Below are 115026 nucleotides of genomic sequence, written 5' to 3'. Positions count from 1 at the left end.
CCAAATAACTTCCGATCACTGCCCTCCCTTTGCGTAAATACTGTTTTCAGAAAACAGAAGACACAGCGGCCATCCCCTCTCCCCATTGCTTTTCTCTCCTCTGACCCCATTTCCCCCTGGAGCTTGGCGGCAGGGCCGGGGAGGCTGGGCTCACTGGGACACTGGGCAGCCAGACCCCTGCCACAGGCTGCAGCCTGTCTCCTTGGACCTAGGACATGACCTCCAGGGGCCCGCTATCAGTCATGGAGATGGGGCTGGCTGGGGTTGGCAGGGAGCTTGCTCTCCTGAGGGCCGGAGCAGTGTGGGGCCGAAGACCGGGGCAAGGTTGTGCAGGGACGTCTTGTCTACCGTCTCCTTTTCTGTCACCCTGAGGAGGGCCGAAGCAGAGGGTGCTGTTGGGACACCATCTTCAGGCCACAGGGGAGGCAGAGGAACACATTGGAGTCCTCAGGGAAAGTGGTGAGGGGTGTCACCCCTTTCTGCCTTGGGCTGGCTCCATGACACAGCAAACCCAGAGAGGGGTCCGCCAGTGCCACCCCAGCAAGGCAGCAGTCATTACATAAATCGCAGCTATGTTTAAAAATAAGCAGCTGTAACATCTGCTTTTCTCTCGATGGGTCTGGATTTCCCATGCTGGCCATGCCAGAAGTTCAAGAGCTCTGTCTGCGGTCACTCAAGCTCTTGAGCCCCTGGGGAGGCCCCAGGTGTGGAGCAGCCACCATCCTGATGCTTCTTCTCCCAGTGTCGGCTCAGCCTGCGGCTCCTCGGGACCTGAGCCTGTTTCTCTGGCTAGAATTCCATTCGGACCTGCACACTCCCAGGTGGGGGCTCAAGTTTCCATAAAGTGCCTGAAAGCCCTAAGGAGAATTTGCGGTCAGGCCTGTCCAGTTCTGCCCCCAGGAGGGGAACGGAAAGGTAGCTGCCGTGCACACAGAGCCCGCACTGCTCCGGCTGAAGTGGTCAGAGAAGCCCTGAGGGCCGTCTCAGGACACACGGCCGTGTGATGTCTGGTCAGCCACCTGGCTCAGGGCCCAGCTCATCTCTTCTGGGAGCTCTCGGACCAGCAGCCTCGGGCCCCTGACCCGGCACGTCCGGCAGATGCAACAGGGCCCTGGGGTCCGGAACATTTACGTGGATGTGTGTTTGCCACCGTGACCCTGGTTGGCCTTCCTGTGCTGGGACAACTCAGGTGACCCATTGCTCTCGCCCATCCCAGTTACACTAAGTGCTCCCCCACTCTGGTCTGACAGACCCCCTCCCCCACCCAGGGGCGACCCTCCGCCCCACTCCTGCCCGCTGACCCACGGCAGCAGCTCCGGGAGGCCATTTGGGCTTCTTCAAGAGTTGGGTGTGTCTGTCACCCCCTCACTTTTTCTGTTTATCTTCCCAGAGCTGTTTTCTGACAGCCCGTCATTAGTCTGTGGGAACGCTTCCTTTTAAGGCAACTGGGGCACTGGGTGGGGGGGAGTGAGTATAAAAGCTCTTCTGAGATTTTTATACAAAACACTGCCCTCCTTTCAGTTGCCCAGGGCGTGTTCCAGACGGAGAGCCCTCTCGGCCCACGTGCCCACAGGAGCACAGGCCGCCCAGGCCAGCGCGGTGGTACGGCTGGGTGTAGTCCAGCAGGAAAGGTGGGGGGAGCTTTGAGAGAGTGGGGACCGTCAGGACACCAAGATTCCGGGCTTCTGCTCACCAGGCAGCTCCAGGAGCCCAGGCGGGAAGCCGGGGGACCTTCATGTGCCTGTTTATCTGTCTATGAAATAAAGGCTTTGGACTAAGAGGCCTGTGGTGGCTCTTTCGGGTGTGAGGGTCTCAGATTGCAGACAGCAGCAAATGGCCCTGCCCCCTGGGCTGTGGCACTGGCCTGGGCTCGGCCGGACTCAGCCCTGCTCTCAGAACATGGGGACAGCCAGTTCTCGCTCGAAAAATCAACCCATAATAAAAGAGATGCAATAGGACTTTAAAAAAAAAAAAAGGGTTTTCAGACAGGACTGGGAAGGGACCAAATACTCAGTGCAAGGTAGGTGGTGGCTACGAGTGACCCAGCCCTGTGGGCAATGAACAGAAGGGCTGGACTGGGCCGCAGCACCAAGTCTCGGTCTCAGCAGGCACCACGGAGAATGAGGGGGCCCCGCAGGGCCCGGCTGCAAGTGGCTGGCGCTCTCCCACCCCCTTTGCCCAGTCTCTAACCAGATGCCCAGAGCCCTTGCTCCTCGGAGTGACTGCTGCCGCCCCGTGTCACCACGCTGTCTGGCGGCACCCCAGGGCCGGGCTCCTCCCCAACAGTGTGCACACTGCCCTCCTGGAGGCCTGCGAGGCTCCCGGGCCCTTCACTGCACCTGGTGCTTTGCCCGGCCCCCCTGCTCACCCCCAGCCCCGTCCCAGAGGCACTGATCCTGGGTTTCCGCGTTCACGCAACAATCACCACGAACGCCAAGGAGTCTCAGTAACTTTAATGGAAGGGTCAGCAGTCCTTTCCCCACAGTGGTAGATAGATGGCTGAGCTCAAAAGCAGAAATGCAGCTGCTGAGGGAGCAGCCACCCCCCAGGGGAAGGCCGGCTGCCCTTGCACAGGGAGCCGAGCTCACGGCTCCAGACCCAGGGCCTCGGGCTGGGAGGCATCACTTCTCGCTTCTCGCTGTAGCATCTGGCAGCCAAACCTCGTGGAGGGCTGCCTCTGGGCCCCAGGCCTCCCTGGCTCCACATGGCCTCAGCCGACCCACAGGCCTGCATTTAATGGGACGGAGGGGCAGCCGAGGATCCCAATTAACCACTGCCACTGCAGCCAAGCAAAGGAAGGCTTTTACAGCTAGAGGAGAGTGGTCATTCCATCCTTAAACGGCACATGTTCTATATAAATAAAATAAAAAGGGGGAGGAGGTGGGAGAGGGGATGGAAATTGGCACAGACACTGATATATTGCTTTCCAGTTTCGATGCGACAGATGCGAACCATGACACACCAGGGGCAGGAGAAACAAGGGCTGGGTTCAGCTTTTCTAAGCGTGTGTGTTCCCCTCGTAGGGCGGGAGCTTTGCCGAGACGGGTGCAAATGGGAGGCCGGGCGGAGGAACCCCAGGGAACCCACTGAGTCCAGAAGCGTGTGGAGGCCAGAGGCCCCGCTCCCTGCCCTTATCCCCCAGCTTTAAAATGGTGGGTCTGCTCTCTTTAAAAAAAAAAAAGTATACCTAAATAAATACAGTATGCAGGAGTAAGACCTTCAGGTGACCTTGCTTTCTGCCCCTGACCGGACAGGTCCCCAGGCAGAAGAGAGCGCTACCCATCGACACACTGGATAAGCCCTCCGCCTTCCCCCACAGGGACACGGGAAGGATTCTGGGACAGAGCCACCGGTCACTGGTGCTGACCAAACACCTTTTCCTGAGTCATACCATGGCTTCCCTCCTCCGGCTCGTGACAGCCTCTCTTCCTGCAAGACCAGCGTGGAAACTCAGTCTGTCACAGTTTCTTTTCTGTTCTCGCCCCAACCCCTCTTTAAAAAAAAAGTTCATAGACTTGTCTCTTCAAAATCCTTAGTGGCTTCCCCAGGTCTCTTTCCTCTGAGTCAGGTGGTCAGGAGGGTCAGTGGGAATGTCAGTCAGGTGCGCGGGGAGCGAGGAGGGTGGGCAGGCCTGCCCTTCCACCTGCCCTGGGCGGGGAGCCGCCACCCTCAGCCAGGCCCGTGGAGTGGCCCCCACTCCACCCCCCACTCCCCGTGCTCGGGGGACTTTGGAAACGGCTCCTGGTGAAAACGGAGCCGGCACTTGGAGGAAGACAAAATGCCGCTGGGACAGGCACGTCCGCAGAGTACATTCTATTATCTCATTAGGTATCTGAATCTGTTAGGAAAAAAATTAGAAACTATGTATAAAACTTAAAAATATTCAAGTATCAAAAGGCTATTCGGATCAGAGTTTAAAACAAGCTGTCAGCAAGATGCCGCCAAGAGGAAACTTTTACAAAAATTTACTGTTTGTTCGGGAGAGAGCGAGGAACTGAAGCAATCTATAAAGGGGAACAGGAGGGGAAGGGGGAGTGGGAACGGAGGGGCGACAGGCAGGAGCAAGCTGGAGACCAAGGCCGTTTCAAGCTGACGAGGAGAGCATGTGCCCAGCCAGGGGGCTGGGACGGTGGGCGGGGTCACTCTCCCCGGAGGACAAGCCATAAAGTGCGCAGCCTGGGCCTCCCGCCCCCTGGCGCCTGGTCCTGGACTTCACACGGGGAGCTCCCTTCCTAGGGGCCCCCGATCAGCAAAAACAATGCCACAGGACAGAACGGGAAGGAGACCCATTTCTGCACAGAGGTCCTTCTGGAAGGAAAGAGAAGACAGGAGGTGAAAGGGGTCAAACGCTACAGTGTTGACCTAGCTTTTCAAACCCTGTTGCACACAGGAGTTGAATCTGTAAGTCGGAAAAGTCTGAGTGCCCCCACCCGCACAGGGACAGGGCTGTGGCCCCCAGGGTATGAAGCAGCAGCAGTGTTTATTCAAGACACGATGGGGAGGGGATCTGGTTCCGCTCCCTGCTCCCTGGAGAGGGTGCATCTTGACAAGTGATCCAGTAGAAATCTTTTAAATTCTGGTAAGTTCATAAAAACCACTCCCTTCGCCTGGTCCTTGGCCAGGCCTGCACTCCAGGTCGTGCGGGCTTGGGGCGCCCTCTGGTGGCGGTATGGAAATCAGAGTCTGAGGCCAGCTGGGAGCTCTCACCGGCCCACAGCCGGGGGCCCAGAACTGCCCAAGCCACCTGGCCTTTTGCCTTGGGTAGCTAGCTGTCTCTTGGCAGGCGGACTGGTTCTTGGGGGCAACCCAACTGCTCCTCAAGAAGATTCGGTTCCTGCTCTGTGGACGGCCTGTTTCGACAGTTTTCCAGGCTGTTCTGCTGGCCTCTTGGAGATAGAGCTGGGCCTCTATACTTCAGTGGAGAACAGGATGCTCTGTCTCTTGCTGTCTGGGGCGGGGATGGCCTCCAGCTGCAGAAAGTACAGCAGCACCTGGACCTGCCGGAGCAGAGCAAGGGGACAAAAGCGGCTCAGAAGGGTGCCCACAGCAGCAGGTGGGAGGTCCTCCTGGCTAAAGCCCAGGGCCTGCTAACTAAGGCTATAGGGCCAGCTCAGGGCACTGAGGGCTCCTTCTGGTGACAGGAGCCCCTCACAGCAAGAGATCCGGGTGCCCCTGAAGGACCACCCTGAGAAGCCCAGGAAGGTACAAAGGCAAGTCCCCTCTTTCTGAACTGTGGTCACCTCCCCTGTACAATTTGAGTGGCGACTGGCAGCACCCAGGGTGGGGCAGGCAGAAGCCGCCTCTGTGAGGCTGAGCGCCATCCTCGTACCTGGGACATGACCTCCAGGGACCAGCTGTCGGTCATGGAGATGGGCTGGCCGGGGTTGGCAGGGAGCTTGCTCTCCTTCTCCGAGGGCCGGAGCAGCGTGGGGCCGAAGACTGTGGCAAGGTTGTGTAGGGACATCTTATTCACTGTCTCCTTTTCCGCCACCCTGGAGGGCCGAAGCAGAGGGTGCTATCAGGAGGAGGGGCCGGGCCACCCGGGAGTCTTCAGGGAAAGTGGTGAGGGGTACCACCCCTTTCTGCCTTGGGCTGGCTCCATGACACAGCTAACCAGCCCCTGGGTGTGCTCACAGGAGACCCACCCTAGTTCTGGGTCTGAGGGGCCTAGAACGAACAGTACTTGAACCCAACAGGTGGCCAGGCCAGCTCTAGGCAGTGACCTGGGGGGCGGGGCGGGGGGGAGTCCAAATGCAATGCTGGCTGTGGCCATAGGACTTCACTTTTAAGGCCGTGGTGCAGAGGGGGAGCGTGGTGGGGCAGGGGGAAGAAGGCAGCAACGCTCTACTACCCAGAGGGGGTGAGTAACCCCGGGTAGGGGTGGGAAGAGAAGGCGCCAGGTGCCGAGGGGTTTGACGGGAGCCAGTGGGGCCTCCCTTTGCTGCCCGGGGGTCCTGGAACCCCGTCCCCTGAGGAAGAGCTGGGGTTACCTTTTCAGGTGGTCCAGAAGGAAGAGGAAGGTCAGCAGGTTGGCTTCTGGGAGTGACAGCAGCAAGTTGAGCATGCAGCTCTCTTTTGCAACAGGGTCTGAAAGAGCTGCAGGTGGGGGCGGCCTGTTATTTTGTGGGGTCACTGGGCCTGGGACAGTCCCCGGATGTCATTATCCGGGCTCACACAGGACTAGCCCCAGGCAGGACCCTGCAACAGGTGCCTACATGAGGACAGGCCCCTCTGAACACCTTTTCTCTACCTGAAAGAGGTCAAAGGCACCACAGGAAGCACTGACAGGAGGCACTGGGCATAGTCACTGGCCGACTCGGCCATTCCTGCCTCCTGTTTGGGAGAGCGCCAGGCCAGGGAAGCCGGGCACGGAATGAGGCCCACAGGCCGAGGGGGCTGCCAGGCCGTGGGGACTCCCTTACCACCCTGTGCATGATGGGAGGGTCAGGTCCCCCACGGAACAGCCCCAGAGGCAGAGTGCGGAGGCCGCCGCTGCCTGTACACTGGCACTCCCATCTGGAAACTTCCCTCCAGGTTGACCTGGGGCCAGCCCAGGTTCAAAGGGGGTGCACTGACATGCCAGGACCGGGTGTCAGGGGAGCAGGACAGGTGTTCTAGTGAAGAGGACGCTGACCTCGACCCCACACCCAGCCATGTACCCGCTTGAGCTATTGGGGGGACAGGGAGGGGGGGTGGCTGGGGGACAGAGGCCTCCAGGATGCGCCTGGTTCTGGGCCCCCGGCACACGCCGAGTCCGGGCTGAAACACAGACCACGGCAGAAAGGGCGCAGAGGACGAGAGGGCAGGAGATGCCCGCCGCACTCACCGATGCCCTCGGCAAAGTTGGGGTAGAACTCATCAGTGAACAGGGGCTCGGGCAGCTCTCGGAAGTAGAGCTTCAGGGTCCCGGCGATGGCGTTGACGTCCATCTCGCTCATCATCACGGACACGTCCTTGTTATCTGCATGGAGCACAGAAGGGTGACGCGGCTACTCCCAGGCCCGGAATCGGGCTCTGTTCCCCTGGCCCAGCTGACCCAGAACTCAAGCAGCTCGTCTGATCCCTCCCAGACTCCCTCCAAGGTCCCGCCCACACCCCCCTGCTGTGCATGGGGCAGCCGGCGAAGGGGGACAGACACAGCACCCGGGCTGTGATTGGGTGGCTCTGCCCTGTAGCCAGTGTCTCTGATGACAGGAAGACACTGGATTATTTGTTCCGCTTCAGTGTTTAAGCCAGTGTCTTCCTGTTGGACTCAGGTGGCCACTGGCCCTTGGTGCCACAGGCCACACCCACCCTGGTCACAGGGGCTGGGGTGACACTCGGCCTTTGAGGGCTCCAGGCTAGGGAGGGCAGAGTGCATAGGTACCAGGTCCCGGCTCTGCCAACCTTCCAGAAAGAGGGCTTTCTGGAGTCTTGGTGTCTTTGGCAATTGGGGCTGTTCCGCCAACTTTTTGGCACTCAAAGGTGAGGGAGACAGACATACCCCAGCTTTGGCTGGACCTGCTCGCCTCAGAGCCCTCTGCACTGGCCAGCCCGCACTAGCCTGTGGGCTTCGGCTGGCGCCTCTTTGCCACCCCAGGGCGAGCAGGCTGGGCCCCAGCAAAAAGGTCCATGGGGACGCCCCTGCTCCAACTCAGCAAGAGCCACGTGTGGTTAAAGGGGCAAGAACTGGCTTCTGCAGAACCGTCTCCAAGACTGTGTTTTCTTCTTGTTTTCAGTGAAGAGACAGTGCAGGGCATGATGCAATCAGCACGGGCCACGGAGGGCACCCTGACACTCAGCAGGGCTCCCGCGCCCACCTCTCCCTCCCACACTGCCCGGGGCCGACACTCACTGACGTCAAAGGCCGCCTTCAGTGCCTGGATGTCCGTGGCCACGCCGGACACTCGATAGATGCCCACTTCCTCCATGCCCCGGCGCTCAATCTCCTCCACACACTGACGCACGATGTAGGGCACCTTGGACCTCTCCCTCCTGTGGGGAAGGGAAACACCTTTAGTGCCCAGCAGCCTGGTTCTCGCCCCAGTGGAGCACGGCCGTTACCCATCTGGACACCTGGAGCCAGGTGAGGATGGCGCCGGGTTGGAGCTGCATGCAGAGCCCTGGCTACTCTATTGAGCTCGTGACTGTCACTGCTTACACTCTATCCGGGCCTTTGCGTGCACTCCAGGGAGCCAGACGACCTGGGAGTGCACACAATCTTGGGGGAAGGTCGGGAGGCCTTTCTAAGGGAACCAGACCACAGGAAGTCCAGTTAAAAGATCCCAGGCTGCGGGCTAATGGGCAGCTGCAAGCGACCTGGAAAGCAGTCTGGTCTCTGAGCCAGAAAGGTGGGACCTGCTTGCTGTGTGAGAGGCAAATCCATCCCTCTCCAGACCTCGGCGACAGGCGAGCCCTGCACACAGCAGGCACCCAGCTGACGCCTGCCTCGTGAGGGACTCCACAGGGCCACCTAACATCGGTGCTCAGAAACCTGTCATTTTAACCGTTGTTCTCTTCCCAGGCCTAAACGGACAGTTCCAGGACCTCCACGAAGGACCATGGAGGGAGAATGCTTCCGGAGTAGGAGATGGTGCTATCTGGAGGGCTGGCTTTAGTCCCGTGTAGCAGCTGGACTCGGGAGCCCGGGAGAGCTCTTTCCGGAGCCACCCTTGTTAGCAGGGCTTCCTTGGGACAGATGCTGATTGAGGCCTCTCTGCTCATGCCCAGAGCCTTCCAGAGGTGCTGTGGGGATGGCTGGGGTGTGGCCTGGGGCAGGGAGCAGCGTTTTCACACAATCAGGTGTCTGGGAAACACCTGACATGGGCCCCGGCCAGGACAGCCAGCAAGGTCAGGGCGCAGCCCAGTCCCCTCCCGGGCAGTGAGCGAGCTCTGGGAGGAAGCAGCCTGGGTCCCTGAGAACCCAGCACCAACAGGCTCCGCTCTGGTCGGCAGGAACGACGGGGCAGGGGTCACCACCATTCACCAGGAACCCAGCTCATGACTAACGCCAAGTGTGGGAAGAAAACCCCGCCCTCACTCAGTTCCAGGAGTCACGCAGGGGCTGGCCCACCGGCACAGGAAGGGGACACGGAGGCTCCTGTGCTTATGGGGCAAAGTTCTGCAGTAAATGTGGGGGTCAGCTGAGCATGCAGTATCCCTGCAGGCCTGGGGGGTTCCCTTGTGCAGCGACCACACTGTGCACAGAGGGGAGACACGTGTCTGCTCTCCTCTAGAAACATCTCACGGGGAGGACGACAAGAGACCCGAGAGCCCAAGCCCCTGAGGCTTACTTGGTGACCACAGCAATCTTGACCCCGAAGACCCCTGTCTGCTTCCGGGAAGGCATTCTCTTCAAGCTGAACTCCCTGCTGGTGAACTTGACTGAAAGTTTCACTTCAATCTGTGGGAGGAGACGGGGAACGGCCCTGTCACCCTTCTGGTCGTCACAGCCCCAGTTCCCGGGGCAAACCTCTCCACCCCCGGGGCACTGCCAGGAGGGTGAGGGTGCTTCACGGACCTGCTTCTGCAGAACCTCCCCCTACAGTCCCCACTGCATTGCTTTTCTAAAATATTGAGATACAATTGCCATATAACCTCGGTTCCAGGTGTACAACGCAGCAACTAGGTATCCGTACAATTGTGAAGTGGCCGCTGTAGTAAGTCTGATTAACACCCTCGACCTCACACAGCTACGTTTTTTTCTGGGGATGCGAACTTTCAAGATCTACTCCCTCAGCAACCTCCACGTGCACCACCCGGCACCCGTGGCTGCAGCCACCTCGCTGCCCGAGACCTCCCAGGACTTATCTGGTAGCTGGACGCTCGCACCTTGTGACCCCCTTCGCCCCTTCCACAGCCCCCACTCCTTGCCACAAGTAATCACCAAGCTGTTCTCTGTACCTTTCATCATCATAAAAAAATAACCAGAGAGAAAGTCCAGGGAATAATGTAACGAGAAGCCATGACTCATCTGTTTTTCACAGGGCACCGAGGACTCCTCAGGCGCCCCAGCTTCCACGTGTGGGCCCTAGGGCTGAGGCCCCGGTGGTCCTGGCGGTGCCACTGGGTCAGTGTCGGGGAGGGACGCTCAGTACCCGGCTGGGGACCACACCCCGAGTGTCGCCCAGATTCCCTCCGGAGCCTCAGTCCTGCGCCCTAGGGCCTCCCCACCCCCGTCCAGCCACGCTCCCTTCCCAGCGCCCACCTTCGGGGGCAGGCGGTGCCAACAGAGCCCCGTGGTACCTACCCCATTCATGGCGATGACAGTCCGCTGCCAGTCTCTCTCCTGCAGGGCCTGGGGGTCCAGCTGAAAGAAAGGAGCTATGGTTCACAGAGGCCCTGCCGGGCAGCAGCCCAAGCTTGTGACTCCTCTGCGCCTAAGTCGGAACCAGAGCTGGACCTTGGCCAGCACTCCTATCCAGAGGCCAAGTGGAGCCCACAGAGGGGAGAGGACCTGCTGGGAACCTTAGAGCCCTGCAGCTCCCAGACCTCGGCGTCCAGGGCCTGGGCTCACCCTGTGCCTGAGGCGGTGGTGACAGCTGCCCCTCTGTCCTGCCCAGGTGGGAGCTGAGGTCTGTGCTGGCAGTCCGGGAACTAGGGCCACCCTGCTCCCCTCACCAGCCGTCATGGGTGCCACCTACAGCTGCGCTGGAGCTGGGTAGTTGCTTTAAGTGACATTTCAGGAGCAACTTCCTGGGGGCAAAACTGTCCGAAGGTTCCGCCCCTGTTCCTCCCACAGCACTGGCTGCAGTCTGGCTGGCCACAGGACCGCGTGCGGCAGAAGCCTCCAGCCCAGGCCAGCCCTGCAGTTTGGAGAGCCTGGCCCAGAGAAGCCAGAGCCCAGCTCCAAATATCAAAGCCGGTGAGGGGGTTTCCGGCGGCCCCTCTAAGCATGTGCTCCCCAGAGCGGTGTCTGAGCCCTGGCCTGTGCTGGGCTAAGACACCTGGCCAGCACGGTCAGGTCACGTGACCCTGTCCACAAAGGCTCCGTCTCCCTTGTTCCGGGGCTCGAGCACATGCTCCCCACCAGCCGGCAGGGCTGGATGGATAGACACCTGGGGAGATCTTGCTAAAACGATGCCTCCCTGGGTTTCACCCACAAAGTTGAACTAGCAGCTCAGGGTGGGCTCTGGGGTTCGAGTAACGAGAAACTTCCACAGCAGACTGTGGTGTGAAGCCAGGCCAGGGACCCACTGTCTGATACCATGTAACCTGCCACTCCTCACACAGGGCCTCGGGGTGTCATCCTTGCTTTGGGCGACGGGTTACTGCTGCTCTAAGGCAAGCACTTGAGAGCAGAGACCATGCCTCGTGACTTCTGTACACGAGTACACATGAGCACACACACACACACACACACACACCCCAGTACTGAGCCAGTGCCAGATCTGGGGGTGTGCTGCTCAGGACAGGCACCACACATTATCTACCACAAGGGACCCAAGAGGTCACAGCCCTCTGGGCCTTGGGCAGGTGAGATAGCAGGAAAACAAGGCCCAGCTGCCTCTCCCTCCCAGGTGTGTGCAGCTGGGCCTGCCCGATGCACCTGCTCTGCACAAGGCTCATTGCAGGTACTCCTGGGGGCTGAGCCTCCTCACCTCCGCCCTCCATAAGTCCCACTGGTTAACTCTGCTAAGGATCTGAGTGCATAGACAGGATGACCCAGACAAATCAAGGGTGGCAGAGCAACTCCTGGGGCTGTGTGGGCACAGGTTCTCATCTGGCCTCTGCCCCAGCCAGTCCCTGGGGGCCGTGCTCCTGGGCAACAGAGACACCACCCTGAGGGGCAGGGTCTGTGAGCAGGGACCAGGCCGTCACAAACCACTCAGAAAGGGAAACCTCCCCAGGGTCACTTCCACACTCTTGGGCCAGCAGAGCCCTCGGCTCTCAACTGCCCGGGAGGGGCAGGACGGGTGGGTGCACCGACACGCCATCACCCCCACCCATGTCCTGGCCCTGGGGAGGGGGCAGGGGCCACTCCCTCTCCTCCTAAGGAAGGGGAGAGCTCAACATCACCACCAGGAACCTTTAAACAGGGAAACAGGCAGTTCGGCGGGAGAAACCCTTCCCTTTCCCTCCAGAGATGGGTCATCACGGGGCCCCTTTCCCCTCAAGAACCGAGAACCGGCAAACGCAGCAGACTAGCAAAGGGACTCCACCCCCAGGGGAGACCCAAGCCCGCCCCCAGCCCACCTTGCCCCCACACAGGAGGTTTCGGATGTGGGTCCACAGGGTGGTGCCTCGCACACACAGGCGCTTGTCAGCGGGCGCCAAGCGGCTCCGGTGGAAGTACCGCAGAAGGCCCTGCACGGCGGCAGGGGTGGGCAGCGCCTCTCGCATCCTGGGTCCCTCCGGTCTGCACAGCCAGCACAGCTGGGCAGGAGGAGCATGGGGAGCCCCAGCCTCCGCAGCCTTTTGAAGGGGCTCCATGGGAAACCCCACCCCCGTGGCCCGGCTTTCCAAGGCCACACTTCCTATTACCCGCGTTTCCTACTTTGTCGTCTCTGAGTGGAAAAACACAGCCCCGCCAGCAGCCTGTTTATTGGTTACGGGAACTCTGTTGTGTCACAGTTTTCTCCAGAGCCCAGAAAAGCCATGCTTCTTTCTCAAGTGGCTGGTTTCCTGTGGGTGCTTCTGGAGACGCTGAGTGACGTGGCTGCCTGGCCAGTGCACTTTGTGGCAGAAGGTGCTCTGGGGACCACCCCCCAGGGCCTGCAACACCCAGCCAGTAACCCCAATAACAGCATGCATTGTCTCGGACGGACTCAGGGCGGAAGAAACCCATACCCCTCCCCGGTTGGCTGGCCCCGGGATGAGGGGATTCGGTGCACTGTCCACCCCCAGCACTGAGGTCCAGATCCCCCACCCCCAGGCCCAAGGGGCTGCGGCACGAGCTGGCCTCCGGAATGAGGCCTAGGCCATGGCTGCAGGAGGCTCCTCACAGGGCCCCATTCCCTCTCGGTGGCCCTGACGGCGGCTCCAGCAGAAAGGCCAGCCCCAGGCTGGCTGGGTCCCATGGAACAAAGCGTGCGAGGCAGAGCGGAAGCAGCAGGAAGAATAACATGACGAAGACGCGGAGGCTGCCTGGTCCAGCCCTAGGCAGCCCATGGGGATGGCAACCTCTCGAGAGTGGCTATTTAAAGCACCAGAGAAGTAAACGAGAGGGGGTTTGGGAAACACAGATGACCGAGAAGTGAGGATGAGGAAACAGACGTCTTGGGAAAATGTGAGAGTGCCCTGGATGCCCCTCTGGGTCTCAAGGTCACAGTCATGACCAGGGCACGGGGACTGGTGGCGGGCAGTGTCTGCTCACCCCAGGTTCTCAGAAGCACGGTCTGGATCCCGCTTGTGTACCCAGGGTTGGGCAAGGTGGGGGTCTCAGAGGCACAAGTGGGTGGTGGGCCAGCTGGCTCAGTGGGTCGGACACTGTCCCGCAAAGCAAGACACTGCCGGTTCGGTTCTCAGTCAGGATGCCTACCAAAGGCAGCCAATCGATGTTTCTCTCTCACGTCAATATTTTTCAGCCTCTCTTTCTCTCTCCCTCCCCCTCTCTCTGAAAATAAACAAACAATCTTAAAAAAAGTTGGATGCATCCTTTGGTATGCCAGGTAAAGGAGGGAAGACAGAAGGCCCAACTGGACCGAGACAGAGCCAGGGGCGTCCAGGTCACCAGTGCCACCCTCTCCATGGTGGCAAGGGTGTGCTTCTTCAGGACAACCCCAGGGACTCTGAACAGGAGTTTGCTCACGCGGTTTTACATGTTCACAACTTTTACAGCCTAAAATGTTCCTCAAATGTTTGTTAAAAACAATCATTATCCACTCTATGCCCCTGGTGCAAGAGACCCTAGCCTCCTCCACGTCAGTGCTGAAGAGGGGACATCAGTTTCTTTCCCGGGCCACGGGCCACATCTCATACATCTGAGCCCCCTCCAAAGCAGCCAGGAAGGCACCCCTCTTCCCAGGCCCAGAGGGGGCCCCAGCATGATGAATGGCCATGTGGATGGGACATACATGACCCTATCATGTCCTTTGTGACAGCGGGTGGGACTCTCAGTGCCTCTACCAGTTCTCCCCTCGCCCCATCTCCTTCCTGCCTAATGTATCTCCACAGCCCTGGGAACAGGGCTTCTGTCTGCTTTACTCACCGCGGTGTCTCCGTGCCCAGACATATACATGCAGGATATAAAATGCGAACACAGTTAATGTATATACAGTATGATGCATATTTGCATAGAGTAAGTAAGCAGTTCCTATAGGCGGGGGGGAGGCGGGTGCTGAGAACCAGGCACCTGCCCTCTCTGTCTTGTAGGTGAGGCTCCGAGGGGTGGCCGAGGGACAGGAGACAGAGTCACAGGCTTTTCCACCACCTGTACTGAGCAGGGACGACCGAGTGCTCTGGTGGCCGGGGCTGCCAAAGACAGGGCGACTCGCCAAGCCTGGGCTCCGTGTCCACCCCCACTCCTCTTTCTTTTTTAAAGGTTTTATTTATTTATTTTTAGAGAGAGGGGAAGGGAGGGACAGAGAGAGAGAGAGAGAGAGAGAGAGAGAGACATCAATGTGTGGTTGCCTCTCACGTGTCCCTTATTGGGGACCTGGCCTGCAACCCAGGCATGTGCCCTGACTGGGAATCGAACCAGCGACCCTTTGGTTCACAGGCCAGTGCTGAATCCACTGAGACATACCAGCCAAGGGCCATCCCCGCACCTTTAACTTCTTAAAAGAAAAAGATAGTAAAATAGATATAACATTAAACTTACCATTTTAGCCATTTTAAGGGCATAATTCAGTGGCATTCACGCACATCCACAATGCTGTGCAACCATCACCACCACCTCTCCCCAGAACTCTCCCCAACAGTGAGCCCGCTGAGCCATCACTCCCTGTCCCACCCTCCGCCTGCCCCTGGCCCCCTGTCTGTCTCTAGGAGTTTGCCTCCTCTGGGAACCCGGGGTCGGTGGAACCACACACTGCTCATCACTTTGTGTCTGGCTCATCACTTATGAAAACGCTCTTGAGGCTATCCACGTTGTAGCAGGTATCAGAATTGTCTTTCCTTTCGACGGCTGCATAACATTCCACTGTACAGCCATGCTGCATTTTGTTTACCTGCGCACCAGCTGACGGACACCTGGGGTCTTCCCGCTCTGGGGCCGCTGTGGCCCGCACTGCTGTGAACAGCCGTGTGCGTCTCGGTGGCATCTCCACATCCACACAGCGCTTCAGTGGGCTCTCAGGTCACGAGTGCCACGGAGCTGGCAGTCAGATGGGGACGCTGCCCGTGAGCAGGCAGACCTCAGAGCTCGGTGAGGGGAGCTGGCGTGTGGGTGCCAGGGGCCCCAGAAGGGGCTCTCTCCGTGGGAGCTGCCGGCCCACACCCAGCCAGGTTTCTATGCACCAGGCAGGCAGCCCAAGCTGGCAGAGGGGGCTGAAAACTGCCTTCAGCCTGAGTACCAGCTTCGAATAAAGCAGGGGTCAAACCAGAGACCCCAGGCCCCAATCTCACCGGAGATTTCTATAAAGTATTTTTTTAAAAATCAACTAAATGCTGGCTGGGTAGCTTGGTTGGTTAGAGTGTTGTCCCAATACACCAAGGTTTCGGCTTCCGTCCCTGGTCAGGGCACACGCAAGAATCGACCAGCGAGCACATAAATAAGTGGAACAACAAGTCAGTGTTTCTCTCAAATCAACAAATTAAAAGAGTAGTAATTAAAAAAGAATCAACCCTGATGCCCATACTGGAATGTGAGTGGTGAGCCCGGAGAGAAACTCGGAAGAGCCGGGGAAACGGGGAAGACAGAACTCTAGGACTTCGTCAAGTCACCCTCCGAGTAGGAGAAACGGGCCAAGTGCACTTCAGCCGAGTGCACTGCAGCCACACAGAACAGTCAGAGAAGGGGAAGGAGAGGGCCGAGGGAAGGCGTCCCTACGGGCTGCGAGGCTCCAGCCGCCCCGGGTGTCGCCAGCCCTGGCGATCCCTCCGGGTGCCGGCCTGCCCGGGCTCTCCCCAAATAACTGCACCGCCCGTGCCACCCAGCCACCTGGACTGGCCCTGCTCTCGCTCTCCGAGCCTCGGCAGCAGCCTCCCTCCCCACACCTCTCGGCTGGGGCTGCTCGGCATGGGGGCAGGCGCCTTCTTGTCCTTAGGGTCCCCGGCACCCTCCTGATCATGAGGGTGGCACAGTGGCCTCCTGGGGTCTGAGGATGGACTGGGTGGCCTTGCTTGCTCAGAAGGCTCAAGGGGCTCAGCACTGGCCGGGAGAGGACCCTTGTCAACCCCTCTGCACCCGTCCACAGTCAAGGGCGTGGAGTTGGGAGTCTGTGACTCTCTGCTGGAGAGTTGGCACCCCAGGGCTGTGTCCTTCTGCCTTCCTGGTCTGGGGCCTAATGCTCCGAACCAACCAGCCCACCTGTCTGGGGTTTGGGCGGGGGAGCCCTCCACCCTCCTCTGATGGAGCCTGTATCTTTCCGGCTTGGGGGTTGGGGGGCGACTTGGCAACCCACTCAGGACGGCCACCGGAGGAGCACAAGCTGGAACCCGAGACTCAGGCTGGGGGTTCCTGGACTCTCGGCCCATCCGCACCAGGTAGGGTAGCAAAACCACCCTCACCCAGCACCCCAACCCTGGAGTTTGGGACCCAGCTCTCCAAATGACTGCACACCTCCTGCCCAGACGTGTGTGTGAGCAGCTTCGCTAGGGATGTGATTGCATCCCAGGGCCCCTGGAGGGGCCGCTCGGGGCCTGCCCTGCCTCTTCTCGCCCTGCACGGCTTGGACTTCTCCCCGGCCCCCCTTGGGTACTTGAGGGGTGCTGTGCCTTCCCCACCTCAAAGGAGAAGCTTTCCACTCAACTTATAAGTCCAAGTGCATATGGGGGACAGGGAGCACCTGGGGGGACACAGGCCATGCTCCCGCCCCAAGGCACTCTGGGAAGATGCCTGAAATCACTGGGAAAAGCCTGGTCTCAGGATGGTGGGGCCCCAGGAGTCACAGACACCCCCTCAGGCACACCCCACACAAAAGAGCGTCCGTGTCCACAGGGCTGGTGGGGAGGGAGGCCTGCCTGGCGGGGGTGGCAGGCGCCATCGCCGCTCCTCCTCCTCCTTCCTTCCTCCTTCCTCCTGGGGAATCCAGCTTCACTAATGAGTGGCTGGGAGCCCGGGTCTCCGGCAGCCAGGCCAGCCTCCTACGCATGAGTCACAAACATCCCCTTTCCTGGCTAACGATGGCTCCGGGGGCCAGACTTCCCACTCCGCCCTCCCACTGAGGCGAGGCAGTGAGCCCGCCTTCTCTGCTAACAATGACTACAAACAGTAGTGATGGGAGCTCTGACCCCCGAGGTCCCCACCTCAATTCATAGGTGAGGATACAAGTTTGCACAGGCGGAACGATGACTCGCGCGATGTCACAGGAGGTGGGGCACGGGAGTTGACAGAGTCTGTCCTCGGCCCAAGTCTAGCCAGGCTACTCTGAGCTCTGTTTCCCCACCAGCACTCATCCGTGGGCACATCCTCACGGCTCGGCTTTAGCAAGAATCCTGCTCTGTCTGTTGGGCCAGAAGCCCCGCCCCTGATATCTGATCACCCTTCAACTGACCCGACTTCTTACCCCACGGTCCCCAGGTGATGTCCGACCCGCCCCCCCCCCCCCCCCCCGCCTGCCTTTGACAAGAACCCCATTAGGTCCGTTCAGCCAGAATCGCCCTCATCCTGAAGCTTTCTCTGACTGCTGCCCACGGACACCCCCTCACCCCGCTCCTTCGCTGGAAATCCTCCCTCTCCCCCCTCGCATCCAGAGCCGAGCCCCACCCCCTCCCCTGCAGCAAAACCCCACCCCGGCGGGTGCCCCAGCACATGTCTCGCTAGTCCCTGGGTCGGGGCGGGATGGGAAGTGACTGTAGACAGGAATGAGGACGCCACTGTGGGGTGACGAGAATATTCTACAAATGGACTGCTGGTGATAAATAAAGTCTATTTTTAGAAAAAAGCCTGTCTTGTTGTTTCAACAAGTAGTTGTTTCACAATTTTTGTTTTTAACAGAGCCCACGCCCTCTACCCCCTTGCTGTCGCACGTCCGGGTGGTGGGGGTCCTCCTAGAAGGGACGGCGGGACACTGCCCCCCACCGCACACCGACGGGGAAACCTGGGCTGGGGTCAGGCAGCAGGAGGACGCACAGAGCAGCCAGAGACTCGCAGAGATGCCCCTCGCTGACCCTTCCCACCCTCACTGCTTCCTCCTTCCCGGGGACGTGCCTGGGGCCCCCCGACTGTCGGAGAGCCTGGACTGTGCATAAGGGAATGTTCTGTTTACGCCCGGCAGTGTCACGGCACAGGCTTCCCAAAGAGGGCTTGACTTCAGCACAGGAGGAAGGAGAGTATGAGCTCTTTTCTCTCTCCCACTGGGATCTCCACTAACCAGGGACAGTCCTCAGAGGCCCCGGTTCAAACCCCAACATCCCCAGTGGAAGAGAGAAAAGAGCTTCCCTAGTGGTGAAGATCTCGAATGATTCAAGTCAAAGGTCGTTGGAACCTGAGCTGAAAAAGGGAGCCGGGCACCCAGCCTGTGGGCACCCGTGGCTCACTGTAGCTGGGCGTGGGTGAGGGGCGCCCAGGCTGCAGGCGGATGCAAGGATGGAAAGGAGGGGAGAGGAGAGCAGTAGTCGCTGAGTAGTATGGCAGAGGGTGAAGGCTCAAAGGACCAAGCTGTGACCGTCACTGTCACCTAGTGGGTGTGAAAACGTGTCAGTTCTCTAAAGAGCCCGGCCCCAGGACGCTCACGGAACGGCACAATCCGGAGACTGCCTCAGCGTGCATCAAGAGAACTCTGGGGATTCCACTCACTGCGTGGGATTCCCTGTAGAGCCGAGATCTAGGTAGAAACTCGGGGCTGGACCTCAAGGGTACGGTGGGGAGTCACCGCACACGAGTTGTGAAGTGGGAAGTGTCCGCATCACGCGTGTGAGGCACCCGCCCCCACTGCCCCGTCTGTCCGGGTGGGGCCCACGCCAAGCTCACATGGACAACCCTGGGGGAGGGAGGGGCCTGGCTGGTCACAGATCCCCGATCAGGACCCCAGAAGTGGGGTGACTGATAAACCCTGCCTTGCATTTCTGTTCCCCTAAGACCCTCCGAACGGCCCGAGGAAACTTAGGGCTGATGGAGAGCCATTCCTTCCTCACCCCAGATCTAAGCCACAGGCAGGTTCCAGGACACCTCGCAAGTGGCTGTGGGCCAGGAGCTGGCATTGGTGGGCCATCCCCACCTGAGAGAGGGGCCGAGAGCCCTGCCCGCCCAGTGCGGGGCAGAGCTGCTGCACTGCTCCCCACCGCAGACCCAAACCCTAGCACACCCACTGGAGCAGCACCCCAGCCTGGTCCTCACCCCGGGCCCCGTCCGTGGGGCAGCCAAGGCCAAGAACAGGGTGGTGAGAGGGGCATTTCTGCTTTGGGGCCTGGTCTCAAAGCACAGGGATCCCCAGAGGCCCTGAGCCAGAGGTCCCCCATGAGACTCCAAGGAGGGAAAACAGGCAGACTCAGCTCCCAGGGACCGGGTGAGCCAGGGTGGCGTCTGGAGCCACCGCAAAGCGAGGACATGCTGGCCTGACTGCTGAGTGTGTGCACCCAGCCAGACGACCAATCACTCAGGGACCAGTCACACTCTTGTGCCATCACTCCCGCTGCTCAGCATTTCACCACTGATGGACTTTTACTTCTTGCCCCACGGGTGGGAGGTGGGGCTGCTTGGAGAGCCCGGCCCTCCCGCCATCACCTGGCAGGGCCCACCCACTCCCCCTGGGGGTCGCACCCCAGGGTCTGAGGGTACCAGGGAGTGGGGAGCATCAGTGCCCACCTCTAGGGCAGGACCAGGGGGACCTGCTTAGCTGGGGCTGGTGAGTTACCCTGTAAGGAAGAAGAGACCAAGGCCCTCCCCCACAGGAAGCAGTACTGGGCAGGCGAGGCCACAATAAACACAGCAGTGGCGTACCTCCCGTCTGCCGAGAAGTGGGAGAGCTGGTAGTGGGCCTCCAGGGCCTGGGTAAACTTCTGAAGTTTATAATAATTTTCCCTGAGGACTGGGGACCCCCCGCGGGTTGTCTAAGGACACTGATTCTTCACCAACCAGGGGGCCTCTACGCCAGCTCTGCACCCACACTGCAGCCCCTGGAACCTGGGTCAGAAGCCAAACAGAGGCACCAGCCGGGGTGGACTGGCATTTCTGTGCTCTTCCCAGAAGAGCTGGCCTCCTATCTGCCAACCATGGCCCACGGCATGACCTCGCCGTTTGCTGGGGGAACTGAGGCTCAGCTGGAAAGACAAGTTTAACTGAAATTCCCTTGGGGGCAGGATGGGGCCTGAGAGACACTCAAGAGACAGACGTGGGCAGAGGAGGATGGCGGCCTCACCTGGACCTGGCCCTTTCCCATGATCCTGTCCGTGCTTTCACCATCCTCCTTAGTGATCTTGGTTTTGTTGTAGCATTTCTCATAGCACAGGATCCTCAGGGTCTGGGAGCCTTCCAGCTCGATCTCAAACTCCTGCAGCTCCAAGAAAGCAGGGAAGTCCCCCGTTAGCAGACAGGTCCAGGGGTGAGGCGGTCGGAGCTACAGGCCCAGGGGGCCCTCTGCAGGGCGGCCCCTCAGCAAACAGCTTCCTTGCGGCCCCAAGAGGACCCGGGCCTCAAGACTTCCTCACTTCCGCCCTGGGATGCAGACCCTCAGAAGCTACATCTCCATAAGCCTCAGACTGTGACCCTGTCTAGATGTTTCTACCAGCTCCAAGGGACTCTCAACCCAAACTCCACCAGCATCTCAAAGGGCGGGCGGTCCCCACACGGCCTGCATCACTGCAGGGGGCTGGATGCAAACGCTGACTCTGTGCAGGCGCTTTGGGAGATGACGATGTATCCATATGGGCTCGCTGATTGTAACCAACGTCCCACCGTGGTGCACGGATGGCGGGGGAGACTGTGCATGTGCGTGTGGGGGCAGTGCAGGGAGATAGGAAAATCGGCTCTTTCTGTTCTATTGTTTTGTGAAGGCACACCTCCCTCTCTGCACTTGAAAGAGAAAACAATGGACCCAGGGGGCAATACAGGGAAGAGAGGGACCCTTCCCACTCTTTCCTGTAAGAGGGAGGAACCGTGCCCGCAGCTGCTGGGGTCGTCTGCCGTGAGGCTGCACTGCTAACTCTCCCCCGTCAGCCCCCACAGGGGGCTGTCCTGCAAAGCCCCCTTGGTCAGTTCTGCACAGGGATTGGGGGGGGGGGGACCATGCCGGAAACAGGTATGACCCTGAAAGCAGCCACAGGTTCAGCCAGGGCAGTCGTCAGGCAACCGGCTACTGTGGGACCCTCGTGCCTCAGTCACTTGACCCCCCACTTGCTTGCACCTGAACTCCCTGCGTCATGTCTGGAACCCTGCACCTTGCTGCCTGCCAGGTCTCGACCCTCTGGCTCTCTGCAAAGCTTTCTGTGGTGGATCCACCTGGCTCTATTCCCGCCCATCACGGCAGCCACACAGCCCTTTCTGCAGGGACACCCAGAGTTGTAACGACTGGGTAATTCTATCAGTTTCTTGTACCCCAGCCCCAGTGAGGCAGCACGTCTGATCATCAGAGTCAATGCTGGAAAATGAGACCTGGGTTCTGGCCCTACTACTCCACCAGTCACAGGACCCATCTGGGACCAGGCAGCACAGGGGTCTTAGCTTCTTCCTCCGCAGGGGGAAAGGCGGGGCGGGTGGCAGCTGTCTACAGCTGGCTGCCTCCACCACATGCTAAAGCAGGGGGGACCCAAAGGCCACAGCTGCTCTTGAGGCTGGGAAATGGCACCTCTTAAGGATCTGGGGACCCCGCCAGGACCTGCTGCTCTGCCTCATCCTTCACTCCCAAAGGCTCAAGGCACGCCAGCCGGGTAACCGGGTCACACAGTTCTCTGAGGTGGAGGAAAAGGGCGTAGCAGCCCACACACCCGGTACCTGGGAGAAGCAAAGAGGACCCTTCCCCCCCCAGGTCTCTACCGCAGCCCCCAGGGCAGAGCCCCAGGCTTCCGGAAACCCAGGCTCACAGAGGGCTCACTCCAACTTCACAGGAAAATGTGGTGGAAACTTACCAAGTAAACACTAAGGAATGACAAAGGCAGGACAAGAGGCCCTTTCAAATTCTTTTCCCCAACACTCCTCTAGCAAAACAGGTCATTTCTTTGTGAAGGGGAGGGAGGGTAGGATTCTTAGGAAGCTGCAGATAAAATCTGCCTGACAAGTCACCCTCCCCCAGGAGGTTCCCGTAATGCTGGCGCGCTGCCTTCAGGGGAAGCCGGTGGGGGGCCCTCACCTCGTTCCAGTTGGGCTCCGTGGTGTCCCTGTAGACGCGCGTCTTGGCTTTATTCACGAAGTAACCGAAGGAGTCCACCTCCAGCGTGCAGTACAGATCTGTGGGCGGGCGACACCAGAGGGTGACCGCAAAGTTCCACACCACCCACACTTTCTATACGGGCAGGCGTTATTTTGAAATCAGAGAACAGTGGTCTCGTTTTTCTTTTTAAAATAAAACCCCAAACCAGAGCAGGCCCCTACTCGATGACCCCGCCCCTTGGGGGCAGCTGCGAACCGGTACCTCTCAAGAGCACTGGGTCACTTAGCAAAGCCTGGCTGAAGCCCCTAAGTGGGCAGGGCCCATGCTGGTGGGCCGGGCAGAGGGGCATGTGCCATTACTACCAAGGACCAAGCGGACACAGGGCTGGGGGAAGTGCCTATGACCTCCGGAGACCACACTCCCGGTTTTACCAGGGAAACTGGGGCCCAGGGCACTGCAGGCCAGTGCTGCGCACTGAAAGCAGCGTGTGCTGGGAGAGTCACGGGGTGCAGAGGGGGAGACTGGGTGCAAGGCGTGGTGCTGGGGACCAGGGAGGGGGCCCCTGCCGAGGGCTGGATGAAGGGCGTGGCATCTCACTGATATGACCAGTGAAGAGGATGGTGGTTTCTGGCCGGGTCACATGACATAGGTTTGGCACCTCTCACTGGGGCAGGAATTAGTGACAAGTCATTGGTTCAGTCTGGGGATGCGGAGTTTACAATATGCGACATTGAGGAGATAGAGGGACAGGTGACAGAGGGAGGCTGGGAGAGAGACATGGGGACGGAAAGGCAGTTTCGGGTGTCAGCTGCATGGTTGATGGAAGGGCCCCTGGGAGCAGGAGGAAGGGAATTTGTGTAGTGAGGGAGGCAGGCCCGATGGGACCCCGGGACACACCAGCATGTAGGGGCTGCCCGAGAGATGCCCGGGAAAACAATTTCATGCGCTGCAGCTTTAAGGAGTAGAACTTACAAACCATACAGTGCACTCGTCACATGTACACAGTTTGAGGATGTTCAGTGAATTTAAACACTGGTGCCAACAGCTAAAGTCCCGCCCCCAAAAGCCCCCAGGGTCATGTGCAGTCAATCCTCCCTCCCGCCCTGAGTCCCAGATCACCTCCATCTCCATATTCTGCCTTTTCTACAAACTGCATACACACACACAGAGTGATATAACATATCGTCTTTGCATCTGGCATCTCTCATTCAGCCTAGTTTTTTTTAGGTTCCTGCACACTGTATGCACGTTGTTGCCCGTGTTGACAGCTCACTCCTTTTTATTGCCACGTGAGCGGTGCCCCATGCCCGGACGCACTGCGTTTCACCATTCACATCCCAGTCTCTCCGTGGGCTGGCTTTCATTTTGCAGGGGTGGGGCTGCTGGACCACGGCGACCTTTTCAAGAAACTGTGAAACCGTCTTCCAGGGTGGCAGGAGCATTTTGCATGCCCCCAGCAGGATCTGAGGGTCCCCATTTTTCCACATCTCGACAGCACTGTCCATCTTTCTGATGACCACTGTCCCAGCGGGTACGGAGTGGCAGCACACTGTGGTTCCAGCCCACATTTCCCTGAGGACGACGACATTGCTGCACATGCCTATTAGCTGTTTGTACTTCTGTAGTGAAGTGTCTACGCACACCTTCTGTCCATTTCCTCAGTCGGGTTGTCTCTTCAGTATTGATTTGTAAGAGGTCTCTGCGCATTCTGGATGCACGTTCCTTATCTCATAAATCTGGTATTCACCGTCTCCTATTTTGTGGCTTGTTGCGGGCTATCTCTTTTGTAGTGACAGTGGGAGAGGTCAGCAGGACTGTGTCCACCTCGTCCTCCTACGAGGGCCACTGAGAGCTTGTGCGGAGGCACCGGGCTGGGAGGCGCAGTGTGTGCTGAATTTGGACCGAAAAGCGACCAGCCCTCACTGCTCAGACAGCTCAAGTGGCTGGAGAGCCCTCCCCACCCCACCGCACGCCGGGACAGGAGGTTGGAAAGGGTATCCATTCAGGGGTCAGAGCAGCCAAATCCACTCTGCTGATCAGGACCAAGGTGCCACTGACCACCACACCCCTGGATCGGAGCCTCACTGCATTTTCTGTCTGTAGCAAACTCCAGCCCCTGCAGTGACAAGACTCACCTGCAGGGGTCAGCGCACCAGCTCAGAGGACCAGAAGCAAGCATGGGAAAGGGCAGGAGCCACTCCAGGAAAACAACTCCACACCCAGCACAAGCACGTCCAGCGGTCAGGGGGTCAAAGACGCCTGATGGTAATTTGAGCCACTTCCCCGGTTCCCCACACCCCCTGGCTCAGGGCCCTGCTGCCTTCCTCCCCAAACCAGCTACTTACTTGAACTCTGCTTAAAGCCGGTGGCAGAGTGGACGATAACATTCAGGAACCCATAGAGTCCAGGGGATTCATCATCTGTGCAAAGGATGAGAGAGGTGAGTGTCAGTCCTCCTGAGAGGGAGGCAGGTGACCGGCTCTGCTTCACAGTCAACTCTCGAGGGGACACAATGTGGCTGCCATTTGCCCAGCACGGGGTAAGGTGATGTCACTGATCAGAAACATGCCCTGTGGCCTCTGTCTTGGGGACCTTGAGATCTGGTTGTGTTCACAACACAGGCAGACCAGTGACTAAGATGAAATGTAACAAGGACAGGAGAGGGGTCGGGGCAGTGTGTGACGTGGATGGGGGTGTGTGCACACATGTACACAGGCACACGCCTGTGTGCATGACCGAGCGAACACCAGTGTGTGGGGCAGTGAATGCAAAATGCAGCACAACCAAGGGCGTGGCAGGAAGCTGCTGGCTGGGGGGCGGGGCGGCACAGGGGATTGGGCCCAGCTCTAGGGCACCGAGGCGCCTCTGGCTGAGGGAGGTCACCAGTCTCCTCAGTCACCCAGCAGTGGCCGCCTAGGGAGAGGCCAGTGCGCCCTAGGCAGCACACGCATCCCTTCAGAATGGAAATCCACAGTCCTGGAGGACAGAATGAACAGAAAGGGGCGGTGGCCCTCGGGCGGCCCACCTTCTTTGTTGATGGTCAGCGGGATGCTGTGGACCGTCTGAAGTTTGACACACGAGTTGGTCAGCATCTGAAGCTCCACAGACGTCAGGGAGAAGCTCTTGAAACCTGTGAGGGTGGAAGACGGTTGGCCCAGGTTCTCAGCCCTTTCAGGACACCCAGGGACTTTCAGGATGTCCCGCCCGCACTGAACCTTCAGGCCATGCTGCTGAGGGGACACGACAAGCGGGGTGATCGGCCCCCAGGGAAGGAACTGGTAAGTGACAGAGTGAGGTAAGGTCCCAGGGGGCCCAGGCTGGGTGCAGAGGGCAGGAGAAATCCTAGCACAACCCTTACAAACACAGCAGCCGGCCACCACCTCGGCACAGCCAGGGGCATTTCGGGGATGGGGACCTGCCACAGCTTCCTGTGGGGTGTCCATGGGCAGGCACCCGGCACAGCCCTGTCCTTTACTTTGCTAATGCAGGTCCCCATCTCTTCAACAGGTGAGGGAAAAAGCATTATATCTGGTATAACGTTGAGCAGGGAATAGACGCTGCCACACTGTCAACGATTTAGGTCCCTGGTCGTAACGGGAAACCCTGGGACACGGACACGGGCACCAACGCCAAGAGGGGGGGCGGGGGACAGGAGCTCAGGGCAGAGCCCGTGTGCAGCCTGCGTGCAGCAGGTGAACCATGGCGGCTCGTGGCTGTGCAGGACCAGGCCGCCTGGAACATGGCTCATCGGGGCCACTCAGGGACAGTGGCATGTGGGGAGTACCTGAGGACCCTTTAGCAAGGACAGCTCAGGAATCCCGAATCACACGCCTGGAGGGTTGAGGAGACCTCCCTGCAGCTGCAGCCTCAGGACCTGGGGTGGGGTCTGCCTTCCCACCCTGAAGGCTGCCAGGCAGGCCCGGGGCAGCTCTGAGCTCAGGAGAAGGAAAACCCTACTAACAGAGGGAAGCTCCCAGAGGAGGGGCCACCCCAGAGGGGAGTGCATGTCCTGTCCTGAGAACGGCCAAGCGCTGGCCACTTGGAAAGGGGACTGTGGCCAGCACAGTGTGGCCCCTTCGGCATCAGCTGCCAGGGTGTGGGAAGCCTTGGGGGGAAGGCCAGGGTGGGAGCACTGGGGGAGGCCAAGCAGATGAGGTGGTGCGGAGTGCCCCCGGGGGAAGGCCCGGGGGGCAGAGGAGGCCAGCTGGCTGCGTGTCAGGCCTGAGGGAAGGCAGCTGGGGGGCAGGGGCCCCCGAAGGCAGGCAGGGATTGGGGCAGGGAGGTCCTGGAGGCAGCAGGGGGACTTCAAGGAAACTCTGGCAGATGGGCAGAGGTTCCTGGAAAGGTCAGACGACAGGGGTGGGGTGCCCAGGGGATTTGGGGGAGGCCCAGAAAGGGGGAAAGCACAGAAGGCAGGGGGCCCCGTCAGGACGGTTTCTCTCCAATTTATTTTCTCAGAACTCCACCTAACAGCTCACTTGGATAACAGAGGCGAGACCACAGGGCGAGGTGTCTGTCCAGGCCCCACGTTCCCAACCACAAGCTGTCGCTTATGCACAGGCCACTCACATTTCTTCTGCTGCTCCCGGATGTTCTCTCTCCACTCGGCGCGCTCATAGTCGGATGAGATCAGGAAAGTGTAACTCTGGGGACCAGGCGAACACACCCCAGTCATCTCTGCCCCACTACGCCGGCACCCAGCACGCCTGGGGCGCTGTTCCCTGTCGCTACCTCGGGCGGCACACCCTGCCAAGGCCTGCGGGCCGCTGTGCCTCTGGCTGGTGGGGCCCAGGGGCCAGGCGTGCTCACAGCACAAGGCACCGCTTCCTGCACTCTCCGCCCTTCGTGCCGGCCAGGCTCTGGGCCACGACTGTCCTGTGGCACCTGTCCCTGTCAGACTGCCTGGGTTGGATGGGGATGCATCCTAACCTGGGGCCATGAGGAGGTCACCATGGGGAGACCCCCGGAGGTGAGGGCGGATGCTGCCCCGATGACCCACACCGAGCCCCCACGCTCTGTGCTGAGACCCAGAGACAAGGCTTCCGCAGAGCCCAGCTGCACACTGCCAGGTGATGTGATGTGCCTCTCACCTGTTCGTGGGAGAGGCCTAGGCTACAGATGGCAGCAGGAGCCAGGCTCAGGAGAGAAGGTGCCACCTGGCCCAAGGTCCCAGACAGCATCCTCCTACCATGGGCCGGGTCTGTACAAGTGTGCACGCCCCCCACCCTATTCAGACTCCCTGGAGACCCACCCCCACCTGTAAGCTGTGGGGGAGAGCCAGCGGCTAGTCACCGGGGGGCTGTGGCCTAAAGTAGTGGTCAGAGGGGTCCACGAGCCTGTGTGTGCCAGGTGGGACATGCCTCTCTTGGTGCAGGAAGGCTCTCTGCGGGAAAAGGGACTCTGACAAAAGCCACGTGGGAGCTGGGGCCACAGCTTCTGCAGGACTGGGCGGGTGGGCCTGGGCCATAGCACTTCGGGGTACCCTGAGGCATGGGAGCCAGGGTCCAGGAGGGTCTGCATGGGGAGAGCTCGGGGGCTGGCCTGCAGACAGAGACCTCAGCGGGCACTGACCTTGCCGTTGCGATTGTGAACCCTGAAGGCCATGCTGGGGGACATGAGCAGGAGCAGCGACTCCTGCTCTGACAACTTCTTCCTCAGCCTCTCGATGGCCTTGCTGCCCTTGTTGGCTCTCTGCGGGGAGAGGGAGCAGTCACACTTCCATCCCAGGGCCTGTCCCCACTTCCCCCAACGCTTGGTCCTCGGAGGCCAGGAATACTGCCCGGCGGCGCAGTGCAGCACAGGGCCGAGGTTGGCTGCCGCTGGCTACAGGGCGAAGGCTGGGCACAGGCTGCCGTGTGTGCCCGCCAGCGCTTCTTGAAGGACTTAGGCTCTCCCCCTTAGGAGGGCCGAGGAGAGAACTTTCCAAACCTCCCTTCTTTCGATTTTGTCACATCTGGACAATAGGCAGAGGGCTGCTGTGACCCCAAGGCCCTTCCCCACTCCTGGACTCACCCCCATTTCAGCGTCAGGCCCCCAGGGAGTGTTTGTGCAGGTCCCAGTGGAGGGCCAGATGCATCCCCAGGACCGGCTGGGAAAACCCTGCCTGCCCTGTGCCCCGCTCCTGAAGCTCCTCCATCCTCGGGAACAGACCACGCCGCCCGATACTGGCAGTCACAGTGCGGATGAGTGCAGCAGTGGCAGCACACAGGGCCACACAGTCCCAGGAACACAGCCCTGGCCTCCCCTCTGCTGCACGATACTGCCCTGGATACCGCAGGGCCTCTGGACAAACAGCCTCGTGCTCTCGCTGTCTCCCTGCACTTTCCTCGACCTACTGGGTTTCTGGTGCAGCAGGCTGCAGGTGGGTGGGCACGAGGAGGACCCCTGATCTGCTGTGCCCGCCTCAGCTGGGTGTTCCTGGGCTGAGGCCAGCCTTCTGGGAACCCATCTTATCTTGACCACTGCCGGGCACCTGCTCTGACCTGGGTGGAATCCACATGCGAGGGGCTCATCCTCACTCTTCCTAAGTCTTCTAAACCCCTTCAGAAACAAGCGGGGTGTGCCTGGGGCAGTCCAGGACAGCTGGAGGGGCTGCCCCCCACCACATAGGACAATCTCCCTATTATGGTAGGTGGGTAACTTTCCCACCCCACGTCCTGGATGGTTCCAAGCCTGGTGGGGATGTCCAGCAGGTCCCAGACACCAGAAGCGGGGTCAGATGCCCAGCAGAGCTTGCCCAGGGGCCTGTGTGCTGCTGCCCACACTGGCCGCCTCCCTCCCCACCTTCTCTCTCTGGATGTCACTCTTGATCTGGGAGATCTTGATCTTCATGGCATCCAGCTCCTCGTCCAGCACCAGGGGGATGCTGGGTGCGGCCTCGGACTCGTCCACCATCTGGAAGCTGAGATCCGTGAGTGGGATGTACCATTTGCAGTCATACTGCTGGGTTTTGCTGGGTGAGAGAAGGAGCACATTAACACACTGACTGTCTTCCTTTGCTAACATCACTGTTTTCTTTTTTTTTTTTTAAAGCATTTATTTATTTTTAGAGAAGGGGGAAGGGAGGGAGTAAGAGAGGACAGAAACACCAATGTGTGGTTGCCTCTTGTGCACCCCCTTACTGGGGACCTGGCCCGCAACCCAGGCACGTGCCCTGACAGGGAATCAAACCTGCGACCCTTTGGGTCGCAGGCCGGCACTCAATCCACTGAGCCACACCAGCCAGGGCTAACATCACTGCTTTCCAAAGCTGGAGAACCCCACGTCTGTGGCCGTGTGCAGTGTACCCGACCTGAAAACCCACCTGTGGGCCATGCGACAGGATGGCACAAGGTCACTGGCAGACACCAGTGGGCCAGACTCAGGGACTCCTGGAAATGAGCGTGTGTGACTCAGGCCCCAGAGGGTCTGACAAGCTCTGATTCACCTCATCCTTGCTGATGGTGGCAGCTTAAGGGTCTGTGACATGGGAGCCCATTATGGCCAGCTAAGGACAATCAGGACAGGACCCCAGATGTACCCAGAGCCGCAGAGTTGGAGGGGCTGCAGATCTGCCCGGTGCAAGCCTTGGCACCTAGGAACACCGAGGCTCTTCCGAGCTGAGTGATTAAACCCACTCAGCATGGCTACGGCAGGAGCCCAGCTCCGGCCCTTCCCAACGTGACCTTCCTTCCTCCCTTCTAGCCTCTGCAAGCTGGGCGTCTGGTCCCTGGGGAGGTGGTAGGGGGTTCTGGAGGCCTCAGTTGAAAATAATTGAGAAACTATAACCAGGTTTGGGGAGACAAAGTGCAGCAGTCATCTAGCGATGTCTGCCAAGGGCAGGGGAAGGGCAGCCACTCCCCCACCCCCATCACCTGCCAGCCTGCACCACATCCTGCAGCCCCCCGACCTGTCACTCATGCTTCCCAGGTCCTGACGTGACAGTCTCCTAAGAGTACCTGAAGTCACAGTCAGGCTCCCCTTTCACTGTAGGAGTCCACAGGCTAGTCCTGGCCCTGACCCTGATCCAGAATGTCTCCAGATTATTAATGATGACCCTGGTCCCTGAGCCTGACATCATACCCAGGTGGACACAGAACGTATAGCTTAAAGAGAGTGCCTGCCCACAGAGTGACTGTCCTCTTCAGGCTCACACTGGAAGGACAAACTCCTGGGTTTTCTCCATGTACGAAATCAACCGCATGCCCCCAGAGCCCCTCCCCGCCCAGCGGGGCACACGTGGCGTGCTCACTCACCCTCCGCTCTGCTTCTTGAGCTTGGTGCACAGGAGCAGGTCGGTGAAGAGGAAGACGTGGCGCAGCTTGCGGGCTCCCTCCACCAGCTCCACCATGAAGCTGTCCTTCAGCAGCTGCCTGTGCTGGGGGGCGGGGCAGGGCTCAGGTCAGCGCGGCGGCCTTCACTCCCTCCCTTTCGGACCCTCACCCCCACTTCCCAGAGTGTTCCCTCCTTCTCCTCAGCCTGAGTACAAACATGTCACGTGAGTTCTTTTTTGCTCAGTAGTTTCCAAGCCCCTCCTGGGTGCTTAGCCTGCGACAGAGAGGGTGAGTGGATGGGGGTGACAGCCATTAGCCTGGGGGCTGAGGGGGGTGCGTTACAACCAAGTCACGAGTCTGCCCTGAAATTATGGCAAGAGAACCCCTCTAACCAGAGTAGCCTATGCCTCTCCGCGCAGCAGCTGGAGACCAAGAACGGGCAAGAGGCCAACCCCGTGAAGGAGGGACATTCCCGCAGAGGTCTGTCATGGCCCAGGCCCCACAGTGAGGAGAGCCTGGGAGACGGGCAAAGATGGGGTGGCCTGGTGACACGGGAGGAGGCAGGCGACCAAGGTGGTCAGCCCAAGGGCAAGTCTGGTTTTGAGGGCACCAGGAGGCTGTGGGGGGCCCACACTCCAGTCTTCCTGAAGTTAGTGGCCACTGATGGGCAGGGGCTCACATAGGGGTCACACCTCTGATGCCCATCTGGATACCTAGCTGCCCCTGAAGCCACATGCCCTGGCCCACCAGACTTGAATAAGCAGGGGACCAGAGACACCAGCCCCTACAAGGCCTGCATCTCTGCGCCTGGTAATTCACCTGAAGGACGAGGGGTGACCCCACTGCTCATGCAGCCCTTGGGGTTGCTGCCTGGGCACACCAAGGCAAATTGGTAATTCACCCGAGATGGTGCCCAGCACTGCAGCTGGTCAGCGCTGTTCGGGCGTAGGACACAGAGACAGGCCAACGTGGCCGCCCTCCCCACGCACATGCCAGGTGTGCTGTGCGAGCACATGGCCCTACCATGGGATGTGGCCCCGACATGCCAGTGGGCCGGACCTCACACCCCTTTTGCAGATGAGAAGCCTGAGCCTCAGGAAGCCCCCCCCACCCAGCCCAGGCAGCACAGTGAGCGAGCAAACGGCAACACGCAGGCTCTGCCCTCAGGTTCCCGCAAACCCAGGGTAGGAGGTCAGGCTCCTGGCCCACCAGGCCTCAGGAAAGACCCCTGTCCTGTCCCCATAGAGGGCAACTCCAGCCTCTTGCTGTCATGGCAGGGGAAGGGCTCAGCAGGTCTGCAAGTACACCACAACAGGAAAAGCCCCATAACTTGTCCCCAGCAGGAGGTGCCTGTTCCCAACCCCTGGTGCCCTAGGCAGGTCCATGCCCCCGGCTCTGCTATGCATGTAGCAGAGACCCCCATAAGCAAGAGTAGCCCAGGTGGGCCCCCTCCCAACATTCCTGGGTGCTAAGGCCACACATCACCATTGTCACATAGAGCAAGGCTCTCAATGACCAGCTAGCCCCTGGCTCAGGAGAGCTGATGGCTGACTCAGGAGGCGCTGGTGCCTACAAGGCCAGGAGTGGGACGGCAGGAAGGCTGCTGGTGTGCCAAGTCTGTGACTTATTGCCACTCACACTCACCCCGCCTGCCACAGGCACAAGGCACATCCGGCACCGGCGCCCATGGGAAGCAAGGAAGTGCGTGCACTCGGAGAAACCTCCCTGCGGTGTGGAGACCCCGGGCAGGCCTGGCAGCCGGGTCCTCTTTGGGGGGCAGGTCTGGGAAGGGTTCAGGGACACTGAGGTAGGTCCCCAAGGGATGAATGGACGGATGCCTCCTAGGCAGGTACAAGCAGATGGTCTTCCAAGCTAGGAGGCAGGACCAAGGGAACTTCTGTGAGGGGTGGTGTGGGTGTGTTGGGAGGGGTGTGATAGGACTGCAGACCTTTCTCCACACAAAGGAGCTGAGCTTCTAATCACCACCAGCAGAGGGCACCCTACACCCAGCTCAGAAGTGAACTCAGCAGAGTGCCCTCTGCTGGCAGGTCAGAAAAGCCCAGGCTGTCCCTGCATGGACCACCCCTCAGCTTCCCAGCTGGCCCACTGACTTTCCCTGTCAGGTCCTGCCGTTCACATGTTCATCTGAAGCCCCACCTCAAGCATCCCTTTCATTCTCCGCAGGCCACCAAGTGTCACCCAGCACGCCTGCCCTGCTGAGCTGAGAGGACACGGGGCTATGAGGAGCACCTGGGCCCCTCTGGGCTCTGACAGATGGACTCGGTCACTGGGCCCTGCCCCACGCATCCCTGGCCACACAAACCCTCACCTTTCTAAGAGAAGCCTCAAGTCCATGGGCACCTGACACCTCCAGCTGGCCTCACTGCTCCTGCGGCATCCCGGCCCTAGCCCTGAGTTGTGCTGTCCTCCCGTCTCCAAGGGCAGTGCAAGCAGCCCTGAATCAGTGCACATCACCCGCCAGTCACAGCTTCCCCATCCCGTGTCCAGGTGCCCTTCTCCAAGGGAACTGGGTCTCGCTGCTGAACCCTAGCCCCACCCAGGGGTCCTGCAGCCGGAAGAGAAAATGTCCTGCAAGTGGGCAGGGGTCTCCCAGACCTGGGAAAATAGGGTCACAGCTGTGACAATGGCCAGTGCACAAAGGGAGTCTGGACCCTGGCAGAGGGGCAGCGGCCCCACTGTCCCTATCCTGAGGGACGAGGAGCCCCCAGACCTGGGGCACAGACTCTCAAGGCTCCTGGACGGTGAGGTGAGTGTGCTCCCCTTCCGCCTCCTACAGGATGGCGCCCAGGTGGGGAAATCTTCACCCCTCGCTTTCGTACAGCCCTTCCCAGGTTGTGAAGCCCCTGCCCCCTCACAACCACCCTGCAGAGGGACTGTGGGCCAGGAGTCGCTGCTCTCAGAGGGCGTGGATGCTCGGCAAAAAAAAAAAAAGGGTGTCCCCAAGACAATGCCACTGCTGAGCATTGCCTGGCATCCTTTCTATTGTGATGGGACTGCAAACTGGCATGGCCCGGCTGCAGGGGCTCACCGAGGAGGATGCTCAGGCTGTAATCAGCTTGGTGTGTGAATGCAACTGGTTAGCGACACCTGCCGCTGGCAATGGCTGGGAGGCGGGGGCAGCAGGTGAGCGGGCACCTGTCTGCCGCCCTGGTCTAGCCACCGTCTCCCTCACTGTGTGCCAGATGGATTCTGAGCACCGATACAGGCACGTGCAAGTCAGATTCGTGACCCCTCAGGGTTTATAGGCTCTCCCTACCTTTCAGAGTCCAGGAACCCAAGGGATCCCCATGTTGCACAAATGTCACTGAGGCCAATGAGGCCCGATGTGGCCGGAGGTGGTGGTGGTGGTGGTGGGTACAGACACAAGCCCCCGCCCCCACGAGGCACTTGGCCTCTACACACTTCCTGCTCAGTGTCCCTGAGCCCCTGACCGCGGGCCAGCAAAGAGGGGCCTGTGGTAACTGATGGGAGGACAAGGGCCAGGCTGCCAGTTGCCAGGCCACATCTGATTGTCCCCAACCCCCTAGGGCAGCTGCCTCCAAGGACCCAAAGAGGAAGCAGGCATTTTTCTCTGGGGATCCTACAGGGCAGCTGGAAATGGAGGGGAGGAGGGAGGGGGGCTGGGCAGGCTGAGCACGGTGAGAAAAGCCAGAGGGGGAAAGGGACCGGAACACTGGCTTCCCAGAAAGTCAGCTCTCTGGGAAAAGCCCAGTCAGCAAGGAGAGTAGACATCGCAGGAGGGAAGAGGGAGCCAGGTGCCAATCTGACTCGTATAAGAAGTCCAGGCAGAGGCAAACCCCACTTCCGGCCAGACCTGGGTGAACTGCCGACGGAGGAGGCCAGCGCTTTGCTCTCCTTCGATGTCCCTGAGACTGGGGGTGAGCCAGGGCCCCTCTGCTGCTCCAAGACACAAGACCGCAACCTTACCCCCAGGTTCTAGCCATTGGGTGTGGAAACCCTGGGAGGTGCTGGGGACCCACTCCTGCCTTCCACAGGCTCGGAGGCTGCCAGAGAGCTAACACAGATGGCCAGGACAGCCGCCGGGTGCTGGCCTCCTCAGGGACCCGGGCACCCGCATGGCAGGGTCCCTGCCCTGCCTGCTCTGGAGACAGGGAGCAGGGTAGGGCAGAGGAACACCTGCTCCCGGCCATCCGGTGGGTGGGACTGCGGCGATGCCGGGATCGGGTCCCCACGCTGGCCTGGCCTCAGGGCCTGGGAGTGCAGTGGAGTGGACACCTCCCTCCTCCACGCTCTTCCAGGGCCAGGCCTGCCAGCAGACATGTGACCGAGCCACTCACTCACGGCCAAGCCTGATGAGACTCTGGGCATGTGGGAACCTTCCACTCACACGCAAGGAGCCACTTCCCAAGGAGGTGTGCGGAGGATGCAGAGCGGCCTGCCCACCCACCCAGGGTGGGAGGCGAAGAAAAACCCTGGGTGCTGGGGGGCTGGCCCCTGACACCAAGCACCTGGGACACAAACCACAAGAAAGGAGGAAGTGGTTCTCAGCAGCAGCTTCTGTCAGGGTCACCGCCAGCCCAGGTGCTGCCAGGGCCAGGCAGCTGGGGCCACAGTCGGTTCCCCTCACTCCAGTGCCACTTCCAACAGAACACGTTCCCGATGGGGGCTGGCTCCCTGACTGGCACACCTCCCCTGGCACACTACACGCTGCCCACTGGGGGCGGCACCTTCCTAAGCCCCTCCCAGGAAGGGGCAGAAGCCACGGGGTGGGCCGGGCCGGGCCGGGCCAGCACGTTCTGAGCCCTTCCTCTGGAGCGGCCGCCAGGGAGGGAGGGCGGAGGGGGAAGGAGCATTCCCGGCTGAAGATGCCCTGCCCATGTCCTTGACAACACAAACATAAACCACACACGCACCTCCCTTTCTCTCCTCATTCAGGTCTTTAAATCCAGTGATAACTGCCTTTAAACAGAGGAACACTCAGGGGAAACTGGGTGGTCCCAGGCAGGCTGCCTGCCACCCTCCTTCTCACCGTCTCGTCGGCGGGGGGCCTGAGCTGGCCAGGTGTGGGGACGAGAAGGGCTGCCCTGGACACGACCCACCGTGGCGGAAAGAGAAGGGGGCCTGAGTGAGGCTCGCACCTGTGCAACTCCACTGTGATGCCCTCCTCACAGGGTCAAGAACCCCGAAAGGGTGGCACTGTCCAGGGATAGTCTGCTGAGGACCAGAGAGGACCCCGCACCCTCAGCTCAGGCGGGCTGGGCCCACCTTGACCACCCCTGGCCACACTTACCTCGCCTTTCTTCACGGTCATGGACTGCCGGCGGGGCGTGATCTCCTCGTTGATGCTGGACAGGAAGTTCTGCGAGATGCGCAGGGCGTCCTGCAGCAGAAGGTGGTCGGGGTGGCCGGGGGGCGTGTGTTTCAGCAAGTCCTGCGTGGGAGAGGGGGGAGGACTCGAGTCAGAGGGAGTGAGGCCATGGCACCCACCTTGGCACAAGCCCCAGGCACCGGGCGTGGCCCAGGACCACAGGCTCTCCAGGCGCCGCTGCCACCCCTCCTAATGGGCCGGGCCACGTGGGCAGCCCCGGGTGAGTGTTCTCGAAGCAGGTCCTCAGCAGCACTCCCGGCGCTCGGGCTGCTTGCATGCTGCGAAGAAGAGCTCCCACCATGAGGGTCTAGGGCAGGCGTTTTCCACCTCAGCACTGGTGGCGTTTTGGGGCCGAATGATCCTTTGTGGTGGGGTCTGTCCTGTGTGCCCTGTAGGACTCAGCACCGCCCCTGGACTCTACCCACCAGAGGCCAGTAGCACCTCCTCATCTGTGGTTGTGACAACCAAAAGTGTCTCCGGCACTGCAGCATGCCCCCTAGGGGGCAGAATTGGTCCTGGTTTCGAACCAGCAGTCAGTGCAGGTCCGGCGAAAACCCCAGAGGGGCCTCCCCAGCTCCTGCTCTTTAAGACAAGCGCCTAAGAACTGAGGTGGAGGGTGGACTGCTTCTCCACTAGGAATGCACATGCTTCGACCTCCAGGCCAACAGCTCCCTGGTTCAGAGGGACAAAATCCCCGAGCTCCCAAATCCCAAATCTCTGCACACGGGAGAGATGGGAGAGGCACGGAGGAAGGCTTGTGGGCTGGCGCTCCCAGGCTGGCCTCCCACTACTCGCTCCCTGGCCGTTCTGGCTTCTCCTGGTCTGGACACTCAGTGATGCAGGCCTGGGCCAATCACAGCAAGGGGACACGACACAGGGTCTCTAAGACTCTGAGGAGCCACCCCCAGATCCTTCCACCCTGGAAACCCCACCTCGCCTCCCTCCTTCCGAAACCTCTCCGTTGGAGGGCGGTAGGAAATGATGAAATGTCCACTGAGTGGAAGAGAAGGAGGCAGAGCTGTCTGAGCCGAAGTTGGACAATCCCCACAATATGATTGATACCGAGGGGGGAAGGCAAGGTATGGAATGGTGTGTAGAGCACTCCCTCTGTGTAATTAAAACACATGTTTACGTGTGCTGGCCTGCACACAAAGAATCTTGTGGTGGCGGCTCCTTGCAGGGAGGAAGTGGGAAAGGAAATGGAAACTTCACACACTTCGGCACCCTGGTTGTACATTAGAAAAAAACACTCACGTACAACTTGCTCTAAAGTCACCTGGGCAGTAGGATTAGGGGCCGTTTCTATGTCCTGGTGGTTTCTCAGTGTGAACAAAACCCCTTCAGAAATGGCCCTACCAGGGCGGCACCTCCCCATCATCCCCTTCCCCCTCTGGGAGGCAGCAGTCACCCCCGAGGCCCCAGCACGCACCCACTGTCCGCACCCCCAACCGACCACCTCGGGTCCCAGTCACACACTGAGACTGAAGACCTTCCTCGCACGAGACAGCGCAATCCCTCCCCACACTCGCCCCAGAGAGAACACCCAGGACACCAGGAGCGCCTGCTCTGCTCCCCCTGCCACCCCACCCCGTGAGCCCCAGGACGGCAGGGGCACCTCGTTTCTGCATCTTCAATAAAGGCAGGCAACAGAGGCAGGGGAGCAGGTGGGCAGCTGAGAAACACCAGCAGCAGCCCAAGGACAGCAGGAGCCATGAACCCCAGTGCCCTGGGCCCAGCGACTCACATGCAGAACCAGCGTGCTCCGGGTCACCCGGTCCACAGGCTTGTAGAGCAGGGCTGCGGAGAGAGGGCCACAGGTGGGGAGAGCAGACCCGGACCACACTGCCTACTCTTCCTCACCGCAAGGGTCAGCTGAGGGGAGCAGCCCCAACCCCCACATCCCCCGGAAGGGCCTGCCTCCCACTGGCGAGGGCAGACCCAGAGCACCTTTGCTCGGTGGCAAGGGCAAACCTCAAGTCCCAGACAGGCCAGGGCCCACAGCTTTGAGCTGCTAAGACTGTGCCCTTAGTGTGGAGTCCAGAGCGGCTGTTCAGAACCTGAGCCGACACGGCTGACTCAGTGACAACTGCTAAAAAGGCTCAGTGTCACTGCCCCTCCCCGTGGGGCTGGGAAGCCCACCAGCACCCTGGTAAGGACGGGCCAGCGAGGGCCCCTGGGAGCGCACCAGCACACCGCTCTCTCCTGGACAGTCTGGGGGTCTGACCGTGAGAACGGCAGGAACCGACTCAGGTGCTGGCGCAGTTCTCAGCGTTACAGGGGGACACACCCGGACTCCAGCAGCGCAGGAGCCCCGGACAGTGTTGGCTGTCCCCGACTCTCCGTGGTGAGCACAGCCCCGAGGGCACGGGTGCTCAGACGTGTTCTGACACACATCAGGTGCATTTCCTCACGTGACTCCCAAGACTTGTGTAGGGAGTGCACTGTTATCCCCATTTTCCAGATGGGAGCACTGAGGCTTAGCAGGGTGAAGCTGTGGGCTCCAGAGATAGGTGGGCTGTGCTCTGTGAGTGTGAGTTTCCTGCTCTCCCAACGACTAGAAGTGATAAGTGACCTATTGTTCCTGATACCGGTGTTTTCCACCAGCCTGGGGGCTCTGGCTTTCCCCTCTGTCCAGCCCCTAGGGACCTGCATTCTATGGAGGTTACATTTGTTCTAAATGTTTTATCATCTGAAAGAAGAGAAAATAAAATCCTTCTTACAGGGCTACCGGGGACAACGTGATGACATTTTTAATGCCTGGCAGGCAGTGCCTGGTCTGTGGGTATCTGCTAACGCCTACCATTCTCCCTGGCTGTGGCTGTTGTTGGAAAGTGGGTCCCGACCTTGTCCTTCCCCACCCCATACCGCCCCGCCCCAACCCCCCATGCCCTTCACGTGTCCCCGACGTCACCAGTGGAAGTCTAGAGCAGCAAAGGCACTAGAGGGTGACCCCGCAGGGCACCAGGTTTGCTCTGCCAGCAAATGCTCCACCTGTTGACAGCTGCTACCCCCACAAGGACACAAAGAGACCTCGGCACGGAGAACTCACTTTCCAAATTGTTCTTGGTCGTCTGGTCCTTGGCATCCTTGTTGCTTCTGGCTCTCAGGTTCTGAAATGGGAAAAAGCAGGTTTTTGCAGGGGACCACTCGGGCAGCTCTGATGTGGAAGGAGGTCCCCTGGTCAGGAACCATCGGCAGAAGTCTCACCCTGTCTCACCGCAAAGGATGCCTGGTGCAGCGAGCCACAAGGCTGTGTCCTGGGCCGCAGCAGGAAGAACAGGGCAGGCCGGGCATGTGACGTGTCCTGGATGCCGCGGCCTGGGACAGTTTCTCAACCCCAGCACCGCTGAGATTTGGGGCCAGAAATTCTCTTATTTGGGGGTGGGGTGCTGTCTGCATCCCAAGATATGAACAGCATCCCTAGCCTCTATCTGTGGGTGCAGTAGCACCACCCTCCTCCAGTTGTGAGTATCAAAAATGTCCCCAGCCACTGCTAAGCGTCCTTGGGGATAGATAACATCACTCGTGGTTGGGAACCTCTGACACAGAGAACCCTGCACAGCGCGGCAAATGGCGGTGCCCTCCCTACACGCACGGAACTGCCTTCCTGGGGCGGTTACACAGTGTGCGGGGGCTGGTGGGTTGGAGGAACACACCTCTGGAGACGGCAGGGCCTCCACTGAGACCCATATCCCATCCCACCTCCACCCTCCCCTTTCCTCACTTAGCAAAAGTACTCGCTAACCGATGAGGGGCTGAGATTCCCACGAGGAGAGCAGCACTTTCTAATGGGTGGGTCCTGCTCGACACAACTGCACCAAAGACGTCACTGATTTGGTCCAAGGTGCCCCGAGAAATGAGGATAAAAGACCCCTTTGTGCCTGAAATCATCTCTGAAAGGAGCTGTGGTTAGCTCCAGTTCTAGGCTTTGCAACAACAACAACAAAAACAAAAACAGCACAGAGATGAGAACGGGCTCAGAGATCGCTTTCCAGACTTCTCAGCTGGAAACCTCTCAAGACTAAAACAAAAAAATGATTGGTGTTTTTAAAGCTCGCTAGGGCCAAACTCCACAGTGCACTGTGGTACCTTTCCAGAGAGTCTAAGGCCCCTCACAGTGGTCATTCCACCGCACGTCTTCCTCGGCAGCTGCCAAAGGCTGTGAGGGGGCGCAGGAGCGGAACCGAGACTCTGCAGAAACCAGGTGCTGTGCTCACGCGAGTCTGGGCCGCAGCCCGCGTGCACACGCCCCTGTGCAGTGTGATGCGCATGAGGACTGGGAAGTCCTTCCAGGCTGGCCTCACTGTGCCTTTCCCCAAACTGACTTGACTCCAGAGCCCTCTTTGCAGCCCAGCCAGGGCAGCTCCGGTCTGATCTGATTGGACACCACTGCATGCCTGTCTCTCAGGACCAGTCCTGGGAGGAGATGAAGAACTGGGCACTGCTCTGCCCATCCCTGTCCTTCGAGGCCATCAGCCAGTCCCCAAACTGACCCCCGAGTGCACCCCCAACACCTCCCTGTGGCTGCTGCTTCCGTTTCCTTTGGCTTCATTCTGCTTTCTGGAGGCTCCAGTTTCTCGGATCTTTTCCAAATGTGGATGGAGAGCCACAGCGAATGCCACCCAGTGGTACCAGCTCTACAGAGCACGGGCTGCTGGCCGGCCCCCAGGTGCCACCCCACACTGCCTGCACCCCAGCCTTGGCTTAGATTCCCTTGTATGCAGTCAGTGGGTGATGTCCCACCACTGCTTCCTCCCTCCGCTGTAGAAACCTGTCCAGGTGGACTTCAACTTGACCCCAATTAACCACAGCATGCCCTTAGAGAATTAGGTCTCTCCTTTGTCAAGACACTCAGGATTCTGTGCCAACATTCCAGCTGTTAGGGGTGTGGGGTTTGTAACTGAACGAGCCTGGGAAAGGAATGAACTGAATGCGCCAGGAGAAGCAGGGCAGCCGGGGAGGGAAGCCTGGAGCCGGCGGGAGCCCTGGGCGGGGACTGGGGAGCCCAGGGGCTCTAGAGAAACACATGGCACGTGTTATCGCCCCAGGAGATGATAAGGGCCAGGACTCACGATATCACACCTCCTGTGACAGATTATAAAATGGCACGAAGCCCTTGCAAAACCGCCAGGTCTGGGAGTCGGAGCGTGCTTATCCCCCAGCAAGAGCCCCAGCTCACTCCCTGTTTCTAGCTGCCATTTCCCTTCCTAAGGCCGCCTTTCTCACACGAGGATCTTTCCACCTAGAGTCCTTACTAGTTGGGGGAAGGCAAGTCAGAGCTCTGAGGAGTGGGAGACATCAAAAAGCAAAGGTGAGTGTAGGCACTGAGAAAAGAAAACGTCACCCAGTTGCCACGGAGGCAGAAACAGGGTGGGGGAGGGCGCGGGTCTGGTTGTGGTGTGGCCACCAGCCCGACAGCTCGTCCTCTTCATATCTGAGGGGCTCCTGTGAGGCCTCCGCGCTAACACTTTGGGGTGTGGGGGTTCAGTCCTCCAGGGCCTGGAGCTTCCCCCCAGAGAGTCCACAGAGGGCAGCAACTCCAGTCCCTCCCCGGTGCCTGCAGCTCCGCTTCCTCAGGTCTCAAGGTCACTGGCAGGCCAGAGGAACAACGGAGTGTGATGCCTTCCTGCCTGCTCTGCAGCAGCAAGGTGGCAAGGCGACCTCAGGACTCCGTGTCCAGACCTCTGTGAACAGGGCAGAACTGTGGGCGCCCCTCACCACACACAGATAGTGTAACAGAGCATCTGTGTGGGGGACCTGACTGAGCCCCAGGATCAGGGCCTGGTCCTGGGGGGCAGGAATCCTGGATACTCCTTGTCTGCTCACAGCAGCATCCCTGCACCGGGCTGACAGAGCCAACCCAGAGGCATCTGGGAACAGCTGCGGCTCATGACGGAACCTCAGTTTGATGCACCTTGTTCTCCCGGGTCATAGGGTACCAACGACCAGCCCACGGCCTGCTCACAGGAGGTAGAGGTGCACCTGTCGGAACAGCATCTGTGCATACCTCAGAGATTTCTGCAAACTGAGCATTGGCCTGACAACACTTCTCAGCCGTTTCCATGGCAACTCCATAGTTGTCCACAAAGGCCCGGTACACACCCAGCTGGCTGGCCTGCGGGGAAGAAGAGAGGATGGGACAGGTGTGAGACAGGTGCCATTGCCCCCCATCTTCCTGAGAAATGAGCTTCTGTGTGCAGCTCTGGAGAAGCCGCAGGGGCGGCAGGCAGTGCAGACACGGCTCAGACAGCTCAGCTCCTCGGTGTGCTCCCTCCCCCCCCGGCCTCCCCTCCCCACGCCCAGGCCGGCTTCCCTCTCCCACAGCAACATGAGACGTGACTCACGCCCCACACAGGTAACGGTTCCCTTCCACAGCTGCTTCTTCCTCCCACCTGACTCATTTAAATGGTGCCACTTGGCAGCAGCTAAAGTTCAAGGTTGTCAGTGAATGCAGGCAGGGGTCTCAGCCCCCCAAGCCTGTGGTGCGCGCAGCGCTCCACTCACATCTGACCCCTTCAGGCACAGAAGGCACACGCAGCCCAGCCATCCTCGGAGGGGGTCTCTGCTCAGACGTGAGCCTCCCTGACCTGGTGAGGGCCCAGGTGTCACACTGTGCACCTGGCATGTGCGAGACCTGCCGGCTGCAAGGCAAGAAGTGTTTTGTTTGGCCTTAGTGGAACCAGAGGCATTGACCGGGGTCCGGCTCAGACCCTCAGGTGAGTAACAACGTCCAGGGGAAGGATGTGTGTGCAGCCGCCACCCCCTCTGAGCCCCAGGTCAGCTTTGGAGGCAGCTGTGGGGGGCCAGTCCTCACCCTTGTCAGAAAACCCTGGCTTGGGGTGGGGGAGGGCAGACCCTGGGGACCCCGGTGACCTGAGGGCCGGGCCTCCCACTGCAGCCGAGCAGGAACTGGAAGCCTAAGGCTTCACCATTCCTGGTGTTTGTTCTGTGCAGAACCGAAATTTTATTTCTACTCACATCTGCATTTATATTGAATTTTATGTTTCTTCAGATGACAACCCCAGACACTGGGTAACGCAGGCAGCCTCAGCACTGTCTGACCTCCTGACCCCACTCCCCGTGGGGCTGCATGTAGGGCCTGGGGGTACAGCAGCTGCAGGAGGCCCGGCCTCCCGATGCTGCCACCCAGCACCCATTGCTACACCCCGCACACCAGGTTCTTCACCAGCAGTCCCTTGGTCTGACCCAGAGCCCTTCCTTCTCTCCCGTCTTCCAGCTCCGCAGGGCCCCAAGTGCCTCTGACCCGCACCAGCCCCTGCGTTAGGCACCCCCGCCACAGCCATGAACCACTCAGATGCCATGGTGGCCAGAGAGACACAACAGTTAAATAAGTGAACAGACATGTAACAGGGCCAGGACGGCCTCTCTGAAGAGCTGGCGGTGCAGCCAAGTTCTGAGGAGAGGTCGCTGCTGAGTTTTGTGCCTTCAAATTGACGTCCTAACACCCAGCCTCTCAGCACGTGGCTGCTTCTTGAGACAGGGCCAAGAGGGGTGATTCGGGTTAAAACAGGGTCAGGGTAAGCCCTCATCCAACAGGACTGGTGTCTCCGGGTGACAGGACACAGACGAACAGAGGGCGACCATGTGGATGCGCAGGGAGACCATGGGCATCTATAAGCCCAGGAGAGAGGCCTGGGGAGGAACCGGCCCTGACCCCTTGATCCTGGAATTCCAGCCTCTGGAACTGTGGGAAAACAGCCCGCTGTTGTCTGAGCCACTCGTGCTGTGGCAGCACCGGCCCACTGTGGCAGGGCCTGCGGGAGGGCGCCCCTCTCACTGCCTCTCCTGCCCCGTCCCAAGGAGCTCACTATCTCCACGTGGCTTGGGAGAAGTTCCAGCAATTCGTTCGCACACTTTTAGCCAATCAAACACTTTCAGCTCCAGCAACGGGACAACGGGAGATCACATGCCTGCAGACACAACGCACCGAGAAGGACGCAGTGACACGGCTGTGGAATTTTTTTCTCCATTAACACAGAACCTGAATCTATTCCTGAGGAAACATCAGATAGACCCAAAATGGTTTGCAGCCTTCCAAAAAAAACGTCAAGGCCATGGAAGATAAGCAAAGGCCAAGGAGCCAGCACAGATGGAAGAAAACTAAGGAGGCGTGGCAACCAAATGCATCCTGTGACCCTGGACTGGATCCTGAACCCAGGAACATGACGGTCGGCCCGGGAGAAGCGTGCGCACGGACTGCACACTGAACGACAGCACTGCGCTGGTGCAGAAGTCCCTGCCCGCACTCGACGACAGGGCTGTGGGTCGGGGAAGAGCACGCCCTTGCCCTTAGCAAATACACAGTGAGGGCTGTGGGGGTAAAAAGGCAGGTACCTGCAATTTACTCTCAAACTGGTGTGTGTGTGTGTGTGTGTGCACGCACACATGTGCGACAGAGGAAAAGATAGAGCAAATGGGGCCGATGTTACAACCGGCATGCCTGGCACGTGAGAGTTCTTCGTGCTGTTCTTACAACTGGGCAGGCAGTTGGAAAGGAAGAGAACAATAAAAAACTGAGCTGATCAAGTCCAGCCAGAAATGGGCCCTGAGGGGCCACAGTCAACCACGCACCTCCACAGGAAGGGGCGTCAAGGGGCAGTCCCTTTTGGTTCTCAGGCTCACCCAGCCAGACACTGGACAGAGGGAAGCTGGGTCGGCCCTGCCGAGCTGGTCGGAAGGGACGGGGGCAGGAACCTGCCTGTCTGTCCTTGGGGAGACCCCGGCACCAAGCCTGGCTGGGCACGTGGGAACACTCAGCATGCGTGGACTGGGGCATGACTTCCCCACAGCCCCACCTCGCTCCCCAGTCTTCCTGTGGCAGTGCCTGATGCACAAAGGTAGCTCCAGGACACCAGCAAAACCAGAAAAAACTTTCCGAATTCTGGCATTCATCAGACTATTAAAAATGAAAAAAAAAAAAAAAAGTTTCCAAGTGCTTTCAGAATGTTATTTGGGAAGTGCTGGTTCTGGGTCTCTTCCCAATAACACAGCTCTGTGTCTCAGGCGGCTTCAGGCCGAGTCACTCCCACAGGGCTCAAACCTGCTGACACATCACACACAGGGAAAGGGGGGCGCCTCAAAGATGGGGGCACCTGCATGAAAACGCAGCCCCTTGCCCTCTGGCCGCGGGGCCAGAGCTCCTCGCATCTCTGTCCCAGGGCAGTGACGGGGGACGGCCCACAGGAAAGCCGTGCCTTGCACAGGAATGCCGGAGCCCAAGCCAGGTCAAGGCGAGTCCCAGGTCCAGCCGACTGTGCGTCTGAGGGCCCAGAGGGCCGGGACGCTGCTTTTCACTAATGGCCACGCTCTGTGCCCTTAGAGGGGGCCCGGTGACCTGGGGCCACTCCCACCCTGCTTCAGGGAACTCGCATGAGCACAGGAGGCCCAGGTAACCCTGCAATCCAAACTGGGGGTCCTCAGAGGTGAAATCCCCGTCGCACGGGCCTGGCCTGCACACACCTCCCAGGGACTGTCCAAGGATGGGGGTGGCCTCTGTGCTGGACAAATGCCAGGCTCATATCCAGACCCCCGCCTCCACCCCCTGCACAAGCCTCCACCTAACAAGACTGACTGGGAGTGCGAAGATGGGGGAACTCATTTTCACACACGAATCTCACACGTTAGAGACCAATGTCCGTCTGGCAGCTCCCGTCTGAGGGTTTTCTCCTTCATCCGCAGGTCCCTGAGTTTTTCTTCCTTTTGAGCAAGTTCCTCCTCATCCCACCTAGGCTAAGGGTGCACCCCAGATGCAGTCCCCGTCCCAGTGTGGCCTGGCCACCCCCAAGGGGCCTACCAACCCCCGCATCTGACCGCCGGCTCCTACCCGCTGACTGTTTAAAAGCCGCATCCTTGGCTCCTCTCGGGCCCTGTGGTCAGCGGAGGCCAGAGAGGCGCTTGGCCTGCCTTCCCGGCGGGCCTCTCCCATCCTGTGACTCACCACGGACACCTCCGCCGACGGGCTCTGCGGCCAGTTCTGGCCCACTGGGCCTTTCAGAAGCCGTTACTCTGCCATTCCGTCACCCACCAGCACCTGCCCTTCAGTCCTATGGCTCCTGAAAGGCAGGGGGGAGTCCCGGCAAGAAACCTTCCAGCCTCAGTCTCCTCATGTGCATGATAGGAAGATGGGGCCTGCCTTCCAGGGCTGCCTCAGCGTCCCACCTTGCACCCTGAGCCCCACTACTCAGGAACTGGACTGACACACAGCGTGAGGCTGCCCCTTGCTCTGCAACCCCTGGTTTGCAAACCAGCCCCCCCTGCATCTCTCCAGCCTGTCTGCAAGGACGAGCCCTGCACCGGGCACCACTGCCTAAGTCTCCAGCACTAAATGCGCCTCCCGGTTCCGACAGGCTGGTGTCGGAAGCTCTGTTTTTACCGCTTTTCTCTGCCAGGGTCCTCCTTCAGACCTGAGGGCGCTTTTCCTTCCCACTGCCTTGATTTTTATGGACCAAGTCCCCTACCTGCCCCCACAGCACTTAGTCAAATTCTGCAAGTGATTCAAGAGCCTTTAACTCAGGGAACTGCACGAATGAAACAAAGTCTAATAGCCCCCGCTCTGCTCCCACTTGTGCTCTGCCCCACCCCTGCCCCACACTCCCGAGTCCTGCTCTCCTGGGCTACGGCACCTTTTTGGTCCAAAGCTGCCCTCGGGGGGCAGCTGGACCAGCCCGGAGACCCGGCACCTTGAGGAAAACCGAGCGGAGCCCGAAGGACCCAGGCTGATGAAACCGGGGTCGGCTCTCATGCTAGGGTCCAGCGTGGACCCTGAGGCAGAGCCTCCTGCTTGCAACCTGACCCTTGTCACCTGAAGTGGTGAGACACACCCCAGACTCTTCCTCGACACTGTCACTCTGATGTCACTCTGCCAAGAGCCCTTGGCAGCACACGCCTCCAGGTCTCAGGGGAGGCCAGCCCCCCCCCAGCCGCCCCCACGGCCGGGGCTCTGGGAGCCCCGCTGTGCGCCTGCACTCACCAGCTTCTGGAAGAGGTCGCCCACTTGCTGTTGGTGACCCCACTGCTGCACGCGGGGGGCAAGCCCGTCGTAGAACTCCTTGTGGATCTCGTAGAGCTCGGGCACTTTGAAGAAGATGGTCTCGATCTGCTGGCTTGTCAGCACGGGCTGGGAGGTGGTGGCGGCGGCCTTCAGAGGCTTCATGGGCTGGAAGAGGGCAGAGGCGGCAGGTGAGGTGGCGCAGATGAGGGGGCTCGCCACTTGTCAGGCTCATGGTATGGTCACAGAAAATCATAGTTATGTGACATCTGTGCTTTTATTTTTAAAGTCCATAAAAAATGAAAATTAAAAGCCAGCTGGCTTTGGCACTGGTCTTACAATGCTATTCTTGGGGAGCTCCGGCTTCTACATAGGTGGGACGTTCTGACCCCCGCCCGCAGGTATCTCAGTGACCCCAAGGAGAGGGGGTGCCCCCAGGCTCCACCAGCTGATCCGCAGCCTGGGCTGTGGGGGCAGAGAGCTCCCCATGCCCCTGCCCCACCCCTGCTCGGCCCCCTGTACCCTCCTCACCAGCAGCAGGGCCTCCAGGTGGCTCAGGTAGGTCTCCTCACTAGCCAGGATTCCAGACAGGACCCATTTTCTCATCTCCAAGCCCTTCTCCAAGTCCAGCTCACTCTGCAGGAGAAACAGATAGAAGTCCCACCTGTGAGATGCTGTCCGAGGTGGCCCGTCTCGGAGAGGAAGGCTGGCTTGCCAGCCTGAGGACGAGACTCTGAGACTGTTCCAGGTGAAAGTAAAGGGTGTCACAGGTACCCCAGCAGGTCAGCCACTAGCTTGTGGTCACTGCACACTGAAGGGTCTGCAGCAAAGTTGAGACCAAAGCCGCCCTTGGTCTGAACACTGAAAGTGTGGAGCTAAGTAAGCCGAGCGAGGCCTCCCTCCACCCCTTCTGCCTGTAGCCAGGGACTGGCGGCCCCGGGACAGGCTGAGCTGAGGGGCATCAGAACCTACCGGACAGCCACCCGAGCTCCCTCTGCCGCTCGTGACTCCTTGCCTGGATTCTCTGCCACTGTCACCTGACCCTTGGACCAGAGGGAGAAGCAGCTCTGCCTCCTTCCACACACACCCTGCCTCCTGGCCACCGGGGTGGAGCTGGGCGCTGCTGTCACCCGCCCAAGGGCAGCCCTGTTCCCTGGGCTCGGGACCTCTGTCCCCTTCGAATCTGCTCTTCTGACTCTGTTGGCAGGGACCCTCCTATGGGTGGGCTTCGACAAGGTGGGTCCCTGCCCCCGCCTCTGCCCGCCCAATGCAGCTCCCCTGCCTTTGCCACCAGAAGACAGAGCTGCCACGTCACTGGATGCTGATGGGGGGGCAGAGTCCCCACAGCTGGAGACCACCCACACTCCTGTCCCAACTGTGACCCTATTGTGGGCTGCAGCCTGTCCACCAGTGCCTCAGCGTTTGGAGTTCCGGCCTTTAAGGAAGTCATCAGGCTAAAACGAGGACTTCAGGGTGGGCCCTCACCCAACACGACTGGTGTCCTTACACAACTTGTCCTTACAAGAGCTTAGTGGTCAAAAGCTGCAAACTTCTAGCTACAAAATAAGTCCTCAGAGGTCATGGTCAGCGTGGGGACTGCAGCTAATACGACTATATGGTATATTTGGAAGTTGCTAAGAGAGTAGGTTTTTAAAAAAGATTTTATTTACTTATTTTTAGAGAGGGGGAATGGAAGGAGAAAGAGAGGGAGAGAAACATCGATTGGTTGCCTCCCACATGCGCCCCAACCAAGGACCTGGCCCACAACCCAGGCATGTGCCCTGACTGGGAATCAAACCACTGACCCTTCACTCTGTGGAATGAGGCCCAACCCACTGAGCCAACACTGGTCAGGGCAAGAGCGGATTCTCCAAGTCTGTAACAACAACAAAAATCTGTAGCTATGTGAGGCGATAGATGTTAACTAGTAGTGGTCACTTCACAGCATATACATACATCGAATCATGTTGTGCACCTGAAACTAATATATGTCAGTATCTCAACATAAAAAAAGGGGATTAAGATGTGGGGCGAAGACAGCCATCTCTAAGCCAGGGAGAGAAGCCTCAGGAGAAACCGACCCTGCCAACACCTTGATCTCGGACTTCCAGACTCCAGAGACACAAGAAATAAATCTGTCGTTTAAGCTCCCCTGGCCTGTGGCGCCGTGTTACGGCCACCCCAGGAAACTCACACAGATGCTGCTCCTGCTAAAAACACTGACCACTGCTGTGTGGCTGCCCCGGTGGCAAAGCCTGGTGTCAGAGGCTGGCCAGTCCCCACTCTAGTCCTAGGGGTTCCGGGGGCCCCGAGTTCACAGAAGGTGACATAACAGCCCGCCCCTTCCTCCACCAGGTTTCCCAGCCCCCAGAGGAGTGTGAGACGCCCCCACTGTGGCCGCCCTTGGGTGTGGAACTGGAACACTGTCCCTGCAGCCACTCACTCACTGCCCCAATCCTCTCAGGAGCCTGCTTGAGGGTAGGCTCCTGGCCCTCGGTGCCCCGACCTCTGGGGCTGGAGGTTTCTCTGTGGGGTACCGGGGGCCACTGTGTGCCCTGTAGGCTGCTGAGCAGCATTTCTGGGCTCTGCCCACCACCTGCTAGGAGCAATGCACAGCTGCGAGCGCCTGCAGACGTTGCCACACGTCCCCGGGCCCCAATCAACCGCAGGTGAGAAATGCTCGTGTCAAGGAAAAACTGGAGGCCAGCTAGGGCCTTGTGGTGTCACCACTGAGTCTGGAATCAGGACCAGCCGTGTGGCTCCTCTGCCCCCCCAACCCTGATGTCCCTCTCTCAGCTCTCCCAGCCTGGCGACACAGAGGCACTCTGTGCCCCGCAGGGAGCACCCAGGGCCAGGAGTCAGGGAATAGGGCTGCAGAGCCAGACCTGCTGGGTGAACTCCTTCCTCCCGATTCTTGGCTCCCTGGGTGTAAACTGGGGACAGGGGCCCAGTCCCTATGTCCCATCTACTTCTGCTTTCTGTGTCCTTGGGGCTTGTACCCCATCCTCGATGCCCCTGGGATTATCCAAAGAGCCTCCCTGGACTTCCAGTTTGCTTCAGGAATCTCTAAGAGCACACAAGCGAGGTGCATGCATGCATGTGTGCATGCATGTGTGTTCATACACATGCTCATGCACTTGTGCAGAGACCAGCCACTTGGACCTTGGCTGACAGCCACTCCAGGGAAAGGACATCCAGGCCCCACACCACAGGGCCACCTCCCTGAGCACACTGGGCGGTGGCTCTGCAGGGGAGGGAGCCTTCAGGACTTGCTGAGCCTGACCTTGAAACTGCCTGTGTCAGCGCCGTGTCTGGAACATGGAAGAAGTGCTCCGTGAAGATTCGCTGCATGGATCCCTGAATGGATCTAGGGCTCCATGCTGGGCCCGTGTGGGCCGCAGCCTTGCAAAGCTGTGGCTTCCTTCTGGAGCCCTCATCTGTGAGACAAGCAGGTCCCAAGATCCAAGACTGCCAGTGCAGCCTGCTCCAGGACCCGAAGTGCTACCAGAGCACAGAGGATCCGGTGCACGTGGTGCGCAGACCGGCAGGGCAGGGACCCCGACGCCTCCTCTCATCTCAGCCCACTGAGCCACACCGTGAGTGGGGCAGCGCTTGGGGGAAGCAGCTCTCAGCCGACCCTGCATGTGCCTCCCACCGTGTCTAGGTGCCTTCTGCCCAAGCAAGGGAAGAGGTGAGGGTGAAAGGCAGCGGCAGCCACCCACCCAGCCGCATGCTCTGAGAAACAATCCTGCTACTCTGAGCGCAGGAGGGTGGAAGGAGATGACAGCCCCACCCAGCACGAGATGCTGGTGCGCACGTGGGCTGGTGGCGGCATTGTGCCTTGTTCCCGCCCACATGGTTCGGAAAACCGTGAGGGAAAAGATCACGGGCAGAACTGCGCTGAGGCCAGCTTTCCCTGTTTTGAGGGGCATGGCCAGCTCAGGGACCTCACAGGGCTTGGGAGGAGACTCGGGGGGCACAGGCACCCATGCTCGGGTCAAGAATCTCCTTCTGAATCCTCGAGGAGGGCTGGCAGCACCGGAGAGGCACCGCTGGGACACCAGCTGACTTGCTCTCGCAGATGCAGACGAGAGGGTGGGAGGAGGAGTGCGGAAGAGGAAGGCCCGGAGAGCAGGGCTGGGGCCGGGGTGATTTATAGCCCCGTCCTGCGTGCGTGCCAGTTCTGGAAAGGGCATGTGAACCCAGCCAGGGCCGTGACGGTGGGAACGCTGCGGTGGGAGGAAGCCGGAGGAAAAGGGCAACTGGGAAAGGGAGGCGGTGAGTGGGGGAAGGCCTCCCTCCTGCTGCTGCCCGGAGGGGGCAGGGGACCAGGGCAAGGAAGCGAGTGAGCAACACAAACCGTGAGGCTTAAAGGGCAGATAAAAACAAACTGGGGGTGAAGGCAGGTAGGAAAGCTGGGTAAGGGACCCAGGTGACCAGAACTGCCTCCTCTCAGCCAGCCGCCAGGCCCACAGGAGCTGAGGGAGAGCCGAGGAATGGCAGCAGCAGCAGAAGTGTGCGGGGCACCCCTCATCCCCAACCTCGGGGAGCCGGGGCGGCCAGGGCACAAAAGCCCAGCTGTGAGGGGCAGGCTGGGAGTTCAAAGCCAGCACAGCTGCTAGAAGAACCGTGGGCCGGGGCTGTGGCTGGACACTGTCCTGGGGCCCAGCCAGCAGAGGGCAGAGGCTGGCCTCTGCACAGGGCCCATGTGTGTGTGTGGGGTGGGGGGAAGGGCAGCTTCAATCTCCAAAGTAGAGGTGGAAGCACACAGGGCAGAAGCATGATTCCTGTGCCCACCACCTGAACCAGCTCGCGGGCTCTCAGGAGAGAGGGAACGGCCCCGGCTGGCACCAGACACCTAGTTTCCGGGACTTTGCAGAGAAGACAGGTGAGGCCACCACTAACCCTTGTAAGTCAGGGCCTCGGAGCCGGCTCATGTGGCCGAGCTGAGTCACAGGGACCCAGGTGACGCTGATCCTGCTGCGCCTGGTGCAGAGCCTCACTGGGGGCCCAAACAGTCAGAGCGTCCGTGACAAGCGAATCATAAAAGTGAATGAACTTGTGGTTGCTGAGATAAAAGCACAAGTCAGAGGTACAATTTCCGCTGCACGGTCACAGCTGTCGACCAGATAAACTGAGCGCGGGGCTGGTCAGCTGCAAAAGTATGAGGCAGGCCTGTGTGTCCTCAAACACACCTGAGCCAGCTTTGAGTTCCCTTTGTAAAAATGCAAAATTGACTTCAGAGTAGGGGTGGTCAACTGCATATATACATTTACTGTGGCTTCTTCAAAAAAAAAGAAGAAGAAGAATAAGAAAGAAAAAAGAAAAACAACAAAAAACCCCAAGCATCTGCGGGCCCCGCCAGACACCTGCCGAGGCAGCACATGGGCGCAGCCACATCTGCAGAGCTGCACCCGGGCCCACGTGCCTCCTGGGCCCCCACATGCCCACGAGAAGCCCCCAGCTAGAGGGCCCACCCAGCTCCACCACGCACTGGGGGCCCCTGCACAGGAGAAGGTGTATGTAGGGGTCGCATCTGCCTCTCCTGGCTGAGCCCAGTGTCTCTGGACCTGCCCCTTGGTGGTACCCCAGGGACGGGGCCCAGCAGGTCAGTGTGGGGAGCGGAGTCACACTGTGTCACAAGGCGTGGGGCCTGGTGAGCACCGACTGCTGCACAAGGTCAGCTCCCTGCTCTGTGCCTCGATGTCCCCCCGCCGCCCAACTAATGGACAGGATGCTGCCGGGACACTAGAGAGCCCCCAGAAGGACTGTCCGTGCCGACCAGCAGCTGGGGTGATGCCCGGACCCTTCACCCTGGCCCTGACACTGCTGAAGGGAGTCACCAGCCAGCTGGCAGCTCTGGCCCCAGGCATGCAGGAGGGTCCATAACATTGCCTTGTTTCACTTGGGACAGGGGTGCCGGCTTTGCCCTCCCAGGGGAGAGGGGCAGAGATCATGGAAATGGCCCGTGAAAGCCTACTCTTCCCAGTGTCTCCAAGGTGATGGAGATGAGGGTCTGAGGGCAGGAGTCTGGGGGTGGGGGGCCAAGTTGCACAGGGCCTGGGGCCTAGGGAAGACAGAGCAGCCTTCTCCAGGGGCCTGAAGGAGGAGCAAGGTCCTGTCAGGTGAAGAGCCCTCAAGGACAGTAAATGGACAGGGAGGCCCTGTCCCAAGTTCAGAATCCACCTACTTATCCAGGGCCCTAAGGATCCCTGCCTGTACCAAACCACACTTGCAGAGCAAGAAGAAGGGGAGTGTGCCAAGAAAGGCAAGGAAGTTGCAGGAAAGCGTCCACTGAGGGATCAGGAAGGCTTCTGGTGTGATGGCTGCGTGGCCTCGAGCAAGCGGCTTCACTTCTCTGAACCCTGGGTCCCTCACCTGTGAACGGTGGCACTGGACAATGGACAAGAAGCCCCCCGGGGCGGGTGCGTGCCGCACGCTGGGTTCCCCTCCCGTCTTCACATCTCAGAACAAGAAGCCTGCCCAGAACTGAGGTCTGTAGAAATCACAGGAGCGTAAGTAAGAAGCAGTCTTAATCACTGAGACACCAGCCCAGAGAGGAACGGCAGTGAAAAGACACAATTTTAGCTCTTCTTTGAAGTGACAAAAATGAGGTAGATTCCTCTCATTTTTAAATCTGGGGTGGAAATCACCCAGAAACAAGCTAAGCAGAAGAGGGGAGGTATGTGTCATTAGGGGCAAAAGGACCAGGAAAACGGAGGTGCAATCCGCCCCAGGGGCTGGGATCTTCTCAAGAAGGAAGGAGCTCGAGGTCAAAGGGGTGCCCTTGTCTCAGAGGCAGGGGGCGCACGTCTGGGTCCGCCTGCACGGAGCACGTGCTCTCCTGAGCCACGGCACAGCAGCGGGCGGCGAGGACTCTTCGCCAGGCTGGGCTCACACACAGGCCCTGGGACAACCCAGGGCTATGTGCCCTCGGGGGAGCAGCCAGCGCAAGGGCTTCCCCAGGGGCATCTGCCAAATGTGCCACTATCTACTCGCCCCTCAACCTCGGTGTCTCAGTGCCACATCAGTGGAGTGGCATCGGCAGCAGGGCCGCTAATGGCAATGCAGTCGTAGAGAAAGACCACCATCGACATGTGGGTGGGGTCCTCATCAGCACCCCCCAGTGGTAAAAGAGAGCAAGTGCGTTTTGCGGAGTGCAGGGCTGGGAGCCGGGACTGCACGCCCCTGCTCTGCACCACTGCTGGGGCCACCCCCGCAGCTCCTCAGCTTGCACTGCCTGCCTCCCCCGTGGCATGGCTGACAGAGTTCCGTGATCCCCCTGCTCAACTCGCCCAGCAGGCAGTCCCTGTGCCCCCGATGAAGAAATGAGAAAGGAGTTTTGGTGACTCACCAACCTTGGCTGCTCCGTCACTTACTGGGGATTTGCCCCCAGCAGAGCGGCTGCAGGTCAGGGAGCCTCTGGAACAAGCACCGCTGGCCTGCAGCCGGGCCCAAGCCCACCTCACACGGCGCCCGCTGGCCTGGGACTCACCGCCTTAGAGGACTCCAGGGCTCCAGAGGCCAGGGCATCGCGGCCGCCCCTGCCCTTGCTGCCGAGGTGGGGCGAGGAGGACGGCGAGTCATCGATGTAGGGCAGCCCGTCCTGGTGCTGGCGGCGCTGCTCCTCAGCCCGGTCAGCGGCACAGCCGTATCCGGGGGGCGTTCCGAATGACGTATCTGCGTGAGCCGAGAAGCAGCCCATGTTAGAGACGGGGAGCGGGGCTGAAGGGCCGACCCCTGGGAGCGTCTGCACCCCACCAGCCCCAGCGGGCTCCCAGCTGAGGACGCCACCTGCCCCTGAAGGCCTCGAACAGGGCCCTTAGGTGCATAGGTTTGGACTACAGTGCACAGACCTCACAGCAGACTGGTGAAGACCCTGGGGTGAGGAGGGGATGCAACAGCAGCTCGCTCCCCAGACGATATGAGACTGGGCTCTGAAAGCTGCCTGGGACAGGGGTCCTTGTCCCGGGTCGGGGGCTGGAGCCATTATAGAGAGGCAGACCCCAAATTCTAGTGTTTGGCTGCCAGGGACAGTCCTCACACACCTGTCCGGGGGATGTGACGGCGTGAAGAGCACAGGCCAGCACGAGCAGCACCCCATCCCCGCCCATCCCAGCTCAGACAAGACTGCTGTGGCTCCCTCCCATCCCCTGCCCTGTCCTTGGGCTGACTCCCAAATGGCCTGGCAAAATCCCTGACCACCTTCACCCCAATCACTGCACCTGCCTATGAGGACAGAGCAGCTTATCCTACAACAGGGTCCCTGATACTGGGGACTGTCTAGTCACAGAGAGTAACACTTCCTTCCCATCTGAAGACAGACACCCCCTTCTTCTGGGAAGGGTCAAGTCAAGGGACATGTATAAGGGAGCCCGTGGACAAGGACAACAGCGGGGGAGGGGCAGGAGGGAGGGGCAGGATTAAATGTGGGAGGTAGGAGGTGGGGGTGGGCAGCGCAGGGGAGAGTATTGAGGGAAAAAGGGGGACATCTGTAACTAAACAACAACAAAATTTTTTAAAAAGGACCCCTCTTCTTCCCAGGCTAAATCATAAAGCCACACCCCTCGGTCTTTCCTCAGCCCTGTTCCCAGACCCCTCCCAGGCCAGCAGGCCCCACGGCCCAGCCCTCTTTAGGCCTCATGTGAGGGTCACTTCCGGATTCCTCCCAAAGGGCACTTTCACGGCCCACGGGTTTTCCGACGGGTCAAACCGACTGGATCAATCAGCTTACATCACCTTCACCGTGACTCACCTGCAAACAGCCCCCCAAAGGTTACCACCACAGGTGGGCTCTGCAATATTCATTCACCAGTTTACAACAACCTCTGCCACCAAACATACCCACTCTGGGGACCTGGCCCGAAACCCAGGCACGTGCCCTAGACTGGGAATCTGAACCGGCGACCCTTTGGTTCGCAGGCCGGTGCTCCGTCCCCTGAGCCACACCAGCCAGGGCAGCATAACTGATGCTTTTAAGTCTGGGGTCCGCACGGCTAGGCAACCCTGCTGTGTTCCACCTGAGGGCTGCAGCCCACTGTCCCTGCTAACACAGACTGCCACCTCCCAAGAACCAGAGCGAAGTCAGAAGAAAGGCTTGCTCTCCCCTCCTCTCTTAGGACCAGCCAGGGGAAGAGCTCTGGGCCTGGCGCTGCGGACCTGGTGGAGGAGCAGCTGAGCACTTCCCGCAGAGCTCTACCCAAAGCTGAAACCAACACTGGGACCCTGTGGCCACAGGGGATTCAGGGAGAGGGAGGAGGTCCCTCCAAACATCTCACCAGCTGGGGAGGAGGAGGAGAGCAGGCCGCTTCCAGCCCAGAGCTCTGCAGACAGCAGCTGGCTTAGAGTGGGAAAGGGACCTGTCCAGTGAAATCCGAACCCTCCCCCTCTTCAGGCAACTTGGCTTAGCAGCCCTGGTTCCAGCACTCTGCAAATCTATTCTCTGATGCAAGGGAAAAAAGGCAACAAAACTCTCCCAAGAAACAACAACAACAACAACAACAACAAAAACAAGAGGAGTAAGTCAGGAGCAGAGGGGTGGAGAGTGGGGTGTGGTGCCCCCAGTCAGAGAGAACAATACTGGGTTGTTTTTTTTTTAATCCTTCAAAAATTTAAATACAGAATTACCGTATGATCCAGCAATTCCACTTCTGGGTACACACTCAAAAGAAGTGAAAGTAGAGATCTGAACAGACGTTGCTACGCCCACGTTCACAGCAGCGCCACTCACAATGGCCGGATGACGGAAGCGCGGTGGATGGGACGGGTGAATGAACAACACCATGCGGTTCGGACGCACAACGGAGTGTCCCTCGGCCTCTGAGAGGGAGGGCAGTTCTGTCGCATGGGTGAACCTAGAGGACACCATGCTAAGTGGAACAGGCCAGTCACAAAAAGACAGATTTAGGTAATTCCTTGGGTATGAGCTCAGTGCCTAGAGTGACTGAATTCATAGAGAGTGCCATGGTGGCTGCCAGGGGCTGGGGGAGGGGAACGGAGAGCCGCTGTCTGGTGGGGCCGGAGCTCCAGTCTGGGAAGATGAGGACGTTCCGGAGGAGCGCGGTGGGGACGGCTGCACAACTGTGTGAACACACTCAATGCCACTGACCTGCACCCTCCGGAAATGGCTAAAATCACCCATTTTATGTTGTGTCTATTTAACCACACACACATTTCCCTAAGGTCCCTTCCAGCCGGTGGCAATGTCGGGGTGGCTGTGCTTGGGGAAGGCATGAGGGGGCTTCCCTGATCGCCAGCGGCCCCTGCAACCACATCTGGAATAAGCACAAAACAAGCACAGGATAGAAACTTCTAGGCAGTGTGCTCCCGGGCTGACGGGAGTGGGCACGACAGTGGGCTACTCCTCTACCTACGTGTTTGTTCAGTAATAAAAGACAATAAAGGAAAGCCCTGCACATGCTCTGCCAATGTCCCCTCCAGGGGAGACCCTGGCGTCAACACTCCTGGGCCATGCAGACTGGCACAGCCACACGCCTGGTTCCAGCTTCCCTCAGCTCGGACAGGGTTAACACGTCCCCTTTTCCGGGCCGTTTCCCTGCCCACCAGCACTCTTCCGATCCTGGAGGGGACTCCTGCCAGCCAACCTTTCAGGGTTAGAGGAGAAGCAGCCGGTCAGAGATCACGCACGAGCCCACATAGGCCCCTCTCGGTGATGGCCGCACAGCACGTGCCCGCCGCCTGCAGGCGCCTTCCTCCAGCTCTCAGGGCGACAGCCCACATCTGCCTCGAAAGCACCAGCTGCTTCATACCAGCCCCAGGCCCTCAGCTCCCCAGCAGCTTGCCTGTCTCTTCTCCAAGCCTTGGTTCAAATAGCTCTCGTAACCTCAACATTGCCCTCCCCATTTTTGCTGCTACAAGTGAGAGACCATGCACCTCCCTCTGAGGCCTCTGCCGGGCCCTGCTGGGGCCCCTCCCGCAGGGGCTCCCATGAAATGTGTGCAGAATCCAACTCCGACCACCAGCTGTGCGTCTCCTGGGAGCGGCCAAGCAGAGAGACCTGCCTGGACCCAAAGTGTCCAGAGGGTCCCCAGGTCCTGTTTTCAGGTGTCTTGCTACCACCAGAGGTGTGGGGCTCACGGATCCCAGTTCCTTTCCCACCCTCTGGCCAAGGTGCTCCTAAGTGAGTGCCTGGAGCAAGACCCTGGGAGAGACAAGGGTTATGCTCTCAGCCCTCCTCACCCAGAACAGATGGGAACGGCAGGGGAGGGGTCTCACCACGGGATCCAGGGAAAGGGAGGAAGGACACCGGGGCCTCGGGTGGGGGAGGCAGAGAGACTCAATCACGCAGAGAGACCATGGGAAGGGAAGGGTGGTCTCCCATCCCTGTTTACATTGTCAGCAAGGGGCTGAGCTTTATTTATTTACAGAAGTAAAAGCGCATCAAACGCCATCTTCCTTCCGGTGGCTGGGCCAGCTGCTGCGGGGAGGTCTCTGTGGAAGGGGACATGGAGCCCCCATCCCGTCCAACCTGCAGCAGCCCTCCTTCCCCAGCCCCCCCCCCCACCTCCTTCCTTGGCCCCACCTCCTCCCCTGGGTCACAGGCAAGCAGCACACAGGCAGTGCTGGGGTGATGCTGGTAACCTTTAAAGCCTGCAGCTCCCACCCTTGGAGGGGCCTGCCGGGTAGGTGTGGTCCCTCCAGGAAGGCCTATGAAAAGAGAGACCCAGGTCTCACCAATGGGCCCGGACCCCACAGGTCAGGGCCGGCTCTGGACCCTACACTCCTCCTCAGCCTGACAAAGTCTCCTTCCCACTGTCCCGTTGCTGAGAGCACACCCACCCATGGGTCCTGGCTCCCTGTGCATGGCCTGGCTCCTTTCCTATGAAGCAGAACCCCAGGTACCATCAGGGAAGATCTGTGGTGCTTTATGGAAGTAAATTTTGCAAACTGTGGAAAAACCTCAAATCGTTGATACATATTTGACAAAAAATAGCTACTATTCTTTGCTGGGAACATCCTCTGAGCCAGGCACCGTGCGGGCCTTCCGCACCCGCCTTCTCTTTGAATGCACCCCGCACCCTTGGTGAGCAGGAACACCTAGATGGCCATTTTCCAGACAAGGAAACTGAGTCTCCAAGACAAGAACAAGTCAATCCTGACTGTACCCAGACCCACCCGCGTGGCCTGCCTACGGGGTCACTGTCCACACACATTCCAAAGAAGACATTTCTAAAAGCAGAGCTGACGTGGCCCAGCGATTGCCCTCCTGGGTATGTAACAAAAGAGGAAAACAAGTGCGCAAACCAAAGCTTGTACCAGAAAGTTCAAGCACATTACTCACAACAGCGACAAGATAAAACAACTCACACATCTACCGGCTGATGACTGATAGGCAAACTGCGTGCATCTGTACAATGACGTCTTTCGGCTTTACGAAGGAGGAAGTACTGAGACAGGCTGTAACGTGGACGGGCCTTGAGAACATTATGCTAAGGAGGCAGTCGCAGAAGACCTGACTCCACGCCAATGAGTGTCCAGGACATGCACGCCCATCGAGACAGCAGGCAGATGCTCAGTGAGCGTGGGGTTTCCTTCCGGGGCGATGTAGGTGTTTGGGAGCTAAGTGGAGGTGGTGGTTACACAACAATGTGAATATACTAAATGCCCCTGAATTATTCACTTTAAAACATTCAGTTTTATGTTATCTACTTTCACCTAACCCCCCCCCCCAAACACACATCTGTTTTCCCCTCTCACACGGAGAACCCAGAGCATAACCCAGCTGTTTCCTGACCGCCAAGGGCATCATTCTGGACAGACGTCAGAACGCCTGGCACCGTGACCCCGGGCCGCCCACGGGCAGTTCTTTCTGAGCTATCTGGTTGGTTTCGGTGGTTCTTCTGCCTTCCGCCCCAAGGTCAGGTTGGAGGCCGGTCCTTCTTTCATCTACACCAAGTGGGTCACAATCCTTTACAGATGAGACATCCCCCAGCCAGTTAGTCACCGCACCCCAGCGAGAGGCCCGTCTTTAGAGCCCTTGGTTCTGTGGGAGAAGAAGGGGCACAGAGAGCACCCCAGCCCTCGTGCTGTCACCGCAACAGTGACATCACCAAGCCAGCAGGGAAAGCCCCAGCTGCCAGGGCCGGGGGAGGTCACCGTCCAGGACAGCGAGTGCTACACAGAAAGCCCCAAGGCCACTCTAATCCTCCCAACGGGCCAGATAATACCAGATGGAAAGGGCCTGAGTCTCCCCCACTCACGGCCTGCACCCCGGCTCTGCAGCCGCCGCCGCCGTGCCCCGAACGGGGCTGAGCTCGGAGGACACGGGCTGGCCGAAACGGCAGCCCTCCCTCGGGGCTCTTCATGCGCGGGGTCTGGGTTCCAGCTGCTTGGAGACGAATCACAGGGTCAGGGATCTTAAGAGGAGATCACCCTGGATTATCCAGTGGACACTAAACCCAATGACAAGTGTCCTTAAAAGTGACAGAGGAGAGAAAAGATGGTGGGAAGGAAGGGCTCCCCCATTTGGCGGTCAGGATACTGAGTCACAGGCAGGCGTGTAGTGGGTGAGCCTGGGAGGGCCGGGCAGCTGGTGCACGTACACCCACATTCACAGCAGCGCCCTTCACGAGGGCCAAAAGGGGGAAGCAACCTAAGTGTCCATCGGCGGAGGAAGGGATACACAAACGTGGAGTACAGATACATGGAATATCACTCAGCCTCAAAACAGAAGGAAGCTCTGTGATATGCAACATGAGTGAACCTTGCGGACCTTACGCCAAGTGAAACAAGCCAGTCCCAAAAAGACAAATGCTGTACGGCTCCATCTCTCTAAGTGCGTTACAGTCTGACAGGGCGGCCACAACAACGTGCCCGAGACCAGCGACAGAGATGCAGTGCAGAACTGCTCTCCCAGTTCTGGAAGCCGGAAGTCTGCGATCAGGGCGTCAGCGTGGCTGCGTCACAGTGGGAGCGCTCTCCCTGGCCTGCGGGTGGACGCACGCCCGCGGTGTGCTCCTGCGGCCTTGCCTTGGAGCTTGGTGTCCATGGATGGCTGGAGACGCGAGCTCTCTGGCCTCTTCTTGCACGGGCACCATTCCCACGGTGGGGCCCTGCCTTCTCTCAAGGGCCCACCCACAAACACCTCGTGGGATCAGAGCTTCAACTTATGAATTTGTGGGGTGGGGGGGCCCCTAAACATTCAGTCCATGGCATGCGAGGTACCTCGGACAGGCAAATTCATAGAGACAGAAAGTAGGACGGCTGTTGCCCGGGGCTGAGGGAGGGAAGAACGGCGAGTTGTTCAGCGGGCAGAGTTTCAGTTTGGGAAGGTAAGAAAGTCCTGGAGACGGACGGTGCTGGTGGTGGTACAACAGTGGGAAGGCACTTCGTGCCACAGAACCGTGCGCTTAAAAATGGTTAACATGATAGACTTTATGTTGGGTGTATTTTACCACAGTTAAAAAAAAACCTAATGATCAGACAAGTTTGGAAATTAAATTTAAAAAAGAACGAAAGAAAAGATACGCAGCGTTATGGGCTGAACTGTGTCTCCCTGCCATGCGGAAGCCCTACCCCCAGTACATCAAAGTACGACCTTCCTTGGGAACAAGGTCTTTACCGAGTCAGCATGAGGTCTTTGGGTTGGGCTGTGTCCTTACGAAAAGGGGACGTCTGGTGACAGGCTGGCTCACAGGGACAGTGGCGTGTACATGCAAAGATGCCCCAAGGACCCAGGATGCCAGCCTGAATTTTGGGCTCTGAGACCCCCGTGGACAACACACAGCAGCGGCTACAGACACCGTCCAGGTGGGCTGCCTTCACTACTTACACCTCCACCAGGGGGCCACTGGCATTGCCTTTTACAGGTGAACGTTGCAGCCACATGCCCCGAGCCCCACAGCTGGCAAGCTGAGTTGCAAAGTGGCAACCCTCCTGGGCAGGTCTGCCGGGTCAAGGCCGCCTCCTGGAGCCTCAGGGGGTGTAGCCACACCCTGAGCTGGCTCCCTCTCTTCGGGCAGCAGAATTTTGAGATGTACCAGATGTGAGCAGATGTTTAAAGCCAAGGAACAGACCAGGAGGTGGTAGCGTTTCGAAGTCTAAGCTAAAATGGATTTTCCACTAAAAAAATCTCCTGTGTTCATGAATCAAGAGGCCGGGAACTATCCTGTCCTTGACCTATGGCACTTGGAAAGGAAATGCAATCCCTGGGTTCCCTGGGCCCTCACCCAGCCTTCAGGGCCTTCTTCTGTCCTCCTGGAGAAAGAGAACAGACCGGCCGGGGTTGCTGAGGCCTCGCAGAGGCTTGTTTCATCTCGAGGTTCCCACCAGTGAAATGGGGATAATGACGCTCCACCCACACACCCCAAGGGGCACCAGCAAGCCAGAGGAAGGACCGTCTGGAAGCACGAGTATCATTAACCCTAATTATTGGAAGCCTCGGCTATTCACGTGGTCCAGCCTGAGGTAGTTACAGTTCCTACGTCACTCCTTTCCAGGAAACCACGCTTTTTGACTGACTTCTCCCTGCGTGTCTTTGCTCTCTCCTTCCACGCCACGCCCTACCCAGGGAAATGTCATGAGGCCCACATGCTTGGGAAGATCCTTCTTGGGGCTGGAAGTCACATGTCAGCAGGGCCTGTGGCACCTGTCAGGCCACTGTGGGTCAGAAGGTGACCCTGGCATGGTGATTCCATCTGTCCGGCCCACTCCGCAGCCCCCCGGGACCCACTCTGCCTGGCTCAGAGGCCCAGAGCTGATCCACCAGGAAGGCCCTGAGCCCTCCATTGTCCCAGATGGGTGGTGCTTCCACAGTTCTCTTCCAAGCCCAGAATCAGCAGGAGCAGAGCTCTCCCCGCTTTCTGGGGTCTGGGACTCTGCAGGCCACCGGGTTTCTTCGAGCACAGGGTCTTGGAAACAGCTGAGGAGCCTGCCAGAAAACAAGCCGGTGAGGATCTCGGTCCAGATGCAAGAGGAGAGACAAAGGACTAGCCTCTGCTCTTGACCTGAAACTTGAAACTGTCATGTGGGAATTACCACCTGCGGCGATAATCCCAGCTGTCATCACAGCATGACAGCGTGGACCAGGCCCCATGCTCACTCCCCTGCTGGCCAGCCTCCCATCCTTCTCCCCCCGCCGGGCACAGCTGTCAGACGCCCACTCAGGGCTCCATCTCTGCCACCTGCCCAGTCAGGACAGCAGGTCGTGACAAGGGTCTGGGCTATGCTTGGTTCTGAAAGCACCTCTGGGGAAAAGTGAGTCCTCCAGGGAGAGTCTCAACACGGGGACAGGGCCGTGCAGACCGCCGCACCACAGAACGCCCTGGGCCTGACGAGTGTAGACACGCTAGGCCCCGCCCCTCGAGAATCACATGACCTCGGGGAAGACAAGGCATTGGAAAGGCTCCCAGAGGTGTCCAACACCAGCTCTGAGCCAGGGCTTGTCCCAGAAACACCCCACAGGGCAGAGCATCAGCTTGGCTCGCCGACCGCCCTGCCCGGCACTCACACTGTGAGGCTGGCACCTCCCGTGGGCACTGTTCAAGGCACAGAACTCGAGCTCAGACCTCCCGGACGGGCCTGAAGAGAACGAAGCCAATCCCTGCACCTCACACCCGGGACCCCTGCCCACTGCCAAGGTCACTGTCCTGCTGTCCTTTCACCTCCGGAGTGGGCACCGCCACCCCCCTGCGGAGGGGAGCGCTGCAGACCCCGTCAGACCACACCCCCACAGTGCCTGGCTGTACACAGCCGGCATCTAACAGCTCTTGGCCCGCTCGTGGTCCTCTCGAGGGGAACCCCAGCGCTCTTCACTCTGTGCACGTGGATCCTTCCCATAATAAATGCTGTGTCTCCTTGAAATCACTCTTGGCTCTGCAGGTGTGTGTTTCCCTGTTCTCACCCGACATGCGCTCTGCTCTTGGCCGGGGGGTGGCGGATGTCACTCGGAAAGCTGAGGCAATCTAGCTGGACCCAGCCCACCTCGGAGCCACCAGCCTTCTCCCACCCCTTCTTCCAAAGAGGCTGCGTGAGTCAGCAGTGCAGCAGCTGGGAGACAAACATCCCCTAGCCCCCGTGCTGCTCAGCCACGGTGCGCCCTGGTACTGCAGGGTGGGGGGAGGGGAAGAGACGGTCATGCTTGGAGCCACCTGGAGCCAAAAGGCAGGGCCAAGCACCTGTCTAGAGAGACCTGCTTTTCTGCAGGAAACTGAGAGCCTGGAGGGCGCTTGGGTGGCATGGGAAAGGCCTCCGAGCTGGGTGACAAGCTGGGCTCTAGCCACCAACAACCCCCCAGCCCTGGGAACTCTGCCCCCAGTGGCACAGACCTTGGCCTTGTTGGGAGGCACTCTGAGATGTGCCTCCCTGAACAACTGAGAGACACGAACACCCGCCTATTGCAAGTTTCCAGAAAGACCCATGACTCACCAGTGACCAACACGTCCCCCCCTTCTGCAGCCCCTGTTCCGCCTTAGAACTCAGAGGCCTGGACACTGGCGTCCTCGCTGCTCTGGGAAGTTCGCTTAGGAGAAGCGCTGACCCAGCTTTACAGCCAATGCTCTGTCCCAGAGGGTGGGGTTCAGAGCCCCAAAAACTGTTGAAGAGAAACAGGAACTGAGTCTTCCCAGGTCCACATTGTTTTCACCTTCGCGGAGGCTCAGAAATCAAGAGCATCAGGTGCAAGGTACTTCGGAGCCAGGAAAGGAGGCATTGACCTCCGCCAACTGGCCCCTTGAGCAGCAGCCAACTTGTGTCCACACACCCCTCTCTCCTGCATGCTCCCCCCTCCAACCACCGCGTCACAGCTCCAGGCGGCCCTGGGTGCCTGGCCCTGCACCATGCAGGCTGGGCCCTGAGCCCACGGCTCTGGTCCACACACAGGCCCCGCCAGGGCTCAGGCTCACCACCCGGGCCACCTGGCCCCTTTGTAGGTTTAGCTCTGCCGTCTCCCTCCCATGCCCTGTAGCCCAACCAGACGGGACCCTCCACCGCTCGATGCTGCGTCCTGGGCCTTGCACCACACTCCCACCCTCTCCACCCGGAGAGCCTCTGAATTCTACCGAGTCTTCACAGCCTGCCACTGCAGCCGCCCCTTCCCCAGTGTGACTGAGCCTGACGCCCGCTCTGCCTCACCAGGGGATACTCTCCCAGGTTCTCTCTCTCATCACCGTGTGTAAGAACCTCTTCCACTTTCCACTGACTTCACAACCTGCGTCCTGACGCCAGAACCCTTCCTGACTGCTCACAAGCGTCTCGGGATGGCCCCAAGTCCTGTCGTCACCACGCCACTGACCACCTAGGAACCAAGTCCAAATCAACCCATACACACAGCCACTGCCACGCAGGAGTGTTGGGAACATGAGATTAAAGGCAACCCCTCTTTTCTAGAAGCTGATGACACATAGTGAAATTTCCGTTCATGACCCCGGAGAGCCCAGCTGTGCACGGGCTCTGTGAAAACACTCACGCAGACACCCCACAGCTGACAGCCACCCGGAGGACTCGGCCCGGGGTTTCCGACCATCTGAGGGGTGTGTGGGTTGAGCTCACTTCTGAGTCACAAAGACCAAAAGTGATTTTTGGGGTCAGTGACGACTGGGAGAGCCTCCAACATCTGCCCACTGACCTCACGTGCCCACGGCCAAAAGGCCGATTTTCTGTGGGCCCCTGACTGGCACGCCTCCTGCAGCTGGGAAGGCCGCCATGCTCTGCTGAGAACCGGGAGGGGGCATGCTGACAGAGGGCAGCGGGGCGCTAAGGGCCCTGGTACCTACTACGTGCGCACACAGGGCCAGCACTTTGCATACATCACTGAACCGGAGCCGTGTGCTTGGGGAGAGGGAGATGGGGGGAAGCAGTCGTGGTGTCTCTTCTGTTTCCAAACAACCACAGCCTGTCACTACCAGGTGGAGAACTGCCACAGGCTGCCTCTGCCCAGAGAAGGGCCAATGGGAGCAAGCAGCGAGAGTAAGCTGCTGGAGCCTGAGGTGGGCACAGGCTGCTCGGAGGCATGTCTCAAGACCCGAGCATCTGAGTAGGGAGACGGGGCCACAGGCAGGCACGCGGGCCCGTGGGAGGCTCCAGCGCAGACACCCCCCACTGTGTGGGGCTCTGCCTGGAGCTGCCAGGGTTCCCAGGAGACCTCAGCGGGTGCAGAGGAACCGCAGAGGAAAGATTTTCCACCAGACCCCGATCGTCCAGAACCATTTTCCTCTCCGAGGCTTCGGACCCAAGTGCAGGCTGAAACCTTCTGGGGGGCCTTTGCCCCAGACCAACACTCTCCTCCTTGCACAAGCCGAGTCTATGTGTGTGGCACATGCGTGCAAATGTGACTGTGGCTGTTGCATGTGGGAATGTGTGTGAAGTGTGTGTATATGTGGCATGTGTGTGCAGGTGTGTGCACATGAAGGGAGTAGGCTGGCCGCTCCCACTCATTTTGGTCAAACTGACACAGAACAGAGGCTCCGTGGCCTGGCCCTGCAGCACCAGACCTCGCCAACAAGATCTCTCTACATCTGTGCGACACAGCAGCACCTACAGCCTCTCTCACTGGCCACCGCCCCTTGAGGCTGAAGCAGAACGGGGCTGTGCACACACACAGGTGCATCAGGTGGCGTTCTGACCAGCCACCAAGACACAGAGAGGGCGACATGGAGAGGGTGACTGGCTGAGCCGAACTGGACCTTGATCGCAGTTAGACCCCATCTGCCCCCAGGCTCCTGCCTCTGCAGGTGACAGGGCCAGGCACCCCCTCTGGCAGGCCCAAGGCCACCCCCGAGGCTGGGGGCAGCTAAGTTGCTGGTGTGGGGTAGAACTCACCTACAGGGCAACAGAGACACTGGCTCAAACCTGCCCCACCACTGCCCAGGTGGGTGACCTTGAAGTTACATCTCTCTGGGGCCCAGGCTTCCTACTGACAAAAAGAGGATTCAGCTGGCTGGGCAGCCGGCACACTCGGAGAAGGAGTTACAGGGCCCTGCGCTTGGTGCAGCATCCAGGATGGCGCCCCCCAGAGGTTCTACCATCTTGACTGAGCTAGGAGCTTTGGTTTTAGGGGGCCCTGTCCTTGGCAGAGCACTGGGCTTTGAGACTTCCAACTGCTGGGGAGCCAAGAAAGCAACATAAAATCAGGAAATAATGCCAGCATCTGAGTTACTAAGTCATCAGTGAGTCCCTGGACCAGAAGGCTAGAAAGGACAAGACGGCCCAGCGCCTGAAGGATGAGCAGCCTTTGGACAGACTGAGGGCGCGCAGGGAGCAGGCAGGCACGGCAGGGCCACGGGGGAGCCAGGCGGGGCTCAGGAAGGGACGAGAAGACCCCAAGGACTGACTCACTCCTCTGGGACTTCCCTCCCCGCTCCTGCAGCGCAAGCCTGGGGCCAGATTCTCCCTCTGAAAATGAGTGCGGGTGTGGGTGGGGACATACCTCACGGGCCCATGTGCCCCAGGAGCCCGGCCAGATGGTGCAGGCGGCTGGGGCATCCAGGGAAGAACGCCCTGTGGATTCCTGCCGGGCTCCACGCCTCCCCTGCACAGCGGCAGGTGGGACAGGGGCACACAGCCTCCTCGCAAGGCAGCCTGAGTCCACGGGGCCTCCGGTCCCCACAGGTCCCCCCAGCACGTGCGGCTGTCCCTGCGCCAGAGCACGGCAGGGAAACCATCTCAAACAGAGTCCCTCCCTCCCCACACTCCCGAGCACCTGCACGGAGCCAGCCATCGCGGACCTCACTGCTAATCCCAACACAGCCCCGCACATTCCTAGAGTCGCTCCCATTTGACAAATGGGAAAACAGACGCGGAGAGAAGCAGTGACTCGCCTGACGCCATCAGATGGTTCCGGACGCTGGGCTCCCCAGTCCCACCCGGGGGCCCCCCACAGGGACGCAGCAGGAGCCCCGTCCTGCGGTGGGGGCACATTCCATGAAGGAACGCTATGTGTCCATAACAACTGCAGGGAGTGGGTGGTGCTCTAGGGAAGGACAGCTGGATGTGGGGCTGGGGGCCGGGCTGCTGGGGAGGCAGGCCTGGCACGCGGGAGATGCCGGTGCGGGGAGGCGATTTCTGGGGTCCTGCGGCCAGGAATCCCTGATGTTACTGAAGGTCTCCGTGATTTCGTGGCCTGAAGCCCTGGTCTCCCTGGAAACCTGGGCAGGAACTTCAGTTAACAGGCACACAGCTGTACCCGCCTGCAAAGACCTGAGTCAGACCACGGAATCAAGGGAGGGGCCTGGGGCAGAGCAGCGCCTGGGCACACCGGGGCGTGCTGCTGAGTAACCTGTGGGGGGTGAGGCCACGAGAGGAGCTTGTGCTGCACTACAAACAGGAAGGTGCTCTGGCTTGTGGGGACCTGGCCCGGAGGGCCCTGAGTGGGTGCTGGGCCAGGCTCGGGGGCTGGGAGGAGCCGCAGGGAGGTTACTAGGGAAGGCCCAGGTGCCCAGCCAGCACAGGCCACCGCCCTCCGAGTGATGTGGAACTGAGGTCAATCCCAGGGGGCACGACCGCACGGAAAGAGGGCCTTCAAAAGCAGAAGCTTCAGCTTCCAGCTCCGGGGGAGACAGACAGAGAAAGCACACTCCACCCTTCCCCACTCAGAACTAGCAATTCTAGACGAAACACGTGACACAGCACTCACGGGACTCTCGAAAGGTAAGAGCAGGACCAGACGGGGGTCTCAGAACCTGAGGGACACCCCGGTGGTGAGCTGTCTGCTGTTTTGGTTTTGTTTTTTAAACTCTTTTTCTTTTTAGAGCAAAACTGAGCAGAAGGTTTCCAGTATGCTCCTTCCCCCACCCCAGCCTCCCCCACCAGCAGCATCCTGCACCAGCACAGGACATTTGTTACAATCAAATGTGACCGTCATTACTGCCATCCCCAGTCCTCAGTCGGCACTGGGGGTCACTGCTGGTGCTGCACATTGTGTGGGTTTGGACAAGCATTTAATGACATGTGCCCACCAGTACAGTACCACACAGAGTGTACAGTACCACACAGAGCAGTGAGGGGCTTCTGCCTCCATCTATCCCAGCTTGGGCATAACAGCTGCCCAAACCACCCATGGGCACAGACAGAAATTTTAAAAAAACCAATAGAAAGTCCACTCTCTCTAAGCCAAAGGGCCAGGAAGGAGGGATTCAACTCTGTTGACCTTACCGACCTCGCTCTATGTGGACAAAATGGGGTCCCTGTTCCCCTCCCCACAGACAGCAGGCCCCCAGGTGTGGAGCCCTGTAGTGTCTCTGGTCTACCTAGGTGAGCGCCACCAAAGACGCAGTGACCCGGCCTTCACCAACACACACAGGGCCCTTGTGGTGGAACCTGGGAAGTGGAGGAGTGGGGGAGGTCACGGGGAAGGTCACGGGGAGGAGGGAGCTGCAGGAAGGACCCTGGAAATCTGTGAGTGAAGCCTGGGCTCACCCCAAGCTGCACGTGTGTGAGACCCCCTGGAATCAGCGCAGGACTGGGAACTGAACCGTACCTGTGAGAATCAAGGCTGGCTCCTACCTTTCAGTCTGAGCCCTGGGGGGCGCACATTGGGGTGGATGGTGGGGTCACGGGCCACAGAAAGTGGGCCGGGACGTGTGGTCTGAATCAAACTGGGTCGACACCCTGTTTTAACAACTCAATCAATATCCCCAGAACATTTAAACAGAAACCAGACTCTCTTAACAGAACATTAAAAAATGTCCAGGATACAATCCAAAATTACTTGACAAAGAACCAGGAAACCTAAACAGCTGTCAAGGGAAAAAGCAATCAATAACCATCAACCCCCAGATAAGCCAAAGGTGCCTCCAAGAAACCCAGGCGGCCGTTCCTCAACCCACCGGGATGAAAAACAGCGCCCGCCCTGGAAGAGAGGGAAGCCCCAACCCATTCACTCTCCCCCTGAAACCTGCCGAGACTTCTGAGTCCGGTTTCCTCTCCGTGGAACCCCCCGGGGACCACCTACCCAAACCCTTGTGCCCCTGAGCATTCCTAGGGCTGACAAAGGCTGTGGGAAGGGGGCCCTGGGGCGGACAGCGGCTAGGCACGCAGGCACCGGGACCACGTGACATGGTCCAGCCTTCTAGGTTTCTCAGGAGCAAGAACTGCCCGGAAACCAAACCTCTGATAACTCAGGACCTTGAGCTTTCTAAAGGAACTCCATGCTGTCATGGTCAACCGGGAACGGGTTTGTTGCGGGAAGGGAGGCAGAGGAAGAACTGCTGAATCAGAAAGGTCAAAGGTGTCCTTCAGGGACCACTGTCACCAAGCAGCCTAACACCAAGCATTGGAAATACACTTGAAAATAGCTCATCCTTCCCAAAGCTCCCCCCAGATGGGAATGTCGCACATTCCTTGACAGCTTGTCCCAGTGTTTAGCCGGGCTCACAGGCAAGATGTTCCTCCTTCTGTCCCACAGGGCAGCTCAGACGCTGGCTAATTCTCTCTTCTCTGTTCGAGGGCTCCTGGAGTCTCCCACCCGATTCTGAGCTGGGTGGCATGCAAGAGGCACACCCTTGGAACCTCTTTGACAGCTGGGGACAATGGGAGCGGCTGCTTTGAGATTAAACATGATGACAGAGCCACCGCTGCCCCTGGCACATAGTAGGCGCAGAAAGTGATGGCTGCCGAGAGCAAGTGGCACTTGTTCGCCTGCGTCTGCCTCCAGGCTATTGAAACCCGCATCTCCAAATATTCCCTGAAAGGCCCTATTTTCTACCCTTTGCATCACTCAGCTACTTCAGGCAGTTCAGCGTTTGCATGGGTTTTGGCTTTGAGGGAATTTTTAAAGAAACAGGTTTTTTATTTGATGAATTTGACATGTTACATTTTGTAAATCTGAAATGTACAGGGAGTTACTTTGATATACTTGCATATTGTAATATGATTGCCATGGAAGCAGTATTTATCACATTACAATCCCTACAGGACAACACGGTCGTCTATATTCATTGCACCAGGCACTAGACCTCTGCAGCTTATTTACCACTTGTTACACTGTGTACCTTAAACACCATTGATCTTATCCATCCCACGTCTCTGGGAACCAGCATTTTACTTTCTTTTTTTTTTTTTTTATGGCTTTCACTTCTGTGGATTCCACAGAGGGATTTTTCTGAAGCTCAAGGTGAGGCTGCGTGGGCACCTATCTGCTCCAGAGGCACCTGTCACAGACGCGCACACGAAGCTGGTGCCAGGTCACTGTCAGCTCCCTGCCCTCCCCACCCCCCGGACTGGTCTCCACACCCAGTCGAACCCTGGTCTGCCCCCAAACCCAAGTCCTTCTGGCCCCTTCCAGGTGGAACTGGGGGGCCTTGAGTTTCCACATCAGACCTAGTTTGGAAGACAGAACTGCTGGTGAGGGGGAGCCCCCGTGCAGGCTTGCTGTTCTGGGGCCTCCACACCTCTGCGTTTTATCCTAAACCAGGGATCCCCGAGCTTCTTCTGCGTGGCCAGCCAGTAAATATTTTCAGCTTTGCAAGCCATGTGGTATCTGTCACAACTACTCAGCTCTGCCGCTGTAGTGTGAAAGCAGCCATGCAGCGTGCACAGACCCATGAGCATGCTGTGTTCCCATAAAACTTTATTTACAAAAGCAACTGGTGGGCCAGGCTGAGCCACAGTTTGCTGACCTCTGGCCTACATGGCAGGGAGAGGCCCCAGCCGCAACCCTCTCTTCAAGGCCAGGACTCGGCGATTTCTTGCTGTCATCGTTGACCTAGAAATTTGCTATGCAGCTTAGGAACCTCTCTCTTCATCTGTGCCCAGGCATTTAAATGCTGCCAAGAACTTACCAGGCACTGCGCCATGAGACGAAAGAATGCCTCCCCTCGCTGCCTTCAAGTGTGGCACCCAATAACAACACGCTCGTGCGCGCGCACACACGCACACACACACACACACACACACATTCTCTTAGTACTGACGAGCATAAAAGAAAGACTCTGGGCCTTGTGGGAAGAATCTCTCTAAAAAGAAAGCTCACATCAGCCACAGCAGAAAACATAAGCCAGGATCCTGATTCACACTTAAGAGAAATGCTGCTGGAAAACAGTGCAGGACTCTTGGAGGAAATGAATCATTTATGGAGGCCGAGGAGGAGGTCTGCCTGGTTTCTACGGCAAGGCCCGCCCCACCCGGCCCCACCCCAAGGACAGTCCTCCTCCTCCACAGCAGGAACTCCAGGTCCTGAGCAGGGAGAGCAGGATGTGGGCAAGGGAGCGTGCCAGGCTGGGTGGGGAGTGTGTTTGTGTAGGTTTTTACCCACTTATTTCCAAAAGGATCGGAGGCAGCCGGAAGAAATTGAACAGTGTAAAAATAAGACCACTGGGAAGAAAACAAAAATGAGAGACCAAAGAATGTTTGTCTGAGGTCTGTGGGACGCACTAACCATGCCAACCGAACATGGAATTTGGCCCCCACACTTCCTGACGCCAAAGGCCAGAAGAGGGGATGAGTCTTGGGCAAGCGCTGCTGTCGGATGGGGAGCTGGGAGGCTGGGACTCCAGGGCCAGGAGTCTTCACCGCAGGCTCCTCGGGGCTGTGACTCCACCCACCCCCAACCTGCTGGAGCGTGCTGCAGATACATGATGGCGAGAATGAGATACCAACTAGAGGTCAAGGGGGAGAAACATGCCCAGGGTCATCTCAGCCTCCTCCAGACCCAGGGGAATTTCCCCCAAATCAAAGTCCTGGACAGCGGCTAGCACAGGCTGAGGAGGAGGGAGCTCAGGCCACGCCCTCAGAGTCCTGGGCGTGGGAGAGCCTGGGGCGCGGGCCCTGCACTCTGGTCTCTGGTCTCTGGCTCGCAGTCCTGCCTTTGGCAGAGCCCACACCCTCCACCTGGCTTGGCCAGCCCAGTGCTGGAGGGATGTGAGAAGCAGGGTGGGGTCCACCGGGTGAGTGGGCCCAGAGATGCACAGAGAGGAAGTCCCAAAATAATCACAATGTGCGCTACTCTGGGCTTGGGTGACGTCCCTGGTCCAGGCTCCCGGGGGTCAGGGGCCCTCACCGTTTAAATGCAAGGGGGAACCAAGCACAGGAGAAGCACAACACCAAACTGTTCTGTTGACCAGGATGCACACAGGGAGTGAGGGGGGTCTCAGCTAGGGGCAGGCAGGGCCACCTCCTGCTGGGCCACACCCTCTGGCAGCAGCCCAGTTAACTGCCACTGATGCCCTACCCGCCTGCAAGGTCTCGAGGCTGTCCCCTGCATTGTGGCTGCGAGAACCAGAGACAGCTAGAACACTGGGCTCCAGCCCCGCCCCGCTCCAGGCTCACCAAGGGCTGCTCTGCCCAGGTTTGGGAGGGACACCCCCCTCCTCTGATAAGAGGAGGCTCTCCTGGCAGACCAAGGCATCACAGTGGGCAGCAGGGTGGGGGTGGCCATGGGCTCTCCTCCCAGCCTCTGCCCTCCCTTGGGAGAACGCGGCTCACTCACTCACAAGGTCACTCAGGGTGAGGGGATTTCCGGCCCACCCAGAGGCGAGGTGGAAGCTGAGCTTTAGAAGAAATGATGCCCCCCCTCTGTACTACCCAGGCTGCCAGGGAGTGAGTGACACAGGCAGGTCACCCCCAATATCCCCTTGCACAGTCTGCAAACAAAGTCAAACAATATAAATGCTAGTCCCCCAAATCGCCTGACGAGAGCCCTGGGGAGCAGAGGGGTGGCCCCAGGACACCAGGAGTGGCTGCTGTGTGGCAGCCCTGGTGCATGCCCAGAGACGGGTGCCCACGCCCATCTTCCTGTTGTGGAGTCAGTCCCTGCATTTGCAGTTTCAGCACCAGCTTCCTTTAGACCGTGTGGAAGGGAGAGATAAACTGGCCCTCTCAGCCGGTGGCCAAGATAAGAGAACTCCTGTCACTCCCCTTGAGTGGCAACCCAGGCACAAGGGCCTCTGCCCTTGGGAAAGGCAGGAAGAGGCGACTCCCTGGGAAGGCATGGCCTGAGTCAGGGTTTCATGGGGCAGAAGGACAGTAGAGGTCAGGGAAGAGCTCACCCTGCGCGGAGGAGGGTCAGAGCCCCTGGTCAGCTCTGTGTGGGAGGCTGGAGCCACAGCCCTACTGTGCACTGGGGCGGGAGGGGGGCAGGGAAGTGGCTGGCTCCTCGCTCATTGGAATCTGGGGGTTCAGAGTGTCTGTCCACCTCGCCTCTCCTGGCCCCTCCTGCCAGCCCCATCTGCGGCCCAGCAAGTCAGGAGGACCACTGCTTTGAAGGGCGGGAGCTGCCGCATCGGCGTGCACACATGCCCAGGACCTGCTGCCCACACGCTGCCACGCGCAGGCTGTCACTCCATCTCACGGCTCTCGAGGACCAAGTTGACGTCCTCATCGGAGAGATGAGGCTCAGAGACGCTGAAACACGTGCAGACAGTGCAAACCCCGGCTCCAGAGCCACTGCTCCTCCCCAGCGGGATGTACAGCCACGTGCAAGCACATACACACAGATTCGGATGTGCATGCACACATGCACATGCACGCACACCCACACCCTGACCCAACTCCCTTGGTTGAGCCCTTGTCCACAGAGAGGTGTGACCCAGAGATCCAGACATGGGGACAGGAATTCTGCCCAGGTGCCCACCTGGAGGTCCTGACTGCCCGAGAGAAAGACTGAGGCTCTCGAACCCCATGCCTCAGATAACAACGGTCTGACTCAGGCCTCTCTGAGCTGTTCAGTGCACACCGCTGGTTAGGGTCCCCAAACCACTGGGCCTCCAGGCCATGTCTTTCCACCCTTTGCCCTTCGCCAAATCCCACCCTCCCTCAGCCTTCTCCCCAAAACCTACGCCCACGCCTGCACCCTGAGACCCTTCCCCTGCTCTGAACATTCACAGCACTTTGCATTTGTGCAGCTGATTTGGCCTTTCTCACCAGTGCGTCCTGTGAACAACCACTTTGTTTCAATTGACCACTTTGTTTCAATTCTCGTATTTGTGCTCCCTGTCCTCACTTAGGCTGGAAACTGCCAGCCCCCAACTTCTGTCAGGGCCTGACTGTGTCTGGGAGGGGGCCCGAGACGAAACAGGCCAGTGACCATCCCGTGCCCCTGCAAACAGAACCGAGCACCTGCCACACGCCAGCACCGCTCTAGGTAGGTGATGGGGATGCTGCAGGGTGTGCACACAGGCCTCAGGAAGCTTGGGCAGGAGGGAGACCGACAGGTGGGAACAGGAACAGGAACAGGAACACCTGATGGGCGCCACTTTTCCCTAACGAAGAGGACCACCCCCACCCCCACCCAGCCCACCAAGGCTGTCTGGTGAAGAAATGGGAGGCAGGCAGAAAACCCAGTAAACCCAACCTGAAAAACAAAAATTACATTCACCACCAACTGGGGGTCTGACCCGAGCCCCCGGAAAGGGAGTTTCCTTCATCCTGGAGGTGAGACCCCTGAACGGCCCCATCGGAGCCTGGAACTTCGTGTGAGAAGCACCGACCAGCGCAGGCACCCTTACCTGGCCTCTGCACTCAGCACAGACACGGGTAACAGGGGTCCCTGCTCCCTCCCCTCAATCTCCTACAGAACCCCCCCACCCCCGTCTCCTGCTCCAAACCCATCATCTGGAACCCCTCCCGTGAAGACAGCTCCCATGTGCCCTGGTGCTGGGGGAGGCCGTGCAGAAACGTGAGAGCCACCACGCACGGCGCTGTCAGAGGGAAGCTGGAGTGAAGGGGCGAGGGCAGAGAGGCACCTGGGGGAGGACCAGGAACAGGCCCCCACGGCGCCTCCAGGAAGCAGAGGTGCCTCTGCTCTCCCTGGGGAGGGCCACTCCGAACGTGCGCAGCGGAGGCCTGAAGTCTCCGTGCGGACTGTGAGCAGGTCGGTCATTGTTCATCTGCGTTCCGATTCTCTGATTTGTAAGAAAGGGAGCAAATTATGGATGCAAATTCCTCGTGCACTGGGAAGAATAACGTATGGCACTTGAAGCTGTTCTAGTTCAGTGTCAAGGAGGCTGGAACCAGGAGATAATTATAAGGTACTGTGAGCCCATTAGAACGAGGAACTGAACCCAAGGAAGCCACTGTGCAGGTCCTGCCCGAGCACAGACGTTCTCGCAGAGGCTTCAAAGACGCTGAGAGGCTGCCACGTGAGGACAACTCCCTGAGCATCCCCAGGGACCTTCTGATACAGAGAGCAGATCCAACCCCGCATCCAGCGCGAAGCAGAGCCAGAAAATGGAAAACATCTCAGCAGCAGCCCACGGTGCACGCTGGCTCCTCGCCTCTGATTTTCACGTCTCAGAAGCTTATTGCAAAGAGCATGCACAAAGCCCCAGGTAGAGAGGAGCAGAAAGTGAGCTGAGCCTTCTCATGGGCAGGGCAGGAAAGGCACTCCCCAGCAGGCCTCAGGCGCCAGGCTTGGAGACCCCCGTGTTTTCAGCACTTCACATCTGAACTCGGCCTGCTGAACTCAAACGCTGCTCCAAAGACAGAGCCACTGAGCCGAAAGGAGCCGGAAAGAGCAGCAGTCTGGGCTGGCCATTCCCCAACCACCTGGTGTCACCTGCACCTTGCTGCTCCAAGGAGGTTGCACACCACCCCCTTGCCCCCCCCAAAGCCCCCCTGGAACCTGACACACGGCTGTCACCACACTGCAGGGAAAACCTCAACACAACCCTCCTCCTTTCAGAAGCACATTCAACAGAAGGAAGTGGGTTCCCTTGGTTGCCACTGGAGGGATGGAAGTGCTTCATGGACCTGTAAGGTGGGGGCAGAGCAGGACCTTCCGTGCTCTGTTGGTCCTAGAGCTCGCTAAGTAGCCTCTGCCAGACAGCCTCAAAGACAGGGGGCAGGAGAGCCCCCCACTCCTGCCCCATGCAGCAGCCACACAAGCAGCAGCCAGCCCCCTGACCCCCTACCCCAGGGCCATGTCTTCAGCAGGAGAGATGGTGATACAGGGAGTTCAGACAGTGCAGGCAGGAGGCACAGATGAGGGGATGGGAGAGGTGGGGGAGGGGGCATGCTGGGGCAGGGGGACACAAACGAGGCTCATGAAGAAAGCAGCCTGGAGCTGGACCCCGGAGAACACATGGGTCTGGGCAGGTCGGGCATTCCAGGTGAGGAGATCAGGTGCAGGAAGCACAAGTGGGGAGGAGGGAATTGTGCTACCCCCAGGGCAGCGCCTGAGAGGGTGGGACAGTGAGGCGTAAAATCCTGCAGGCGGCCGGCCTGCCTGGGAAGCCCAGCCTCGAGCCCCAGGCCAAGGGCAGGGGCTTCTGAGAAGGGGCCTTGTGATGAGAATCTGGAATGCACACCGGCTGACCAGAGAAGGGGCAGAGCCAAGTCCAAGGGCAGGGCAGGGCCACAGTCAACGTGAAGGGGTCAGTCCAGTCCACTGGGCTCCGGGCTCCACACGGGGCTGGTTTTGGAAGCACGGTGGGGAGAGGCTGGGGGCGGAAGGCTTCCCGCTGAAATACCACCTAATGTCAGAGACGCATCTGGAAGGTACGCACCACCCACTCAAGGGTCTCCAGTGCGCACCCCCGGCTTTCTGCTGACTCACTGGAATTTCCAGCTGTGAGCGACAGAGCCGTGCTGGGAGCCGCTTCCCCACGAGGGCCTTCTGTTGGTTTGCACGCGCTGCTTCTCTTCACTTTCTCTCCTCCCCATGGATTATTTTTAAAAGATTAGGTTTCCTGTTTTCACTGTCTGGCTGGCCGGCCCTCCGTCCATCCGTCCGTCCCCACGGCCACTGGGGCGGGGCAGGCACACTGCAGGCGCTCTGGGCTCTGGAACGAGGGTTAACCACCCCTGCACCCCACACCAGCTGGCTGCCTGGCAAACGCCACTTTCTCCCATGTGGGGCCGGGCTGTGACCTCTGCCATGGGCAAGGGGCCCCTTAATGAAGCAAGTAAATAGGTGATTCATCCTAGCTGCTGACAGTCACCTACCCTCGGAGCTGGCTCATTCCACGACAGAAAAAATAGCTCTTCCCAGCAGGTGCCTTGCCTGGCCTCCCTTCCCCTCTCTGCTCCGCTCCAGCAGTGGGGCCTGGACAGCAGCCAGCTGCCCCGGGCTGCGAGGATAAAGGTCCGCCCAGTCACTTGTCTCTTGAGCGGTCAGCATGCTGCAGAGTGGTTCCTAGCCACCACTGCCCAAGCTGACGAGTAGCAGGCTGACGACCCGCCACCAGGCCCTCCTGTGCACCCTGTCGCCAAGACACCAGGGCCCTCCTCACTGCCACTGCCAAGAATGGGAGGGCCTGAGACTGCTCTCTCCCAGCTCTCAGACCCCCAGCGGCCCTCAAAGTGGGACACTGCAGGGGAGGGCGAGTGTCAGCCAGCTGCGTCTGCCTTACGTACTGGGGGTCCCACCGTCTGCCTAGTTAAGCGTTCTGCAGCTCCCGAAGAGAAGGAAAAGGCTGAAACCCAGGGGGTCAGGGGAGGGAACTCAGTGTCTAGGCGCCCTGTGCACCAGGCGCTGTCCCAGGTCACCTCTCAGATCCTGACACAGCCACAGGGGATGGCACGAGGTGGGGCGAGGGGACAGAAGCTCTGGAGCTGACCCGCAGCAAGGGGTGACCTAGACACCCACCCAGCTCTGAGTGCTCCCCACTGCTCCCAACCCACCTGGCAGTCCAGGGCATTAGCAAGGCCGGAGGCTAGGTCAAGAGCACACACCCCATGCTGAGGGGGCCAGAGGGGGCCAGCCAACAAGGCTCTGTGGGCTTGGGAGTCCAAGAGGAAGAGAAGGGTGAGGGCAGGAATGCCGCGAGGGGGCAGGTCCCCGTGTAACAGAGGAGGAGGTTCTCTGATCAGAGGCGGGTTATTGCACAGCCCGTGGTTTCCCCTGGAGCGAGGCCCACATGCTCGGGGCAGGTTCAATCCCCTTCCCAGCTCTCCCAGCCACAGCTGTGCAAGACCCCCAGTTTCTCCAGGGGCACACTCAGGAACCTGGGCCCTCGCTCGTCCTTCAGTGGGGTCTAGGCCCCTGCTCAGAGCTGGAGCCCCCCGCCCGCCCGCCCTGCCAGGAGCCCCAGCCTGTGTGGGAACGCCCTTCCTCCAGGCCTCACAACCATCCCGTGTGCAGGCAGAGCACGGTTTCCGTGTATTTATTTATTTAACTTTTATTCTGAAACACTTTCAAACCCACAGAAAACTTGGAAGAGGAGTACAAAGAACCGTTTGTTTAGAATGGCAATAACCTAAAAAAGGAACCTGGCGGGACCGACGAGTAGACCTTGTGCCCCGACTGAATCAACCAGGCAAGACAGCACTGTCCTTGGACATGAGGGTCCCCACGATGCCCCCTCCTCCTGTATATGGCCAGCTCTCACTGGCTGGACCCGTGCCTGCCTCACAGAGGTGGCTGGCCAAAACCCCAATGGCCTGGGCCCCTCTATGCTGCAGCCAAGGCCTGTGCACCCTCTGCGCAGGTGACAAGGTGGAGAGAGCACCCAGGAGCCCCGAGGTGCCCCCCACCCCCAGAGGGCTGGTCGCTATCTCAGAGCGTCTTCCTCCCAGAGCCGAGCCCCTGCAGCAGCCTGCCCCGGGCGAGCCTGCACGTCCGCAGCATCTGAGCGCCCGGCCCTCCACCCCTTCGCTCCCCAGCTAGCCGCCCGATGGACAGCCTGTGGAGGATCGTTTTAATCCCGTTACATAAACATGGCAGTAGCCAAAATCTAAAGATCACCCGTAACCTCCCCTCCCCAACCGGGGCTCTAGGTTCATTTTACGACAGTCCCTTTCAGCCCCCGTCCTGAGACTGCACAGCCAGAGGAACCCCGCGGTGGGCAGCAGACCCAGGACCCCGGGAGTCACATCACACCTGTCTGTGCCTGTGCCCCGTGCTAAGATGCCGCTGCTCCTCCGGTCCAGAGGCCGAGCCTGGTTTTGGTTCAGCGGCTCCTGGACCTGGGGCCAGCCCTAGGGCCGATGCAGCAAAAGTGACGGTACGAATTTCACGGCCCTGACCTTGGGAGGCCTTGCAGCTTCTGCTGTTGCTCTTGAAACCCAGCCTCTGTGCGAGGATGCTCAGGCTAGGCTGCGGAACAATAAAAGATCCCGAGGAGACAGAGACCCAGCCTTCCAGTGTTCCCAACAGGTGACGACCACAGAACAAACAGCCACCAACCCAGTCACAAATGATGAACTCGTGTTGTTGTTTTTTTTTTTTTTTTAAAGATTTTATTTATTTATTTTTAGAGAGGGAAGGGAGGGAGGGAGAGAGAGAGAGAGGGAGAGAAACATCAATGTGCGGTTGCTGGGGGTTCTGGCCTGCAACCCAGGAATGTACCCTGGCTGGGAATCGAACCTGGGACACTTTGGTTCCCAGCCCGTGCTCAATCCACTGAGCTACACCAGCCTGGAACTCGTGTTGTTTTAAGCCACTGACTTTGGGAAAGGCTCCTTACACAGCGAGACTGGCAGACACAAATCCCAACACGCACAACTCTGTGGGTCACTTTCCCCGCTTCTGAGCAAGTTCCCCTTTGCTGCGTAATTTTCATTGTTACCATCTGATAATCACAGCACAGCCCACCCAGCTAATGTAACCCCTGTTCTACTGTGGGATGTTTTAGTTTGTTTCCAGTTTTCCACTGTTATAAATACAATGAGTAGCTTTATGTAATGATACCAAAAAGGAAAAAGGAAAAAAAAAGTCCTATTTCCTTAGGAAAATACCCGAGGGTGGGATTACTGGGTCTGAGCTTGTAAACATACTAATGACTCTGAAACAATGCAGACACTGAAAAGTCAAAGAGAAAGATGCCCTTGAACCACGATAAAGAAGGAGTCAGGGGTAAGCTCAGCCTTGCAGAAGCACAGGAATCAGCGTTCAGAAGCACCTCCCCCAACCCAAATCGGCACTGGCGCTGCTCACGTGGATCAAGGCCCCAGCTCCAACCAGAGAGGAAAGAGCTCGGAGCACCTGTCCATAAAACGCACCCACCACTTCCTCCCAAACACTCAGGGGAAACAGAAGGTTGCATACGAGATGTTTCTCAGTTAGGTTTCGTAATTACAGCTCAGCCAGATTTCCTGAATGTGGCAAAATGAAAGGGAACCTGGTTATTCTAGAAAATGACCCAGGTTTCCAGGAAAGGTGCAAATGCCTAGAGACTCAGTCACCATCTGACTCCCTGACTCACTGATCCCCTATCTCTCTTACACGGCCCCCTTCCCTGGAGGCAGGCTCCAACCTGGGTGCTGAACGGCTGAGTGGGGTGCAGAGCCACAGCCCCGACCCAGGGCCGGCTGGCACTTTGCGGTGTAGTCTGGAGGCGCGCCCAAGCCACCCGCCCTATTCCGCTTGGAAAGCCAAGTGTCAAAACCAAGCTTGTACTTGTCCTACCTCAACTCTGGTTTCGTCACTGACTTGCCCGAGGGCAGATGGAATCACACAGAAAGACTCCCCCGTGTCCCTGAACCTCACTGGAGGCTCACCAAGTCCCAGGAGTGGCTGACTCAAGCTCCTCTGGCAGAGAAGGGGGCTGAAAGCGGAGGTGGGGCTCAGAGCCAGAGACTCCCGTTTCCAAGAACTGCAGCCCTCTGTATCGGCAGCCCTCTGCACCCCCAGAGGGCTGCCCTCACCGCAGCTACTGCAAGAGAGGGGCTGCCCTCTCCCACCTCCCGTCAGCGGGACTGGGTGGCGCCCCGGGTGCTCACGCAGCAGGGACCTAGTTGCAAGGGGACGACGGGAAGAGCAGCAGGACGTGCCCGCTCACAGCAGCAGCATCCACAAGAGCCAAAGGGTGAAAACAGCCCAGCTGTCCACGGACAATTGAATGGGCAAAAAAAAAAAAGGTGATATATTCATACAATGGAATATTATTCAGCTTTATTTTTTTTTAATTTTTTTTAGATTTTATTTATTTACTTTTAGAGAAAGGGGAAGGGAGGGAGAAAGAGAGGGAGAGAAATGTCAATGTGCAAGAGATACAGTGATTGGCTGCCTCTCGCATGCCCCCGATTGGGGGTCCAGCCGGCAACCGGGGCCGGGGCCCTGACTGGTAACTGAACCGGGGACCTGTCAGTTCACAGGCCTGCGCTGAATCCACGCAGCCACACCAGCCAGCGCAGAACATCACTCAGCTTTAAAAAGGAAGGTGGCCCTGGCCTGGTAGCTCAGTTGTTCGAGTGTCATCCTGATGGGCCAAGGTTGTGAGCTTAATCCCTGGCTGGTCAGGGCGCATATAAGAAGCAACCAATGAATGCATAAACACGCGGAACAACAAGTCCATTTCTTTCTCTCTCTCTCTCTCCCTCTCTCTCTCTCCCCCCACCCCTCTCTCTCTTCCCTGCCCCCCTCTAAAGTCAAGTTAAAAATTTTTAAACAAAATAAAAAGGAAGGAAATTCTGACACATGGTAACAAGGGTGAACCTTGAAGACATCAGACTAAATGAAAGTGGCTGGACACGAGAGAACGGATACTGCGGGATCTCAGGACACGAGGTCTGTCCAGAGGTGCCCAGCCCTGTGATACGAAAAACAGAAGCATTTATTGAAGAAGAAACAAGATACAAGAAACCCTGTACAGAGGGCAGTGAACCTCAGCCCCTTTAGAGCAGGCCCCTGGGACCTCACGCCGTTCTCCCAGTCGCCATCAGCTGCCCTGCTGTATTTCCCTGAATCTCACCGATGGTCTGAAATCCCTTCCCTTTTGGAGGGGACTTTAGTTTTCTAAGAAGCCAGAAGTCACAGGGCGCCAAATCTGGGCTGCAGGGGAGCTGAGTCACCTGGGCGATTTGATGTTTTACCAAAAACCTCTGCACAAGACGTGATGCTGCATGAGCAGGCGCGTTGCCCTGATGGAGCTGCCAATCATGGAGATGGAAAGGAGTCCGTGGTTGCCAGGGCCCAGGGGGAGGGGCGTGTGGGAGGCTGTTCAATGGGGACAGAGTCTCCGTCTGGGAAGATGAAGACTTTCTAGAGATGGATGGTGGCGACAGCGGCAGAACACTGTGAATGTACTTAGTGCCACTGACCTGTACACTTACAAATTTTACCACAATTTAACAAGAAAAAGAACAAAAGCAAAGCTCGGTAACAGGCCCAAAGCTTCGCCTTTCACCCCTCCAGAGCACAGGTTTGGACGGCACACACTCACAAGCACAGGCTCCAGGCTGCGAAGTCCCTCCAGGCCACCCCTTGGCCACCACAAGAAAGGGCCGGTCACTCCTGGGACTGACCCTCTCTTCCCGCTCCCTGCCCGGCCGACTCCACTGCAGAGCAGACACGGGGCCTGATACCCAGGCAGAGTTGCCCTCCAGACCTCCCGACTGCCACTACCGAGAGAGCATGCACAGAGCGAGCACAGAGCAAGCACAGAGCGAAGGAGAGGGCCGGCCAGAAGGAGATAAGCGTGGGTCCTCAGAGCCCCGGGGAGGCTGCGAGCAGCCGGGGCGGGTGGGGAGGCTGAGCTGGGCCGGCTCCTGCGGCTCCTGCCTCATCTGCTTCATGTACCGAGATGTCATCCAAAATGTCATTTAAAAAGAAGGGCTCCGTTCCCAAAACAAAACAAAACAAAACCATCTGAAAAATCACTGTTTGGAAACTGACACTCTGGGCTTTTCCAACTCTGATGGAAACGGCAGCTTCTCATCTTCCACTTTGTCACTTAAAAAACAACAACAACACCCAAACCTTCCCCCAGCCGATGACACAGCCAATGTCGTCTCCCGCTGTCTCTCGTCCCAGCAATGACGGGTAACCAGAGGAGAGCAGCAAGTGCTCTCAGGCGGTCGAGGCGTGCCGTTTCTGCACCCATCGCCTCACCGAGTCCTCACATCGAGTCCCTGGGTACGTGACTGCTGCAGATGACTTCTATTTCACAGACGAGGAAACCGATGAATTCTCAGGCATGCCCTTTCCACAAATTTCAACCCAAATGAAAAGGTGGGATCTTGAATGGAAGGACTGCCTTCCTTCTCCGTGGCACATCAGGCTACCAGTGCGCACCCTACGGAGGGCGTGTCAGTGAACTGCCTGTACCCAGGCTGGGACTGGGCTCCGTGCCCCTCAGGAGTGTGAGCCCAACCAGCCCTCAAGGGGGTGCTCCCCACACCTCTCAGCTCAGCCCCTGCCTCACTCAGGACCCCCAGAACTGGGGACACATGAGTCAGCCACAGCCTGTCCCCCAGCCTGGCCAGGGTCCTGGACATTCCCACCAGGCTCAGAGGCAGGGGTGTCCACAGGGCTGGCTGCTGGAGCCTGCCACATCTTCTCTGGGATGGCTGCCCTGACCCAGATGAGCAAGGGGACCTCGGGGCAGATGAGCCCACGGTCAGAACAAAACCCAACACCAGTGGTTCTTGCGGCACCATCCCAGCAGTGCTGTTCAGTGGGGAAGCCTGAAAGCCTCCCAGCGTGGGCTCGCTGCACTGTGAGTCCTGCCCCCCTGTGGCCCCTGCGCCGCAGCAATGGCGAGGAAAGCCCACCACCCCTCACGCCTCCAAGTCCTCTGCAGATGAGACACTGATTTATGACTGATCCATTCCTTGGTCCGAGCAATACTCACAGCTGTGCGTGCAGCTGGAAGCTGCCACCGTCTCTTGGCCTGAGAGCAGGTGCATCTGTTTCTCTCTTCAAACGAGGGAACACGCACTGTGTCCATCAGAAGCAGAGAGGTGACCCATGGAAGCTGCCGTGAGTGTCGGGAAACGTGCAGCACCGCGCGTGGGCGGGAGCCGCCCTCGGACGCCAGTCTGCAATGCTGCCCACTCCGGGAGCCCCCTGCACTCCCGGGAGAGGAACTGTGCTCCCCTGGAGAGGCCGGCAACCCCGGCCCCAGAGAGCCTGAAGGGGGCTCATTCCGGGCCCTGGCAGCCCCGTGCGTCACACACCTGCATGACGACAAGCCTCCTGCCGCGCTTCCTGCTGAGGCCCCGGGGTCCTGGGCAATGGATGTCCCTGTAAACTCCCAATTCTGCCATGGCTCCCAGGGACACGTGTCAATAGGCACAGGTCCAAGGACCGCAGGCAGTGAAGGGATCCAACTGTGATCACAGCCCAACCTGCAGGTTCTTGGTCCCGCAGAGCCAGGGCATGTACCAATCCTAAGTGCAGTCAGTCCTTGAGCCACAGCTTGGATTCCAGGCTGCAGCCCATGGGCGTGGCCGTACACCACAGCACCTTTTACTTTAACCAGCCTGCAGTCCCCTTCCTGGGGCCTGGTCAATCCGGCAGCATGAATAACAAAGGGGAACTCAGCAGCCGGACTCCTGGAGAAGAGGAGGCACATGGGAAAGCTGCCAGCCCCTCTTAAGAGGTCAGAGGGTCCGACCTCCCATCCCCCTGCCACCTCTGGGATCCACACTTTTATGTGAGGCCAAGGGTGGAACAGGCAGAACCCTGGTTATGGGAAAAGGGCGCCAGAAGAGAAGGGGGTTTTGTTCCCTGGCACCCGAGGGGAGCAGCCCCAAGCCCAGAGCGAAAGGCTGGGCTTGGGAAGGAGCTAGGAACATACGGAGGAGGGAAGCTCCCATCCCTACCTCCCCCCAGAACGCAGTACAGCCTGGATCTTCCAAAAGAAAAAAAAAAAAAAGATCTGTGTGCTCTGGCCAGGTAGCTCAGCTGGGTGGAGCATCGTCTCAATGCACCAGGATTTCAGGTTCGATCCCCAGTCAGGGCATGTGCAAGCATCAACCAATGAATACATGAAGGAATGCAGGTCGAATGGCAAATCGTTTCTCTCCCCCCCTCTTCTCTCTCTCTAAAATAAAAATTTTAAAAAAGGACAGTGTCTACCAAAAGCTATGTACTGTATGACCTCATGTATGTGAAACGTCCAGAAAAGGGGAATCCACAGAGTGAGCAAGCGAGCGAGCAGACCGGGGGTGGCCAGGGCTGAGCCGGGCGTGCGGAGGGCTGCAGCCGCGTGGGCGTTCTCTCAGGCGCGGTGACGCCGCTCTGGGAGAGGCGGTGGTGGCGCCAGCATCACCCAGTTCCATGGGTAGACCGAGAAGCGCTAAGTGGCCCACTCGAGGGGGATGAGCTACACGGGAAGTTGTATCTTAATAAAGCTGTTGGGACAGAAAGGACGGGGACTGTGTCGACCCACCCGTGTGATAAAATGCTCCTCAGGAATAAAGGGGGAACAAGCTAGCAGTGTACACAGCAACTCGGATGAGTCTCAAGTGCTCTCTCTGCGTGAAAGAAGCCAGACCCACACGGCTACTCACTGTGGGGTTTCGCTTACTCAACATTCGGAAAAAGGCAAGACCGCTGGGAGACAAGGAGCATCGGTGGTTGTCAGGGGCTGTGGGGCGAGGGATGGCTGCAAGGGACACAGGTGACAGCGCCTTCTCCAGGGTGACATGCCCATTGTGCACCTTGGTGACAATTCTGTCGTAACTCACAGAAGAGCACACCAAAAAGAGTGACTTTTACAGCCTGTAAATTACATTTCAGCGCGCACACGCACACACACCCCTAATGACATCACGGCCTCTTTTGAACCTTCGGTGTTTTTTTAAAAGGACAGATTCACTTACAAGGCACATATTTTTTTTACCCTCACCCTAAAATTTTATTTTTCGAATGGATCAAAATTCCTGTAACTGGAAATGTGTTAAAAGAGGAAGAGGAAGTGGTTGAAACACAAATAACTGAGAAGAAAAACTGTAACCGTGTGCACGGATGCATGTTAACGGAACTTTCTGAGGTCGTCACTGTGCGGCGTATGCGTGTATCGAATCGTGGTTATATACCCACAACTAGTGTGTTACATACCATCATATCTCCATTAAACATACGTGAATAAATAAACCAAAGGGACGCAGGGGGGAAATGCAAAAATCTGTCGTTGAAGACAGACCAGGGAATGTACAGACCCAGAGCACTGTTCACAGCAGCCAGAGGTGGGGGCCGTGCAAGCGCCCACTGACAGAAGAAACCGACAAATGCATTCAGTGCCTCCACACCAGGGAACACCACGGAGACTTAAAGAGAAAGGATGTTCTGACACACGCAGCGATATGGATGAACTGTGAGGATGCTGTTCTGAGTGAGGTGAGCCAGTCACAAAAGGACAAACACGGTTTGATTCCACATGTGCGAGGGACCTGCAGTCGTCCAATTCACAGAAACAGGAAACGAAAGGGTGGCTGTCAGGTGCCGGGGTCCGGGGTGGGCTGTGGTTTAATGCGGACAGGGTTTCAGTTTGGGAAGATCAGAAAGTTCTGGAGACAGAGGGCAGTGGTGGTTGCACAACAGTGAGAAGGTACTTCGTGCCACTGAACTGTGTACTTAAAAACGGTTAAGAGGGTAAACTTTGTGTCATCTGTATTTACCACAATTAAAATAACAAACAAACAAACCAACCCCAAACCCCAGCAACTCTTCCCACAATGCTCAGCAACCACTCCTGCCTGGGGCCTGGCGGAGGCCTGACACTGCAGCCTGGCTCCGCCCCCAGCCAGCCACGGACCCTCAGTGCCACGCAGACACAAGAGCCAGCGTGGGCGGACGGCCTGGAGGAGCAGCAACTGCTGCTCTCTGCCACTCCAGCCGTGGGCTCCCGCCCAAGCTCCTCACCAACACCGAGCGGGCCTGACAGCCTCGTGAGCAGTCCATGGAAGCGGCGAGTTCCACGAATGCCACAAAGCTTCTGCCTGTCTATTCTGCCTGCAGACACGAAGTGCCACTCTTTCTGGGCTGATGCTTGTCAACTGCAGACTGTGAGCTGAGGAGCCCAAAGGTGAGCACCGGTAAGCACATCTGCCTTGGCCAGAGCGAGGCTGTCACCTGGGGGAGGAGCTCTGTCCAGAGCCCACGCAGCCCATGGTGACCCAGGCACACTGCGGGGTGGGGCACAGAGCTGGCAGGGTGGGCCCTCACACCCCACAGTCATCGCCCTCCCTGTAGGCACTGCAGTAGCCTCCTCTGACCTGGGGGACACACCAGACCACCCCCCGCTCACCAGCCAGTCCCTCGCCCCAGCACCTGCTCCAGCCGCCTCAACCCTCACAGAAGCCTGCAGCGAGCCAGGCCACTCCACGCCTCCAGGACTCTGAGCAGGCTGGCCTCTGCCCTGAATGCTTCCTCCACCCCCACCCCCACTATGGCCTAACATACTCCTCATTTGAGTCCATTCAAGACCCAGCTAATGGGCTGCCTTCCTCAAACTAACACAGCAGAACGAGCCCCTTCTCAGCACCTGTGTGGTGCTCACCTCTGTCGCAGCACCAGCCTGTCAAATGTCACGTGTCGATGGGCTCCTTGCGGTCAGGGGCTGTGTCAAAGCCTCAGCACGGGGCTTGGACCCTAGTGGGCACTACGTGACGTTTGTATGGACAGACAGATGGACAGATGGATAGATAGCTGGATGATGAATGGGCAGGTGGCGGGTGAAGGAGCAGTGGATGGATGTCAGGTGTCAGGAAGGGTGGAGGACGAGCAGAGGACGGGCGATGCTACGGACAAAGAGTCTGTGAAATCGAACCCTCATGTGACGGCACTGGGACCAGGCCTTTCGGGGGTCATTAGGTCAGAAGGGTGGAGCCCTCGTGAATGGGATCGGAGCCCGTACAAAAGAGACCCCAGAGAGCCCCTCCCTCGCTCTTGCTGCCAGGTGAGGACTCGAGGAGAAAACGGCCATCCGTGGACCGGGAAGCAGGCTTTCCCCAGGTCTCTCGGCACCTTGACCGTGGCCTTTGAGCCTTCAGAACTGGGAGAAATGACCTTCTGCTGTTCATAAGCCACCCAGCCTGTGCTGTCCTGCAACAGCACCCCAGCCAGACCAATGGGCCAGGTGGCTGGATGGACGGTGACGGACAGGCACACAGATGACAGGTGGTCGGATGCACGGGGGACGGACGGACGGAGCGGCTTAGGCACGGCTGCCACCTGCTCAGGCGCACCTGCCCCAGGAAACAGGTGAGCGAGAGTTCGCTCGCATGCTGAGGGCTTGGGGAAGACTCAGGGTTCTGACATCCTGTTCTCTCACAGTGGAGGGTGTCTTTTGGTTTTGGGTTTTTTTTTTAAGAGCTTTCATCAATTAGCAATTTTTTTATAAAAATCTTTTCATTATGGAAAATTTCAAACCCGTACAAAAATGGAGAATACAGCATGATGAGTCCCCACGTCCTGTCCCCCAGCATCGACGATTATTAAGCTGGGGCCGGCCTTGTTTCAGGGGGCCCACGGTCGACACTGGGGGCGCAGGGCACATGGGTGAGAAGGGGGGCGGGCTGTCACCCAGGCAGGTGTCCCCACCTCAGCTCCAGCACCTGGAGCTACTTCCTGGGGGAAGGAGCCCTCGGGGCACAGGAAGACCGACCCTGCCCGCTTCACAGGTTCCATGGGGGAGCACGTGAGCTCCTGAACAGACATAAGACACCCACGCACAGCTCCGTGCCTCCGGTCATAATCACCAGGAATCGGGGGGCTGCTCTCTGCAGAGCAGGGGCCAAACCCAGCCCGGCACTGCCCCTTTCTGTGTGACCAGAAAATGGTTTTAAATGTTTACATTTGAAGTGGTAACGTAAGTCATTTACCCGATAGCCCTGATTTCGCCTCTCAGCCACAAAGCCTAAATTAGTTACTATTTGGCCCTTTAAGAAAAGGTCCGACAAACCCAATACTGCAGAACAAAGAGCAGAGGCTCAAATAGCTGCCTTTGGTTTGAAGCCAGAGCCTGCCACGAAAGCTCTTACCCTCCTAAGCTCCTGCTGTCTGAGCATCAGCGTGGCAGGCCCCACCTAGCTCTCCGCAGGGCGTGGTGGGGCTCAGATCCCAGAAAGCACACGGGATCCCGTGACAAATCGTAAAGCCAAACCCAAGTGCAGAGTTCCAGTAAAGGGCGGGGGCGGGGGGTTTCTTTTCTGTAAGACCACGAGAGCAGTACACCAGAACACCCTGGGGGGCTCTGGGAGTCCCAGTGCACCGCAAGCCAAGCCCACCAGATGGAAAGTTCTGGCAGAAAGTACAGACTCACACTGAGGCGTCCTCACCTCACAGGAGTGCAGATGGTCCCACGGACTCCTTCCTGTCCTTGTGCCCTTCAGACCTATCAGCCCACCCTGGGCCAACCAGCTCAGCCGCATGGCAGCCCCGGCTCCGGCTGGCACTGGGAGCGCCGAGAACTTCCACTGCAGGGCGCAAACCCTGGACGCAGATCCCCGGTGGGGCCTTCACACGGCAGCAAGCTGCTGGGGGACGGGTCCTCTGTGATGAAGTTACATGATGGCCCCACGGTCCCCGTGTCCCTCCCGCACCACCACACAGAGACGACACAGGCAATGCTCCGCACGGGAACCCCGCTCGTCTCAGCACGGGCTTCAGCACAGCATTCCTGAGCACACAGGGCTGCTCCGGCTGGCCAGACACCAGCTGGCACTCCGGGCCTCCCCCTGCCAGCCACCTGCCTGGACACCATCACCTCCGCCCTGGCAGACGCCCTCCTGCTGCCCATGCTCTGCATTTCAGCACACTGCCCAGGTGGCACCTGCGCCACTTCTGAGCATCTGTGACAGCCCTGGGGGCTGATCCCAGGACCCCTGTCCCTGGCAGTGAAGGAAGATGACAAATCGACCAGCAAAGACACATCCCGGTTCCCGTTAAACTTGCAGGCAGAGCCAAGCCCACCCCAGCTCCCTGGACCCCAGACACCACAGGTGCCGGACCCCCTCAGGGTCTCACACAAAGACCACCTTGGGACACTTGCCAGCAAGGTTTTCCAAGCACTTTTCTGGGAACTTAGGGTGACTTAATTTAATTTGGAGTCACAAAACTGAAGGGATCTTAAAGACACTACTGTGTGGCTTCCTCACTCGCAGGTGGGAATCCAGAGGCCCAGGGAGCATTAAGTGATTTACTCAGCTTCAGAGCACAGCTGATGGCACGGCTAAGATGGGAAACAGAGCTCAGGAAGAGGAAAGAGCGTGAGCCCAGCTTCTCTAAATCACGATCTGGGGACGCGAGGACTCCTGAGCTGCTGGCTCCCGGCCGCGGCGAATTACATGGACACCCACGGCGGTGTGAGACCGCCGTCAGCATCACAGAAACACGCATTCCTCTCTCGTCCGCCCCAGGCCCGTCACACCCACCGCCCTCCCTCCAAAGGCAGCCTTGCCATGTCTGCCCTCACCTCCAACCTACGCGGCCACACAGTCTGCACGCTGCCAGTCCTCAGGCACAGGGAGGTGTCCGACCTGACAAAACCCAGCAGCATCCTACTGCCCTGGCCTGGCCTCTGCCTGCTTCTCCGGCCGAGAGCAGCGACACCTCCCTTCTGTAAAACCCCTTTTCCACCAGAGCATTCGGTTTCCTTGGAGCTTCCCTGCCAGCCAGGCAGGAACTCCACAGGACAGAACCGGCTGGACAATGCTATCTAGCAAACCGAGTCATTGGCCGGAATGTACAGAAAAGAGGCCAAAATGCTTTTCAGATTCAGTTACAAGCAGTCCAGGGCAGCCATAAACCAGCAAGTTTCATGATAACCCAGGGAACAGGGAGTTCTTGCCCCACCAAGCACCACCGAGCTGACGATGAACTGTCACATGGCCAGTAGCTTCCAGGGCCTTCCCTGGCGGCCCCAGCTCAGGGCCTCTCCTGCTTCCAAGAGCATCAAGGAACCAGGAGTTACGGTGGGGCCTGGTGTAGGGCAGAGGCCCCCTAGAGCAAACATTAACCTCCGCTCCTGCTTGTCTAGACAAAACACCCAGATCAGTTTTGGATTTGGGAAGGTCCCACCTGACTCAACCTTTTTATCACCTGATGGAATTACCCAGGTAAAGTCTTGCAAAAAGAACAAAAGCAAGAAAGAAGTCAAAGAAGAGCAGAAGATTAACTTTGAAACCAAAGGTAAACTGGAATGTGTTTCTGGAAGGCCGTTTGCCAGCAGATACCAACAGTTTTAAAACCCTCCACACCTCTGGGCAGGTCCACTGACAGACGCCCACCGTGGTGGAAGGAGGCAGGAGCGCGAACAGAAATCCCCATAAACACATTCACAGAACACAACGAATCCACTGAATGGCACACTTGAAACAAAATGTGGTCAATACAAACAACGGGATATTACTCAGCCTTGAAAAGGAAGGATATTCTAGTACATGCTACCCCACGGCCGGACCTCGAGAACCTCACGCTTAAACGAAAAGAAGACAGGCCGGCTGCACAGCGCGGTCGGCTGGAGCATCGTCCTGACGCATCGAGGTTGCATCCCTGACCAGGACACACATGAGAAGCAAGCAATGAATGCATGAATGAGCAGAACAACAAACTGATGTTTCTCTCTCTCTCTCCCCCCACCTTCCTATCTCTGCTAAAATCCATACATTTTTTAAAAAAGGAAATAAGATGGTAATAATGTGTGATTCTACTTCTATATGAGGTCCCGGGGACAGACAAACTCACAGAGTCAGAAAGTGGAATGGTGGTTGTCGGAGGCTGGGAGTGGGGTGGGGTGGGGCGTTATCGCTTAATGAGGACAGAGTTTCAGTTCTGCAAGATGAAGAGAGCTCTGGAGATGGATGGTGGTGATGGTGGTCAAACAGTGAGAACGTGTTTCACACCACCAAACTGTACAATAAAAAGTGGTCAATAAAAAAATAAAACGTTAAAAAGGTAACCCTTATATAACCACAACTCTTAAAAGTTAATGTAATAATATATCAAAACTATCGGCTTATACACTTTAAATGGGTGAACTGTATGGTAGGTGAATTATATCATGATAAAGCTTTTTTTAGAAATAAATGCACTGCCCCAGCCTGTGTGGCTCAGTTGGCTCAGTCATCCTGCAAACCAAGAGGTCGTCAGTTCGATTCCCAGCCAGGGCACATGCCTAGGTTGAGGGTTCAATCCCCCAGTCTGAACGAATCAACGTTTCCCTCTTGCACTGATGTTTCTCCCCCCCGCCCCCACTTCCTTCCCCTCCCTCTAAACAAACATAAAAAATAAACTAAATAATGCACTGAAACATAATAACCAACTACATACAGTAAACACTTTAAATTTCCAACAAAATTATTAAAAGTAGATCAACTAAACTATAACTTTTACAAAGTAATAATGTGGCCACTAAAAACGTTTATAAACTAGTTAGTAAAACAAAAAATGTTCCTGTTAATTGAGAAAAGCGGGACACCCAAGCACGCAGTGAAGTGAACCAAAGTCCCACGGCCCGGAAGCTGCCCTTTTGCGACACTGACTTTAAGCTTTTTATTAAGACAGAAGACTCAGGAGGAACCTCGTGACCCTCCCCTTTCCCTGCCCAAGTGGTTCAGACAGAGAAACCTGGTTTGCAAAGGCAACCTTGGCTTCAGCACGTTGAGAGTCCTCACCCTGGTGGGAGGGCTCCAAGCCTGTTTCCTTGGCAGCCCCACGCACCCCACCCCATTGCTGAGTCGCCTGGCAAGGATTTTCCTGCCACAAATGGGCAAGTCTTCCTCAACTGCCCGTAAACCAGCCATTCTCACTTCTGAAATCTAATATTCCCCCACCTCCTCTCTCCTTCGTCCAAAATGTCTCCTATACTCAAGGTTGCATCACAGTCTTTGGAATGTTTAGGCCTATGTGAATTCCCCATGCACATGTATTAAAATTTGATTTCCTCCTGTTAATCTGTCTCTCTTAATTTGATTATTCGCCCAGCCAGAAGATCTTAGAAGGTGGGAGGAAAAGCAATAATATCTTTTAGCCCGCACAACAGCGAGATCTCTGCTACATAAAGTAATTATAGATACGATTTTATAGGAAGTCAGAAAGGAAAGAAAATCTTCCTCAACACTGAGCAGAAACCTGTCTCCCTGAAGCTTCTAGTCCTTAATAACAGACCAGCCTTCCAGACAGGAACCAAAAAAACCCACGTCCCCCAGATGTCAATCATTGAAAGCTTACAGCCCAAGAGCCCGAGCTCAGGGCTGCGTGGGTGTCTGGGCTCACGCCATGACATCCCCACGAGAAAGTCCCGCCTCAGCCTTTGATGTCCAAGGTCTCATTAACAGTCAAGCCCAGTCATGTCCTGTCTCAGAGTCCCATAAACATGGAGTGACCCTCCTCCCTTAGGGGTGACTGATTAACTCACATACCTGAGGGAGCTCAGTGTTTTGAGGACCAGGGAGAAAGGAGAGGAAAAGAATCACCCATCTTGCATTCTCCTCCCAAATATATCCCCTACACTCATGGGACGGCCGGGCAGGACACTCTGGTTCTAGTGGCCATGTCCCTGCCAACTGCACCCAACTGAGGCTGTGACAGCTTGCACCTGTGAATCAGACAGCATGCCCCTCGCTGGCTGTCTGGGCACCTGGCTGCCCAGCCCAACACAGTGGACACTCCCACAAGAAAGCCCCACACTTCCTGAGCAGCTAGAACACAGTGCCGTTCCCTGACGGCCGGCGGGCCGGGTCTCAGCCCATTAACCTTCCTGGACTTCCTTGCCAGAGTTCCTGGAACCCGACACTGCAGACTTTGCAGGGATAAATAAGCAAGCACAGCACTCACAGGGCTGGGAAGCCAGGAGATGACAAAGGCGAGCTGGGACCAAGTCTCCCACACTTCCTCACACACCTCTTTCTAGAGCCTCGTCCGGCCCTTGCTGGGGCCTTGGCCTTGCTCGCTCTTCCATGGAGAAGAGTCTGCTTCAGGGAATCACACCATCTGGCCGCTAGAGGAATACCACGGGAGAGGAAACCAGACTTATGTTGGTGATCACGGCCCAGGCTGCTCAGGGCAGTGACAGCAGCTCCCCAGCTGCTTCGGAGGGCGAGGACAGGCCCGTGTGACGACTCCGAGACAAGATGCCGGCCACGGGGCCTCCCAACCTGACACCCGCAGGCCAACCCAAGTGCACGGCAGTCTTAGAACTCAGACCACTGCCCCATGAGCACAGGCTCATGGCTGCGTTCCTCCTCCCCACCTTCCCTCTGCCTCGGCCGCGGGGACTCCACTGCCACTGCCACCCTTCGAGTCCCCTTGCCCACCACCTCCCTTCGTGCCAGCCCCAAGGCCCACCTCCCTGTCCCCTCTCAGGCCTCCTCTGGGGCCCCCACCCGGGCTTCCAGAACCTGCGTTCTTGTCTAACTGCCACCTACATCCCTCTGCTCCTAATCGTCTCCCCACTCACTCCCCTCCCTATCGCCAGGCCCTAGTGACCCGACTCCCACAAGTCCATGTCACCCCGGGCGTCACAACCTGGCCACCTCTGCTGGGCTGCCAACCTCCCTACGAGACACCCCCCCCCCACTGAATCAGCTCCCTGGAGCCCCACTTGGGCCATCTACCCCCAGGGACCCTGTCGCATCGGTCACCTTCTCGGCAGGCAGTGTCTGGGCTGCTCCTCCCACAGACGGGGGCGTGGCCATGCCCCAGGAACTGGGCAGTCCCACAGGTGGATGCTGAGGGAGCACTCAGACCCCCCAACCCTGGTCCCAAACTCCTAACCACACAAATACCCCTCACCTCCCCCCTGCCCGAATCCTGGGCACAGCAGCCCATGCGCAGCACTCAGGTTCCTCCCTTGCCCACTCGCAGCTCCTCCCCACGGTCTCCTGGAGGGCCCCTCCCTCGACCCTTCTGTGACATTAACGCCCGCCACCCTTCTCGCCTCCTCGTCTCAGACTCCTCCTCTCTCTCTCACGCCCCCCAGACATGCAAGGCCCCAGGCCTGCTCCAGCCCTCCTCCTCCTTCGCAGCTTGGCCCTTTCTCCCAGAGGCCCCAGCCGGCTGCCCACCCGAGGCCCTCCAGCACAGCCATCACCACCCCAGGCTCGCCTCCCTTCCCCCAGTCACCCCCTACCTGTCAGCTCACTCGTGTTCTCTCCATCCTCCCCCCACCCCACCCCCACCCCAGACAACAACTCCAGGTGCCCCAGCCCCCACCGGGCCATCTCCCACACCACACCAGATGCCCCTTCCTGAGGCGGAGCTCCAAAGGCGCCCTCTCCCCTGCTCAGCAGCAACCTTCAGTGGCTCCCTGCCCCGGTCCAAGCAAACACAACTTGCCCCCATCCTGGCGCCTGGGTCCTGCACAGCGTTGCCCAGCCCTCCCGTCCACCTTGGCCTCCCCCACGGCCCACATCTTACACCAGGTGTCCGGACAGACTCTGCCATTTCCTGTGCATGCTGGACCACTTCCATCCTCTTCCATCCTTGGGGCTCTTGCCCACTCCAGGCTGCGAGGACCATGATCTCTTGCCCCGCCCCCTCTGCCACAGGACAGGTGGGAGGCCTCCCCTCCTGCACACTCACTCCACGGCTCTGCCGTGGTCCCTTTCTGGTCCCTGCTCCCACCCGGGTCCACAGGCTCCGCCACCCAGTCCAGGGCTGAGCCTGAACCACCTGGCCATTTCCTAGGATGCTGGGGGAGGCACCCGGTCCGAAAGGACAGATCCGTGTTTTCCCATCAGCTCTGCCTTTTGAGAAACACTGAAGAGCGAGCACTTCTGAGTTCTACACTGCTAAATGGTTAACGCGGTAAATTCTACGTTAGGTGCAGTTTGTTCCACAACTAAAAAGACAAACAATGAAAATAAGGGAAAAGGGTGAGGCAGGCTCTGTGGGACCCTGGTGCTGCGGATAGCGGCTGACGGGCAGGCGGCGTGTGCATCGTCCTCCTCTTCCCACATTCAGGGACGCTGGAAAGCGGCAACCTTTTCAAGTGAGGAAAGCACACGTAGAGCACGTTTCAGGTGACAGGGTCTGGTGCACAGGCCGAGAGGAGGAGCCCCTGGGCCGGAGGCTGAAACAAGCTCAATTGCCCGCCACCCTTCCCCGGTGAGCCCCGAGACTCCCCGCCATCACGAGCCCTCCAGCATCCCCTCGCCCCACACAGGACCCCTGTGAGCCAGCAGAGACAGCCGGAGAACGATCAGGGCCCAACCACCTGCACTGGGAAAGACCCTCTGGAGTAACATCCGGCGGCAAACAGCAATGCCGCCCTGAGGTGGGCCATGACGAGGGTGAGCCCTGAAACAGGCCTTACTCTGCGTGAGAGAAGCCGGACACAAAGGCTGCGTGTTACACAATTCCATTCACGTGAAATGTCCAGAGGAGGCAAATCTACAGACTCGGGAAGTAGGGTGGCAGGTGCCCAGGGCTGGGGGAGGGAGGGGATCATGGCTGAAGGAAGCAAAGCCCTTAGAAATCCGCAGACGGAGCACGGATATGCCAAAGCATTAATGATTTTCGGAGCTTCCTGTCTTCCTCCTTTATTTTCTATTAAAATAAGAAAGTCTGTGGTGTTTTTTTAAAGATTTATTTATTTTTGGAGAGAGAGGAAGGGAAGGAGAAGGAGAGGGAGAGAAATATCAATGTGTGGTTGCCTCTCACACACCCCCTACTGGGGACCTGGCCCACAACCCAGGCATACGCCCTGACTGGGAATTGAACCAGCGATCCTTTGGTTCGCAGGCCTATGCTCAATCCACTGAGCTACGCCAGCTAGGGCAGAAAGACTGTGGTTTTTACTTCCTCTCTTAGGGCCTCACAATCACTAAAAATGAGAACAAAGTGGTCCTAAGTCTTCCCTCTACAAACATGGGGCAGGGGAGCTCTGTGAGAAAAATCAAAGGATCTCTGTCTTCCTTCAGCTCCTAGCTTCCAAGGCCCTTGAAAGCCACCAGGCCAAGCAGTCCAGGAGTCCTGCAAGGGGACCCCATGGCGCCCCACAGGGGGGTGACATGGCCTCAGCACAGTGCATGGCCCCTGATACCCCGGCTGATGGGACTTCACGCCAGATGAAGTAGCTGGCTTTCACCGGGGCCACAGCACAGAAACACACATGCCGTACTCTCAGGATGGAAGAATCCCACTCAGCCCAGGAGGACACACCATGAGAGGAACAGAGGGGTGTGAAGGCCAGAGCAGACCCCTCAGCCCCCCATGAGCTCATACCAGACACTCTCACTGAGTCAAGAGGGTGAATCTACTGAATTATGCATTTCTCCTTTAAAACCTCTTGCTAAGTGGTGTTCAATCAACTAACATTAGGTGCCCGAGGGGAGACTCTGAGAGACTAGAGAGGAGGCCAGGTCCCCCCTGCCCCCCCAGACAACCCACTCTGGGTACTCATGCTCCCACAAGGCCTCCCAGGCAGGGGCGTCCTCTCCGGCTGACAATTAAATCCCGGCACAAGGCCACATGCTGGCTCCTGAGCAAGTCCCCACCTTCCACCTTCAAAGTCTGTGTTTTTCCCTCGCACCAGGTGGATATATGTTGCTTCTAGATGGTGACTTCTAGAATGCTTACCATGTTACATGCAAGATTACGTGCAGATGTTACAAGCAGAAAAATCTCTTCCTGTTCTACTGGCTTTCCTAGTCGGTCCCAGCAGCATTTTCTAAAAGGGGCCAGTCAGGCACTTCAGGTGAAGTGAATCCTCAAAAGCTCTTCTGGAGCCAACAGAAGCACTCGAGTCGAGGAGCCCCTCAGGCTGTCCGTCCCTGGCTCTGCCGGCCGGGCCCTGCTCGGTCTGGCCCAGCAGGTCTCTCCCTCATCTTCCGGCGCCCCCCTGGCTGTCTCCTGGCCATGGACATGGCTCCTTTCCAGCCCTCCCTGGTCCCCAACCTTGCTTACCAGGCCACACCCCTGACACTGTGTACAAAAGGCCAGCCACCTCCATCACCTCCCCAACCAGGCACTGTCCCTCAGCATCTCCCCAACCTGCTCACCGCTGGGCAGGTCAGCACGCCCCAGCCCCTTCTCCCCAGCCCTTGACTGTCAGAGGCACGAGCAGGGAGAAGGGCGGTGTCCTTCCGCACACCTGTCCTCTCGGTTCCTGTCCACACCACTAGTTGGAGGGGTCTTAGCAAAGCACCCCAGGAGGATGGATGGGACATCGGAAAAAGTCCTTTTTCTGGCAGATTTGCCAAATAACATCCCTGGATGGCTGACACCTCAGCAGACCTGCTGGAAGGCCAAGGCCAGGAGATTCCTATCAGAGCACGTAGGCTTACAGGGTTACCTACGGGCTTACGTGGCTGTCTCCCGGCCAGACCGAAGATGACCTGCTAGGAGGCCTGTCTCCTGACACTCAGCACCATCCCTGTCTCACACAGCAGGTCCCCAAACACATTTGCAAAACAACTGGTCGAGACCCCCTCCACTTCTGGGGGTCGCTCTGTGCCCACTCTCCTGGGATGACCTCACCCACCCTCTGAGGCGAGAGGCCAGCCCCAGCCCCTCCACTGGCCGCTGACCCGCGGCAGGTTATTTTAGGTCTGTGCGTCTGTCTCACACGCCCTCGGACCCAATCAGCCGATGGCGTATAATTACGATAATAGTCTTCCTCCAGCCACCTCACAGGAATGTTTTGAGGACACAGGAAACAGCGTCCACCCCCCCCACAGGAGGGGCACTGCAGTCTCCCTGACCCAGACCTCAGCACGCGTGTCTGTGAACCCACCAGCCACGTCTCCCTCAGGCCCCAGCCACCACCCCGTCCACTGTCATTTTGCAAGGTCGCAGGAGTGAGCAACAGAATCCAAGACACTAATTAGGAGGCCCCAGTCTGAGAACTCGAGACGCTCTGTAAGGTTTAGCAGGAAAGCCCAAGGCTCAGCAAAGGAGGAAAGCTAATCTCCGGATAATCGCCCAAGCCAACAGGCTTCCTGGCTGGAGCACCTGCAGCATCGGGCCCCCGAAAATCCGCCACCGCTTATCAGATGGGGTTCAGAGGGGCGGGCCCGAACCGGGGAGGGTCTGAGTGAACAGAAGCTGCAGAGACGGGGTCTCTTCCATTTCTGACTCACGAGCACAGCGCCAAGGACACAGGCCCAGTGGGGCTCACGTCACTGCCGTCACATCGCACACGGTGACAGGCCTGAAGTGCTGCACACGCAGCGGCACAGACTCTGTCCTTGTCCCCAGGGCCTCCCCACCCTGAAGGAGCAAGGCAGACAGACGCAGGATTAACAGGAAACAGCTGCAAGTCTGGTCAGAGGGAGACGCGAGGTCAGGGGAGATGCTAGAACAGGACGGAGGTTTCGTTTTGTGCGCTAGTTTTAAAGGACAAGGCCCTTGGAGACGAGCCTTTCCTCAAAGTCACGAAGAAAGCCGACAGCAAGAAGGGACCTCCCTCCCTCGGAGAATAGATGCTCAGTCTGGCCCTTCGACTGACTGGACAGGGAGAGGCGGCCCCTCTGTGAAGGAAGGGCAGGTAGAAACCGGGATAAAAATGTACATTAAAAACGCTGTCTTAATAAAAATTTTCACGTTTAAAGACAGCTGAGAGCAAGAGCCTCGGCAACGACAGGTCTGAACATGAGGACCGTGAGGGCAGGCAGCACAGAGCCGGAGGACGCTTCCCCGGGCGCCCCGCAGCGCTGTCCAGGCCCCGCCACCCAACGCTGGACGCGCATCCTCCCAAAACACGGCCCCTTCCTCTGCTGCCCAGCGAGGCCGGGTGTGGCGGGCTGAACGGCACTCCCCCTGAGCTCGTGTGCGGAAGTCCCGGCCCCCAGGATCTTAGCGTGGGACGGGATATGGAGACAGGGTCTTCACAGCGGTGATCATGTGAAAGTGGGGCTGGTTGCTAGGGTGGGCTCCACTCCAATCTGCCTAGTGAACTTGTAAGAAAAGGATACTTGGCCCTGGCCGGGTGGCCCAGTGGGTCGGAGCGCCCTCCCATGAACCGAAAGGTTGTGGGTTCAGTCCCCTGTCAGGGCAAGTATGGGAGGCAGCCGATGGGTGTGCCCTCCCTCCCTCCCTCTCTCTCTCACATCAATAAGCATATCCTCAGGGGACGATGGAAAAGGGGAGGGGAGGGGACTTAGCCACACTGAAAAAAAACCAGGGGTGCACGTGCACACAGGGACACCCAGTGAAGATGCAGCAAGAGGACAGCACCTTGACCTTGAACTTCCAGCTTCCAGAACTGCGAGGAAATACCTTTCTGCAGTTGAAGCCACCCAGTCTGTGATACTTTGTGATGGAAGCCTTAGCCAACTAGTGCACTGGGACACTTCAGAAACGTGGGTGTGAAAGCCACGGAACCACTATTGTCACCAACTGCCATTTCCCTAAAGAGAACACCTATTATGGACCAGAGCCAGGGAGTGAAGGACGAGAATGCTGCTCTCAACTTCGGAACCCTGGGTGAGTGAAATGCACCAGACACCGGAGGACAAACACGTGATCCCGCTTACACCAGGTGCCCAGGATAAGCAAATCCGTGGGGACAGAAAGAAGAGTGGTGGCTGCTGGGGCAGGACACAGGAAGGTGAGTCATTGCTTCGTGGGGACAGAGTTTCTGGCTGGAGGGATGAGAAGGTGCTGGAGGCGGACGGTGGTGACGGTCGCACGGCGATGCAACCGTACTTCGTGCCGCTGAACTGCACCCTCAACGGAGTGTGAAGTGGCACATTTCATGATGTGTATTTTACCACAAAAACAAAACCCATCACACGTTTCATAAATAGCACAGCTTAATGAGAATCGCTACATTTTTTCCAAAGGAAAATGCCCTACATGAGTCACAGGGACTGTGTTCCAGTCAGGGCGGTGAACTCAATGGGGGTCCTCCCCCGCCAACCGTGACCTAAAAAGGAGCCTCAGTCAGGATCAAGCCTGCTGTTTTGCAACACAAAACCACACTGGAGATGCCCACCCCAGCACTGTGACCGAGGAGCCCCCTCCAACCACAGGAGCGAGCTGCGCCCGGTCCCAGGCACTGCTGTGTCCCCTTCCTGGGTGGGCCCCAGCACTTGGCTCACCCCGAGTCTCTGCCCCGGTGAGGACGGCAGTCACACACACACAGGTCCTCTGGGCTACGGGACTCCCAGCCAGGGGTGCGGGCTGGCTACTGAAGCAACAAATGAGGCAAAGGGGAGAAATGGGAAAGGCACGTTCTCCTGGACCCATGCAAATCAACAGCACTCCGGCCCCTTCTTTAGTGGAAGGTTCTGGAATGCATCCCTCTGTTCCCAAAACAGGAAAGTCATCCTTCCCGAGCCAAGACACACTTATAAAATTCGATCTGGACTTCGTTTCCACCCTGTTGATGACTTAAGTGCCCTCAAGACTCTGTCCACTCTTCCTCTGTTCACAGAGTGGAGCCTGTACTCAATTTAGAGGTGACCACAGGCTCTGGTCCACAGAGATGATGGAGCCAGCGCCAGGCATGGGGTGACCTTCCACTGCCCCACAGTTACTCACTCCGACTGGTCACTGGTCCATTCAGTCATCCCAGGGAAAAACAAAGCTGTAATCATTCTGGTAACAACACGTTACCAGGACCCAGAGGGCAAACAAGCTGCTTAATAAACGTGAAAACACAGGGTGGCAAGTTGCAGGAGAGCCCACACAGGACCACGAGATCTGGGGGGCACAGCTCACCGTGGACACTTGGATGGGGCTGAGCGGCACATGGGGCTGGGTGTCCAGATTTAGAATTCCTCGGGCTGAAAAGGGACTAAAAAAGGAAAGGCCCTGGAGTCCGCTGGCCTCCTCTCTCAGGCCAGGCTGGCCGATTACTCCCGGGGAAGTTGAAGGGCTGGGACAGAGCAGGGAGAGAGAGGTGCCGCTGATAAGCCGTTTCCCAAGCCAGGCTCGCCTTCCCAGTCTCCCAGTCCCCACCCCAGAGCGGTGACAGGAGGGAGGGATCCTCCGGTAGGTGCTGTGTCTGGCTCTGACTCAGGCTCCACGGGAGACCCGGAATGGGCCAGGCATCCCTGCCTTCCAAACGCAGCCTGTGCTGCCGCATGGATGAGAAACCTGGCGATGTTGTGCCAGACACAGGGGCACAGACACTGGGTCATTCCACTTACACGCGGTATCCAGAATAGTCACGCCACAGAAACAAAAGTCGCGCGGTTGCTGCCAGGGGCCGAGGGCGGGGAAATGGGAGCCGTCGTCCAGTGGGTGCAGGACTCCAGTTCTGCGGGAGGAGGAGCGGTGGGGACGGCAGTGGTGCCAGTGGCGGTGGAAACACAGCAACGTGAATGGACGGGAATCCCACTGAACTGGGCAAGTCAAAGCGGCTAAAATGGGCTCAGGTACATTTCACGTTATGTATATTTTACCACAAAAAAGCACACAGTCCAGAGTCACAGAGGGCAGAAATGGGTGGCCCCGCGCCGTTGCTCTCCCTGCTCCTGGGGGCGGACGGCTGCCTCACCCTCTGCTGCTAGACTGGTGTGGACCTGCAGGGCCCTTCCCCCATGCTGCTGCTTGTGGAAGCTCCCCTGACCTCCCTCTGAACACAGAAGTGAGGTGTGTGTTCCTCTCTCCTATCAACTCATGAGCTCCCAGGTGGCCAGGACCACACTGTACAAAGGGCGGGGCCTGTAACACCCCCTGGGCCAACCCAGTCACGCTTTCTGGCGCAGGGAGGAAGGTCGGAGGAACACCCTAAGGCCACTGCATTCTAGAAGGAACAGCTCTGCAATCCCACAGGGGCCCAAAATGCCAGCTCTGCCATTTCCTGGTTGCATCCTTCTTTCTGGATGGGCGGCCCCGCCGAGCGGTGACGTAAGAGCCCAAGAGGGACCCTGCAGGGAGCACACTGTCAGCATGCCCGGCACACAGTGGCTCGTGGTCATTTCAGCTCCTTCTCTCAAACACCAGTGTCCCCCAGCTCAGAAATGTGAGGACCCACTCATCCAGAGGGATTCTGACAGTATTGGATCCAGACCCCCGTGTCTGCTGCTGTGAAGAATTAGGGTGACTTCCACTCCCTCCCCACCCTGGCATTTTCCTCTTCGCCCCTTTTTGGAGGCGCAGCCCTGGCCAGCAAGCTCCACGGCCATCTAAAGAACATTAGTGAACAGTTGGGACAGGGACAGATGGCTGAGCCAGAGCAGGGTCCCTCCCGCCCCGCCAGCCACAACCCTCAGAAGACAGTGCTGGTGCAGAGTTTAAAGGCTCCCGGAGCTAAAACAACCAGGAGTATAAAAACCTAACAGGAGACAGAATGTGGGACCTTAAGGACATTCAGAGAAGGATCCAGAAAGTCCCAACAGGGAAGCCCAAATTGTAAAATTAACTCCTCCGCCATTTCCAGGGCCAGGGTCTCAGAGGCAGGCCGGGGGAGCTGATGAGGGGGCGGGGGGGCACTCTCCGGAAACTCGGAATCCCCTGCCGGCAAGGGAACGTCACTTCAGATTGCAGGTCTGATATGTTCCTCTTTGTTAATAACGTCCTTCCGCGCCACAGCTCTCAGGGCCAGTCCGAGCTGGCTCGCTCGGCCGACAGCTGGCCAAATGAGGCTGGTGCCCGCTGACCACAGGGCAATCCTCCAGACCCTGGACCAGCTGATGTGTCTGCAAAGCAGGTTTCTAAATACTACAGCCTTCCACCCCACCCCACCCCTGCCCCTCTGAAGGACCGAGGGGACATGGCTGAGCCCAGCCACAGGTCAGGACAGCACAAGGCAACCACCCCCAACTGCAGATGGAAAACCATCTACTGGATGCACCTACACCAAACAGGACAGAGTGAGTGCCGATCACAGAAAGGCGGCTGGCTCACAGAGCCAGAAACAGCCTTGCTGGTTTCAAGGGGATTCCGACGAAGGAAGCACCCGCAACTCCATCAGCAGAAAAAGGGGAATCAGTGGAGTGGAAAACGGGACCAGCCCGGCAGGGACCAGGACTCCAGGAGGCTCCTGCCAGCCCCACACCCACCCTCTGCTTACCCCAGTGACAAACCTCAAAACCCAGTCCCATCACCCCAACACCAATGGTGTTTGTACACAGTCCGGAAGTTGTATACACAATCCCATGGGTTTAATCGGAGGGTCAGGGCCAGACCGTGGGTTGGGAGCCTAAAATAAGCACTGGTGGGCACTCATCCTTGGTTCAGTGAGGAGGCAAGGACTCCATGAGGGACCAGAGCACGGAGCTGGGAGGAGCCGCGCAGAGAAGCCTGTGGGTGAGTAATGGCGGTGAGCTCTCCCACCAGAGCCGGGCCTATCCGAACAGGTGTGGCTCTGCTTCAGCTCCGGATAAAATCTACACCCCCGCTCACTTCCAGCGGCCCACTGAGTCAGAACTACCTGTCACCTCACTTCCTTCTTTTAAAAAAATTTGTTTTAAGGAGAGGAGAAGGGAGGGAGAAAGAGAGGGAGAGAAACATCAGTCGGTTGCCTCTCATACACACCTGATCAGGAACCAAACTTGCAATCCAGGCGTGTGCCCTGACCTGGAATTAAAACAGCGACCCTTCGCTTTGCGGGAGACGATACCCAACGCACTGAGCCACACGCGTCAGGACACCACACTTCCTTCTAATTCATATTTCCACCTGCTGGTGGTTAGCAAGCAAACCTGACACTTCCATGGCCTGGGAGCAGCGAACGCATCTTGAGTTCCCCAAGCGTGTCACAGGACAAGAGGGCTGGGACTGCCTGAGACACACATCAACCCTTGACAAACCGTCTGACAGAGGTGGCCGAGATGACCCCTATTTACACCATCCCTACCACCTGGCATGGAGGGAGCGGAGAACCAGGAGATGACTGCCCAGAGCACCCTGGTCCCGACACGAAGCAGCACACTTTAGAACCAAAGGAACAAGCCGCCTACCACCCCACACACCACCCCTCCCAACCCGATTCCCTTCCTAGCCCTGGGAACCTGCATTCAGAAGGAAGGCAGGGATGGAGTTTGCTCAGACGGGGGATCGGCATGAACCCCTCCTGTCCCTGACAGTGTCAGAAATCCACTCCTATACGTACCTCCCTGTTCCTCGCCCTCCACCGTCCCTCTCCTAATTCCCTCCTGCTGGCTCAATGGTTTCCAGCCAGGGTGCTGGTGTGCCCACCTAAGCTGGTGGAGGTACCCACCTGTGTCTCCATGGAAGGTGCCATCCTGAGGCAGCCTGCTAGACAAGCTGTCCCCATCACTGGGCCAGATCTGCCCAGTCTTACGAACTCCCACGATGGTGGCCTCTGACACCACGACCTGGCACTGCCGGTGCCGCTTCTGGCACTGTGGTGTGGGGGGGCTGCTGCTGTCGAAGGACTGCTGTGAGTTCTGGGAGGGCGAGCGGCTCTTGTCCCGGAACATGCGGTAGGTGGTGGGGCTCGGGGACACCCGGCTGGACTGGCCCGAGGAGAAGTCCTCCTCGCTGGAGGTGAGGTTCTCATTGGAGCTGCAGTCCGGGGTATAGCCGCCTCCACTGTCCTCAAAGCTCCGAGGGGAGTAGGACCTGCGGGGCCAGGTAAGGCGCTTCTCTTGCTCCGAGGTGCTCTGGCTGCGCAGAAGCGGGCCTTTGCCCTCCCCTTCCACCATCATGCCCCCCACGTAGATACTCTGGTAGGGTTGGTACTCCAGGGGAGGCCAAGGGGGCCTGCTGCCGCCATTGGTGTTGATCAGGTTGTCCTTCAGGAAACGGGGGTTCAGCTCGGCGTCTTCGTAGTCCCCGTCGAGGCCGCAGCTGCTCTCCGAGGAGCGCCCCCGGTAACCGGGCCTGGGCACATCTCCCAGGCCCGGTCCGGCACCGTGCTGGGACTTCTTGCGTTCCATCTGCATTGCCTGGCTGCCCAGGGAGCTGATCCGGTCGGACACCTCTTTGTCGTTGACCTTCACCAGCCCGCGTTCGTGGTGAAACTCGACGTTCACGTAAAAGGGCTTCTCGGCGTCGGCCGCCCCGGGCTGGCCTTGGCCCTTGCGGATCCTCTCGAAGTTGGACCTAAGCGCTGCCACGCTGGTGGGGGGCCCCCGGTCGTCCCGGTCGGCGGGCGCGGCGGCCCCGGGCCTGCGGGCAGCCGTCGGCCTGGCCTTGCTCGGGGACCCCTCTCCGTCGGGCCGGGCCTCCGGCTCCTCGGCTGGCGGAGGGTCCGCGCCGTCGGAGGGCGCGGGCGGTGGGCGAGGAGCTGGTGCACCGGGCTCAGCGGCGCCGTCGGGGGACTGCACCGCGCGCCGGAAGCCCCAGCGCTGCCGGTCGTAGCTTTTCTTCTCCTTGGCCAGCAGCGTCTGCAGGTAGATCATGCGGAAGCGCTCCTGGTTCACCTCCTGCTCCAGGCGCCGGATGGAGGCCTTGCAGCGCTCCAGCTCCTGCTCGATGTCGCCCACCGAGCGCAGCTCCATGCGCGGCGGCTCCGAGTCCGGGAACTGCGCTTTCCACGCCTCGGCGAAGCCCACCGGGTCCACCATGGCGCGGTCGGTCTCACCTGCGCCGCCCCGGTGCTCGCGGAACCCGCTTCAACGGCGGCGCGGCGGCCTCGCCAGGCCCGGCCCGGGGCGCCCGGCGGCCCCCATGGCCCCGCGCGGCAGCGGCGGCGGCGGTGGCAGCGGGCGAACAATGCCCGCCCCCTCCCGGACGGCAGGTGAGGCGGCGGCCCAGCTCCGGGGTGGCGCGGGCGCGGGGCGGGGCGGGGCGCTGCTGGGGGCGGACGCGCGCCCGGGGGGGGCGGGGGGGGCGCGGGCTGCGCGCTTTGCTATTGTGTGCGGGGCTGCTCGGCGCGGGGCGGGACCGGAGCTGCACTCCACTCGGCCGGGTTCGCTAGTCCATGGCTGCCGCCTGCGCGCTCCTCTTTCGCTGCCGCGCCGCCCTTGTCTGGACTGCCACCGCCTCCCCGGGCGCTGCGCTCGGCCCGGCCAGCTCTGGCCACACTCCCTCCCGGCCCGCAATCGGCGCCGCAGGAAGGGGAGGGCCGGGGGGCGGTGGCCGCGGCGGCTGACGGAGCCAGGCGGGCCTCTTAAAGGGGCCGCACCGTAGGCGCCCCGGGGAGGGGCGGGCAGAGGGGGCTGCCGGGAGGTCGTTCACCCAGCCACTGCCCCGCGTCGCCCCCGCTCTTGGTTGGAAACTGAGGGTCGGACGGCGAACCCTGCAGTCCAACGCAGAGGCCCTTCTGCACTCCTGGGACAAGAACACCTGGATCCCACGCCCAGAGCCATTCATCAACATCAGGTTGGAGCTGGGCCGCCAGTGCCAGCAGCCCGTGTGTGCCAGTGGGCCTCCAGCGCTGTGGACCTGGGGCGAGTGATGAAGCAACAACTGCCACACAGGACTGACACAGAGATCATCGATAGGAATTTCTTCCCCAGGTCGCTCAACACCCACTTCTTCCTTCCTGCGGTCCTGTTCCAGGTGTTTGTCCCCTTGTCTCTCCTGAGCTCCAGAGGCCAGTGTAGTTTTTCCTGAACTTACTGACTCAGAACTTACCTGTGTAGTTTCCCTCTAAGGTGTGTGCCAGCCTCCACTGTGACCAGCAGAGTTGGGCTGAAGACGGGACAGCCCAGGAGAGCAGTGACGTGGAATCTTTGCTCCTGCCCCAGGGATGCTCAGAGAGCTCAGATACACAGCAGAGAGCACAGTGTAGGGAGCCTGATGGGGCAAAATGAAAACAGCCAAACAGCCTGCTGGGTGAGGGGAAAGGAAACAGGATTTGTCTGCCAGAGAACCAACCGGGCGTTGGCATGAGAAAAAGGACACCTGCCTGTGTGGATGTGAGGGATTATCTTGCTCTCCCCCGAGGTTCCAGTGCCACCCAGGGCAGGTGCCCCAATGTCTAATCCAGGAGAACAGAGGCCAGGACCGGGTCTCCCCCACTCCAGGATCTGTGACCTGTGCCCTGGCAGTTCCGTTCTCTAAGTCCGTTTTGTCCCCCTGTGTAAAGTGTCGTGTGCACTGTATGTAAAGCACTCAGATGGGACAAACATAAAACACACTTCAATAAGCCCGCATGTGGTGTTCTATCCCGTGCTCGTTAATATTAGTGCCCTGGGAGAGGCGCGGGAAAACCCTTGGGGCATGACTAGCCGATAATTCGAGGTGCAGCTCACTGCTGCCCTCTGCAGGCCTCTCCACCCACCTGCCTGTAGGGCCGGACAGAGCGAGCCCGGAATCCCAGCAGCGCCGGCATCCGTGTGACCTGTTCTTTAAAATGGGTGTAATAAATCCTGACCTCACCGGGTGTGAGGCGGCTCATGATCAATAGTAGCCACCTTCATCCGATGGCCTGTTCAGGCTTCCCAGCCAGTGGGTCAGGCAGGCTTAGAACGCAGGCCTGCAGAACCCCATTCACTGGTGGGTGGCAGAGAGAATCCCCAAACCACAGACGGCTTTTCCCCTTGTTGACAGGGCCCCTCAGTTTCCAGGAGGAATTGTGAGCTCATCAGGGACATTATAATTACCACCTGGGAAAGAGAAGCTACTGGGGGGGTGCTTCATCTATCAGTGAGGTGTTCCTTTCTCCCTAAATATTGTAGACATAAGCAAACATAGTTTCACAAACCCTGAAGCTCTGTAGTTTGGGTTTGCAAACTCTATTCTCTTGCCAGAAGACACAACAAGATAGTGGCTATCTCCCTGTGGGACAGCTTCTTCTGACCCCAAGGACACTCCTCCCATCCTCAGCCCCTTCTCGAAAGCACTCCCACCCTGGGTCTCTGGTCCTTTCCTGAAAAGCATCCTTATCATCCATCTCCCTTGAGGACAGAGGAGCGTAGGGTCCCAGACACATCACACTCTGTAATTCCCCGTTTGCTGTCTGTCTCCAGCTAGATCTAAACTCTGGAGTCCAAAGATCAATCTGTCTTGTTTACCCAAGACCCCCCGGTGCTCAGCACGTAGTAGATCCTTAGCCTGTGCTGGTGAACGAAGAATCTGCCCTGTGTGGCCCAGAGGAGCACACAGCCTAGGGAGAGAGGTGCACGTGTTGGAGGGGGATGGGTAAGGCGGGAGGAGCCCGGCCATAACAGAGTTATGTGTCCCGTGTCGGGGAGCAGGGGGAGGCAGAGATCTGGGGAAGGCTTGCTGGAAGAGGTGACATCTGAGCTGGTCCTAGGGATGAGCACCAGAAAGGCAAAGACAGGAAGAGTTCCGAGTTCTCGGTGTGTTTAAGGAACATCTAGTTTAGGAGACAAGGCTGATGTGGGGGGCAGGAGAGAAGGTGACATCAGAGGCGAGGCAGGGCCGTCCAGCCTTGTAAGAAGTTTGAGTTTTATGCTAAATGCAAGGAAAAGCACCTGGAAGGTTCTAAGCCTGCACCGTCCGATAGAAGTCTCCAGCACGATGGACATGCTCTGTACTCCGCGCTGAACGATACAGCAGCCATTAGCTTCCCCATGTGACTCCAGAGCAACTAAAATGTGGCTGCTGCAACTGAACGGAATTTTTTATCTAATTTAACTTTAATGAATTTAAGTTCAAATAGCTGCAGCAGCTGCCGTAAGCAGTGGAGTGACTCGCTCAGATTTGCCAGTGGGCGGCAGGGGGAGGGAGCAGAGCAGGCATGGCGCTGGTCCAGGAGGTGGGGGGACGTCGGCGGCTCAGGCTAGGGTGGAAGCAGGGCAATGGAGAGAAGGGGTCAGACTCCAGGTCTGCTCCGGACTTGTACGTGGATTGGTTGTGGGGAGAAGAAGAGCTGAGGGGAGGCAGGGTGCCCATGTGAGGCTTCAGGGGCCTGTAGCCCACCCACGGGGTGAAGTCAGGGAGAGAGAGGGTGGGTCTGGGGCACTGAGGAACAGCTAACACCCGAGACAGAAATGGGAGTGCTGTCAGTGAACAGCTAGTGTTTGCAGAAGGGCAGAGGCTGCACCAGGGGGGAAGTAGAGGCTGAGAGACTGAGAAGGCCAGGGAAGTGACAGGAACCCAGGGAAGTGACAGAGAGGTGCAGACCCAGTGAGGAGGACAGGGCTAGACCGCTAGACCCAGTGCTAGACCGCTAGGCCCTCTGGTGGAAGGACTCTGGGGCTGGCCCCATGATGTCCGAAGAACCCAGGTGGGGCCTGGAGCCTGGCTGGGCAAGCTGGAGGCGGGGTCACGAGTCCTGTCCCCAGGGGAGCCTCCCAGAGGGTTCGGCAGGTGGAGGGGACATCACAAAGGACTCCATAGCTGTCTCTGAGCAGTGAGTGACATTTTTGTCATCATTATGCTTTTCTGAATTCTTCATAATGGAAATGTCTATCTTTTATAATTAAGAAATAGATGTTACTTTTTGTTATTTTTTACAGCTCTACTGAGGTATAATTGACATGCAATAAATTGTGTAATCTGAAGTGTGCGATTTGATGAATTTTGACATCAGTGCCTGCCTGTGAAACCATCATAACAGATAACATTTTCATCACTCCCAATAGATGTATTGTTGTTTTTTTCACCTAAAAACTGATATGGGACAGGGAAATGGGATTATTGGTGATGTCTCCCCTCCATTTTCTTCATTTTCTGGGATGTGGTCACATATTTAAAATACATGCACACACACACACACACCACAACCTTCCCCCCTCTACCCCCTCCCCCCCTGCCCGCAGCCTCAGCCCCAGTGGTCCATGAGCCCAGACCAAGGTTCTACAAAACCTGTTCCCAAGGTTGTCCTTTCCCTTTGCTGGAAGGAGAGGCTGGGACCCAGCCCATCCTCTGCTGGACAGAACGCAGAACTTCCAATGCCTCAAAACCCAGGCGTCCATCAACAGATGAATGGGTAAACGGAAAGTGGTACGCCCATACAATGGAATATTACTTGGCCATAAAAGGGAATGCAGTGCAGATACAGGCTGCAGCATAGAGGAATCTTGACAAAATTATGGTTAGGGAAAGAAGCCAGCCATAAAAGGCCGTGTGTATGTTTCTATTTACATGAAATGTCTGCAATGGACAAATCTACAGAAATAGAAAGTGTGTTGGTAATTGCCTGGAACAGGGGGGTGGGAGGAATGGGGAGTGACTGCTAATGGTCACTGAACTTCTTTTCGAAAACGTTCTAGAACTAGAGAGAGGTGGTGGTTGTGTGGCCTGGTGAATACACCAAAAACCAGTTGTGCAGGTGAAATGGGTACATTGTATGGTAAGGGAATTATGTCTCAAAACGGCTATTATATTAAAAACACAAAAATCTCTGAGGGTGAGTTCAGCAGGCCCTGGTCCTGCTCACTGTGGGGTGAGGACGAACATCTTTCTAGTGTCCTCTCCAACCCTCCCACGAGCGCAGGGGTTCACCCCTCCCTCTGCACAGGTAAGATCCTGTTCTCGGGTCCCCCAGCCCCTCAGCTGAGACCCAGGCCTCAGGCTCCAGGCCCTGTGTCCTCTGTTATTCTGACGTCAGGAGGCCCCACCAGTGTGAAACCAGGAAGGGACTGACGTTTTCTTTAGATGTCCGTTTGCTCATCGTCAAATGGACTGGCCCCCCTGCCCTCCCAAGGAGCTCCCTGAGCAGGGCTGCCAGCCGCAGCCAGGCAGCACAAGCACACCTCGAAGCGGACACCATTCCCTGCTCAGAGCTGGTGATAGGGATCCTGGTGGTGGCAGCGATTGTGAAAAGGTGTCTTGCTCTTCCAGAATCGGTTTATGACACAGTTTCCTAACAGAGGGGCCACAAAGCCCTTGACTGATGAGTACTTTTTAAAAATTGAGGTGAAATTCTTCGAACAAAATTTTTAAGTGAACCATTTTAAAGTGAACAATTCAGAAGCATTTTGGAAATTCACCACATGGTATAATCATCACTTGTATTTACTTGAAAAATATTTTCATTGCCCCAAAAGGAAACCTTACAGCCACTGAGCAGTTACTTCCTGTTTCTCCCTCCCTCCAGCCCCTGGCAACCACCAATCTGCTTTCTGTCTCTGTGACGCTACCTGTTCTTGGGTATGTCATGGACTCTTACACAGTGTGGCTTTTTGTGACTGTCTTCTTTCACTCAGTGTACTGTTTTCTAGGTTCATCATGTTGTAGCACCTATCAGTACTTCATTTCCTTTTAAGACCGAACACTGTTCTGCTGTGCGGATGTACCACGTGCTGCTTATCCGTCCATCCTGGTGGATGCTTGGCTGGTGTGCATAATGCTGCTCTGAACACGTGAGTGCACGTATGTGTTTGAGTCCGTGTTTTTAATTCTTTGCGGGAATATACCTGGCAATGGCATTTCTGGGTCATGTAGCAATTCTGCGTTTGACCTTTTGGGGACTGCAAGCATGCCTTTTTCTAATTTGCACACAAAGGCGCTAAGGCTCCGTGTGGGTGGGCACAGTGGCACTTGAGAGTCACACAGTCTTCAGGGCTCACACCCACCCAGCTCTCACCAGCTGCCCAGCCTGGGGCTAGAGGCTCCATAGAAGTGACTTCCTTCTACCCTCACAACCATCATCCAGGCAAGAGGCAGGGGAAGGAGCTCCGACTTGGGACCAGCGGCCCGAGTCCCAAAGCACTGTGTGTGACCACTGAGTCACTGGGCAGCGTGGCCAGATGTGGCGTCATAATCTGAGGCCCATTGAAAAGCTAAGTCTTTTTCTTGTTCCTCCCCTGCCCTGTCTGTACCCTCGTCCCCACCCACTTTGTAAGTCACAGGCTGAAGGAGGGCTCTCTTCAAGGAGAAGGTGGCCACATGACCCCCATCTGTCATCTGTCATCCACCATCCATCATCTGTTAGCCCCAGGGGTCTGCGGGCAAGATCTGAAAACTGGGGCAATTAATACAGCTGTGTTGTAGTCTTGCTTGCTTGCCTTTCCTGTGCTGGACAGTGCCTGGCCGGGCACCTCCTCCGGGCTCCCAGCCCCAGCCCAGGGTGGGGAGCAGAAGTCTCCTTGGGGCTCCCTTGGCCAAGGGCCCCAAATGAGTAAGGGCGTGGGCCTTTCTTGCCAGATCCCTGTGGCTGTAACTCCGCCTACTTTCTGCAGAATCAATTATTGATGAGGCCCTTACAGTCGGGGAGACCCAGGGGAGTATTCTGGCTGCCTTCCAGCCTCCTTGAGAGCAGAGGGGCAGGGACAAATGAGCTTGTTCCTGAAGTCATGGCCAGTGAGATGCTCCAGGCCAGTGAGATGTTCCTCTGTTCAGAGGCCCAGAGCATCCTCAGGCCAGGGGGGTCCCACTCCGCTGAGGGGGAGCAGGGAGCTCTGGGGCTATCTTGCTTCCCCTGAGGACTGAGAGGGAAGCAAGTTGTTTGAAGGGCCCGCACACCAGACCCGCAGCTCCCACAGTCGCCCAGGGCGCAGGCTCAGACAGGTGGCTGGTGGCCCTGAATGCTGGGGAGGCATCTGTATGGGCGGGGGGGGGGGGGGGGGGTGCTCCGGAAAGGATCTGCTCTGCCTGGAAGGAGGCGGCGTGGCAGCCACAGCTCCCGTCTGCTGATCAGCTTCCCCCAGGGAAGGCCCGACATATGGAAAGTGACACTGGGAGGCCGCGGCAGATGGCAGAATGGTTCTGGAGCTGCTGGGAGGGTGTCTTGTCTCAGGGCAGTGGCCAAAGCCTTGGGCTCCCTGGGTGGCAGTGAGCCCGGCTCGTCCCCACCTCACCCCCAGGAGCCCTCCTCCCTCAGCAGGGGAGGCCCCTCTCCGAGCTCTGCCGTGTCCCCTCTGCAGCTATGGCCTGGAACTCGTTGTTCCTCTCCCTGGGCCGCTCCTTGGTGCACTAGTTCTTTGTTTTTTAAAGATATTATTATTATTATTATTATTATTATTATTTAGAGAGCGGGGAAGGTAGGGAGAAAGAGAGGGAGAGAAACAGCCTGGTGGCCTTTTGCACGCCCCCAGCTGGGTTCCTGGCCCGCAGCCCAGGCACGTGCCCTGACTGGGAGTCAGCCAGCGACCTTCCAGGTCGCAGCCTGGGGCTCGGTTCACTAGTTCTTACTCGCGTGAATGAGTGAACATGTGACTGTGACTAATCTGCTGTCCTTCGCTAAGTTCGTTTCCCAGCTCTTAGGTGACCTTAGGTCTTCCTGCTTAAGATGTCCCAGGTCCCTCTGGAGAGTGAGGTTTACCTGAGAGTGGCTCCCACCCGGTCCCCCAGACTGAAATGAGAGTTGAATGGATCCGTGGCCTCCCCTCCCTTCCAGAGGCCCGAAGGCGGCCAGGACACGTGATTAAGGAGGCTGGGAGCCAGTACCCTGCTAAGCTGTGGGGCTGGGGCAGGACTACAGCATGGGGGCAGGGAGCTAGGTGTCTGGAGGGAAGGGATTGAGTTTCCCAGCTCTGCTGGGGACTCCGAGGAGGGCTGGGCATGGGTGGGGCCACGCAAATAAGCCAGGAGAGGGTGGGAGAGGGAGCCCAGACACAGACAACTACACCCAGAGGTAACAGGTGCTCTGCGGGTCATGGGGGACCCACAGAGTCCTCCTGGAGTGGGGCACGGAGCTCTTGGTAGAGAAGGGGGCCAAAGCCTGGGGACCGAGGCTGGAGCGCAGGGGCTGGCAGGGGTGGGCTGGGGCGGCCAGTGAGGGGTCTCAAACACCAAGGCGGAGAGGGCGCGCTCAGAGAGCAGGGAAGGGGTCCGGGAAATGCAGAGGGACAAGACGTCACAGCCAAACGTGGAGGTGTTTAAGGGGAGGTTCTCATGGACTCGTCCTGTTGGGAGAACCACACTGCAGCGAC

At 58.5% G+C, this 115026-nt stretch overlaps 1 protein-coding gene across 2 annotated transcripts; it reads right to left on the bottom strand.

Moving 5' to 3' along the window:
• Positions 1-225: 225 nt before the first annotated feature.
• BCR (BCR activator of RhoGEF and GTPase) lies at positions 226-107360 on the bottom strand. 2 transcript variants are annotated; one of them, XM_028527506.2, is made up of 23 exons: positions 105552-107360; positions 54434-54618; positions 47470-47574; positions 46921-47106; positions 41938-42045; positions 38980-39040; positions 37675-37727; positions 35853-35993; positions 30563-30684; positions 29112-29280; positions 27900-28019; positions 26898-26973; positions 25354-25458; positions 24674-24748; positions 22308-22405; positions 20382-20513; positions 10229-10288; positions 9273-9382; positions 7835-7974; positions 6827-6961; positions 5991-6096; positions 5330-5492; positions 3498-4997 (listed from the first exon to the last, which is right to left on the bottom strand). In XM_028527506.2, the coding sequence occupies exons 1-23, from the start codon at positions 106861-106863 to the stop codon at positions 4908-4910; spliced, it is 3852 nt and encodes a 1283-aa protein (XP_028383307.1). In that variant the 5' UTR covers positions 106864-107360; the 3' UTR covers positions 3498-4907. The 2 variants fall into 2 exon arrangements, with proteins under 2 accessions (XP_035870264.1, XP_028383307.1); XM_036014371.1 differs by lacking the exons at positions 3498-4997; positions 5330-5492 and adding an exon at positions 226-367 and having other exon boundaries at positions 105552-106863.
• Between the last annotated feature and the right edge of the window lie 7666 nt (positions 107361-115026).

Source organism: Phyllostomus discolor, chromosome 13 (genome assembly GCF_004126475.2).
Source record: "Phyllostomus discolor isolate MPI-MPIP mPhyDis1 chromosome 13, mPhyDis1.pri.v3, whole genome shotgun sequence".
NCBI lineage: Eukaryota > Metazoa > Chordata > Mammalia > Chiroptera > Phyllostomidae > Phyllostomus > Phyllostomus discolor.
Note: the sequence above shows the minus strand (reverse complement) of the source record. Positions and strands in the feature narration are given on the sequence as shown.

Bases quoted from the DNA above. Each gene is read 5' to 3' on its own strand.
- BCR (XM_028527506.2), bottom strand. From the start codon at position 106,863: ATGGTGGACCCGGTGGGCTTCGCCGAGGCGTGGAAAGCGCAGTTCCCG. The intron at 47,575-54,433 runs GTGAGTCCCAGG...TTTCTCCTGCAG, and splicing joins CCCTGGAGTCCTCTAAGGCG to AGTGAGCTGGACTTGGAGAA. The intron at 42,046-46,920 runs GTGAGTGCAGGC...TCTTCCCCGCAG, and splicing joins GCGACCTCTTCCAGAAGCTG to GCCAGCCAGCTGGGTGTGTA.